The 144,179-nt window shown below is 37.8% G+C and overlaps 7 protein-coding genes and 1 long non-coding RNA gene across 13 annotated transcripts in view; 3 read left to right on the top strand and 5 right to left on the bottom strand.

The window, feature by feature from the left end:
• Window positions 1–33,291: 33,291 nt before the first annotated feature.
• On the top strand, window positions 33,292–45,784 carry LOC132129363 (fidgetin-like protein 2). 2 transcript variants are annotated; one of them, XM_059540928.1, is made up of 3 exons: window positions 33,292–33,443; window positions 35,130–35,271; window positions 43,451–45,784. In XM_059540928.1, the coding sequence occupies exons 2-3, from the start codon at window positions 35,247–35,249 to the stop codon at window positions 45,505–45,507; spliced, it is 2,082 nt and encodes a 693-aa protein (XP_059396911.1). In that variant the 5' UTR covers window positions 33,292–33,443; window positions 35,130–35,246; the 3' UTR covers window positions 45,508–45,784. The 2 variants fall into 2 exon arrangements, with proteins under 2 accessions (XP_059396911.1, XP_059396910.1); XM_059540927.1 differs by having other exon boundaries at window positions 33,292–33,447.
• A 4,052-nt stretch (window positions 45,785–49,836) lies between these two features.
• On the bottom strand, window positions 49,837–53,098 carry LOC132129763 (uncharacterized). Its single transcript, XR_009428573.1, has 3 exons — window positions 53,042–53,098; window positions 51,275–51,348; window positions 49,837–50,077 (listed from the first exon to the last, which is right to left on the bottom strand). It is a non-coding gene; the product is annotated as an uncharacterized LOC132129763 (long non-coding RNA).
• An 843-nt stretch (window positions 53,099–53,941) lies between these two features.
• On the top strand, window positions 53,942–77,263 carry LOC132129341 (signal transducer and activator of transcription 5B-like). Of its 2 annotated transcripts, none has more exons than XM_059540893.1 (21): window positions 53,942–54,101; window positions 59,281–59,423; window positions 60,351–60,495; window positions 60,990–61,070; window positions 61,203–61,410; window positions 64,200–64,291; window positions 64,402–64,550; window positions 67,517–67,651; window positions 67,806–67,970; window positions 69,778–69,865; window positions 70,009–70,131; window positions 71,173–71,265; window positions 71,374–71,577; window positions 71,856–71,950; window positions 72,576–72,709; window positions 73,629–73,778; window positions 73,899–73,959; window positions 74,226–74,318; window positions 74,433–74,453; window positions 75,335–75,406; window positions 75,523–77,263. In XM_059540893.1, the coding sequence occupies exons 2-21, from the start codon at window positions 59,293–59,295 to the stop codon at window positions 75,614–75,616; spliced, it is 2,334 nt and encodes a 777-aa protein (XP_059396876.1). In that variant the 5' UTR covers window positions 53,942–54,101; window positions 59,281–59,292; the 3' UTR covers window positions 75,617–77,263. The 2 variants fall into 2 exon arrangements, with proteins under 2 accessions (XP_059396876.1, XP_059396875.1); XM_059540892.1 differs by having other exon boundaries at window positions 60,990–61,073.
• Window positions 77,264–77,516: 253 nt separating this feature from the next.
• Window positions 77,517–81,063, bottom strand: LOC132129342 (lens fiber major intrinsic protein-like). Its single transcript, XM_059540894.1, has 4 exons — window positions 80,308–81,063; window positions 79,926–80,090; window positions 79,218–79,298; window positions 77,517–79,126 (listed from the first exon to the last, which is right to left on the bottom strand). Exons 1-4 carry the CDS (start codon window positions 80,665–80,667, stop codon window positions 78,941–78,943), a joined length of 792 nt encoding a protein of 263 aa, XP_059396877.1. The 5' UTR covers window positions 80,668–81,063; the 3' UTR covers window positions 77,517–78,940.
• Window positions 81,064–84,518: 3,455 nt separating this feature from the next.
• On the bottom strand, window positions 84,519–90,956 carry LOC132129116 (prostaglandin E synthase 3-like). The gene is made up of 8 exons (XM_059540577.1): window positions 90,753–90,956; window positions 86,887–87,000; window positions 86,552–86,621; window positions 86,345–86,443; window positions 86,161–86,250; window positions 85,980–86,036; window positions 85,785–85,812; window positions 84,519–85,575 (listed from the first exon to the last, which is right to left on the bottom strand). Coding segments are annotated over exons 1-8 (480 nt in total). The 5' UTR covers window positions 90,755–90,956; the 3' UTR covers window positions 84,519–85,555.
• A 786-nt stretch (window positions 90,957–91,742) lies between these two features.
• On the top strand, window positions 91,743–97,304 carry LOC132128897 (probable E3 ubiquitin-protein ligase DTX3). Of its 4 annotated transcripts, none has more exons than XM_059540288.1 (5): window positions 91,743–92,160; window positions 92,397–92,444; window positions 93,247–94,049; window positions 94,190–94,407; window positions 95,093–97,304. In XM_059540288.1, the coding sequence occupies exons 2-5, from the start codon at window positions 92,432–92,434 to the stop codon at window positions 95,166–95,168; spliced, it is 1,110 nt and encodes a 369-aa protein (XP_059396271.1). In that variant the 5' UTR covers window positions 91,743–92,160; window positions 92,397–92,431; the 3' UTR covers window positions 95,169–97,304. The 4 variants fall into 4 exon arrangements, with proteins under 4 accessions (XP_059396271.1, XP_059396270.1, XP_059396269.1 ...); XM_059540287.1 differs by having other exon boundaries at window positions 91,743–92,207; XM_059540286.1 differs by lacking the exon at window positions 92,397–92,444.
• A 22,194-nt stretch (window positions 97,305–119,498) lies between these two features.
• Window positions 119,499–129,649, bottom strand: LOC132129040 (rho-related GTP-binding protein Rho6). Its single transcript, XM_059540454.1, has 5 exons — window positions 129,401–129,649; window positions 128,998–129,085; window positions 121,632–121,741; window positions 121,164–121,298; window positions 119,499–120,642 (listed from the first exon to the last, which is right to left on the bottom strand). Exons 1-5 carry the CDS (start codon window positions 129,518–129,520, stop codon window positions 120,397–120,399), a joined length of 699 nt encoding a protein of 232 aa, XP_059396437.1. The 5' UTR covers window positions 129,521–129,649; the 3' UTR covers window positions 119,499–120,396.
• Window positions 129,650–141,242: 11,593 nt separating this feature from the next.
• LOC132128943 (voltage-dependent L-type calcium channel subunit beta-4-like) overlaps window positions 141,243–144,179 on the bottom strand; it is a 17,144-nt gene continuing 14,207 nt past the window's right edge. Inside the window, exon 14 of the mRNA XM_059540354.1 lies at window positions 141,243–141,541. The gene's annotated coding sequence lies outside the window, so the exon portion shown is untranslated. The remainder of the gene's footprint in view (window positions 141,542–144,179) is intronic.

The following is a 144,179-nucleotide window of genomic DNA, read 5'->3' as shown; positions in this document are numbered from 1 at the left end:
CGGCTCTATACTTGGAACAGGCCACTTTTGTACATCGCATGCATGCCAGTATTAAAAACCATCTTTTGAAATATATATGAAATTAATTATGTGACTTCCTTTGTACAGATTCAGGCTGCGAGAGAAGACACTGCACACCCTTCTGAGCTGAAATCCTGTTAACCCATGACCCAACACTTGACCCAGTGTTGGAGTGGACTAAAATCAAGAGTGAAACAATGAAACACTAAGAGTCACAGTCTTGTGCTTAAGTGGGCGAGAGAAAAGTAAATCTCTTTTGTTGCTGTTTTACATCGGACAGTTTAAATTGTGTTGGAAATGTATGTTAGAGGTAAAGACTGAGTATCTCAGCCATTTTCTCTATAGTATTAGAATCACAATGAATCTGATGTCTTGTTAGGTGATGTTCGTAGGGGTAGGTCGGTGAGATCAAGGAAGGATGCTGAAGCACATCACTGTCAACTTACCTGTCAGTTTTGATGGCTTTTCAAAAGGGATTTCTAAGTATCATGGAAATGTTTATAATGATAATACATTATATATCAGTGGTTTGACTACACAAAAACCTACTGTAGCTTGTAGATGTAATTGTGCAATGTGAATGTATGTATACTGCAATGTACTAGAACCTGGATTTTAGCATTTAATGGCATTTGATGTATTTCAGAGTTTTTTCTGTGCAGTAAATGATTATTTGAGAGGAGGTAAAAATATTCTATAGCTTCAACTGCAAGAAACTCGCATACAGTTCATAAAGCAACTAATTAAAACAGCCCATATTAGCTCTACAATTTGTGGTGGACAGTTCAGAAAAACCTGTTTTGGTTAATACTATATAAGTGAGAGGAAAGGTGTGGCAATTGTGAACCACAGATAAAGCTTACTTATGGAACAGAATAACAGGCCTTCATACAGTATACTATAACCCTCCTACTAGCACATTAGCACTGTAGTTCTGAAGTGCACATTCAATTATAACCCATCTTGCTGGAAATATGTTTGTTGACATTCTACTTAAGTGATACCAGTTACCATCATCATCAAAGTGGACGTCTGCCACACATGTAGTGATTAAATTTTCCAGGCTGTAGATGGCAGATCAGATTTATTTCCCCTGTGTAGTTAATCCACTCATCTCAGCATCTCGTGAATTGAAGAACACTCATAATTGCAGCATGGCGATAAAGGGGCAGAAGTACCCAGCTTACAGGCCCGTAAAGAAAAGGCAGATCTGCTGGAACAATGACAATCGGGCTGGAGAATTAAACGCATCACTGAACCGAGCTTTTCCCCTGTGCTCCTCGTCCCATTGTGCTGGGCTGATTGATTTTGACTGGGGTCACCTAAGCCCGTGCTGGGAGGCATAGTGTGCTGCGCACGGGGCTAAACGTTTACATGCAATCATTTAAACACACATGCATGAGCACATACGCACAGAGCACATGGTGACAGCAGCAGGCTGTGAAGGTTTTACTGTACCAAATGTGTATGTGTTGGTTTGGATTTGTGGGTAATTTGTGAGTATGCATGCATACACTATCATTCAAATGTTTGGAGTCAGATTGTTATTTTAAAGAAATTATTAGTTATTATAATAAATTATATAAATTATAATTAATTTTTAAGAAATAATACTTTTATTCTGCAAGGATGCATTAAATTGTGCAAATTATACAAAAGTGATAATACTGGAATTTTTTCAATTTCAATTTCAAATAAACACTGTTATTTTAAACTTTCTAAGAAGCACAACTATTTTCAACATTGAGGATGATATTAAATGTTTCTTGAGCATCAGCATATTAGAAAGATTTCTGAATGATCATGTGACTGGAGTAATGGCCGCAAAACAAAATAAGCTTTGACACCATAGAAATAAGTACATATTTACAATAAGTATATATTTAAATAGAAATGGTTATCTGAAATTGTAATAATATTTCATAAAAAATATTTTTTTCAGAGTTTTGCTGATATTAAGAGGCATTAAAATACATGGCAAATTTTGAAAAGTTGTGTAGATGAACGTCATATTTTAATATTACAGAATTTTGATTTTAAAAACACACTTGTTATTTAGTATATTCTTCTCACTAAAAACAAGCCCTACAGTATGTTTATAAGAACATTACAAGAGCTAGCAAATCACCAGGGTCCTTAACAAATATTAGAGATCCATGTGGGCTGGCAGTGGCCCCCCACTCATTGATCTATTGATCTGAAATCTATAAGGGTGAAGTTTTCCAATAATTCAACATGAATTGTACACTCTCGTCACTTGAAGTCAAGTGAAAAAGAGGCTATAAGTGTAATCTTTTTTTATTATATCCTGATATCCTTGGTATTAATGTCCCTCCATTATAAGTCTTGTAGTAGATATTTTCTGAGAAAGTCAGTGGCTTGTCTTAGAGGGTGTGCATGTGTGACCTGTCTTTGTTCAGTCTATTAATCTTTGTCTCTTTCAAGGTCCGCAGTGGTGTGGAGAACAGCTCCAATGCTGGAACAGAACACATGATACTCTGTATCACACTCCAAAGCAGCAGGAGCTTGAATGATGCAGGTGGCAGTCAGAATATTGAATGATTCCATAAAGCTCAAGTAATTTGCATCACAAATCTAAACTGTTTAGTTTTCAGGAAATCATTCCATGAAAGTTTTGCGTACAGTCTCTGCATATTAATACTTGATAAAGAAATTACACACTTAGCTTTAAATTACATGCTTGTATCTTATGCGCACCAAGACTGCATTTATTTAATAAAAATACAGTAAAATCAGTATTAGTGTGAAATATTATTGCAATTTTAAAAAAAATCTCTATTTGAATGTATTTTAAGACTGAATTTATTCTTGAAATGGCATAGCTGAATTTTCATTACTCCAGTCTTCAGTTTCACATGGTCCTTCAGAAATCATTCTAATACGCTGATTTGGCACTTGAGAAACATTCATTATTAATATCAGTGTTAAAAGCAGTTGTGATACCTAACATTATTGTGAATTCTTTCTGAATAAAACGTTTAAAAGCATTTATGTGAAGTAGAAATCTTGTAACTTTAAATGTCTTTACTGTCACTTTTGATCAATTTAATGCATCCTTGATGAATAAAAAGTATTAGTTTCTTTTTTAAATCTTTCTGACCCCAAACTTTTGAATGGTAGTGTATTAAAAAGTCAAAATCTGTAGGGAAAACAAACAAACAAACAAACAAAACCTTTTGTGCTGTATGATGCAGTGTATAGTATTAACCTTAGAACACATGCAATTTATTTAGTTAAATATGGTCAGTTGAAATGGAGGGAAAGTGCCAGTTGTAGTGTTCTTTAAGATGAAAGAATATCTGTTCTTTTTCCCTTCACTCATTAACTCTGCATCTCTATTGTGGCATGCTGACTGACAGCTGACGGGATGCTTTCGGAGAGTTACCACATGGTGGGTGTCTTAACAGACAATGTATTGCATCGCCGCACTTCACAGAGCTTCCGTCATATATCACTTTACACTGCTAACGCTTGCTGTTTAAATATTACTGCTTATTCAGGTGACAGTTGTTGTAGTGAAGTGTGTAATAGCCTTTGGCAGTATGAAGAGATCTTCATCTGAGCCTTTGATGAAGCCTTTTGATTTGCGTGTGTGTGTTAAGTTTGTGAAAGTGCCCCTCTGCACGTTCTCGTGTGTGCTTGTGTATTTGAGTGACAGGACCGTGGGAGCTGTATTGAGTAGTTTAGCTAACTTTGGCACTTCAGATTTTGGAGCCACTAAATCCCCCCGAAACACCTCCTTGCGCTCACACACGGCTCCACACAGATTCAAGGCTCCATGCTTTGACTCACACGCTCATGCATAGGCGCACACTCTCACGCACGCAGAATGTGTCTCTTGAAATTCCTGTAGGGCCAGAAGGCAGAGGAGGCTGATGGGGGACAATGGGCAGGACATCTGTCATGCGTGGCTGCACTCCGTCCACTCACAATGGAGAGAGGGGACTGGCAAGTGGTGCCTTTCTTTCCTCTCTCTCCTTTCCAGGGAGACTTCTGCATCCCACAATGGACCTTTTGTTCCCTCGCTGATTTTTACCCCAGTGTTTAACCCTTTAAATCTGTTCCTTTTCTGTCAGCCTTTCTTTCTGTCCTGAAAAAGAAAGCAGAATCAGAGAAGCTCCCTTCGGCTCCACTGCTCAGTACATGCAGAGATATACATTAAAAGTCTATGAACTTACATGTTTGAGAGTGTGTGAGAGAGAGAAGATGTCATGTCAACATCATAGAATTACATACATTAGAAAACTTCCAAAATCAAAGATTTCAAAATAATTTTTTTATGTGATGATATGTTAACACTTAGAATGTTCAAAATGCCATTTTTGGAAAACATATTATACTTAAATGTAGTTAAATTACTATAATAAATGTATTTAATATACTTCAACATTTGAAACATTCAGATGTAGTAAATATACTTAAATATTTTAAATAACCAAGAAAATTGAATCTGCATTTCAAATTTTAATATAGAATTTTTAGTATTTCCTGAACATTGATTCTAAATTTTGCATTTTTACACACTGCTTTTCTTACATTGTTTGAACTTTTTTGAATTAGTTTTTGTACTATTTTTTTGCATCCTTTATCCTTTTACATCCATAATATCCTCTCTTTTTGTCTCTTTCACTCACTCACTGTCTTTTTGTCTTCTGACCTATTTCTCTCCATGGGGTGTCTCATTATAGACAAGCTTTCACACACTCAACTGTAGTCATTTCTCCTTGGCTGATACCTTTCAGCTTATTGACCACCGCGTGTATTTGAGCGACAGTCTTGCAGATAGCCAGAACTGTCCTGAGCGCCATTGATTGGCCTATCCAGCAGCGTTTGTAGTGAGAGACCTCTAATTACTGCCAGCCCCTTCTAAGCTATAGCTTTTAGCCTGTTTTCAACACACTGCCGCTCATGTAAATCGCAAATTGATTCTCAGCCTGCCCCCCTTTCTTAAGGACTTAAAGGGTTCAAGACAGTCCACCATTGATTGAAGTTAGACTGCAATGCTTTATTTCTGTCAGCCATAAGGCTTTTCAAGGACTTTGGAAAAGTCCCAGAAACTTTGTTTCTTACATACAGCGTGATTTAAATGTTGTCTAAAGCTAAACATATTGCAAGGCAAGCCACAAAGGTGGGTTAGCTGATGAATGCAAAAGTTTGGAGTAAACTGTGGTGGACTGATTAACTGCTTCAGCATGGAGGTTAAGGCTCCTATTCTTAGTCAGGCACTATAATACACTGACTGGCAACCCTTACTGCTGTGTACTGGCAGTTAATTGTTCCCAGCTGTTGTGGCTCTGGGAACAAAGACACTTTTGAAAAGGTGATCTGTTGATTGGGGCACCAGCCTGACTATCTTTAATTGGATGTGGATCACAGGAAAGGTGGCATCTGTGTACAGCGTTGCTGGTTAATGTGGCCCAGGGCTAACACACAAACTGTAACAACAGTGACCCATCTGTGTGTTTGTTTAAATCAGAGTGCATGTTGCTCATGTTTCAGAGAGAAAACACCAAGCAAGTGAAGAAAAGAAATGAAGTGATTCTGACAAACACTTGTACTTCTGTTGTGAAGGAGGGTGTGTTGGTGGTGTTTTATAGTGTTCAGACATGGAAGAGCTTTGTGAGTCATGTGATTAGGGTTGGAGCTCAGTGTTGCGACATGAAAATCTATCTATTTACATGTATATACATACTGTGTGTGTGTGTGTGTGTATACACACTAGATAGATAGATAGATAGATAGATAGATAGATAGATAGATAGATAGATAGATAGATAGATAGATAGATAGATAGATAGATAGATAGAAATCCTACACCACATTTTTCTCAATGTAGGTAGATAGAAACATTTGTTATTGGTGTTTCCTCATAAATCTTTCTCTTTTATAAGTAAATTCAAGCATGAGGATAGAATTGTGATGAAACAGAAGATAAATAAACATAGGACAGAGGACCTGAGTGAACACATGCAGACCCACAAAAGCACATGTAGAAGACTCTGCTCACTTCTCTTCTCACACCAGGATAAATATTTAACAGAGCCTGTCAGCAAGACTTCACTCTGTCTTATCTCTCTCTGGGATGGAGGAAAGGAGTGGAGAAATGTTGGCTTTGTAACAGAGAAGCGATTGTTAGAGAGGATGAAAGTGGCGGAGAGAGAAAAACAAAGACAATGAAATATAGAGAAAGAGAGAGTGACAAAAAGATTTTACATTCTATCTAGACTTGTGTGACTGGTTCATGCTACCCTTTAGGCCAGTCTTCACTTTCAGACAGCCTGTCTCCTGCATGTCCTAACACAGCTGTGGCCTCCATTAGCTGTGAAAGTGAAGCAAAGAACAGACTGAAATGTTGGCCAAAATGTTTTTACCAGACGTTCATGTTCTTGTAACTGGAGAAGAGCATAAATTTTTTTTCCACAGATGATCAAAAACAGAACATTAACCATGTTTGTATATAACTTATTAGTACCATCATTACTATTACTTGGGGTTAGATGACTTTAAAAAAAAAAGAATAATTATACATGGCAAATATATATTTATATACATTTAAAAATATACAAAAGTATATTGCAAATAAAAATTTAAATATATATTTGCATAAACATTTTCTAAATATATTTATGTTGTCCAAAATAATATATTTAAAAATACTTAAAAAATTAGTAGAAGAGGTGTTTTTTTTCAAAATGATTGCACTTGCTATTTATACCTACTGGATGACTGGATAAAACTTAAAAAAATTGCTTTACAGAGGGTCCTTATCCATTTCATCCACATCACATAATTGTCCCTGGGAAATGACTCTTTGATTTGGGCAAGCAAGTAACCTGCCTAGTAATCACCCAGAACACTTTAGTAATCACTCAGTCAGAATGGCAGTAAGTTTTGCATGCAGTTTAGTTTTACATAATGGTGCACATCAGTATCATTATCTTTGCAGAGCTTAATTATGTATCAATTATAGTTTGTCCCCACACATCAATTTTACATTCAGTGTTACAGCTGATGGATGTCAGATAAGACACAACCACATTGACTAACTACAGAACCCCACTAACATATCATTGTACCGCTCTACACTTAAACACAAGCACATGACCTCATTCGAGGCACAGTGGCCCAGTGCATTGTGTTGCTCCAGTTTAGACAGAGGAGGGCTTTGAATGAAGCTAACTGTAGCTGAAACTGAAACTGAAACCAGAGAAAGTAAGACAACACGAGCAGTCGGTCCAGGCTTGGGTGTCCATATCCAGTACAGCGTATGGGTTTAAATGGGAACTGGAGCACTGGAATGGGCGCAAATGAAATAGAAGATCAGCAGGTGACTTTCCTTAGTATTTAAACACAGCCTATGAATTTAGTATGTCCCTATTTCTGTTTCTCTTCACGATATCGTAGCACTGCTTGACAAAGTAAGCTGTTAATGTATAGAGCACTGTGTGTAAACAAATGCTGAGGAGGGAGCTATATAGTTGATCCAATGGGAGGAATAGCAGTAAATGGATAACCTTGATAGTAGAGGCATTGAGATGTGGTTAACAGCTGAAGCTGCCCCAGCTGTGGTAGCAAAAGAAATTACACTTTACAACATCTGCACAGCCACAGTTTCTTAATAAAATACAAACATCACCTGTGATTACCCTCTAGCCCCTCCCCCTCCAGCTCGTTCCACAGGCCCAATTGTGTGGACACTGTTCAGGGTCAGTCTATCCATGCTCTGTATCCAGAGTTATGTTAGCAAATCTCATAAATGCTGCAGTCCATTCAGCTCTATCAGTCTAGTTGCCCGTGAAGATAATATCATTTTTATTTTATTGTTCCAAAACAATGTGTTTTTGCATTCATATTTATGATTCTCTCTCCATGATGGATATCTTTTAAAACAAATGAAAATGAGCATTAATAAGTAAATGTAAACCTTAGTAAGCTTAGTTAAACATGCAGGCTACTTTGTCAACTAGTAAAATAATAAGTCGTTAGTTGCTGCCATAATAATGGACCTTTTCAGAAGTTTGCGTAATTTTGGTTCTCTTTTTCTTCTTAACTGTAATAGTAGTAATACTGTCAAATGCATTTTTAAATATTATTCTTGTAAATGGTTTCCAGCTTTTCAGGAATTAAAGTCTATAACTTCTAGCAAACTGAGATGTGGATTCAGACAAATTACCATATGACCTTGGTTTTTGTTAGGTTTGTCATTTGGTGGTAGTAGAAAACTAATATTTGGATTTGAACAGCTACCTCTGTTAATGTTGATGATGACTGTTTGTCCCCATTGATAAACAACTACCATCTGAATAGAGATTAGCAAAAAAAAGTAGCATTCTTTTTATAGCATTTGCTTATCTGATTAGAATGTTAATTATTTGTTTGACATAATTGTTAAATGCATTTGACCTTGTGAAATTGATGTTGGACTTTAAGCTGGCAGTTTATTTGCTTAACAGCTTTATCCAGAGATTCAGAGATGAACATGCTTCAATTTATGTTTTTAGTCCCCCTTTTTCCTCTAAAAAGGTATAAAAGAACTAGAAAATACAAGGTTTGCAAAACAAACGAAAAACAATTCAAACGAAAATCAAACAATAAACAATATAAAACAAAAATAAAACTAAAAACATACATTAACAAAAACAAAACACAACATAGTGTTAAAGAACAAAAGTGACCAAATTTTCCATTCTGGTGCTTGGCTGGCTGAGGTTTTCCTGTGTTCATTGTTAGCCCTGTTTGTGCATGTTTGAAATGAATGGTTTGCAATGAAGCCCAGCTCTGTATAGTAATAAATCACTTTTTTTTTCTTTCCATCTTTTCACAAACCCCATTCTCATGTGGCTTTGTGTGAAAAGCATCACTTCATAGGCATTCACTGTGACAATTACAGTCTCAGGCCTTTCTTCCTACAAGCCTCCAAATTCTCTGTTGTATTAGCAATTTCATCTGACAGTTCTCCAAACAGACCAGATCCATTTTAAATGGGAACAATAATATGGAAAATGACTTCTATGTTGACTCACTGCCTTGTCATTCTCTCCCTGCCTGTTTTCTTCAATGCAGGGCCATTAAGTTATCATGGACGAGGCTTGGGGGAAATGAAACACTGTCCAGAGCCGAAGGATTCCTGCGTGCCGAAGGGAGGACAGGCAGAGGGAGGGGTGTGTGATAGGATGACGAGGGGCAGACTTGGGGAAAGCGTGCTATCAAAGCTGAAGGAATGCAGAGGTAGACCGATGCAGTCTGGAGTTCAGTCTGTGCTATAAACACCTTATTACAAACCCACAGACCAGAGACAGAGAGACACTGTCCATACGATGTCCTCCACAGTTTGTACATCATTGCTGCAAACTGTCCAATCAGAAAGGAAAATCAGAAATGAGAGATCTTTAATATTGCAGTTGTTTTTTCTAGATAGCAAAGAGATAACATGGAGAACAATTTGAGAAGTTAGGTTAAAGGGAATGATCTGTCATTAATTCAACCTCATGCCCTTCCAAATCTGTATGTCTTACTTTATTTTGATGAAGATAACCAAACATTTGTGTAAAGTTTTTTTAAGTGGTTGTGCTGCACCAAATAAAAAGGCATAAGATACTAAGGCCAGTGTAACCTTGTAATAAACTCATCTAAGCTGTTTTCCATATGAGGACAACATGTCCTTGAGAGAAAATGGTAAATTGCAAGGATTTTGCTCTTTTCAGGTGTGGAGTGGGACGTGACTGAACAATTACTTTGAAGAGGTTAATTGAGATCTTAAGTATAGACCACTTCATGATTATTTTATTGTACTTGTTGTCATTTTTGAAGTTTCAAAGCTATTCACTTTAATTTCTTGGTTTTCCATAGACAAAAGAAACTTACACTGCTTGGAAACAACATGAGGATGAGTAAAAAAAGGAAAATTTTCCTTTTCAGGTAAACTATTCCTTTGATGAGCTTTCCCTATCAATGCAGACCTCCATTCTTTTTTACATTACAAATGCTAGTACATTTTTTAAATGGCTTCTTTACTGTGAAAGGAATGTAAGGAATGTTTTATTCTTGTTTTTCTCATATCTACAGTACTTGATTTTCTTATTATATTTATTTACTTATGAGTAAGCACTCCTTTCCCCTTCATATCATCAGCCAAGTAATGCCCTATTTGTACATTGTTTTTTACATCTTCATGGTACCTGATGCCTTTTACTTTGACGCCCACAGATGCACTCATGCATACTCTATATGTGTCTACAGTAGTGTGATTGGAATGTGTCATTTGTTACAATCATTATTCTGATTCCGAAATTTTGGGTTAGTTTCACTGCCTCCATAGTGTGAGTGAGAGCAACATTCAATAGTTATTGATCTGTAGACATACAACTTTTACTGGAGCACCCATTTAATCACAAAAGCTGATTTATTGTTGCCTCTCGGACAATCCCATTAAAATGCTGTCTAGCTAATCAAGTCCATTCACTCTCCTGGAGGACTAATCTTTTACAGGGCTGCCAGAACAAATCCCTGTGGTAACAGGATTGCCAGGGAGTGGAGAGGACTATTCATCTGCTTTGCCCCGTAAATGGAAAAATAAAGTTTACAAGAGTTTTTTGATTTCACACCTGATCCTGGTGAAATGCACATCATTGTTCTGTCATAATTATTGTTTTTTCAGTTATTGTCATTATCTGTCGGTTCTCTACTGTTCCTACATGGAGAATTAAAGAATTACACACTACATTTACAGACTGCATAGCTAGCTTCTTTATTACCTAATGCCTAATTTCAAAAAGCCTAAACATCTTTTGACTTATTTTATACCCTGGGTGCAATTGAATGAACTTTCCTTAAATTGCATTTTTTTAAAGTGAAGCCCTTCGTAATTTTTTGAAAATATTTTTCTATTAAGTCATATTATTGAATTCTCTGTGTTCAGACCATTATTTACACCCATACTTGTGTGGCTCACAAACATGATACATTGTTGACAGTAAGCCGTCTTTGAGGCTGTTCTTTGACCTTGAAGTGTTTGTTGCAAAGCCTATGTGAGGGAATTGGTTTGAGGGCTTTCACGTTTGGACGCTGTGCAGTGCTCCTTGTGATGGGTTAGGTGTGGCAAACTTCCCTGCACATGTTTCTGGACAATATACATTCCAGAGTCATGCAGTTATCTGAACTATTTGGTTGGAGGCAGTGCAGGCTCAAATGTGCCGATGGTTGTGCTTGGGTGGTTTTGGCCACTATACAGGTTTATAATTGTGCATGTGCGTGTTGGTGTTTTTTAAGAGGCTTCGGTTTGAGGTACAAACAAATTGATGCTCCTTTTTGAGGTAAAAACTAATTGATTCTAGTGGAAGCACATAAGGTCCTAAAGCTTGCTATAATGAAATTGTACTTTTAAAGCCTTGAGGTTTCTCCTGTGTGGATATATTTGTGGAGCCGCTGTGTTTTATGAGTTTTTCATTGTGTGTGGGGCTTCATCTTCTAAATGAATTGAAAACCCAGTGACAATGAAATGTTGAAGATGCTTCGGCGAGCTTTAGAGCTTTATGGCAGAATTTCACTTGTATTTGAGTCTTATTCTATATAAAGATCAAACCAAGAGGATCTTCGGACATTTAATCTGTCAATCTGTCAACTTTGCAAATCTATGAAAATGAAACGGTTTTGCATCTTAAAATCCTGTCTAGAAAAATCTTACCTTGTGAATGGATGAACCAAATCAGGTGAGGATTTGAAATCACTGCAGGGAGATATAGGTTTATAAATCCAACTGGATTATGAAGAGTGAATATTTCACACTGCCCTTTTCTTATGAAAAAATATTTTATTCAGAGACCATATCATTTTGTGCAGTGTTGGTAATTGCACTTTTGTGTTTCATCCTTTCTGACCCACAATGCAATCTGATATGTCCATTTTTCTGATATGCAGGCTCTATTGAGAGAGTTATTAAAGTAATGTGTAATATCGGCATTTTCCTACTGCCTCTAGCTGTGTTTATATTGCATTATTTTATCTGAGAAAACCTTTTTCAGCCAATTGTACGTGATAAAGGGACTTCATATGTGCTTAGTGATCAATGCTTATTATAGGAAGAGGTATTGACTCTCTTCTCATTGTCACCTGATAGAAAGGTGATTGTTCCCCTTACATATGCATATTCTTCTTCTGATATTAGAGTTAAATTATGAAAGATGAACATTAAAGGCAAGCATTTGTTCTCACACTCAGACATGGCAAGGTATCGATCATCGGACAGGCATGTCGTCTTTCTTGTCTTTCAGAGATGCATGCAAATGCTGTCTCACGGGCCACTGCGCTGACGTACTGCAACAAGCTCTTCATTAGAACGATATGCAGAAAAGCTGCCTGTCTATTGATTTCACTGGTATTATAGTTCCTTACATTGCTGCTTGGATCTCATCTCCGTGAAGCGTATCGTCAGCTGGCTGGTATTGTTACAGACAGACAGTGGAACATGAGCCTACTGTCTGGACAGGAAACTGTCAGCGAGAAGTGTCCTCATTTTACCATTATATATTTATTTCATTTGTTTCTTACAGATCATTGGATTGTTGATGATCTTAAATCAAAACATTTTTCTCAGTCATTGCTTGCATAGACGCTCAAGTCTTATACAATTGAAGTAAATATACCTCTTGAATTTACAACATCATCTGCAGGCGCTTGATCCATTTACTTTCACTGCTTTGCTTTAAAAGATTGTCAATCTGGGAATGGCAGCTTCCGGTGGAGTGCCAGTAAAGTCTTGTCAATTTCATTAAAAATGGGGACAGATGTTTGTCATTACCCTTATTGATAAGCGCATGGTCAATAGTGTGATTTATTCAGGAGGCACAGGCTAAGCTTTAGTCACAAGTTTTACAGTGGCTTGATCAATAGCACACAATGAACAAGTACAAGAGCAGCACACATGAGCACAAGACTGTAAGCAAAGGGTTTTGGTACATTTACGATCAGTCAGGGCCGATAACTGAGCTGCTTGAAGCACATTAGTAGTAGTGTTAAAGTTGCATAAGTTATAGTTCAAGAATATAGCTCACTATTTGCATATAATGAATTTGAAATGCTTACAGCATTAATGGATTAGTTTTAGTTCTTTGTATGTTATTTCAGGCTGTAAGAATAGCTAAGATGTCATCAGTTTGACTGGACAAGCATGGAAGACATAAGAATTTTGCTTGGCATGGCTGCCACAGTCTAGTTTGTCAAATCCCTTAGTCCAAAAGTACATCAGGACTATGTGGTGAAAATCTCCCACAGATATCACTGTGTTAAAGAAGATGGAGCTACAGTGAAAATTGCAAGCACCCCTCACCACAGGCCCAAAACTTGTCAGAACCTGTGCTGCCAGATCCAAAAATAGAGCCTCAAGGCACTTCAAATTGTAGGTCAGGCACAATGGATTTAGTACATTATGAGTATGATATTCTCTAGATATTATGCAAAACAAAAAAAGTGTTCAAGTCACTGAGAGTTCAAGGCCATCCTTCAAATCTGAGGATGCCTCTACTGTTTGAGAATGTTAAGTAACATTATTAAAGTATTTATAAAGTATATGCTTACACCACCATTAAAAACCTTGGGGTCAGAAAGAATTTGAAGAAAGAGAAAATTTAATTCCTTTATTCAGCAAGGATGCAATAAATTGTTCAAAATTGACACTGTAAAGACACTGTTACAAAAAAAAAATGCTGTTCTTTTGAACTTTATATTCCTTAAAAAATTATGATGAATGTATTATCTGTTTACATAATAATTTATAATAATAATAAAAAAAATATTGAGCAGCAAAACAGCATATTAAAATCATTTCTGAAGGACTGAAAGGAAATAATGGCTGTTAAAAAAAAGCTTTTCTATCACAGGGAGAAATTGCATTTTAAAATATATTAAATAAGAAAATAGTTATTTTAAATTCTAATATTTCACAATATTATGCTTTTGCTGTATTTTTTGGATAAAGAAAACAGCCATTGTGAGCATATACATACAAAAACTATACATACAAATGTGATATGTACATATGGGCCTATAGATGTTTTTGAAATAGACTATTGACATCTTTGTCCCCATGAACAATGACTGTTTGCTCTAAAGCAAATGTCTAGTGCTCATTGTGCCGTGGGGGTGGCCACACAGCCATCTGTTTGTCTGATCAGCTCGTCTCTGGTTCCCCCGGACCAGTCTGACCAGAGAGAGGCACATTCCTCTGACTGATACAGAGCCTGAAGATGCTGCGACTCTGGGTTCCAGCACAAATGCAATTACAGCAGCCTTACAATGTCAGGGCAGACACGACCCTGACAGCAGCTAAAGAATGAGCAGTTTAGAGATTGAATTATCCTGCTGCAGCACCGCTGCCTGTCTGGGGCGTGAGGGATGATATAGAGCTGAGCTACATCTCATTCTCTCTCTCTCTCTCTCTCTCTCTCTCACACTCTTGCTTTTTATGTATATCTGTGTTGTGTTTGGATATATCTGACATATTTCAAATATAATAAAGGGACAGTTTGGTCTAAAATTAAAATGCTGTCATAATGTATTAACCATCATGTTGTTCCTGTATCATACTTCTTCTTTTTTTCTGGAGAAGACAAAAGGAGACATTTTGGAGCAATTTTTATGTAGTTCATAATATATTTGTCTGTCAAAAACATAAAAAGGCTTTGTGTTTTAATTTTAGGTCCTCAATGCTATAGTAGAGCTTCATTCCAATAATCAGAGTTTTAGTTTTAGAAGACCAGTTTTAAGGTGATTTTTTTCAGCACTATTCAAATGTTTGGGAATTGCAAGATGCTGAAATGTTTTTGAAAGGCTGCATTTATTTAATTAAAATATAAATAAAGGTTATTGCAATTTTAAAATGTATTTTATTTGTATGATGGGGAAATTGAATTTTCAGCAGTCATTATTCCAGTCTTCAGTGTCACATGATCCTTCATAAATCTTTATAATATGTTGTTTTGTGCTCAAAACATTTTTTTATTATTATCAATGTTGAAAACAGTTGTGCTCATTATTATTTTTGTGGAAACTGAAACTTTTTGGGGATAATAATTAAAAAAAAAGTTACTGTATTTTTTTGTGTGTCCCAGAGGAAAAAATAACCATTGACAATTATTTGGAATATCATGAGGCAAGTAAATAAGGCAGAATTTTCATTTTGGTCAAACTTAGATCCAGTAACCTTTTTAATGCATGAGATGTTATATTATTTTTTCATTCAAAAGGGGTGAAGAAGGGTTAACGGAATCAGTAAATGTCAGAAAAACACAGTCTGTTTGAGCTTAAATATATACATACTATTTGTCTTTGTATCTCTTGAGTTCAGTAAACTTTAGTTCAGTTTAAAAGCAATTACTGTGATATTATTTGAGACAAGGCCAATGGCAGGAACTACCTTGTTGTGCAGAATCCAGTGCTAATGAATTTGCACCTTAACACTGATGCAGAAATCAATGGACATTTTCTCTTTACAGTCATATTGAGTATTGCTGAAGGTATGCTCACAGAAAGAACCTTCTCCAATCTTCTGACTGTTCTGTAGTCTGTCCTTTACCTCATTTCGTTCTCTTTACATCACCTAAAGTCACTTTTACAGCTTAATTAATGTTACTTTAATGGCTCTTATAATGTTTGCAGTGCACCACATATGAACCACTGAGTCAATCATGTAATGGAGGCTTAAATTAACTATTAATTCATGTGGCTGAAGGATAAAGGGAAGAAGCAAATGGCTTTAGATCATAACAAGCCCCTTATGCTGAACAGTGCCACAGGTGGACCGCTGCAGGATCTAATATGTTCCTCATGCAAATGCACTGTAAATACATATTGCACATATGAGTCCATTTATCAATCTGTGTTGTAGTGTATGCATGCATTGGTAAGCTCAGAATATTAACGGATGGTATAAAGATTGGGGAGGAGTGTTTGCTGTGCATAATTGAAAATCATTCAGACAGTTGTGCAGTTTAACTTTAAAACAGCATTGTCATGTGCAAGAAAACAGCATTAACTGTTACCTAGGTCACTGAAAAAAAGAGTGTGGGAGATGTATTTCAGTGTGTGGTGACTGATCTTTTTATATGAGCTAATGTGCTATTTTGAGTAATGCATTTGTTTGAGAAACTGGAATATTGACTCTAGATAATTTGACAATGTATCAGCCTGTCTCATACGTAACCAGAAAGTGATGCTTTTCTTTTATCATGCTGTAATCAAGAGCATTTTTCGCTGTGACATTTCAGCCTGGTTTGGCAATCTCAGTGTACATCTGAAAGCTCAGACTACACTGCTAACACAGAGAGCCATGAAAATTATGGGAGTTAAGCATGCAGCATTCCACACTTCATTTTTTTTTGATGAAACAGTTATCAGACAGGGTCAAAAAATTATTTCAGACCCCACTCATGTCCTCCACTACTTTTCCTACCTACCTACTTTTTCCTTTGGGAAGACGCTTTAGAGTTCCTCAGTGTAGGCTTAACCATTTTAATAACTTCTTCATCCCTTTGTCCGTTAAAGTATTAAATGATGTTAGCAAGAGGTTAATAATTATAAGTTAATTTTATTTATTTCTTTTCATCCCTTCTGGTTTATGCATGTTGTAACTATATGGGTTTATGATGATTACAGGTGTGTTGCATGATGGGTAGTGTGCAATTTAGTTGTTTTTGTTTTGGTTTATATACTAGGGTAGTGATGGGTTGCTGTATGTATTATATGTTTGTCACTTGTATTTAAAAAGCAGATATCATATTGCATGTGTCCAATAAAAATTTCCTTCGGGATAATAAAGTTTATCTAAATCTAAAATAATACTTGATTCACAAGGCCTCACATAAGATTCATTATCTGATCACCAAAACTTTGTACTGATGTCCTAGATTTAATGTATAGAATCAATAGAAATATAGAATGGGTTGAAAACTGAGACCACTATATTTCATTTTATTAACATTTTTAAATATTGTAGCATTTGATTTGCTCTCATTTAATTTTGTTTATTTATTTTATTTAAATTGAATTCTGAAATTTTTACCATATGATTTTACAACCAAATTATGCTTTTACTCTTTATTTTATTTTATTGAAGATTAATTTTTACATTTTGTACTTTTTGATTTTACTCTTAAAGGGCACCTATTATGTAAAATCCCCTTTTACATGGTGTTTGGATATAAATGTGTGTTAGCAGTGTGTGAACACAACCCTATACAATCATAAAAATGTTCAGGCCCCGACCACGATTGTTGACGGACAAGCCGTATTAGCATAGATCCTGCCCTGAGTGAGCCACACACAATCCGCCATGTTTATCTTCTCACTATAGCATTTAAAAGCAGCATTCAAGTTAGAATCATCTTCTTATTAAAGCTATAGAAGTTATTCAGTGAAGAGCAGTGAGTGATTTTCTGTTTCTATTTATTGTTTGGCTCATATTAACAATGCAGACAGCAGTAGACTGCTGTCCCTTAATACACAAATATACTATAAACATGCGATTTCTTTCCCAACTGTTTACCTTCACAGACATGATCGACTGTGTTTATGTAACATGTTTTAAACATAACCTTGTGTGATTTTGAAAGTTTAAAGTGCGTTAAAGTGTTACTCCACCCCAAAATCACTTACCCCCATGTCTTTCCAAACCCATAAAAGCTACGTTCGTCTTCGGAACACAATTAAGATATTTTGGATGAACCTGGAGGCTTGAGACTGTCCCATAGACTGCCAAGTAAATAACAGTGACATGGTCCATAATGACATGATCCAGGTTCTCTTACGAGAGTTCTCTCGTACTGCATCTTAGCTAAGACGCTACGGGAAAAAGTCTCTTTTCACGATACACTGAAGCAAAAAATTATCCTTAATTTTGAATTATTGTAAAGCGCATTTGCAGCAGCACACAGCCATAGGCGAGACGGCTGTGGCCTAGCCCTATAAAGGGAGCTCGAAAAGGCTGACTCACCTGATTTTCATCTCTTCAGCGAAGCTCACGCATCGTTGGATCACGAGAGGAAGCAAGCGTCGTCAGATAGCATCTCAGCGGGACGAGCCATTCCTGAAGCCGCTGGCCTACGCCGCCTTCCACTGCCGTTCCTGCTGCGCGTTCCGGCGCCTATATCCTTTTTCGTATCCTCGTGTGTGTTCGCCCTGCGACACACACTCGTAAAAGAGCTGCGTCTTTTTAAAGATGCCCTCGTGCGGCTCGTGCAGAGCCCCGCTCAGCGAAGGAGACCGTCACGTCATCTATGTCTCCTGCCTGGGTGAGGATCATGCAGCGCTCGCGCTCGCTGACGGCGGCTGCCCTCACTGTGAGCTACTGCCAATGGTGACTCTGAGGACTTGCTTGGCATTCTTCTCCGAGCCTGCATTCCCCGCTGCGCCGCAGCGCCGTAAAAACCGCCGCTCTCAGCGGATTCCGGAACCGTCTCCAGCTCAACCGAGCTCGCCAGTTCACCCTGCTTTACCGGCCTCCCCTGCATCGCTTCCCGATGGTCAGCACCCACTTTCTACTGCCGCGTCTTCCGAGGAAGTGGATCTCAGGGCCGCGTCGGGGGAAGAGGACACGTGCTCTCTGCTAGCTTCGGGCAGTGAAGGTTGGGCGAGCTCCTGGGATCTCGCGCCTTCTGCTCAGAAGCCCAGCAGACGGGCTGATATCGAGAATTCGCTGATGCGAGTGCTCACGCTGGCCGCGACGATCCTCGGCCTCGAGTGGTCTGCACCAGCGCCCCCCTCTCGTTCCCGGCTGGATGGTAGCTTTCTTCCGGATGAGTTACTTCTCCTAACTCAAAGCCCGCCCCGTTTCTTCCTGAGCTTCATGAAGAGGTGGCGAAAGCTTGGAATGCTCCATACTCAGCGCGAACTCGTTCGTCTGTTTCACCAGCATTCTCCGCACTGGATGATGCTAAAAACAGAGGCTACCAGTCACTTCCGCCGGTGGAACAGGCGATAGCAACGCACCATTTGCCCGCCCTCTGCTGGACGGAGGACAAAAGCGGTGTTGCCATCTAAAGCCTGCCGCATGACGTCATCTCTGCTCGTGCGGATCTTCTCTGCTGCTGGGCAGGCTGCGTCTGCGTTACACACCATGGCCACGCTGCAGATTTTCCAGGGTGATCTCCTCCGTAAGCTGGATGAGATGGGACCTGAAGCTATCTGTCTCGCGGATTTGAGGAGTGCTTCGGATCTCTCTCTTCGCGCTACTAAGTCCGCTGCACAGGCCATAGGACGAGTTATGGCTTCCGCTACTGTGGCTGAGAGGCATCTATGGCTGACGCTATCAGACATGGCGGAGTCTGAGCGCACTGCGTTCCTCGACGCACCGCAGGCCTCTTCGGATCGTCTGTCAACGAGTTCGTTGAGAGATTCGTCGAGGACCAGAAAGCGTCGCAAGCTTTCAAGCACTTCCTCCCGAAGCGCTCCGGTTCTGCAGCGAGTCGTGCTAGACCGGCCCCGCGAAGCTCTCAGCCACACCCCCCACCTCCTGCTGCTTCATCGCAACAGCGTCAGCAACGCAGCTCGAGACCCCGTTCTCGCTCTACCAGCCGTCACCCCGCGCCGCGGAGACCACGGCAGAGGATTACGGTGAGGCCGGAAGCCCCGAAGTCATCCTAGCACTTCTAGGAAAGCGCCGGTGTACGAGTTCCGCTGTGGCCGAGCTCCGCTGTGGCCGAGCTCTCACCCAAGCGCGCCGCTGTTTCAGTTCCAGGAATTGTGACTGTCTCAGCGTTTTCTGCAACGCGCAGGCCTGCACAGTTGCCCGCTTGCCTGCACACAAAAGCCGTTATCACGGCTACCCAGATATTTCCCGAAAAGAGTGTAATTTCTGGTGTCCCGGCCACGGCCGATGGTGCTATAAATGTAGTGACGATGCCCACTGCTCAGTGCCCATCTCCACATATGAGCACAGCCCTTCACACAGGGCTCGCGCCCATAAAAGCGACGCAGGTCGATCGCGCTCACTACATAGTAAACGTGCCCACTCCTCAGTGCCCACAAACACTATGTCACACACGGCATGTGGTTTCTGTAAAAACGAAACCCGTGCACGTGCGTTCTGCCCAGACAGACAGCGAGTAGAAAGCAGTAAATGTGCACGCCTACAGCCCACAATTACTCACAGACAGCACGAGTCCCACGGGACCCGCTCAGCCCTCCCTCACTCGGTTAAGCACCGTGGCGGGGTCGAGGAGGAGCGATCTGCCCGCTGTGATCAGCCCGCTCCCCGCCTCAAACGTCACAGGCATAACGCCCATGTTAATAAGCCATTACAGCACATCGAAGCGCTGCCATTGCCCAGCCAACAGAGCGTGTGCTTCGCATCCAACACTTAGCCATTCATGCAGATGCATGGTCAGCGCTTCCAGGGGTTTCGGATTGGGTGCTAGACATTATAAAGAGAGGCTACTCGCTACAGTTTTTTCGACGCCCTCCTCGCTTTTTAGCTCGTGTCGAAACTACGGTCAAAACAGAAGTAGCACACCTACTTCGGGCCGAAATATCAAAATAGCAAAGGGGCTGTGGAGCCTGTATCTCAAGCTCAAAGCGAAGGGGGGCTGTACAGCAGATACTTTCTAGTGCCCAAGAAAGACGGGGGTTTCAGGCCCATACTGGATCTAAGACAGCTGAACAAGGCATTGGTGAAACACAGTTTCAAAATGCTTACGACCAGGAAACTCCTCGTGCATATTCGCAGAGGAGACTGGTTCATGTCGATAGACCTGAAGGACGCGTATTTTCAAATACAGATAGCGTCACGTCACAGGCGATACTTGAGATTCGCCTTCGAGGGCCAGACATACCAGTATACAGTCCTGCCGTTCGGCTTGTCCACGGCTCCTCGTACGTTTACGAGGTGCATGGACGCAGCGCTTGCTCCTCTCAGACTCAGGAATGCGAGTGCTGAACTATTTGGACGACTGGCTGGTTCTGGCGCAATCACGATCAGAGCTCGTGGAGCACAGGGCCATTTTACTCGATCACCTCGAGAAACTCGGTCTCAGTGTCAACTGGACGAAGAGTTCGCTGAACCCCAGTCAGACGATACTGTTCTTGGGTATAGCTCTGGACTCACGCTCCATGACGGCGCGGCTGTCGCCACAGTGCGCGTTGAGCATTCAGCGCGCAGCGAGCTCTTTCCGCTGCGGAGCGACCTTTTCACTCAGAGAATTTCAGAAGATGCTAGGTCTCATGGCCTCAGCATCACCAGTTCTTCAGTTGGGCCTGCTCCGCATGCGCCCCTTGCAGTTCTGGCTGAAAGCGCGGGTACCGCGCAGAGCGTGGATATTCGGTCAGTTGCGTCTCAAGGTCAATCAGAGCTGTGTCACAGCCTTGAAACCCTGGACAGCGAACGACTGGTACCAATCAGGTGTAAGCGTGGGGACTTCCTCGAAAGTGAGAGTGGTGTCGACGGACGCCTCCACTTCGGGATGGGGAGCGCTGCTCGAGGGCAGACCGTTCTTTGGCCTGTGGACAGAACGGGAAAAGCTCCAACATATCAACTGTCTGGAAATGCTGGCAGTGGAAAATGCGCTGACGCGTTTTTGTCCCCGAATCAAGGGCCACCACTTCTTAGTCCGTTCGGACAACATGTCTGTGGTGTCCTACATAAATCGCCAGGGCGGTCTCAGGTCCCGAAACCTGTGCAGGTTGGCGGAACGCCTGCTGGTTTGGGCTCAGCGCAACTTGTGCTCGCTGAGAGCAGTTCATGTGCCTGGGCTACAGAATCTGGGTCCGGACAGACTGTCCAGGAGCAACATTCCCACGGGCGAATGGTCTCTACACCCACAAACAGTCCAGCTGCTGTGGGAGAGATTCGGCAGGGCGGAAGTGGACCTCTTCACGTCCCACGAAAACGCTCACTGCCCCGCGTTCTTTTCCAAGAACGAGAGCGCGCTGTCACAAAGGTGGCCGTGCCGCCCGCTCTATGCCTTTCCCCCCGTCTCCCTCCTTCCGCAGGTGATAGAACGGGTGAGGGAAACGAAATGCTCAGTACTGCTGGTAGCACCACTTTGGAAGAACCAACCATGGTTTCCAGATTTGATGCAGTTAGCAGACACTGCCCCGTGGCAGGTGCCGTTGAGGAGGGACCTCCTCTCGCAGGCCAGGGGCTCGATTTGGCACCCTCAACCGGAGTTGTGGTCCCTCCATGTGTGGGCGCTCCACGCTCAAAGTTTACGTGGCATCTATCGCAGAGTTTTCTGAGACAACGCTCGGTCAGTCAATAGGAAGGAACGACTTGGTCATCCGCTTCCTTAGAGGAGCTAGGAGGCTGAATCCTCCCAGACCTCCGTCAGTCCCTGTATAGGACCTCTCGACGGTTTTGGAGGCCATGAAGGGTTCTCCTTTCGAGCCTATCCAAACGATTAGCCTCAAATGTCTGTCGTTCAAGACACTGTTCTTGTTGGCTCTCGCTTCAGTGAAGCGTGTGGGTGACCTGCACGCGCTCTCGGTGAGCCCGACGTGCTTGGAGTTTGGGCCTAATGACTCAAGGGTCATACTCAAACCTAGGCACGGTTATGTGCCGAAATCCCTCAACACACCGTTTCGGGCTCAGGTTATTTCCCTGTCTGCCCTGTCGGTGTCAGAAGAGGATGGAGACTCGAGTTTTCTTTGCCCCGTTAGGGTTTTAAGAACTTATGTGTCTCGCTTATGTGTCTAGCAGCTGTTTGTCTCGTTCAGTGGACGTTCCAAGGGAATGGCTATTTCGAAACAGAGCTTATCCAGATGGATTGTTGACACTATAGCGTTAGCTTACGCTTCCAGGGGCCTTCAGTGCCCACTGGGCGTCAGAGCACACTCCACAAGAGGCGTCGCCTCGTCGTGGGCGTGGTCTAGTGGGATTTCCTTACAGGATATATGTATGGCGGCAGGATGGGCCTCGCCGTCTACATTTATCAGGTTCTATAACCTAGAGGTTCCCGCCCTGCAAGCAAAGCTGTTGTCGGTATAGTTGAATCAGGGTCCTGATTGGAACTCTGAGATCGCAAGCGCTGTGCGCTGCCGACTGTTATATGGGCAGTATTGCGTAAGACCCGCATTACCACATTAGTCAGGCCCTGCCTTGATTATGTGATGTCATATTGCCGCGTCTACGGACGTTGCTAGATATGGGACGGAGGGTTCCCCCCTCCTGTTCTAGGACTCTCTGTGAGTCCCTCTGGTGATTGTGCACTGTAAATCCTGGGCGTCGCTTCCGGGTTTATTGGTGTTTGATCTCTGCACGCACGGTGCTTTACATTGGGTTCCCGTAGCATCTTAGCTAAGACGCAGTACGAGAGAACTCTCGTAAGAGAACGTACTCGGTTACTAACGTAACCTCGGTTCTCTCTAGAAGAGTACTGCGTTCTCTGCCGTGTGTACAATTCACTCTGGTTCGCTTCGGCGATGAAATAAATCAGGTGAGTCAGCCTTTTCGAGCTCCCTTTATAGGGCTAGGCCACACCCGTTTCGATGGTAAGTGGCATGGAGGGCGCGAGCGCCCTCATTGGTCTGATGTTGCATCAGCCTGCGCTCGATAGGCTTGTGCAGTTGCCGCAGAGCAGCCAATGAGCGAGCGAGCTGTCTCGCCTATGGCTGTGTGCTGCTGCAAATGCGCTTTACAATAATTCAAAATTAAGGATAATTTTTTGCTTCACTGTATCGTGAAAAGAGACTTTTTCCCGTAGCGTCTTAGCTAAGACGCAGTACTCGTTCCCTCTTCTAGAGAGAACCGAGGTTACGTTAGTAACCGAGTACGTTTTCATCCAAAATATCTTAAATTGTGTTCCCGCTTTTACGGGTTTGGAACGACATGGAGGTAAATGATTAATGACAAAATTTTCATTTTGGGGTGGAGTAACCCTTTAAGACATGAAAGAGAAGTTAGTGTAGTACTCATGCCTTATGACAGCTGCTTTCTGTGCACTCAGAAAACACCATATCAGCAGTTTAAACTATGACTTTAAAAAACATGATTTCAGTGTGATAGACATAATAATCAAACCAAACAGATGTTTTGATTTGGCAGAGTATCCGAGAAGCTGTAAAAAACACAGCCCTAATCCAGAAAAGGGGCGGAGAGCAGCAGCTCATTTGCATTTAAAGATACATGTTCAGCATAACTTCTCTTTGGATTGCACTCAAAATTGTCATTTTCAATATGGAATAATAAATTACCTGTGGGGTATTTTGAGCTGTATCTTCACAGACACATTCTGGGGACACCTGAGACTTGCAGTGTATTACATTTTGTAAAAAGGTGCATAATAGGTGCCCTTTAAATGTAGCTCTTACTCTTATTTTATGTATTTATGTTATTTTATAAAAATTCTGAATGTTTACTTTTAAAGTTAGTTCTTACTCTTCTTTTATATTTTTATTTTACATTATATTAATTTCTGTTTATTGTCAGGTTTTTTCAACTCCGATTATCAATGTGGTTTCAGACTTTTGGATCCTATTTAAAACCCTAGACAATCATTATCAAACAAACTTATTAATACTTCTAGACATTTAGTAAAATAAAACTGCTTTCTTCCAGCGAATATGGCGAATATTTTTTTAAATGGAGACTGTGGTAGTTAATGTCTAAGATATTTTTCCCAGTTGTCTGAGCTTAGGACAGTAGCTTTGAAGAACTGGACTGTAACCCAGTGATGGCACATAAGGGAGCACTAATAGATTCTGCGCTTTGCAAAAATGGATCCTGTCTCCTCCCAGGCTGCTGTGTTGTCACTGTATTTGTGGATCAAATAAATTATTGATGGACAGCTGATTGGGAATTCAATTACAGGGAGATTACTGAGGAAGGTGGACACCAGAATACTGACGGCTTTATTAAATTAGCACCGTGGCACACAGAGAATGTGTCCTTCAGACTCTGCCCTTCTCGTTCTCTGTATACGTTTATGGATAAGTTTACATGCATTTATGTTCACAGACCTCGACACATCTGTTGAATATGTCTGTTGCAGTTGCTTCCATCTGAGCTTCAGTATAGGAGCAACTAGACATGGGCTGAAAATATATGTGCATAAATATTAACATTTTAGTAATCTCATTAATATAACATGATACGCTGAATTGGAATCTTGCATCCCAAGAAAAGAAGCTATTACAAAGTCAATGTGAGCTCCGGATAGAGAGCTAGAGGCTGAATTGGGTGCATTTATCTTTTTCCGCTGGTAAGCAATTGAAAGGAGAAAAAAGAGAAAGAAAAAAGCTTGCTGATATGAAGAAACACCTTTATTGAACAGATCCATTTGCTTCAGTCGTCAGACACTTTTCTTCTAAGGCTTTCTATATCCCTTTTTCTGCACCCATGTTCAGATATCCATTTGTATTTGAATAGTTCATGTATAACTTAAACCATGCATTTTTAATGTAGACTTTAGGTTAAAATTGATACAGTAAGAATTCAACTTTACAATGAACAAAAAGTAACATGAAATAGCAAATCACAATGCTTTATAGCATTTATTATTCTTGGTTAAAGTTAATTTCTACATATACTAAAGCATTTTAAAATCTTCAGATTGAGCAAAAGTACATATGTTTTTTAAATGAACCTAGATTAGTAAATAGAATAAAAGTTAATGTGAATCTCATTGCATGTCACCAGAAAAACCTTGTAACCTTTTTAGTCATTGTTAACCATAATTTATTATTTTTTTATTATTATTTATTATTGAATCATCATATTTGCTTTTAATGGTTTGTGTTTTTTTCATTTAAAGACATTAAATATAAAATAACTATAATTTATTATTACCAGAATGCTGTTTACAGTTAGAGTTTCTCGTACTGCATGCAGTGTCAGCTTCCCTAAAGTACTGAACACCTACGATACATTTCTCATTTAAATTGTACGATACTTATTATATACCTTTGTCGATTTGCCATTGTTTAAATTGCAAACTAAATCCTGAATGAAGACACCTGTTTGCGGCTTTCTTTGTCATTGGAGATGTGTCTGCGTTCTGGAATAATCTGAGACTTTCCTGAGTTTTTCTGTGCTTGGTCTTGGGCTAGATGGTGTACTCGAATGCAGTCTATGGCATACTCCTCTGATAAATATACACATTTATTGATAGACTATAAAGAACTCGCTGATATCAGCTTTACTAACAGCCTTGGGAAAACAGGCACCAGCAATATGGCTCATTTTTCCATGCAGTGTGGGTGGGTTGTATCACACTGGCTCCGTCTCTCTCGCCAGACGCCATTCTGGCTCCCTTCCCCCGAAGGTTTCAGGCTGTTCAATTTATTGCAGCTTCAGGCTCTCTGTTAGAGCACCAAACCTTCACCCAGCTTGAAATATTGTTCTTACGTCAATCAAAAATTTCATATAGCCAAATGTTTTCAGCCACACATGCTCCAATTATTGATCACTGCTGCTTAACGCTGTGCATCTGATAAACCACCTGACAGATTTATTTATTTATTTATTGCAAACAGAATCATCTCTGATCAATACATTGGCTGAGTCGCTGCTCTGAAATGATCAATCACCCAGAAGCAGAAAGGAAATCAACAGTGCTAGATAATGCTGCCTTTATGCCTTTTAAAGTCAATGTAAACAAAGTAAGCCCCTCGAATGGTAAACAGTTACTTTGTGATTTGCCAAGTGCAATGACATTGATCGGATGAGTGGCAACTGTGAACTTCATGAATCATGCAAGTGAGAATCGGCTGGTGTGTATGTGAGCTGGAATGTGTCCATCTCTGTCCGTGACTCATCTGTGCCAACTCAGAGCTGCAGCTATATTTAGAGATCCTGACATCAGGCTCTGTTGAGGGAAGTGCTGGTGGAAACCTTATCCCAACACAACGGGCCAGTCGAGGTTTGAATAGACAGAGGAGCTCAAGTGACACACAGAGAGTTGCAGACCGAAAGTTATTGTTCACATGTTGCCTAGAAAAAAAAAAACATAAATAATGTTTTACCTCATTAAGTGTTGAGATTTGACGTTTATGACTTTGCAATAATACGCACATACACACTTTCATTTTTCATTTTCATTTCACACTTTTTAATTTGAAAGTTTTAGTAATTTAGTTTAGTTTGTTTGTTTGTTTTAAAAATACATCTTCATAATTTTTATACATTTTTCTTTCAGTTTTAAGTTGAATTACCAAATCAAAATAAGAAATTCTAAAATATGTTTGTTTTTTATGTTTTATTTGAATTTAGTTTATTTAATTTTTTTTATTTAGTTTAGTTTATTTATTTAACGTTTATTTCTGTGACATTTAAATCGGTAGGTTAATTAAAGGTGAGTTTAAAAAGCTCTGACATGTAATTATGTGAAGAAACACAAAATGAGTTATATTTACACACAATTGCGGTCTTGTTCAGTGACACAAGAATGGCAACAGTGTGAGTGGTTAGCCACAGTAACCATAGTTCGCCCCTGCAGCTAGTGGATTAGCCACCTCTGTCTTTAATTAGAGCTCTAAAGCACTCACATCTGACTCCTCTTTCAGCAGTAGAAGAGCATTGCCACTCCAATCAAAGAAATTTAAGTCTTTGCAGGTATAGTTTGCAATATTTCTCTTTGCTGGTTTCAACACAGCTCTAAAAACAATGTGACTATTGTGTCATGCAAATCACTTATATAATTTTTTTTTTTTCCGTATTTCTCTCAGTAGCTTACAGGGAACCTTCTAGGCCTCACCCGTCTAAACTAGACTGAGCATGCATATATTGTGTTTGGAATGGCATTAAAATCTAAATTCATTATAGGTGACCTTTTGTATGCACAACAGGCTGCTTGTGCTGCCCTCAACGCCTTGCCTGCGCATGTTCACATGTTCCCAGCCAGATTAGCAGCCTTGCATGGATGTGACTGGATGTCTATGGGAAAGGAAAACATAAAAATGGAGCCCAGTTGCTTCTGTTGCTTCAGACCCAAATTAGTTCCACCCCTGCTATTGCAAGAACTTTAGTGATGTGGAACTTGATGTTATTGGCATTGTTCTTTTATTGCTCATTGATTGGCCCTTCATATTTTAGGTATAGTACAGTCCTCTTACAGGCTTGTTTTAATGTTGATGATACAGCTCAGATAATCGATTGATGATTCTGTTTGAGTTCATCCTGAAATCTTTCAATTTTAGTTGCAGACTTTGGTGTCTTGTCCAATCTGAGCGGTTTGTGACATTTGTTGAGCTCACTTCTTAAACTTTTTGAGATTTGAAGGTTCCTTTTCTCAGGAGAAACATGCAAATCAGGCCTCTATTTAATGTCTGTGAGATACTGCATAGAAATTGTGATATCAAAGAGTTATCAATTGTGTTTTTTTATTGATAGATGAGCAGCAATGAAAGGCAGGAGTAAACAAAAAATCCAATTCAGCAAGTGTCTTTTCTGTCCATTTTGCTTTCTATCTTCCTCCATTGACTCAGACCCCAACTGTGTGGAAGCAGAGCATAAATAGCTGAGAAATGTCTTTTCTGTGGAGCTAAAGTGCTGGATTTAACCCCTTCGCACTGATCCCCCAGGCTGCTGCTTAATTCTCCAATTTTCAGCTGTTAGAGTTAGAATAGGAATAATAAACATCTGAAACACCCAGTAATAATCCATCTGACCCCTCTCCCCTCCTATGTATGGACTCCGAGGCCAGGCTAGAGTTTCAGTCCGTCCTAATCTCTGCCAAAGACACTGCACTCCCCGGCCGGCTAATGACACCATATCACCAAACTTTAGCAGCCTGGTTCTGATTATCACCACATTCATGTGCAGACCCCCAAAAATCTCTCTTTCACACATTTTGAACTGTGAAATTACGTATGTAGAATGGTAAAGCGTTTTTGTATGCAACAATATGTTCTTCAGCCTCATTCAATTCAAACTTGTCACATCTTTTTATTTTTGGATTTATTTCTCAAAAACTATATGGTATCATCGCATATCAAAGTAACACAGTGTGTCATATCCAGTGAGTTTCCCAAAAAGTCTGGACACACTTTGATGATCTTTTCATGCTACTGATTAAACATATCAAGCCAAATATATTGTGTATGTTCCTGACATGTTTCCATTCTTACCTTATGCAAGGCTTTAAATTAATTTATTTTTTTTAGATGATTGAAATTTTATATTTGTTCAGCTATGGTAGAGAATGAACATATGTCTTCAGGAGTGCCATTCTCTCTGGCTCTGGAATGGCACTCTCTAAATATAGGCTCATTTTATTTTAGGTGGTTGCTGGAAAAAAAGCTTGACAATATTTCCTCTCAGCCATGTGTATCACTCAGTAGTGTACAGCTGTCACCTAAAATGAGACCTGAAAATTAGCTCATTAAACAGAACAGTGCAGTAGTGGCAGACACACACACACACACACACACACACACACACACACACACACACACACACACACACACACATATATATATAACTTGATCAAAAACTATATTAAAACAGTAATATTGTGTTATAACTGTTTCCTATCTTAATATATTTTAGCAAGTAATTTATTTCTGTGAGCTGAATTTTTAGCATTCATTACTCCAGTCTTCAGTGTCACATTCAGAAATCATTCTTATTTGCTGATTTGAACAGCAAGATATGTCCTTATTGTCGTTATATCCAATGCTGAAAACAATGAAACAACATTTAAAATGTTGGTATAAACCATGATATGTTTTTTTTTTCAGGATTATTTGATGAATAGAAAGTTCAAAAGAACAGCATTTATTTGAAATATATATATTTTATGTAAAAAAAAAAATTTGTCAGCTAGAAATTGTTCTTTTTGAGTGTTACATTTTTACAAAATATTATTTTACATAATACAAATGACTGAGAAAGTCGTGGAAATGTATTGGTCATAAGGTGTGGGAACCCTGTAACATACATGATTGCAGCCTATTTTAGTGTACAACTGAAAATCACTTGCATGTCATCTTCATTAAGGGCTGTGCTGGGGTAGTCCTGCTCTTTTGCTCACTTAATGAGTACCAGCGGGGGACAACTGCAAGGCTTGCAGCTTCTCAGTCAACCAAATGACTTATTACCCTGATTCATCACCGGGCCGTCATTTGTGCACCTGATCCCCCTGCACTGTACAGACTGAAGACGGCAAAGCTGCTAAAAACTGGCATGACCTCTAACAATGAGGTCAGACCGAGATCTTCAGTGTTTTAGGTCATTAGAGCTGATTTTCATCCTTTGTGGTTGTCTTGGGGTCCAGCATTAAGTAAGCTCAGCTGCTTGGTTCTTTAATGCTTATAATTTAATATGCTCAAGATATCTTGGGGTCAGCGGACATGTGGTGTTTGAGGCTGTACTGGGTGGTGAATTGTACACACTTGAGGTTGATTTTATGAATGACACCTGTCAAACTGACTCTTCCGCTGTCTGTCCCTCCCTTTCTAGCTCTGAAGAAAGACTTCTTTGTGGTCATTAGTGCTGTACTCAGCAGGCTTGCAGTAGCCAGACTGCTTGCCTCAGCATTAATGGTTAATTTTTTTTCTCTTCTTGTGGGAGACAGAGTGATGGGCTCGCATCCTCACAAGGCCCTGCCAATCTGTTCCCATTCAGCCACTAGCATCTCCCAATTATGGTCAACCTGGGAAGAAAAAGTGCACTGTTAATAGAGACTGATGCACAGTTAAATGGTGTTTCTGCAGCACACTTGGCATTGTGAATGCTTGTCTTTAGCATTCCAACTTTTTAAATGGTTGCTTGTGCACTTTTAAGCTACAAGAGTTTAAATTAAAGTATGAAAATGGTTGGCTACCGTTTCACCCCACACTTTGTGCTGAGCTACAGTGATTTCCACTGGAGCACCACTAAGAATAGTACCGGTTAAGCTTTTCGTGAGGAAGTCTCTTTTGAACGGGGGTGGTGCTGAATAGCAGCATAGGGGATGAAAGACATTTGTTGGACAAAGGATAGTTTTATAGATGCTGATGGAGCAAGTTGCTGTGTAGAGTTGACTTGGTTACTGGTTGCATGTTGGGCTCTTTTCCTTATGGGGGTGTCGAACCCTTGCTTTTTCCCCTTTTCCTTGAAAACATTCACACTGTTTTTTAGACACTGAAGTCTGCATGCTTTCTTGTTTTTAGGTGTATTTCAAATGAGACTCAACAGTATGATTGAGTTTTACACCACCAGTGCCATGTGACGTGGTAGATTTGGATGCGACGGATTTGGGTGTACTTCTGAACACAGCACTCTAAAAACAGATCGTCAGCTGTGCAAAAAATGCTCCATACACAACCTCACACACTCTTTACACTCCTCACAAAATGCTGATGAGCTCCAAAAATAAAGGCATAGGATTCTCCAGTCCACCTGTGAAAATCTGTGAGTCTGTATAGAATGTAGGTTCCATTTACTTCCTATGCTAGCATGCTAAATGGTCAGTGTGGCAGCTGCAGACATTTCGTGTGTTCACACATAAACCTTTGAACTGACACACTGAACTTTATGCTAAAACCATTGCTAATGTTAAAATGAAAATCATTATGGTTTTGCGTGAATCATTCAGTCATTCAGCATTTTCTTTAATAGGTACAGAAGCAGAACTGAATCGCTTGAGCATGTCAGACTGGACTTTGGTGTCAATAAAGTGTTCCTATAGCAGTCATAACCTTTGCTGATGCAAGTTCAGTTAACAGCTACAGAAATGAGAGTTAGTGATTGCATAGAAATTCATACCAAACTATGGCATAAATTATACATTTTGATAATATTAGGTTTGCAATATAAAAGATAGAATCTATTAAGAGCTACAGAAATGACAGTATATGATCAATATCTAAACTTATTTTAAGTTACAATTAATGTTTCAGTACTGATTTGAGGCATAAATTATGCATGTTCATTATAAAGTGAAAGTGAAGTGACATTCAGCCAAGTATGGTGACCCATACTCAGAATTTGTGCTCTGCATTTAACCCATCCGAAATGCACACACACACAGAGCAGTGAACACACACACACACTGTGAGCACACACCCGGAGCAGTGGGCAGCCATTTATGCTGCGGCGCCCGGGGAGCAGTTGGGGGTTTGATGCCTTGCTCAAGGGCACCTAAGTCGTGGTATTGAAGGTGGAGAGAGAACTGTACATGCACTCCCCCCACCCACAATTCCTGCCGGCCCGGGACTCGAACTCACAACCTTTCGATTGGGAGTCCGACTCTCTAACCATTAGGCCACGACTTAAAATGTTTTTATCCACTTAACAACTAAAAAAATGTAAAAAAAAATGTCTAGAAACTTCCTATAATCTGAGGTGTAAGTTATACAGTACATGTTGATGATATAATAATGTTCATCGATTCAGAATGTCAAGTCTCTCATGCTTACCCAGTCTGCATTTATTTGATCAAAACTTCATTGTGAGATATTGCTATAATTCAAAATAACTTTTGAAAATATAATTTATTCCTGTGATGTCAAAACTGAATTTAATCCAGTCTTCAGTATAATATAATACTTCAGAAATAATTCTAATGTGTTGATGTGCTGCTCAAGAAACATTTCACATTATTATGAATGCTGGAAACACCCAAGCTGCTTAATCATTTTGTGGATTTTAAGGATTCTTTGACGAATACGTAAAAGAATACGTTCAAAAGAACAAGAGTTTATTTGAAATAGTAATTTTTTGTACCTTTTCAAATATCTTTAGTCACTTTTCAGCAATTTTGAGCATCCTTGCTGAATAAAATATTTATATAAAAAGAGACTTTAGATATTTTGAACAGCAGTTTATGTCTAAGATTAAAATGAAAAAACTTGTGTAACAACTATATGAATGAGAGTCTGTGATCAAGGATTGTCTAGAAATGTTGTGTCGGATTCACTTTATTCACTCTGATTCACTTTCAAGTTAGAATTAAAGTTCCAGTTCTATCAAGCTTTGGCCAGTATTTTAGAGTCAGCAGTAATTTTACCATTTAAATTTACCAAAATAAACATCTTTACGCTAATTCCCTCAGGGACTAGCCTAGCTCAGGCTCTGTCTTTCCCTCTGCCATAACTAACCTTCTCTCTCTATTGCTCTCTCAGAAAAAGAATACAAGCCTGCACTCCAAGCATGATTGGTCAGCTGCCCCCACCCCATAGCCCTCCTCTCATTCTCTCTTTCTCTCTCTCTGCTTAAATAGTTTTAACAAAAAATAGAGAGAGAGGGGGGGGATGGGTAACGCTGGGGGAGGGTGATTGTGTGTGTGTGTGTGTGTGTGTGTGTGTGTGTGTTTGTGGGTGGGTGTGTAGGTGCTCTGTTGTTACTGGTTGGGAGGGAAGAGAGAGAAAGAGACACACACAGAGAGAGTTGAGTCTTGTCCCATATGTGGAAAAAAAAGCATAGTACTGCACACACAAGCCTGTCTGCTCCAGGGATTATCTAACTGCTTTTGAATCTGATGTGGAAAATGCAGGCATGAGTAGGTGAGTTTACTTTAATATTAAACTGTACACTTTGCGGCTGCTGCTGCTGGTTGTTCTTGTCTGGAGCTGTAAATGATTGAAAGTCTTAAACTCTGCATTGCACTGTCCTCTACTTCTCCTGATAGCCTATACTCTCCTTCTTCTTCACTCTGTTTCATTGCATTCTCCCTCCTTTTATGTGAAACAGCCTCTTCTGCATTCCCCGCAATGCATGCAGGTGTCAGATTTTAAGCATACGGCTCTTCATGACTGCATGTGTGTGCATGTGTTGAGTATATAGATGTGTCAGCCTTCATTCCCAGCAAGTTTAGAGGTTGTTGGTTTAGGATAGTCTTTCACTCATTGAGCAGAAGTAAAAGGACCCATCATTTAGTTTAAACTATTTCAAAAGCACCATTCTGGAAAGAAGTTTCTCATTCTGATTCTGACAGTATTAGTTTCACAGGTCCCCATTTTTCATCATAAAGACATTGGTTATATAAACTATAAGAGAACATCTACATAAAGTATACTAATGTATATTAAGTAAAGTGCCATTCAATTTCTAATTTTTGTCATAAAGCCATTACATGAACATCTACATAAAAAAATATACATTAAAGTTTCATTTTCTAATTGTTGTGAGAAAACATATACATAAAAAATACAGTATTTCTAATATTGTTTTATCAATCATTTACAGGTTTAAATATGTTAACCTGACCAGTGTAAGTTAAGTATTAAACTGACCATTAATACATTATAAAAATATTTAAACCTTCACAAAAATGTATTTTGTACATTTAACATGGTTTATATCATTATTTAACATCAAACTTTATAATGAATGGTGTGTCTGTTGCCATTTCATTTCCTGAAAGCAGAGCTGGAAGCCACACTGTTTGACTAGCATTATGATGTAATATTTTTCATTCATGTGTGAGCTTTCCTATATGCTAACTTGAGAAGAAATTATACTCTTCTTTGGAACATGCCAAACAAACTGTTCATGTTGCAGTTTCGTTTTTCAATGTACTTGTGTTTTTATTATTTATCAATTATTAAGTCTTTGCGTTTTAATTTCTAAGAGCAGAAAGGTAATTTTTTTAGTTTTTATAATGTGTGTAATGTGTATAATGTGTATGTATATCCAAATAAATAACAAATATATATCCAGAAGGGTATATAAATATATTTATGTATATTTGCAAGTAACAAATATACAATATATATATTGTATAACAATATATATATATAAAGAGAGATGATTGAACCAGGAGAGTGTGTGGCTAGGGATTACATGAGTTTAATTTTGTGAAAGCATGCTCTCTGCTGCTGTTATGATGAGGCGAGGAGAACGGCTATGGTATGTATGGTGCTTTTTGTCAGGGAGATTTAGAAAGCCCTCTTTAGAAGCTGGACACAGCCATAGAATCAGCTTAATGCCTGTGTGCAGGCTCTTAATGAATACCCTGTGTGTTTTCAGCCCACAGTGAGAGTGCCTGTGTCCGTGACTGTTTCACTCTTGTCTAAAATTGAGATGATGCCTTTGAGGGTCTTGATTGTTGGTTGCACGTTCCTTACTCATGTTCATTCATCATAATGAACTTGTTTGTTTTTCATTTAAAAATGATGCAGTGCGGTGTATGTGTATGATGACCATTCACCCCTCCTGATCGCTGCTACTGCTCTTTTTTTTTCAGGAACACATTTTTTTGTGTCCCAATGTGAGTGCAGGCCAGCGATGGACTACAGCCGTACAGACGCTAACCTGGGTTTGACCGCAGAACTGTTACCGTAATCGAGACCAGATCCACAGAATGCTGAGTCCCATTGTTCCCTATAGTAAGTTTAACATTTTTGACATCAAACCACAGCAAATTAAATTAATATCTTATTGTGAACTATTCTAGTGAAAAATTCCCTTATGGCTCCTTTAGTATTAAGTTTGTTGGTAAACCCGTTTAAAAATGGGGCATTTTATAAAAAAAGGAAATTAAATTGTTTTGTTCACAATGTTTTAAGCTACATTATTGGATCTGAAAATACCCAAACTATATGTCATGGTTAGTAAGACAGGTGTGGGGGGTGAACTGATGGCTGTACTAGGAGAAACCCTGTGGTTCTGCCACTGTCATCTCCCCATGATTAACCACCAGTGTCCAGCTTACTCGCACAGTTACTTCCTCTATCTCTTTCCTTTTCTGAATCTCTTTCTCTCTCTTCTTCTCTGCCTCTCTTTCTCCAATTCTCTTCCTCTTTCTCACTGTTCTGGACTGACCTAATAACTGACATGTCCAGTTTTAGCCCCCATTCCTAAACCCCTGCCAGGCTTCATTTGAGCTCCGCTTTGGCCCTTTCCAAAACAGCATTGTTTGTAGGTCAGCATGGGGTTTCTTTCCCCAGTTCTGCCTGAAGAGATGCTTTTTGTCCACTCTTTAGCTCTTCTTCTCTGTGATTTATAGGCATGACAGTTACATGAAAAGAGGAAGGGAAATCAAACTAAAGAATCAAGGTACCTCAGTTTGAGATATAATCGCTGGCTTATACCTTTCAGCTGGCTTGCTAGGTTGTTGCATCAACCGATTAGCACTAATGTCTATGCTGTTATAATTCCATTTAGTGAGGTATTCAGAAGACCTTTGTCAGATGTGCCAATGGAATTACTTTTTGTTTGTTTTGATAAGTTCCTTTTCTCATGCAAACTGAATTCTCTGCATATGTTTTATAAAAAAAAATAGTTTTGATGAGGGGAAGAGGTTTTAAAACCCAGACAAATTCCTTTTCCTCCTGGTCAGTGCTGATATGTCTTGTCTGTTCACTCTTCCTCAGAAGTCCCCTGTGCTGGAGTCAGGTGAATGTAGGGAAGGTTATGTGGTATAGATGTGAATAGTGTCACATCCATGCTGGAATTTTCTTTGTGGAGCATCTGAGCATTTCTGACATCGGTGTTTATGTTTGACTTGAGAGGACATTCATTTTTGTACTACGTGTGTGCATTTGAAGATTTTGTTTGATGTCTGTCCCATGCAGTTACATGCACTCTTACTACATCCACAAACAATTATAAATGTTGCTCTGATGAGCACGTAGGAACCACAAGCTGAAGAGCGTTCAAAGTTGAAAGAAATCTGAGAGAGATTCCTGGGGCCATGGATACTCCTGGAGGGATTTGCTGCAAAGAATCTATAATCTGCACTTCAAACACACCCTTAAATCAGTCCCAGGCCAGCAGCCCATGAGTGCTCTAACTCTTGTTGCTCAGGGGCACTGCTGTCCAGCATATTCCTTGTTTAAAGAGAAACAATCATAGCCTCAGCTCTCTCGCTATATTATGACCTCATTTTTTCCCTTCTCCATACTAAAGGTCTAGGCTGAAGAAGCACTCTAATCGCATCTGTTAAGTCATTAAGGCTCTGAGTTCGGTCTATGGGAAGGGGCGCGCTGGATGCCTCAGAAGAAGCAATTAACAACAAGCATCCAACACATCTGTTCTAATGAGAGGGATGGGGTGAATGTGGCTCTGGAGGGGCATTGGGACCCTTGAGTAAACAGGCAAGGTGCTGAAGTGTTTGTGTGAATGAGTGTGGGGTCATTAGTGGCGGGTGTGAATGGACTTTAATTAGCCTGCAGTGTAGTCAGTGAGATGGAAGAGAAATGGCGGCTGTAGGACAAGGGGCTTAGAGAAACACATTCTGCCTGGGACCCCCCACCTCTGCTCATCATCTCACCATCGTTGAAGACAGCTCATTAGGCCTATTGCTGCCACAATTACACTTCCAATTAAGTCCCGGACTTGTGAGGGTTATTGGGCGTCAAGTTTCTCTGCTCCAAGATATTCCAATATATCCCTCAAAGGGCTTGTCTGTGGTTCTCTAATTAAAGATATAGTTCACTCAAAAGTGAACTCATCTACTTAGTCTTACTGTATGTTGTTTCAAACCTGTATGTTTGTTTGTAAAGGTTTTTTTTTTTTTTGCACATACAATATGGACTATGGTTATACACAGATATATAAAGCATAATTTCTCGCAGAAGGTATATAAAGCATTCCTGTAGTAAGAACTGATAAAATGCAATGTAGGTTGCTTTGGATGAAAGCATTTGGCAAATGCATAAAAGTAAATATAAGGTCATACAGGTTGAGTAAATGACAGAATTTTATTTATATGTGAACCGTTTAAGCTGCAGAGTGTTTTTACAAGTCCAGCGATCTGTAGTCTGAAAAGTTAAAACCCACATATTATATATCCTGCATCCAGTCCAGTGTTAACTATCATTGATACACTATGATTTGTAATTTATGCTAGTTTTTGTTTTTTAAAATATCTCTGTAGTATGTCTATATAGTTTTTAGTTTATTCTATATAGTTTTAGTTTCAGTTTGTTATTTTAGTACTTTAGCTTAAAGTAAACAAAAATGAGAAATATTACCTTAGCAACTAGCTAAAATAAAGTAAGTTAAATTATATATATATCATTTTGATTAATATTTATTTCAAGTAATAATGTCTTTTGTGTGTGTTTTAGTTGTATTTAATAATAATACCTAATCCAGTCTAAGTTATATTTGTGAGGGCGCACGTAGGGTCAATGAATAAAGTGGCCAGGGAATTTGAGATAGAGCACCTCAACGCAATCTGGGAACTCCATGAGGGGGCAGGGTGGAAAGGAAGGAGGGAGAGGGGTGAACGAGAGAGACTGGAAGTAGGGGATGGAGGAGAACAGGGGGAAATGGAGGAGAGATTGGATAAGAGAGACAGATGGAAGGGGGTGATTGGTCATCACAGAGCCTTAGGACAGCTGTCCTTTGATATATTAGTGGACACAATGACCTAAACCTGGCCTGCGGACACAGAAAATAGGAACCCTGTTTTTCATAAAAAGGATGGTGCCAGGCATTTGTGGACAATAATTAGCTGGTCAGGGGGATGGGGGTGTTGTTTCTGAAATTATGAACATCTACTCATTCATTTAAACCACCAAGGCTTTGAGTTTCTCTCATTTTAGTCTAAAATGAGCTGAAATGTGCACAATTATCCACAAATGATACATATAGATCACAGAGATTGCGCTTCACAACATGAACTTTAATTTTGTAGTAATGTGCCTGTTTAATAGTATTTATTTCAAATTAAAGCAAAGGATGCATACAATTTAAAATGTGTAAATATTCAATTTTGTACTAAATAATTTTCTCATGACTAACAGCCTGTATTACGTAATGCATTTGTCACATTGATGAGTTTTCTGAGTGCTGAATTTTCATTATTCTCGCATTGTTGAGAAATTTGGTGTGAGACTCAATATTTACTGTAGCATCATCAACTTACAGTGTCCCAAAAGGCCAAGCAATAACACCTTCAAAGCTGAGAGATGATGGACTGCAGCTCAAATGGAGGACTTTTGTATGTGTGTGTGTGTGTGTGTTTGTATGAGAGAGAGAGAGAGAGAGAGAGAGAGAGAGAGAGAGAGAGAGAGAAGAAAAAAATCAGATCCTTCACTGCCACTCCAGCAGATAGGCTCCTTCCTCTAGGGACCCCACTGGGCCAGGCTGAAAAGAGCCATGGCGTCTGGCAGTGCACTGAGGAGCAGGTGTGAACACTCATAAGGCTCACTGCCTCTTCTGCTATTACATCTTTTAGGCCCCTGAAAAGCGAGCAGATGACCAGAAAGAAAGAGCAAGAAAAAAGAGACAGAGAGATAATGTTAACCACGCTGCTGTAACTAATGGATCAATTAAAAAAAAAAACCTGTCATAGTTATGGCCTATTATGCATGCCTTGTAAATTATGAGGAGCTGTTGTCAGGATTTTTGAGGAAGGACCTCACACTTCTTTCTTTTTTTTTCTTATTTTCTAAAGTCAAGATCTGATCACCCTTCATCCAGGACCAGATTTTCAGAAGATATAATTTTTTAATTATAATTTTTTTACATGGTTTTTACGTTTATTTGTTGTGCATCACTATGAATTCCTCTACCTTTTTCAGTAATAATTTTTCCAGTATTTTAAAATATTGAAATTCTATATATTTGTTTATTTAACATTTTCATTTTAATAAAAAAAATATATATATAACCTGAATTTGGTTTCGAATAACTGCATGACTTTAAAGTGTCCGATAGTCTACATCATCGACATTTTGCAGTCCCTCTGCCTAAGGCATTGATTTTAGAGACATCTGTATACGGAATACAAATCAGCTGATTATTAAAACACAGTGTGCCATCTTATCTGCACCAAGGTGATTAATTCATGTAAACCCAATCCTCCCTCTGCACTCTTCAACCAGATCTACTCAGATCTCTCATCTTTCTTCCTGTCTCTCTCTCTCCTTCATCTTTATGCTCTCCTGAAAGAGCCCTTTTTTTTGGCATCAGCGTTCTTCAAAGGGAGTTCCACACATACCAGAACTGTGGGCTGAAGTTTCAGGACATGATTCCCGACAGGATGCTCACTGTTCAACCGTACAACTACTGCTTTTAAGTTGTTTTGATGTTTAATTAACAGAGATGGATAGTAATTAATCAAATTTTCAGGACTGAGAATTTGTGTGTGTGTGTGTGTGTGTGCTGTTATTTCCCCTTGCTTCCCTTTAAAGTTGTCCCGTTTCAACAGTGTAAGGGTAGCTGAATGCAAGTATACTCTTGTCTGTGTGCTCTTTAGTTGAAGATGCAAACGGTGTTTGTAGATTTGATATCTGAATATGCAATGAAGGGGGTCCTTTTAGTAGAGTAAATATATGTGTGGGGTTTAGGGAGTGGGTGCCCACAATAATGCATGATTGGATTCATTCAGGCTGCTCCTGTTTACAACTGGCCCCTGTGCAATCTGCCTGGTTTAATGGCCCTGTCTCCCAGAAGGCTTGTTGCATCCATGTAGGTTTTATTCCTCAGGGCAGGAAAACAAAAGTGACACAGCCTGAAAGTGCACACGGACCCCTGGGGAGCTGTGAAAAGCTGAGCATCCTCTGGCAGCCGGGCCTGTTCAGCTCTCACGTTGCTGAACCTTCTGCTCCAGCAACCTGCTTGTAGTAATATAGTGGTCGAGTCAAATTCATAACTAATATTTTGGTTATCTTAACTTTAAAAAAATAATAATAATCTAGTAGCGCTTTATTAAATCAAGATGGTGCACACAAACAAACAAATGCACACATCTACAAAAGAACCCTCAATAAATACCAGGACGTCACAAAGGCTGTCAGCACACAGCTGCTGAATAGATTAATAAGATTTCCATAATTAGGCAGGCCTCTCAATAGGATCCCTCAGCATTTGTCTCAGGACCAACAGGATTGTCAGGCCAGGAGGACGTCTGCTAGATGGGCTGTGCAACAATGGACACACAGACAGTAAGTCGAGCAATGGAAACATCTGTCTCCCTGCCAGCCTCGGACCTGCATGGAGCCACCACGGCAAACCACTCGTTGCGGTTCACACAAAGCAATGGCCAGGAGCTCCCATGCGGACAATACATTTTTGTTTAAAGGGCCCTTTGTTTCTTAAGCCACGCATCCATTCCTCTGTTTACTCCTAGTGTTGATGTGAGATTAGAAATGGTCTTGTGGCTATAATTTAGGTATATGTGTGTGAGAGGGATAATGAAACCTGGTTGTGTCCATGTTTGTACCCAGCATAACACATCCTCATAACATATATCTTGATTACCTGTTCAGTTCAATCAATTTTTTTTTTAAAATAGGATATTGCTTGTTTCTTTACAACTCATCATCTCAGTCTTTATTGGCATATTTTATTAATTGTTCCTTGGCTTGATTCTGTCATTTATTCACAGAAATAAATAGCCTTCAGAGGTCATTTGCACTTCTACCAATTTTGTAGTAATTGGACCATCTATTCTCAAATGCCCAGAATGAGTTAATCTCTGCAGCTGTGGTGATTTAAATAGAAACAGATTAAATCACATCTAGATTATTAGAGTCCCTGCTGAGGCGTAGCTCTAATTGCAAACCAGCTCATCTGTGTCTTATTTCATGCTCATGGATAGCATTTTTAGCTGGGCAGTAGGACACTAAGGTGAACTCATCTTCTTGAAGCAGCCTGCCCCAAATGGCACTTCCATGTGCACTTTCCCATGTGTCTTGGTGCACGAACACACATGTATATTGATGGAGTGGACAGCAGTTTGACCGCCTGAATGACTTCCCTAATGTCAAGTCCCATCCTCTCAGATAGACTCATGCGTGTGCTTGCACACGCACACACAGTGGCCGGAGCGCCTGCTGTCCATTCCCCTCCTCCTGCTCTCCCCATTGCAGGTTTTATGAGCTCCCCTGGGCTGCCATCTATCTCTGTCACACACTGGCCTCATTATTGTGCTCCATACAGCACGTCACAAACCAGCCAGCAGATGGTATTGTCCTGCTGGACATATACTGTTTCTGACTGAACAATGATCAAATGCTTTACCTGTGTTAACCTTGTTTAAAAATTCTGAGGGATTTTATGTTAAATTAGAAATCAGCAATAGCGTTAAGGTGCTGGTTTGGACTTGGGGAACTTAAGGCTCTAGATATGAATATGAAGGACATGGTAATCCAAAGGCCATCTGGTCTGTTGGTGTGATCTTTTGGAATAAATAGCAGGCGTAATCTGAAGACACACATGGGAAGGTTTGGCAACGGGAGGGGTGAGAGTTCGAGAAACAGAAAGAACACACAAAGGGGGAGGGCTGAGTTTTTGGGAGAAAAAGAGTAAGGGGAAACATAGCACACAGGACTGAAACTTGATTTAAATGGCAATAAAGCAGCAGCTTGCACACTTTTAGAAGTTTGAATAACGAATCATCACTTTCCCCTCAGACTGCAGCCTGTGATGAAGATTTGCAATTTATTCCTTTTACCTTCTAATTTTCCCCTGTAGCCCTCACCCCAGGCTGATTCTTGACAGTTCAATAATGCCAAGCTATGTGTGGAATTTAGCTAATGCCTCTGGAAGGAGCAGTTGCAACCCTCATGAAATGGCTGGTTTTAAAACTTTTATTTGCTCCATGAATTATCAAGACCAAGAAAAAAATGATAAAGATCTTTTTACTATTATAACAGTCATTAATCATGCATACCGCTAAATAATTATATATTTTTTTCTTATGGTGCATTTTGATTCATTGTGATTATTAATTATAGTTAATTTTCTTATAAAGTACCTTTGAACTGTAATGCTTTTAAAAGTTCTGAAAGAAGGGAATTTGTTTTATGAGGGGGAAGGGACAGGGTGGAGACTGGATGTGGAAAAACAACACTTTATCTATCTATCTATCTATCTATCTATATATATATATATATATATTATTATTATTATTTTTTTTTTTTAATTCAGATTTATTTTTCCTCATGTGCATTAAGATCACGTTCATATTAGGCCAGCATAATTAATCACAGGAAAGTGGTGCTGGAGATAGCCAGAGGAAAGGGCATTCCACACTCCCAGTGCTTCATGGGAAGTGGCCAATGAATAGCACAACTATTTCGTCCACCAGACCCCCCCCCCCTTTTCCCCCAAATTACCCCCCCCCTCCCCCTGTTCCTTCTTCCCTCTTTTTCCCTCCCTCCTTTGAGCTGGCCATAGAAGCCTTTTGGAGAATTGCATTGTGGATGGAGTGTGGTAGTGGGAGGGAATGTATTGAGAGAAACATGCACAGGGTGATAACAGTTTCTTCTCTGGGAGAACTGCAGATGGCAACACAAGGCTGCTACATGGCTGAGGGCTTGAAAGGAACAAATTCACAGCCCTTCTCTTTTATATATACTGCAGGAAAAGAAAGACTCCCTCTGTGTGCATGCACAATACCAAAAAGTCCTCTCACCAGGCAAAATGACAAAAAAAAAAGCTCTGCAATCAGCCACAATGTGCCTTTAGTCATTTTGACTAGTCTTAGAATTCTTTGATACAAATTGTAAAAAATCACTGGATCCAAGGTTGATTTGTGAATGGTATGAACATATGCTATTGATATTTATCAAGTTCTTGAATAATCTGACAAATTGCTGTCTTCGGCAGGCCTATTGAAGATGCACTGGAACCCGGAGCATGCACAGCCCCTGAGCCAGTGGCCTGAGCAGCATTTGGACGTGTCCTCCACCACCTCATCCCCGGCCCACAAGTCTGAGCTCTACCCCAGCCGCAGCCGTAGCTCCTACAGCTATGCCTGGGCAAATGATGACATCTCAGCCCTTACTGCTTCCAACCTGTTGAAGCGCTACGCTGAGAAATACTCTGGCATGCTAGACTCACCGTACGAACGCCCTGCTGTGGGCACATACACTGAGCCTGGAGCCTTTGGGGCTCTTAACGGAAGCCAGAAAAGTGAACTGGAGCCTTGGCCTCTCACGCACAGCACTGACGGGGGGTATCCCTTGGTGCCTCCTTCCTCTCATGATGGTCTATCGGGACAAAAGGTGGTTCCCACATCAGCAGGCCCACCAGGCTCGGGCAATGTGTCAGCAGTTAACATCAACCTTTCGGACTCAGGATACAGTGGGAGCAGCTCCTGCAGTGGGCCCCATTCCAGTGAGTACCCGCCCAGTTACAATGGCACCTACCTCTCATCAGGGTACTGTCCCCAACCCAGTTCAGCACTTCCACCAGCCTCATTACATGCCCTTCAGCCTAGCCCTACACTACTACCCAGTTACACACCTTCCACCCCTGTGTACAACTACCCCCCTAGCACCTACTCTCACCAGACTAGCCTTGCTCCTAGCTACATCCATCCAACAGCCCCTTACATGCCCACGGGCATAGCCGCCCCCTCTCCACTTCCATCAAGACCCACAGTGGTTGGTGGCAATTATGGATATCAGAACAGTAGTCTAGGGGGATCAGAGACTGGGGGCTCTCTGAAGAGAAAAGCATTTGAGATGACCCTGGATGAGGAAGATGGAGACAGTTCACGCTATAGGAAATATAGCTATGACCCCATAAAAACTGGGGGAGATTCTCCATATGGGGTCAGTGAAAAAGCTGAGTGCCGTGGAAATGGCTTCGGAATGGGCAACACAGATCCTCAAGCATTTAAGCCTAGTAAACCTTCATCTCAGTCAAGCCTGGAAGGAGAGGAAGTAGGGAAGTACAGTGGGCTAAAGCCCTTGGTTTCACCAGCGTATGGAGCCGCAGGGGATTACAGTCCACCAGCAGCCATGACTGGAGAGAATGGAGGTGCGGAGCAAGACTTTTCCCAGCATCATTCTCAGAAGCGCTCCGATCCTGTGAAAAGCATGGAGCCCCGAATGCTGGAGCAAGTAAGCCAAGAACTTCAAGATTGCAGTCCAGCTTTGCTTTGGAGTGAACTGGCTGGGAACTGTCACATCAAAGCAGCACTGGAGGAGGACGTGCTGTGGCCTGTCCTGCGACCCAACCCTGCCATCCGCCCACCCAGAACTGTCCTGCTGTTTGGCCCTCAAGGTGGGGGCAAAGCAACACTGGTAAGATCCATGGCATCTCAACTGGGTGCTAGCTTCTATAGGCTGAGTTGTGCAACTTTGGCCTCTAAACTGAAAGGAGAAGCAGAGCAACTTCTTGTCACTCTGTTCTCGGTAGCATCAGCCCGACAACCAGCAGTGGTGTTGCTAAGCGAGGTGGAGGCCGTTGAGGAGGAAGGTCTCAGACAGCAACTGCAGACCCAGCTAGAGAAGATTCAACATGGTCAGAGCAGCTTGGTTCTGGTTGTGTGCACCACAAGACGGCCTGATTTGATCAAAGATCCCCTCCTGCGCTGCTTCTCCAAGCGTTACCACATAGGCCTGCCAGATGGAAGCACACGCAGACATGTGCTTCTGCAGGCGCTGGCGCCCCAAGGCTTCACTCTGGGTGAAAGGGAGATGTCAGCAGTACTGCAGCGTTCAGAAGGCTTCTCCGTCTGGGAGCTGCTGCAGCTCTGCCAGCAGGCCCTGGCGTCAGCTTCTGCCTCTGCACCCGTGCCCTTGCATGGTCTCTCTTCATCCCTTTCTTCCCCTACCCTCCAAGACTTTGAAAATGCTTTCTGTAAGGTACGCCCTCACAGCACCCCCAAAGAACTGGACACTTGTATGGAGTGGAGCAAGGTTTATAGCCACTGAGAACATAGTCAACCACTGGTTGGAGACTGCTAAATGCTTTTCTTTCTTTCTTTCTTTCTTTCTTTTTTAACTACTTGTTGCAGCCAAAAGAGTGGGACTTGAAATTACAGTTTATGGTGGCATTTTGGAATTAATGTGTTTAATCTAGGGAATACGCCCAGGGTGTGTTGCTTTTCTATAAATATACATATACTTTATTTTTTTCCCAAATAAATTAAATACTAGGCCTTTCTTGAGGGGGCATTTAGTAGTTGCTTGGCATATCTGATAGAAAGACTGAATTATATTTTGGAATTCCACTGGGATTCCAATTAGCCTTGATCCTGGACTAAATCTGGAGGCTTTTCCTGAAAAATTCCCCCATTAAAAACATCTCTCAGGATCCTATTTATTGCCAGTCCACTCCAGTGGTGTTGTTTTATTTGCGTTGATTTGTTTTAAGATCATTTGGTGTTAAAGGGCTTAGGATATATCAAAACGACTTTGTTTGTACCAAAAATGCTCACCAACATTATAATGTCCAAGTCGCAGCATTCACCAAAATGTATTTACTGTTATGCAACTCTTAGGGAAGAAAGCAACAGTATTTTACAAAATTGATTGTTAGGCCACGTTCATATCTTGTGCACTTTGTCAAAATGGTCATTTTACCAAAACGTATGCATTGCTACCCAAAAAGTATTAAAATGCTAATCCATAGAAAGTCAGATAATAGAAAGGCTTCTTTCAGAACACTTTGTTAAAGGTAATAAAAATTTTACCAAATACAACAATATGTAAACAGCCCATCACATTCCTCAGAATCTCATGAAAGCCTTTGCTCAGGACCCTCAAACACAAAAACAAGGGTCCATGAATGACTATTTTCTCTCTTCTGCTTTACTAAGTTTATTTTATTAGAATATGTAGTCATGTTTGAAATACTCAGGAAGAATCTCTTTACCTCAGAAATTATAAATAAAGAATGTATGTAATCTTAGGGTCTTAGTAGTAGCATTGAGGTTGGAGGTGAGCAACAGACCTGAATACACACTGCATCTGTGCTGTTACCTCCTAGGTGAAACTTGAAATGCTACAAAGACAAACAATGAATGTAATTCAGGTATTTCAGAGAATATCTGATGCCATAAATCCATGTTTTTAACTCTTTATGAAAAATGTCCCCTTATCCTTACCCTTTATTTTTGATGTAGATTTTTGATGGAGTGATGATTGTCTTCATGAAGTGTTATTGTAGATGGCAAACATGACGTTTGATTTTGTTGGACAAACTGTTTTCAGAAACCAAGGTATAAAGCAAATGACAGTGTCCTTTTAAAACAACCAATGTAAGTACTTGAGGAGAAAAAAAGAAACAACCCAAAGATCAGAATGAGAATGTTTATATATATATATATATATATATATATATATATATATATATATAATTGGCAGCTAATCATGTCATATTATAAATGTGTTATACCATCATGTGTAATATATGAAAAGGAACACGCTCAACATGTAGACAATCCAGATGGAGCAGCCTGTACCAATGTTTACAATTTTCAGATTTTTTGTTTATAAGGTACATAAAAATTGGAGTGATCAGTTGTCTTCAAATCATCACTGCTGAAGAAACTGAGATTGAGCTTATTTATATTTTCTGTAGACTGGCTTTTGTGGATTTTTACATTTTGATCAACTGTGATGTAACAGCCGCTGATCACTCCTTAGCCCCATCACACCCCATGCTCTTAGCACAATGGTTTGTCCCCTTGGTTGCTGGCCCTGTACAGCCGATTTTCCATCCCCCGTTCCTCTATCTTACACACGGTCTTTTGGAGAAGCATATTCTGACTGATGTCTAGTAACCCTATAGCACTGTTCGGTTCTTCAAGTACAGCTGGTGGCTTTACTCATGCCACACAGGTCAATCAGAATGACCACAGGAGCACATATTGATCATTGCCGAAGAGATAAAACCTGCAGAACCTGGCAGACTCAGGGACATCCAATGTATACAAATAAATCATCTTGTGTAGAAAAATACAGCACCAGTTTCCATACATTCAAACCATTTTTAATCAGCTATCATAGGCAAATACAGAGACTTGGCTGATTTCAAAACAGGAACACAAAAATACAGTTTGTCCAACAAAATTGTCATTAATTAGCTGTTTTGATCTATTAGTACAGTAAATTTGTTCTTGGATCTTGTTCTCGTACATTTTCTGTAACCATTTCTACCTCATTTTTGCAGCATATTGTACATGAAAATATTCATTTCATGTCTTTTTTTGATGTCTGTTATAAAAATGATAATGTTCTTGAACTGTAATGGTCTACCTCAGAAAATACTGTATTTAAAAAAAAGTATTACACAATATTAAAGAGAATATGTCAAAAATCTTTAATGGCTCATTTCCCCGTACATGTGAAGTGGTAGATTATAAAGGTGAACTGCCTTATATAAAAAAATGTATATATGGGTGAGATTATGAAATTATGTAACAAAGCTAAGATTTGTGGGATATTGAGGTCATGTGGCTATTCTACACTCTCAGGAAAAACAGGTACAAAAACTGTCACTGGGATTGTACCTTTTCAAAGTTACACCTTTGTACCTTTCAGGTACAAAGGTGTATCTTTTGAAAAGGTACCGCCCCAGTGACAATTTTTATACCTTTTTTTTCAGAGAGTGTATGAATAAACCAAATAGCAAATAAAATGATTTTAATGTAAGTGAATATTTGCTTAGCTTCTGCATAAGAGATAGTTAGAGCTGGCTAGTTCAACAGATGGATGTTTTTTAATAGTTGAGTACTATGCTGCTTACATAGACTTTTGGGGAAGTTGTGGCCTAATGGTAGAGAGTTTGACTCCTAACCCTAAGGTTATGGATTTGAGTCTCGGGCCGGCAATATCACGACAAATTGCTGCCCACTGCTCCATGTGTGTGTCCACTGCTGTGCACTTTGGACAGGTTAAATGCAGAGCACGAATTCTGAGAATGGGTCACCATACTTGGCTCGATGTCACTTAATTTCAATCAGTATTTAACTTTTCAACACTGCCTGATGATGGTTAGTGCCTTCAGGATGGGTGTCAAATAAAGGTTCTCTGTTTTCAAGGGTTTAGTATAGTCCAAAATGAAAAGCTAGATAATTCAACTTATGGCTGCATGAAATATAGTCCATGTACAGATGTGATGGGAATTGACTTAATTACTTATGTGTGATTGCAACCGTTGTCTTAAACTATAGGATATACATCCAAACATTGACCCCCAACATAACCCTCTTTAGGTCCAATGTATTTTTATAGTATGGACTCGGAGATTAATCTCATATTTAATGTAAAGTGCTGATGGATGCTGATGATTAAGTTTCTGATTAAGATGAATAACGGTTATATACAGTCCTTGCCCTCCAGTCTTAGTAGACAGACCATCATAATCAAATTACTGAGCAACCACTGAATGGAATAATACAAAATAGGCATCATTCTAAATGAACGAATGTAATTATTTTGATAATCTTTTGCTACGATCTGATCATTGAGTGCTACGGAGTGTACTGTGGGCAGGAGGGCCTTTGTGAAAAAATTACTAATTTTATTTCGAACTACCGCCCTGATCAACAACAACAACAAAAAAATGGATATTGTAAGTAAAACTCCTAATAAAATCAAATTATTATTATTTTTTTTCACAATTAAAAAACCATCATACAGCTCAGATAGACATGTGTAATAAGTCATTTGAAAGCTCTCACAGGATAAAATAAAACAAGCATAATTGTTTGGGGCTTTGACTAAAACTGTCAAGGGTTAAGAAAAAGGCTACCTTGGTTCCAAATGCTGTAACTTTTGATAACTTCATATCACCAAAATATTTAATTCACATACAGCTCACGTGTTGGGTAACATCACTAAAACAATCATTCTTATTTCTTTCCTGAGACATTGAATATCAAATTTGAAAGATATGAACAATTTCCCTTGACCACATACATTTTTCTTACACTTTTATCAACTATTTCTCAACAGGAGGATTTTCAAATGTAAAGATAAATGTTTATATAAAGATTTCTATAAAAAAAAATACCTACCTTTTAAACCTCCTGGCTACAGTTTTGGAGTTATGTGTCATTTTTGTGTATGTCAACACCTTCAGGGATGCAAAAATGACATGGCTTACAGGGTTAATATCAGTTTCATGAGCTATAATTACATAGAAATTTGTTTACACAATGCTAATTAGCAACACAACTTAATTCCCTTCTTTCTTTCTTTTTTTCTAGCTGTACCAGTGTAACAGTTGCTTGTATTTAACATATTGATGGACAATTCAAGAAGTTCCTATTTATATTTTTGCTTAATTCTAATTGAGTATATGAAAGTGTAAATGCAAAAATAAAAAACACAAGTGTATGTTTTTGTTACTTGAGCAAGCAAAAATTCTCCATCGATCCCCATATCTCTTCGACCATAACCCTCACCATAGCAACCATCCATGCCGGCGCACTCTGAGTGATGTGACCTGGTCAGCTTGAACTCGACCTCTCTGACTCTAGAGCTAGAGCAGAATCTAAATTACAGAATGATAAAGTGTATGGATTCAGCATTAAGGAAAAGCTCAAAATTACTACTGTTAAGTTTAGCTTTCAAAAAAAAAACTGTTAAGATAGCAAATAAACACATTCGTGCTAAAAGGTTATAAAACCCGCAGGTGCGTGTGTATTATAAAAACTATACAAATACTAAATATGAATACCTCAGTGTATAATGTAAAATCCCTCAGTCGAACATACATAAGCCATTCTGTCAATTTCTCAAATTATATTCATGAATATTGCTAAATAATCCTGTATTTAGTGTGACAGATGTGGATGTGAGCATCAAGAATAAAAGTTGTAAAAAGCGTTAACAATATTTCTATAGTATGCTGCATCCCCTATAGTATATTATAATCCAAGTTATAATGTTCTATTATTATATTTATAATTATTATAATATACAGCATATATATTAAACAATACTAATGTACATAATACACACACACACACACACACATACACACACACACACACACACACACACACACACACACATATATATATATATATATATATATATATATAGTAATATTATATACATTAGTATTATGTTACATATAGAATGTGTATAAACATATTACATCTAAGAGTGGTCTTGGCATATGAAAAAGAATGAGTAATTTTAAAGGTCAAATAAGTTTGCCTGTTGTCCTGAAACATGACAGGATTCTTTCTGAAAAATGTGAATGCAGAAGCATTTAGCATTTTTCATGTCTTCTGCAGTCAGTCTCTGTGATTTGAGCTTTGATATAGTCAGTTATAGCCTTTCAAGAGCATATTATATTTGAAGGATTCTCATAAAAAGCATGTGCGTTATCTGTACTATTTTGTTCTACCTTTAAATGGAAATTGTCCTCAGTATTTTCAAACAAAGGTAGAAATGTTCATGATGCAAACCAGAAAGTTCACATGCAGTGCAGCAAGATTTCCCATAGCTCAGACCCTGCCTACACCTCTGTTCATAACTGCTCATATCTTGCTCTCCTTTGTCCTGTCTAGCCTTGATACTGACAAGGTTGACATCAGAGGAGATCCCTGACACAGGGTGAGTTAAGGCTGCCAGCTGGTAGCAATCAAATCTATTTAGGAGTCAGGGACACATGGACCCCCAGGGCCAAAACCGTAACTAGCCCAACCTTAGCCCTAACTCCCCCCCAAACCCTAGTTACCCAGTTCGGCTGTATTGATTCCAGATGTGCTGCCATCTCTGTTACTCAATACTGGGTCTTTACCTAACAGGACCCTGAAATAATGAAAAGCTTTGAACAATCTGGTGACTTTTGCCTTGATTTTAAAATATTAAACCATTTATTTATAATTTATCTTATAATAATATTATAATAATATATAATATTTATTTGTAGTTTTTTTCACTATGTAGTTTGGGGTCCAATTTTTACAATTTACTAACTAATAACTATGACTTTTGGCTTAATAAACTCCTAACTTGCTGCTTATTAATAGTAGATAATGTAGTTGTTAAATTAAGGTATGGTGCAGGATTAAGGGCTTAATCCTTATTAAATCCTTAATAAAGCCCTTAATCCTGCACAATACCAAAAATGGCATTATTATGTGCTTTGTTCTGATAAACAGACAATATGCCAGTTATGTGCATGCTAATAAGCAACTATTTCAAAATTCATGCATTCACATTTTTTAACAATTTCTGATAGCGTCTTACAACGTTTTTTTCCTTTCCATATGTTTATTTTCATAGTTGTTACTTTTCAAAACAGCTGCGAAAGGTCAGTTGTGATAGAAATCAAACAGTTTGCACAACTCTTATGGAATTTTTATTAATAACATTTGTTCCTTCAGAATTCAGTTTCGGGCCTGTCAAATTCTATCAGCGGGAGATTGACCAAGTCAGCTCTGACTTTGTTTAAGTTAAGGCTGAACATGAAAACAACCCCAGAAGCTCATACAGCATTCTGCTGACCTGTCTCAACAGCCCTCAGACAGGCCAAATGTATCATGAGCGGTCAGGAAATGGTCTTTGATATGAGGAATGCCTGAAGCTTGACACTGCCTTGGCTTCACTAAACATGGACCATATGGGGAGTTTGATTTAATCCAATCTTTAAAATTGGTAAATTTAGAATTATTTTACACATATTGTCCTTCATTTTTGAATTTATAGTTTTATTGCATAACCTAAACTTAACGTGACCAACACAGATCAGTTTATTTTTCACGGTGTCCTACTGCCCTCTGGTGGTAGCACAAAATTATGTTTTTTGGGGAGTACAAATTTTATGTTTTATTTATGTACTCCTTCACTATTCTATAGTCATATCGGCGAGCAAAAGAAAATGTTATTCTAAAATAATTAAATAAAGGCTAGTCCTAGGCTACTAATGACGATGCAGTTTGCTGACTTCAACATTTCCTGATGTAAAAGATGATATGTTGCCAGATCCATTACAAATCCAGCAAACTAGACTGATAAAAAGCCCAAAATAAGCGACTTTTTTTAACAAAACAATAATCCTGAATACGCGGGTTTATTTATTTCTATGCTTCTTGGGAAGGGAGCACAAAAACCAAACAAGCAACTTGTACACACAAAGTAAGTTAACTTGTAAACCGCGGACAAGGCAACAATTCACCTCAATGGATCCAAATGTTCATGATTTAGAATGAGGTATATTATTACACATTCATGGTTGGGTTTTCATGTTTTAAAGTCGTAGACATTAAATTGTTTTATTTTATATTTTATTTATTTATTTTGTCAATGAAAAAATTTACATTTTTCGTTGAATAGGCTCCTTAATTGTTTGTAATGAAACATTGCTGGATTGTGGGCTTTTTATTTTAGTGCATTAAAGATACAATGTAGCTTATCCTCCGTCGGATTTTAGCGAGGAACCAGAAATAATGAAAATACAACAGAAATTGAGAAAACGGAAACCTCTTTCGAAACTCCTTACTGGAAATCATGCGTCTCGAGCAGAAATGGCGTTGTTTCCCCGCCTACAAGTGACGTTGAACAAGGCAAGCATGATGCACACGATGTTGCCTTGCTAGCTCTCTATGTTTTCATACACAACCAGTGAGATATATTTATCTGCGTTGAGCTCATTGATGGTGTTACCAAATTAGAATCTGTCCATCGCTGATCACTGTTTTTCAGCACAATTTCAGTAGCGCTGCCTTGTTTATTAAATATAAGATATACAACAGTTTGATTTAATCGAATTTATTTTAGTATTTTTTTATTATTATTTTTAGGTGAGTTAGAATTTATAGTGTCAATGTGTAATATATTTATAATTTTTAATATACCGGTATTTACGACATATTCTTCGATAGTAACGTTAAATGATTTATTCTTAGGTAGATTTTCTCTCTCATTTTCTTTTTGAAGTTCTTTATTAGCATTACTGTTTTGCAAATTTTATGGTCATTCATTTCTTTCTAAAAGTTAATTGTGTGTGTGTGTGTTAACTTTTAGAAAGAAATTAATGACCATTAAGATCGTTGTGCAGAGTCAGACAATGAATAGGCTAAGCAGCAGGCTAGGCTGTATGAACTTAATAAAATATGAAGCTCACAGAAGATGTAGTAGGAAAATGCTAAAGTATGAAGATAATAAAGTACCAAGGTAGTAAAAATCGAAAATACTCACAAAAGTGTCAAGATAGGCCTTTTAACTTTAAGTACGAAGACAAAATGTTTTACAAAATAAATAGGCACTTTCTGGCACACATAAAACTAGATTTAAAAACGATGAGATATCTAATGTCCTGTGTAGCCTATATACAACGGAATATATATATATACATTTCTAATAATATCCAGCGGGATAAAGTTTCTCGTTCACCGGGTAGAAGAGCTGCATCAGGATGACCAATAGGCAGCAGCAGCTTCAGTGTCAGTGTAAAGTGAAAGTAGGTGGATAGAAAGAAAAAAAACAACAAACGCACACGGAAGGCGCAGACTTAACTCTATATCTCTTTACGTGTGTTAAAGAGCTGGCGTCGAAATCATGTAAGTTGTTTTCTAACAACATTGTATTTTTGCTATGTAAACTACGGACGGTGAGTTTATCGCGACCTGAATTTGTTTATCGCTTTTGTAAGGAGGAAGCATGAGTTTTGTAATAGCCCACTTTCCGCTACTGTACACGAAAATTCGCTGTCGAGCGTAGCGAGCGACCAGAAAAACCATTTTAATCTCAGTATGATTGTGAAGTCGGTTTAGCTAGGCCATTATATATGTATGTTAGCATATTTAAACGACACCAAAATGACATGACCATATTTGTGCCTCGATACTCCATGACAAAATACGCGAGGACATCATGAGAATTCACATATTCAACAAGTTTCCTGTATTTGACTCTACTGGAAACAGCAAGGGAGGAAGGTCTACTTATGTGACTAGAACGTAGCGGACTTTCATATTATTGTGCTAAATGTCAAGTAATTTATGTATGTTTTAGTTTGATAGTGGAAAATACTTAAGTGTTAAGCACAAGCGCCTACACTTGATATTGGAAAATACTTAAGTGTTAAGCACGAGCGCCAACACGAATTCACGCCCTACTTTCTGTTCCCCATAGGCTGTTTATGGCATTGGTGTGTTAGGCCTTTTTTGTGCACTAGAGAGTCGTCTGTTCTTTGTAAACCTTCCTCACTGTTGTTGGAACATTGCTTTTCAACTTCATACTTTGGGATGTAACACCCCCATGCTGTTATTTTTCATAAATATTATATGAATTTGCTGTAGCCTTTTAAAATGCACTAAAAAGGCTTAGTGCAGTGTTTATTTCTGTGCAAAGTGGATAAGATGAAATAAATCAATGTTCTGTCTGTCATTGTTAGATGTTTTGAGTTTCATGCTATTTACTGATGGGTAGTTTTTGTCAGGAATATGGACATGATCTAGAATGCAATGCAATGATTAATTGCAATGATGCCGTTAAAAATAAATTAAGTTAATTTAAAGTTTATTTAGGAAACAGAGATTGTATGCACATTTCTCTTCCAAATGAAAAATAGTGTTTCCCTAATGTAGCCTGAAGAAATAATGAATACTTTCTCAGTTTTTAAGTTGTTTGCTCAGGTCTTTTGTGTTATTAGTCACAGTATTTCAAGTAGTATCAACAATAATTAGATGAGTGAAAAAGGTTATGAGTTTGTTCATTTCTGTTCAGTTGTTCATTTCTGCCATACGATATGACTATTATCAATCCAGTCAAATAAAGAGATCAAATAAAATGAATGAGTGCTCCAAGTGTCTGGTGCCAACTGCTGTCTAGGTTTCAGTGTAAGGCTGGCTTGTTGTGATAATTGCATTGTTTTCTGAGTGAAATGCTGAGAGATTGCTTGGTTGTCCATTACACAATTGACTTTATAAGAAAAAAAAATCACTTATCAAACTTAAGAGATTTCAATGTGAACGCAAACCCTTCTCATCAGATTTCTCCAAAACCGAATTATCAGAGCTTTCACTTCCATATTTATTTTAGATGCTTACCGTCCCAATATATTTTAGGACATCCATTACCAGGATGATGTCTTAACAAAACATGACTATGTAAGAGCAGTCTTTGTGGTAAAAAAAGGCCAATTCACACTGCACCGACAGACATCGACCAGTGCAGACAATCCCCAAACCTTATGTCACAGTTTAGACATTCCACGACCCGACAAACACTAATTCAGCATTGCTCAATTGGTGAAAACAAGCTCCAACAGGGGTTACACACTGATCAGACTGAACCCAACAAAGTGTCTGTTGCTGCCTGTCTGCGTTTGTTGTCGCTGTGTGAATTGACCTTTAGACATAAAATGCTTCAAATTACATTTCTTCTCTGCAAATACTTAAAATGAAAATCTATAATGTCCTCCTGCAGTCACAAATTTTATCCCTTAAAACTCATCTTCGATAATCAAAATGACATATTTAAAAGTGTTTCCCTTGAAATAATTTCTTTAAAATGGCTTGAATATGTCTCGCCGCCCAAACTGCATTTTTGAGAGTGTAGAGATATTCTCCAGTTTTAAGGAAAAAATGTTCAGCAGTGGTGTTGGCTGATTTTGCACATGTTTTTTTTTAAGCATATTAAGAACACCAGACAGACATTTAAACAACATTGCAACTTTTTAACACGTTCTACTCATTTTAAACTCATTTTTACGACACAGGGGGTCTTTAAATAAGATTCAGATAATATGGCCTTGCTTTGCAGCCCTTATCACATAAAGATCAGCACAGTGCTGAAAAAGAAAATATTTCTATCTAAGTCTTTTTATGTTAGAGAGAGAGAACCAGTTACAAGTTATGGAAGATTTAAGCATCTGACCCTTTGCCTATGACCTGCTAAGTTGCAGCGGTAAAAGCAAAGCAACAAGACTCATTTATATTGCTACACAACTATTTAAAAGCCATAAAACCCTGCTTCTATGAATATGCCATCTTATTTCATCTTATAAGATCCTCTTATATTAATTTATTTCGGTACTTCTAGACTGTAGAAAGTGGGAACCTGATTTATACCTGATTTAACCCATAAAAAAAAACTTTTGTTTGTGTAAATCAATGCATTTTGCTTGATTTAGTGATGTTAAATAATATTTTACACTTGAATTTAGCCAGTTAATTTAGATGTTACTGTTTTTTTTAACAGTATGTGTTCTACAGAATTAAGCACCGTTTATTTTTATCAGACCTGTTTTTCCTGCACAGCTTCTGGTGTTCGCACAATAGCAATCTAACACTCCCGATCAACACAGTGGTCAAGTTTAACAGGCTGTTGTCATCTAATACATTTCCATGGTTCATCTGTTTGTCCTGTAACATGACATATTTCCCTTGAATGATTTATGTTCAGATGTTAGGTTTGCTGCTATGCACATAGGTGTGGCCTTTTTTCACCTACGCTGCACCAATACCTTTGTCAAACATTAGTGCAGGTATACCTTTAGTCTATTAGTTGGCATGAAGCCAACTAAAAAAAAAAAAGAGGATCTAAGGGAAATTTTATTTAGAACAGAGGGATTCCCAATTACAGGATGAGTTATGAGCTTAAGTGAATGAAAAACATACACCTTGTGTTACATTTATTTGTGTTCACACTTCTATCTAGTAAAAGAGCTTTATTGGGCAGTGTCTTATCTTTGATTATATATTATATAAAAAAAATTGATACATAAAATTACGCCCTATGATTTTACAGCGAATGTGAAACTAGTGAGTAATTTATTGATTAATATGTTGCAATTTACTACAGAAACACTGCCTACGTATTTCTTGTACAGTGCACTGGCTAAACTACATATTTTAACGAACCTTATGACAGGTCTTCGAGAGTCCTACAATGACATGGGATTACACTACAGTTTGCCTGGTTCAGTGCAGCTCCTATTGTGAAATATCCTGTTTTACTGCTAAATTGATATTTGATTAGATTTTTTTTTTAAAAACAAGCTTTAACAAAGTACAAACTATCTATTTAGATGGTTACTGCTAAGCATATCTACTTAGTTTTATGTGTTTTCCTTATTTGTGTTTTCCTTGTAGATTAAAGGGAAGATTTACAAAAGATACTTTAAAAATGTGTTTTTGTACATATAATGGGAGCCCAAAGTTGTCTGGATCCCAGTGTTCTTTGAAATATCTATATTTCATTTGATAATTTTCATTCATGTGACATTTTAATGGACGATGTAAATTCCTGCTAAAAAAAAAAAATAGGAGTGAGAAGTGGCTCAGTAGTAGTTATGGAAGACATGATCCAGCATGCTTTCGTGCTGGATCAGTTCAGTTTCACTGCTTAAATCTTACACACCATGTGTGCTTGTAGGCAACTCTACTAGACCGAACTAGAATTAGTGAATCTTAACAGTGTGATCTCATTTCTGTTAATGGTATTTGTATGTAAAGTGCATTTGATTTCATTATATTAAATATATTGTGTTTTTATTGCATTTATAACACATGAAATTAAGTATGTTTAACCGCATTACATTTATTTAACACATTTAACACATTTACCTAACTTTACTTTATGTCTGGGTTTAAGTTTCTTAAGTTTTTTCAATTCTGAAAATTAACTATTTATGTTTCACTGGTCTTATCCAGACATACAGAAATACATACAAATAAAAATAATAAAGTTCCATTACGATCCTGTAAAAAAAATTAATTAATCAGCAGCATTTTCGTATTAAATATGTTCTTACTTTCTCACAATGCAGAATAAAGATAAATTATGTGCTTAAACAACAATCTATGTAAGTAAACTTTTATATTAGTGATGGTTGGGTTGCCGGGCTGTTGTTTAGTCAAGCATGTTGTGGCACAGTGTTTTCTGTCCCCTTATGTTGGTGAGAGATAAGGCAGGCATACTGTCTTTTCTCCCTTGTCCAAACAAAAGTCACAGAGAGCATTAAACAAACCCTGCTCTGGTAGTCTGAAATACAGCATGGTATAAAAGGTTGGACTTTTCTTCACTTATTTTATCCAGCCATCAGATGCTATTTTTAATGACCTTTTTCAAAATGACATTGATTTTGTATAGAAGAATTTAGAGTTTCAATTGAATTTGTTCAGAATAGGGAACTTGTTAGACACTCAGTAATTAGTTTTTATTTTTATAAAAATATGGTATTGTGTTTTGTCCTTATACATGCATGGATAGTTTTCTAGCTTGTATGATGATAGGTAAACCTAAAAAAACAGCAATAGTCAACGTCCTTCTTTTAAGACGTTGAACAATGAGTAAAGCATTAGTGTGGATTTTTTTTTTATGCATGCACCCTCATAAGAGATGAAACATTAATCACCTTCAAAATTATTGAGAGTTTATAGAGACTATGTCTGTCAAGCACCATTTTTTAAATGACCTCATTTATTCCAAGCCTTCTGAAGCCAAGTGAAAATATTTGTTTACAAAGTGAGCTAAACTGATTGATTGTTCACAAGATTTTTGTTAACTTTTTAATGTCTTTTTTTATTTTTTTGATGCTTGACTGATTTGATCACTGTTTAAAGATGTTGAATGGACTGCAGCTTTATGTTTAAGACATCACATGGTTGAATAATCTTTTTCATTGTACAATCACTGAAAAATTCCAATTCCAAAGAACCGAAAATGCAGTTTTTCCAGTGCAGTGGTAAAGTTGTGAAATGTTTTTATTGATTTATTTTTTATTTCTTGTAGTGCCTGCACACTATGGCGCTGTGGGCGCAAATGACCCCGCAGTTACAGTTCCTGTCAACTCAGATACTGAATGAACTCTACCCAGACACATTCCCTCTGGACGTCAGGCACTATTTGGCCAGCTGGATAGAGGAACAGAAATGGTATGACATCACTGTCACAAATTAAATCCATGCTTTGTATTTTAATGTGAATACAACATCACAGATGGCAGTGTAGAAAAGCTTTATTCACAGCTAGCAATGATTACTTTATTCCATAAAGAAAGTGTCTGAAAATTAGAGAAGTGAGTAGTATTAGGCATATTCATAAATATTTTCATACATGCTGAAGGTAATGACTGAAAAGTAGTTTGCCCAATAGCATGCAGGCATTGTACATAATCGACCAGTCGTGCCATGTGAGAAGGTGGGATCTACAGAGAACGGTCAATGCTAATACAGGTTAATACATATAATGTATGAGGACTGTACAGAGCACAGCAAATAGAGGCGACAAAGCCAAAATCAGGACATTTTAGGCACTTTATAAGTCCTATCCAGGAATTGTCATGGAAAAAGAGGACGTAGTAATTCCAATATGGCGCCCTCCATGAGGTGACCCTGTCTTTGTTACATAAAGAACTTTATTTACACTACTGATATGACTGGAGTCTTCATCTCATGTGAGGGTACATGATTTTAAACATGTCAAAAGTTAATTTCTTTAGGCTTGAAGGTTTTTCTTTAAGCTCAAATGATTATTATGACATATTATTATAAATTAATATGTACTGGTGACTAAATAAAACAAATTGCAATATGAGTGACTATACTCTGATGCATACTATTTAGTGTAGTTACACTGCTTAGAAATTGTGACAGGGAGCTAAATCATTTATTCATTTATTATTATTATTATTATCAATTCTCATCATAATTAGAATTGGGATGACGGTTGAAGAACAGCGCAGGACAAGCTAAACTTGAAAGACATTGTTCCATGTCAGTTTGTGACAGTTGCCAAGGATAACTCTATGCACTATGCAGCAGTGCTATAAAAATCTTATGTCTGTGTAATGTTTGATTTAGGGAGAACTTTGATGTAGACAACATGGAGCAGGAGCCTCAGGCCCGAAGGCTGTTGGATCAGATGGTGCATTTGCTGCAGGAGGTGGCCCAACACAATCCTAACGTGGTGGAGAGAGTCAAACTACAACATATCAGCCGGAACTTGGTCTGCACAATGAATATTCCTAATCCTCATGATTTTTGCTGGTTTAAAGCTACTGTAACATATAAAACCAATTGAAATAAAGACTTTCAACGCAGGGTTTTTAAAGTGGGATGCAAGAGGTTTTATGGGGTCCATTATTGTGTGAATTTAAATTGAATTGATAAAGTTTCTCTTCAGGTTTAAGTATCTAACATTTCTAACATTAAAAATGAGTGGAAAAAAAATAAACTAGACAAAATCTATATTTTCTATATTTAATCATTTGCTTTGGGTTCAGTACAGTAACAATATAAAAGCTCATTATTGAATTTACAAGCAACACGAATTTTACTGTCTATATGATCTGTGTCTGTATGATGTCTATATGATCTTCATGTGGGATGTTTCTGTATTTATTACTCTTGGCAGCCTGCCATGTTGACACATGTTGTGACAAAGGACATTGTTTGTATTTCTGACTATTTACTATGTAACCTCATGTAACTGCTTCTCAGAGTGTGTTCCAGCAACAACCCATGCAACTTGTGAGGACAGTTCGAGATATTCTAAGAAAAGAAAGACATTTATTAACACAGGTGGTAGGCATAAAACCCTTTTTCTGCAGTATTTTGAATTGGTTAGAATAATGCCACAGCAATCTTAACTTTGTAAGTTCATGTAAATTACCACTATGTCATTGCTTTGGGTGTTTGTGTGCTTGTTTGTAGGGTATGCAATCCAACTTCCCACCCTTCCAGCAAATTCCTCAGGGTCCTCCAGCTACCAATGGCACCCCACAACCTGCAAGAGAGGATGGTAAGACTGATGTGGACAATCTGGTGCTCAAAGTTCTGGAAATTCAGAACTGCCGCCAAACACTTCATCAGCTTCAAGAGGATTTGAACTGGGAAAAACAGGAAATGGAGTCGATTCAAGGTAGGAGATAGTTATTTTTTATTTTTTACATAACAGTAAGACACTCTGGACTGAATTAACTGGTGTTCATCTTCTTATGAAGATGAAAATAGTCTAAATCACTTGAAAATAATCAATCCATCTGAAGTTTCACAGGGCCAAGCTTGCCTTGCTGAAAGCACTCGGTATAAAAGACATTTTCAAACCCCCACTGTTTAAAAGGTGTTTGTTTAACTGAAAACAAAGGAGGAAGTGCTGCTTGGTGGTCATTAATTCCATATGTATTAAACACTTTTTAGGTTATAACATGTTAATGAATGTTTTGCTGTATCATTAATTCCTTCTCTTATTTATTAAGTTCAAGGTATTTGTGAACTGCTTATCATCATATAATACTTTTACAGTACTCATTGTTTTGTATTGAGCTTTTGACAATACATGTTATTCCAAATCACATTTAAAAAGAAAAGTGTCTTAATGATTTACTCAGCAAGTTTCTTATAGATGACACTCTAGGGCTGGGCAATATGGGCAAAAATTCTTGTCTCAGTTTTTTGTGCGACTTGCTATATATGATAGGAATGCATGATAAATCGCATGCGATATGTAATGCATATCTTGTCAGTAAAACCGGTTCTGTAATCAGTAGTAAATCTTCATCACCTGCACGGTTTCACATGGAGAAGCATTTACTACAGACAGCCGTTGTTTTCTCACAAGCTGTGGATATATACATATATATATATATATATATTACTTAATGGAGTGCGTAAGACGTCAGTGTTGCGTGATTTATGATAATCGTGGAGACTAAAATAAAATAAAATACACCATTCACGAATTAGAAGCACAAAACTAGGATTTCGATATAAGCCAAGAGTCTGGAGACTGGTTTTCCTTATATAAAACAAATGCAGTTTTGCAGGCCAGGCATAAGGCCCTGTGTGGTTGCACACTTGGCACAGTCCATGCAACGTTTCTGTTTACATAGCTGCTTGACACGGTTAACATAAAGCTATGAAACAATGCCAGATTGAAAAACGCAATAAGACAAGCCCTAGAGCAGCAGATGTGTAAATAGTTGTTTCCGACATGAGGGCTCCAACAAGTCTAGCCTTGATTTGAAGTTTCGACAAGTATTTGATGTCACAGCACATCAATGCAAAATATATTAAAATGCATAGACTCAAAAGTTAATTTATATGAACGATCAGTTTAAATGTTCTCTATTTGTGTAGTAGTCTTTGTATGAAATGCATTGAAGACAGATTAAATGTGCATATATGTGAAAGTCTCTGTACTGGAAAAACTGCAGTTCTTTGGAATTTGAAGTGTGCGATTGTGTCACAACCCTTTGGACGTTTTGTTGTGTTTTTCATCCCTCACGTGTTCATTGGCCCTGTTTCTGTCTCTCATTCATTAGTTAGTTCTGTGTGGCCATATTTGTTTATGTTCCTGTTCCTGTTCTTGTTATGTCATTATTAGTTCATCCTCACCTGTTTGTCCCTTGTTAGTCTCTCTACTTAAGTTTCCCTCTCTGTACCAGTCCTTGTTGGCTATTAGATTGTATGTATTGATATTCATCTTCTTGGATTGTGATTAAACTTTATATTGAACTATCATCATCTTTATGAGTCTCTCATCTACAAGTGCATGACAGATAGCCTTCAGTATTTGCTAATATTTACAGTCCATCATATAGCTCTTGTTACTCTCAAAAATGTCATAATTTGCTTCTCTAGAAGATTTTTTAGATTAAACTGAATTATTGCTTTATTATCTTACATTTAATTAATGATTTTTATATTTATTTGTAATAATTTATAATTAGCCTGTTTGTATATGCTTATTAAATTATCAAGATTGTCACATGCCAAAACTGAAAGTCTGTAATATAACAATACTATTATATATAATATTTAATACATTTTTAAATGTATTGTATATAAATTGTTAATTTTGTATGTGTGCTTTTTCTCATAATGAGCTTATAGATAATAAAAACATAAAATTTATCACAGGAGTAACACTGTGCTTATTATGATACAATGGAGATATTTGAGATATAAATCTGTACTGAGATATCACAACCCTAGTTCCTGCGGACAGCAAAATAAGAAGTTATTTTTTGATTGGACAGTCAGAAGGCTTTTTATACACTTTCTGTACGTCAGTCATCCTAAAAGGAAAAGGAAGTGAAAGGGAAGGAAAGCGAAAAGCAAATCGGACCATAAATGACATGAGCATCTGTAAAGGATTCATCACTGGAGTGGCTCTTGCTAACATTGCTTAGAGATGTTCAGAATCATACTTAAAGTTAACCTAGTAGTGAATAATACTTCATTGAGAGATTATTTTCGACATAATTAGGGGATAATTCACTCTCTTTCAAACACTGTATACCTATTCAGATGTGTTTACAATTAGATTATGACAGATTTATGAACATTACGAGTCAAACCCCATCCTGATGACCTATACTGACAGACCCAAATGCAAATCTGCTGACTCCTTTACATATATCTTGTGAAAAAGACACTTGCAGCAATTTTACAATATAGTAAGCAAACACCACTTGTACTTCTCTGTAGTAGGTGATACCCAGAGATTATTAATTTACATAAATTTGTGAACATAAAATGAACATCATGAAGAACCACACAAGTGAACTGTTCTTAACCACTGGAGTGAGTTATCATAATCAGGACATTATGTAAAGGATACAGTTTCACATAATGATTTAATAGACATGCACACAGGCAAACATGCATATCAGCATATCTAATGAAATTTTTCTTGTCTCCCTACAGGTCAAAATGAGTTGGATCCACAGCATTCAGATCTAGTCACTAGGCAGAATCGCATACAGCAGCTTGAGTTCAACTATTCAGTCTGTGCAAAGGTAAATGCTTAAATGCATCATAAAGAGGTTGTCACATGGAAGAGAAGTGAAGAAAACTTAGTTGCAGTGGAGCTGTTTTTCATTGTTTGTTTATGTCTGTGTGTTTATAGAAGCGCATGCAGCTCCTTCAAGAGGCTGTGTGCGCTCTGGAGCTTTGCCAGGCCAGTCTTATTCTCCGAATTAAGTCCTGGAGATGGGAACAGCACCGAGCAAGCATTGGCTTGCACTTTGATGACAACCTTGGCCCTCTTCAGACATGGTGACATTTCTGTTTCAGTTGTATTACTCCATGAATGGTATCAACTAAATAGTAACTTGATTTCCTTTCATTGTTTTATTTACTTTGGCCTCTTTTGCCTTTTTTACAGTGGGCTCTGTGCCACAAATAGTTCCTTCATGGTCACAGTATTTAGATCACCACTTCCTGAATGTTTTCTAGTTGAACTGTTTTATTTATTATTAAACAGTTTTTGAATGATTTAGTCAAGTTTTTTTTTAAATGTATAATACGGAGAGAATTGTATCTAATAGAAAACTATTTTTGCTTAAGGATTCAAATTGGATGTCAGGTGGTGAACCAGCACAGTACCAAAACTGTTTATCATACAAAAGTAAACACAAATGTTCTTAAAAAAAATTATGTAATTACATTTCTCAGTATCACCATGAGCTGCATAGGCCGAACATTATGAAATAGTTTTAAAATTACATAAGCTGATTAGGAAAAATATTATACAGTAAATATATCATTTATGTTTTGTGTTTGGGCCAGTTTGACCCACACTAGATTTTCATATTTATTGTTACTTGTCAAACTCTAAAAAGTAAAATACAAGAGACCTTAAATAGGACTTAAAACTTTTTTGAAATTGAGACTTGTTTTCTCAGTCAGCCAGGGAAAATTTTCATCTATTTCAGTTTAACAGTCAAAAAATCTGTCAAAGGTTGTTTTTGGTTGTGTAGTTTTTTTTAAATCTCAATTTCTAGACTGTTACATAACTGAAAAGAAGTCTGAGAAACCAATTTTCCCCTAACAAGCATTTGAGAAAGAGAAAGGGGAAGTATAAATAATGTTAGATAACATTTATATACTTATATGTTTTTTTTCCACATCAGTGTGCAAATAGTCACTGCAAGTAGTCATGACAAATATATATACAGGTGCATCTCAATAAATTAGAATGTTGTAGAAAAGTTCATTTATGTCAGTAATTTAACTCAAATTGTGAAACTTGTGTATTAAATAAATTTAAACCTTTTAATTGTGATGATTTTGGCTAACATTAAACAAAAACCCACCAATTCACTATCTCAACAAATAAGAATATAGTGACATGCCAATCAACTAACCAATTCAAAACACCTGCAAAGGTTTCCTGAGCCTTCAAAATGGTCTCTCAGTTTGGTTCACTTGGCTAGACAATCATGGGGAAGACTGCTGATCTGACAGTTTTCCAGAAGAAAATCATTGAAACCCTTCACAAGGAGGGTAAGCCACAAACATTCTTTGCCAAAGAAGCTGGCTGTTCACAGAGTGCTGTATCCAAGCATGTTAACAGAAAGTTGAGTGGAAGGAAAAAGTGTGGAAGAAAAAAATGCACAACCAACCGAGAGAACCGCAGCCTTAAGAGGATTGTCAAGTAAAATTGATTCAAGAATTTGAGTGAACTTCAAAAGGAATGGACTGAGGCTGGGGTCAAGACATCAAGAGCCACCACACACAGACGTGTCAAGGAATTTGCTGAACCACAGACAATGTCAGAGGCATCTTACCTGGGCTAAGGAGAAGAAGAACTGGACTGTTGCCCAATGGTCCAAAGTCCTCTTTTCAGATAAGAGCATGTTTTGTATTTCATCTTGAAACCAAAGGTCCTAGAGTCTGGAGGAATGGTGGAGAAGCTCATAGCACAAGTTGCTTGAAGTCCAGTGTTAAGTTTCCACAGTCTGATAAGATTTGGGGTGCAATGTCATCTGCTGGTGTTGGTCCATTGTGTTTTTTTGAAAACCAAAGTCACTGCACCTGTTTACCAAGAAATGTTGGAGCACTTCATGCTTCCTTCTGCTTACCAACTTTTTGAAGATGCTGATTTCATTTTCCAGCAGGATTTGGCACCTGCCCACACTGCCAAAAGCACCAAAAGTTGGTTAAATGACCATGGTGTTGGTGTGCTTGACTGGACAGCAAACTCACCAGACCTGAACCCCATAGAGAATCTCTGGGATATTGTCAAGAGGAAAATGAAAAACAAGAGACCAAAAAATCCAGATGAGCTGAAGGCCACTGTCAAAGAAACCTGGGCTTCCATACCACCTCAGCAGTGCCACAAACTGATCACCACCATGTCACGCCGAATTGAGGCAGTCATTAAAGCAAAAGGAGCTTATACCAAGTACTGAGTCCGTGTACATGTAAAATGAACATACATGTAAATGAACATACTTTCCAGAAGGCCAGAAATTCTTATAAAGTATTCTAATTTGTTGAGATGAAGGTTGAGGTGACTTGGTGGGTTTTTGTTAATACACAAGTTTCACAATTTGAGTTGAATTACTGAAATATATTTTCCCACAACATTCAAATTTATTGAGAGGTACCCCTGTATGTGTGTGTGTGTGTGTGTGTGTATATATATATATATATATATATATATATATATATATATATATATATAAAATAGATAGGAATTATTATTAGATAGGAATTATTACATTTTTATATTTTTATACTTTATATTCGTAAACCCCTGACAAACTACAATAGAGATTTCTACTAAAGATTGAATTTTTACATGAATCTGTAGTTTTTCTTTTTAATTTTTGGCAAATTGCATGGAAACCAATGTGAGCAATCTGACCCTGTTACAAAAGTTGGCTTTGAACACAAGAGGAGTTAAAATATGTTGTTATCAGATACTGTTGCTTTCTTTAAAAAAACTCAACAGGCTTGTCTTCATGGTTTGAGTGTTTGGTTTGTGCCTCCTGAATTTCAGCAGATTGACAGACTGTAATTCACCAGACAATACGCATTGTGTATATTGCAGCTCTAACTTTGTTTATCCTTTCTGCAAGTGCACTCATATTTCATGTACTGTGGATCATGTTTTGATCAGTTCCTCTGATTTGACTGCTTTTATTCAAATTTTTATTTCACGCATGGAATCTGTGCTATTTGGCCTAAATGTCTTCCACGTTCTCTCTTTTTTTCTTTCCTTTTTTCTGTGGCAGGTGTGAGCAGTTGCTTGGAGTAAATAGTAACCTGAGGCAGGAGCTCATGTTGGTGAAGAGAGACCACGGAGTGGTTGAGCAGTTTCACACATTGCAGGAAAGCCTGGCACATGTGCTCCAGACTCTCATACAGAAGTATGTAGGGCTCTTTTAGATCTGAGAAAGATAAGATTGCAACGTTCCTAGTCATCTTGCAATCACAACAGATGATTATGCAATCATGTAAAAAAAGTCAGTGCTTTTTTCTTCTGTTTATTGATATTGTAATTTTTTTGTCTTGGCAACTCAGTTCATTGGTAGTAGATAAGCAGCCTCCCCAGGTCATCAAAACCCAATCCAAGTTTTCCACCACTGTACGCTATCTGCTGGGAGAGAAGATGGCCCCTGGGAAACCTGTCCTGTTGAAGGCTCAGATTATTACTGAGGCTCAAGCGAGACAAGGTGTCGTACCCAAGTAAGCATGCTGTCTTTTTTTAAATACGCACATACAAATCTCCATAGGACCATATTTACAGAAAAAATATTAATTATTTATTTAGTATAAATGTTATTTTTTTATGTGTTTTGTTTTATTTAGTTTAAAATAAATAAATTGTTTTATTACTGTCTTTTTATTGTTCATATTTTATTATTTTGTTTATTTTATAATTAATTAGAAAATATTTTTATAAGAATTTTTTAATTAACAACACTTTACAATAAGGATCAAAAAGGTGTTTTGCAATATGCATTAGTTATCTTGAATTAATGAGCAGTACTTTTACAGTATTTATTAATACAAATAAATTATAATACATGTTCATTTTTACATAAACTGCCACATTCAGCAAGGATGCATTAAATTGATCAGAAGTGAAAGTAAAGACATTTGTAATATTACAAAAGATCTAATTCAAATGAATGCTGTTCTTTCGAACTTTCTATTCATTATAATGTGACCACAAAACCAGTCTAAAGTGTCAATTTTTCAAATACAGCTTTCCATTGATGTATGGTTTGTTTGGATAGGGCAATATTTGGCCGAGATACAACTATTTGAAAATCTGAAATCTGAGGGTGCAAAAAATCTAAATATTGAGAAAATCGCCTTTAAAGTTTTATATTATTAATCAAAACTGTTTCGATATATGTTAGGTATGAAATTTACAAAATATCTTAATGGAACATGATCTTAAGTTAATATCCTAATGATTTTTTGCATAAAAGAAAAATCTTATAATTTTTGGCTTTTGCTACATATACACCCATGCAACTTAAGACTGGTTTTGTGGTCAATGATCACAAATAATCCTGAAATATATCACAATTTTACTAAAATATTTAGTAGTTTAATTGTTTTCAACATTGAAAATAATAATAATAATAAGAAGAAGAAATATTTCTCAAGCATCAAATTACCATATTAGTATGATTTCTCTAGTGTCATGTGACTTTGAAGGATGAAGTAATGGCTGCTGAAAATTCAGCTTTGTCATCACAGGAATTATATTTCTGTCACTTTAATCTATTTTTAAACTATTGAACCCTAGTATATAATAATACATTTTTAACATTTCAAGATATAAATAATTAAAGATAAATGAATTAACTTATGAACAAGCTTAAATTTACAATGAAAAATAGTGTATTTGTAAATAATATTAGCGTAAATTAATAAATGCTTTAAAAGTATTGTTCATCATTAGTTCATGATGCCTTTTGCATTAACTGATGTTAAAGAATTGCAACTTATTGTAAAGTGCTACCATATTATTTCATAACAAGATAGTATAAATGGACAGTTTTATAGACTGTCATTCACAGATGCAAAAAAAACTGCAAAGTGTTTTTCACTTATCATGCACTTTTAAAGGTGATGAAAATTTGAACTAATTATCTTGATGTCATTTTACAATTACGTGCCAAAGAAACTGAAGGTGAACAGAAAATATGTTGCTGAACCTTGTTTCATGTGTGCAATATCACCTTCGATCTACAACTTAAGTGGCATTATGTTGTAATGTGACTTTTGTGCCTTTGCTGTATGTGAAAATTTGCCTGTACAAGCTGTTATACATGTCATACATTTGACAGCCTTTGTTGCTGTTCTCAGACATAAAGAGGAAGTGGAGGCTCAACAAGATAAGCAAACAGAATCAGGGTTTCAGTTGAGCTGTTAACCATACAGTGGCAATACAATTTTCAATTTTAGAGGTGTAGCATACACTTATAAAATATGCAAATGTTTTATAATCATTCTGTCTCTGTCTTGGTCCACTTAGTGAAAATGTAGGAGAACTTATCAACAGCACGGCAATCTTAGAGCACAACACTGCAAGCAAGAGCACTTGTGCTACCTTTAGAAACATGGTGGGTCTTTGTCACAAACAAGTGTTCTTTGAGAGTGGTGATTTTTGATTCCCTGTAATATCTGTTGATTCACTGATTTCACTGTAACATTGATATTTTTAAAAAATACCTTCACTTTAAGAAGCTGTTTTCTTCCTCTTCAGTCCATAAGGAAGATCAAACGAGCTGACAGGAAGGGTTCTGAGTCGGTGACGGAGGAAAAGTTCGCTTTGTTGTTTACCACAGAATTAACCATCACTGGCTGTGAGAGCCCTTATAGCATTCAGGTGGTTGCCCATCTTCTTTTACTAATTTATGTTAATGCTATGAATTGTTTAAGTTTATTATTTAGTCATCGTATTTTAGTCATCAAATATTAGATACATATATCAGTCCTACCGTGATTTTTTTTAACGTTTTTTGCCACCCAAAGTGACTGAAATTGTTGCTGTCAAAATTTGTGCCGATATGTACACCATTTTTTGTTGTTTTGCAGTAAAATCCCACCTATAATCATGATGTACTTATGTATTTAGTGACAGTGAGAGTACAAATACCTGTAAATATTTGAGCAAATTCTGAAATTGTGATCTTGTTCCCCTCTGGTGACATCAGCATAGAAATACTTATAAATCTGCTTTACTAAAAATAAAAATAAAAATAGTGAAATCAAGCATTAAGAGGACTAATATACATTATATTCATTATTGTAAATACTATTTTAAGAGTAGCCCAGCATTAAACTTCTAGAAAGTTTCATTTTGTCCCACACAATCGAAACATAAATATAAACAAGGAAGTGAACAAGTTGGAAAGACAATGACCAAGTCAATCCCTCACAGGAAAATATGTAATATCACCTTCTCCGCTGCTCATTTTGGATCCTTTATTTCCTATTAAAAATTTCTATATAAACCAAGTGATGCCATGAATCAATGATTAAATTTTTAAAAAAAAAAAAATTTAAATATTACCATCTCTGTTTTTCATATTGGAATTTTATTAACACTTGTGTATAAACCTGACAATTTGTAAGTCCTTTATGGCCAAAATGTTCATGGCCATTCCATCCCTGCTCATTTTACAAAGGCATTTACTGCAGTACAGCAACATGACAGTTGAACGTATTGATTTATTTGTTTAGGCACTGAATTATGGATTTTGATGAGCCAACTCCCTCTAAGATAACTCCCTTTTCAAATAATGCTGTTTGTGCTTAATTCTGCAATTGCAAAATCCTGGAGGGACTAATGCATAAAAACGTCTATGTTGGTGTGTATGAGTGAGGTAACTAACTACAGTAACTTACTGTTTTATTCATCTTCCAGACAATCTCTCTCCCTGTGGTTGTAATTGTACATGGTAGTCAGGAAATCAATGCTATGGCGACCATCATATGGGACTGTGCCTTCTCTGAGCCTGTGAGTAATCTGAAACAACCCCGTCAAACGTCTTTTTCCTCTTGTCTGCCATTTTCAAGGTTTTGTGAACAAATCAACAATGTGTTCTCTGTGCTGTGATGATTTCAGGACAGGGTTCCGTTCGTCGTTCCAGAGCGTGTGCCCTGGAAGAAGATGTGTGAAGCTCTTAGCAGTAAATTCATGTCTGAAGTGCAGACACAGCGGTGCTTGGACAGATACAACCTTCACTTTCTTGCCCAGAAGATCTTCGACCAGCCAGACATAAATGAAGATTTCAGCAATATGCCAGTGTCCTGGGCTCAGTTCAACAAGGTGCCACTAACATGCATTTGTTTATATGCATTATTATACAATATTATGAGCATGTGTTGTCTGACAGATGAATAGTAGGTTTGTTTTTTCATATTATTTATACTTTTATTAGAATACCGACAGTGTTTAAATGCTGTTGTGTCTTTAATTTCATTGCATTTGTGCCCAATTTAACGAATTTATCTATGTCTCTAGAGACCCTAGCAAAATTTATGTAACATTCACAGATGTTTTGGTTGGCGAAATGGTGTGACTGATTTCTTTCTGTTTTAACACAGGAAGTCCTGCCTGGTCGAAACTTCACCTTCTGGCAGTGGTTTGAAGGGGTGATGGATCTTACAAAGAAATGCCTGAGAGACTATTGGAGTGATGGGTACAGTTACATTTCCTCAGTTTGTTTTTCACTTTAAAGGGAACTAGATAAGTCCAAGTGTGCCGCACAAACGCTGAAAAGTGAAGACAAGACGTTTCGATCACCCTCAGGTAGCTGGACGCAGTATATGTTGGTAATAAACCCTGCCCTCTCAATGTAATGTGACGTGAGACAAACTAAATAATCAAATTACACTTCAAATACTTTTTTTTTGCATTTAATTTGTTATTTGATTTGTATATAAAAAGGGTTTAGCATCATGAGTGTGATTTTTCGATTGGGTCTGTGGGAGTTTAGGTAGAACGTTGATATCTCGGCCCCAGAGATGGTCCTCACTGCAGAACAAAAGATCCAAGGGGCGTGGTTGGATCCAGATCCAACTCCTCCCACCTCTAGACCCCTAAACCTACCAACCACGCCCCCTGGATTTTGTGTTCTGCAGTGAGGGGCTACTTCAGCTCCACCTCACTACTGCTCAGACTCGGGCTAAGATGACAGCGGCCATACTGAGAATGTTTTGGCTTCACTTTTCTAAAGTGAAAGGAATTGGAGACGTGTCGTCCATCTTATTTTTACAATCTATGGATAAGACTAATTCGATTTCTGCCCCTCATTGCCCCTGCAGATTGATCTTTGGCTTCATTGGAAAACAGCATCTCCATGTCATCCTGCAAAACAAACCCAACGGCACCTTTCTTTTGCGCTTTAGTGATTCAGAGATTGGTGGCATCACCATCGCCTATGTGGGTCCCAGTGATAGTAAGTCTCAAATATTCATACTATATGATGCACTACTGTTTTAAAGTTTGGGATTGGTAAGTTTGATGTTTTTGCATGAAGCCTGTTATGCTCACCTAGGCTACATTTAAAAATAGAGTAGAATAGCAATAGTGTGAAATATTATTACAGTTTAAAATTGGCATTAAATTATGATTCATTTATTTTCTCCAGTTGCTTAGTCTGTTCAAATCCCGCCACTGGACGCTTGTGTTCATCTTCCTCCATTTTTTTTTGAGTGCAACACCCACATCTCAAATTCCAATCAAAAACCAATGCATAGAACCAAGTTCCCATCCTACCTTTATTCTTTTTCGATAGACTGTTACACTGGGATGTATGTCACAATACAGAAGAGAGAAAAAAGGTCAATATTTCAATTTCATTGCATCTTTAAAATAACGGTTTTCTTTTTTAATATATTTAAAAAATATATTTATTTCTGTTACAGCAAAGCTACATTGTCAGCAGGCATTACTCCAGTCTTTAGTGTCACACAATCCTTCAGAAATTATTCTAATATGCTGATTTGGTGCTCAAGGAACATTTCAGATTATCAGTATTGAAAAGTTGTGCTGCTTAATATTGTTTTGGATTCTGTGATGAATAGAAAGCTCAAATCAACATTTATTCGAAATATAACTTTTTAACAATGTAAAAATACTGTCACTTTTGAATGGTATATACAATTTTGTTTTTGTCTAACTTAAGTATTGAGGAACAAAATTAGTCTGAAAGAGCCTTTTGCGTAAATAAAGGATCTATTTTATTTTAAGTTACAGATAAAAGTTTATTTTACCCGACAGATGGATATAATATGTCCATGTAGTATCAGCAAGACTAATTCAAATGTATTGATCTAGTGATAATTTGCAGTTAAATGTTTTGTTTTTCTGCTTAGATGGAGGCAGGAAAATCCAGAATATCCAACCCTTCACTAAGAAGGATCTGGATTCAGCTGGCCTTGGCGACCGCATACGGGACATTAACTGCATCACTCATGTGTATCCAGACTTACCAAAGAACGAAGTATTTAAGAAATTCTTTACAGGTGTGCAACCAGATCTTTAAGACAATGTCTGTATACTGAGGTTTTATATATATATATATATATATTGTGTTAAATATAAGCGAAACGTTTAAAAAATGATGCGTCTGTGTCCTGAAACAGTGCCTTCTCCCCCTAATCCTGATGGTTACCTACCATTCAAACTAACAACAGTAGTCAACCCGTAAGTAAAGATATTTTGCTGTAAATTTATATCACTTTTCAAGACGTCAACAAATTCACCCTCAGGTATTAATAAAGAAACCTTGAATATATTATAAACTGAAGTATAATTTTATGAACATTTTCATGTTAAAACAACTCTGGGTAATTAAAGAGAACTGTTTCTACATATAGTATGACAGGATAATTAATTCAGTTAATTTAACTGGTACTGTAATAGGCATTGACAATGTCTGTCACATAATTGTATTTTTTTTTCATGTTCAGAGGAGACCAACGTTCCTCCACCGCCAACATACCACCTGACACCCCTATGGATATGTTTGGGCAGTCTATGACCAATGTCTATGGGCCAAACATGTGCGTATTGGATTAATCAAATCATTGTTAAAGCCACAGATATACACACTGTTGCCATTTTTTTTAACAAGTCTTTATTGGGTGGTGTATAAAATACCCCTTTTACCCCCACAGGAATCCGGCCATTTTCTCCCCGTAAGTATAATTAAACTTTCGCTTTGATAAAGTTAATTCACATTCACATCTGTCTGCTCAAATGGAACAAGTAGGACAAGACACTATGCTGATTATATTTCTAAATAAGAAGGCTTTATTGTAAAACAAGCCATCGATGGCTTTTGAGACAGCATCCTAACCAAAATACAGTCTCTTGAAACACTGTTAATTGTTATATCAAGTGCACAAGACAATCTTCTACAATAGACACTCATGGTTGATTCCAGCAGAGTCTGAAATTAGCACGTTGGTAAGCTAACATCGCAATATTCCCCAAAAATGAATAGCAAAATGTTGAATTTTTTTATGCTTTTGAAAAAATTTCTCTTATGCTCACTAAGACTACATTTATTTGATCAAAAAACAACCAATCAGTTAAATCAGTAATATTGTAAAATGTTATTACAATTTTAAATAGCAGTTTAATAATTGCAATGTTAAAATGTGTGAAAATGTAATTTATTCCTGTGTTGACTGAATTTTCAGCATCATTGCTACAGTCTTCAGTGTCAGTATTATTGTAAAATTATCAGTGTCATTACTGTCACTTTTGATCAATTTAATCCATCCTTGCTGAATAAAAGTATAAAGAAATAAAATAAAACTTACTGACCTAAAACATTGTAATGTCTTTTTATAATGAACATTTTTCTTGGCTCTGTCTGCCATCTTGAATGCTAATTTTCACTGAGCTTGTGGAGAGTGGCTTTACCACTGAGGGCACATGTGATAACATAGTTTGAGTTAGCCAACTTGGTAGGCAGCTCAGAATTTAGTATAGAACAATAGCACCCAAGTAAAAGTTTGGCTGCAATGGCTGTTTAATCACTGACTATTGTGATTCTGTTGCCCTATCCCAGACTTCCTCAGTCTACACCTCCATATATGCCAGAGCAAATGCCTGGTCAAGGACCACTCTACCAATCACCAATGTGAGTCACGGCCACAGTAAGGTTTACTGATGTATCAGCATCACTTTCTGGTAACACATTCGCACATCTGTTCTTTATCTTTATTAACATTGTCAACTTTGTTTATTCTATAACAGGCAACAAGCTCCCTCAAGTGAAGAAATAGACATGGAAGCACTGGAGGGAATTTTGTCATCTTTTTGTCAAAATACTAACAAAGATCTTAATTAGAGGTAAAGCATCTGTTCTTGCTGGAAAAGGTTATCAGATGGCTTGGTGCTTTAAGGACATCTAGTACAACTCCCAAAAGGACACATTACCAATTTGTTCCCAAAACAAGTGTATCAGAAGAAATGCACTTTTCTTACATTCATATCCATGAATCATTGGGCAGCGGGTGTCTTTATCACATGGATTGTATACAACTCTGTGTCACACTCGCTTTCTCCTGCATAAACACACTAACCGTGCAATTTAAAGGAACAGTGTGTTCAACTCCGTAATCATAGTGAATGATTGCTAGCAACTTTTAAATGAAATTTTATGAAATTTCTGCGAGAATCAGATGAACCTTTGGTCTCATTAGCGTGTAGTACCTAAACTTGCAAGTCGTTCCCTGTTTCAGTTTTATGACTACTTTTGAAAGTATCATTATAACTGACAAGTGAAACAGGAAATTATTTGCTATCACATGGTTTTATGAAGAGAGACCAAATAGATTTAGCATGTTACACATTTTTGTCTGCCAGAAGATTTTGTTCCTTTAAATTTGATGCAGAAAAACATATTCCAGTATGGATATTTGACCAGAGTAGATTAGCGATATTTTACTCTCAGTGTCCTGAATGAAATGGATTGTCTGCAGATGCAGACACAGATGTGAGCTGAAATGTATAGCAATGTAAAAGAACGGCATTCTTTTAGACCTTTTAGAAATGATAGGTTTTATTCAACTCTATGCAAATATTAGTTTTCTGCCATATTCCATATATAGATAGCAGTTTATTTGGTCGTTTCATTTGCATGACTTGTGTGTGATTGCATATTCAACATTCAGTATTCGTATGAGTCTACAGTCAGATTTGGCCAGTAAACCTAAAAAAATTTTGATATTTTTTTTTTAAACGTTTTTAAAAAAGTTTTTTAAATTACATATCACTAGCGAGTTTTGCTTTACTATGCCATGTATCATTTGTTCATCCAGTTGCACAAAATGATATAGCTCAGCCTCTTTTTACATAATCAATGGCTAAAAGTCATGTAAAATACATATCATGTGCACAAAATAACAGTAAGGTTTTGTGTCAAATGTAGACATAATTCTGTGTCCACGTACTCTACAGTGTTCTGTGTCACCATTTCTGTATTTAGTCTTTAGTGCTAAAACTCATCAACGTCCTTAAAATTGAAATGTATTATACAGTTTCTCTACCTTAAACTGTGATTTTTGCCATCCAACAATACTGCTCTATATCTTGTAAAATATAAGCTTTCATCTTAGTGCTTTGAATATGAAAATATATCAAATGGAATGTTTTTCAAATGTGCCATCAGTAACTGTCTGTATGTATTTAGTCCAGTAGGGGAGAACCACACATTCTTCTTTCTGTTGTCTATTCAGATGTTCTGTCTGTAGCACTAACTGAAAAAAGTGCTAGATATGCACCCGCCTGATCGATACCTGAAAGTCTCACCATATTCCCGTTACTGGCCACAGAGAAGTATAAAGCACTTACGCATTTGTCTATGAAAAATGTTAACGTTGCCATTTTTCTTTTTTAATACATGTGACCAAATCTGTAAAGCAGGTATATAAGATTTTCTTTTAAAAGAAATGTTCATATTCCCATGTTTTAAATAAAGTCAAAATTCATTCAAGACTCTTGCCTGAGTATTAAATAGTTAAGGATTTGTTCAGAATAAATGATTCTGTCATATTTCATAAGAAATTTGACTGAATGAATGTTAGTGTTGATCTAGAGATGATAAAAATTGACAATTCTTAATTAAATTTAAGCACAATCTCACCTCTTAAAGAAGAGACATTCACTAACTTGAACTTAGCTAGCTTTAAAATTAAATAACCAAGTCTTTACAATTTACACAAGACTTTGAACACAAAATGTCTACATTTCATGTAAACATTGACCTTTATATGTAGAAATTCCATTTAATTCAATGTCTTCCAAATGAGTGTGCTTACAGATGCCAATGGTGAGGTTTGAAGATCTTTCAGACAACTATGGTCTCCCTTTAGTCAGATCTTGGATAAGAAGACACTATTGGAAAGAGTGCAGAAAGGCAAAGGGTGGATGTAGCGATTGCCTTTTCATTCCATAAGTTCCAAATGTTACAAGAACATAAATGTGTATTTAAATCCAGACATCCCAGTCGCTCAGCAATCATCTAAATTAAGGGAAAGCATTGACTGAATTACCGTGAAAGACAGTAATGGTCATTGTATCATAATGCATCCATGAAGTTAGGAACCAGTTACGCTCACATTAGCGAGGTTTAAAATTTATTTTACACAAATACTCTCTTGCCTGAGACAAAATATCATTGCTTATGTCTAGTTCAGCTATCTACACACAAAATAATGCCAAACCCCCTAATATAAACAGGACATCTATGCATGTAGATTTATGGCAGAAAAAGTTCAATGAAAATGCCTGAAACAGTGGATGTACTTCATAATGCTATTGGAAATACAAAACATAAGTTTTGAAAACATGACGGGAAGAAAAGGAAGTTCTTCAATCTGGTTAAAGTTAAACGTTATTGTATAACAACTGACTAGTTGTGTTTTGTGCGTTTATTATTTCATATAAATGATGGTGTGACTGCTTTTTTCTTCAAGAAACGCATGCTGGGCAATTATGCTACAATTAAACAATACAACAGTTTGAAGCATGCTCAACAAGGGATCCAAGTTCCCAAAGGATTTATAAAGCTTTTAGTCGTGAGTGTACATCCACTTAAACCAAGATTCAAAGGAACATTTCCTTCATTTTGGGAGATAGAAAAAAGAACATTGCATTAATACAAACAAATGGCGAATCATGGAAATGTGAAAGAGCCAAACTGGAAACTCTTGGAAAACACACACACACGCACAACTGAATAATGTTGACTGTAAAGAAATCGGTTGCAAAATGCTAATAATATAGTACATGAGTCACATCTCTGAAAAATCAAAGAAAAAAGAAACTGAAATGAATGTGTGAGATTTAAACCCTGTGAAACCTGAAAGCATGCAGAAGTCCACTTCTAGTGTAGCTCACTCTTAGTAGACTAGAAACAACAGAGGTGCCCCTGAGCGGCGTTAGCCACCAGATCTCACTCCCTATACCTGGTGGTACAGAGCGCAGTCCTCAACAGGAAGTCCTCTTCTTACCCTCATTCATAGTCCTTGGGAAGGGGTCATTGTGTCTCGATTGCCTTTGGAAGTGTGTGTGATTCTCCCTACAGCAAACTTGGTTGGTATGTTAGAAGTGTGTGTGAAAAGATCATACGTATGTGTCGCGTCAGGGATCCAAAGTTTCCTGGCAGTGTTTATAAGGCTTGTGTTTTGAGCTCAAACGGCTCCCCTCGGGTGTCCTGCTGGGCTTCAGCCTCAGGAGGTCGGTTGCCCTTGAGCACATCCAGTCGCTCGGACAGGCCACGCATCCGGGGAAAGAGCATGAAGTCATAGAGCAGAGCGCCCATAGCACCGCCGATCATAGGACCCACCCAGTACACCTACCAGAAAGTGAGAGAGATCAAATTGTTACATTTATGAATTAGTTAGCAAAATATTCCTTCATCTGAATACAATGGAAATATGGCTCACCCAATGATTAATAAAGTTCCTAAAAAGCACAGCAGGGGCAAAAGACCTTGCAGGGTTCATTCCAGCTCCAGTGTAATACATCTGCAATCAAATTGATGTCAAGTCACGTAAAGTCAAATGTTGATAAGATCTTAATATCTTCATTCCTTAAAAGCATATTTAGCAGATTAGAGCTGGGCGATAATATAGTTTAATGTTTGAAATGATACAAACAATTAAGAAGTTTTAGAGATTTGCTATATAATATATTTCACAATACTGTATGCATTCAGATAAAGTTGGACATACTTATATATCCACATTTATATAAAGAGCAGGGGAATAATATAGTTACATTTTGCAACAAATAAATAACAATCAAGATAAATGCTTTTTAAGTACATAACAAGTATTGTCAGTGATCTTCAACTGGTGGGTTTTGATCCAATAATCATACTTATAAAATCAGGTTCAGTAATACAAATGTAAATTTAAATAGGCTAATTACTAAAAGAATATTTGGCCTAGTGTTTGTTCCATGTATTAAAAAGTAAATTTTTCCACTCAGTCTATTTCATATGAAGAAGTTTTGCAGCAATGTTTACGTGCCGGAGTTTTCGTTGACATTTAAGTGCCGTTTTGCATTGTAAAATGTGGGCCAATAGGTAAAACCAATAGAGAACCACTGATTTTAAGACTGAATCTCAGTCCTTGTGAATGGTATCTTACCCCCAGCAGGTGGCCCACAAGCACTGAGAAGCCAATGGACAGGGCAGCAGACCCCAGTCGTCCATTTCGCCTCTCATCTGTCACAGCGAAGACCACAACCACGAGTTGCAGAGTCAGAAATATCTCTATGGTGGTGGCCATTCCCAGACTGATGCCTGGCTGAAGCTGAAAGCATATAAACATACACTTAACAAAGAACTACCAACACTGACATTATAAAAATAGTAATCCAATTTCATTTTTTGTAAACTGTTTTGTTTATGTGAAATGGTGATATTTTGACATCTCTATGGTTTCAAAGATTGATCAGTCATTTTGTAGCACTTGTAAACAAGGCATCATTTCAACTAATGAACTCAATGAATCAAATACACCCTCTTACCGTGTTCAGGCCAAGATTGCCTCTCATATTGGTTGGCGTGACCGCATACAGCACACCGGCTCCAGCTAGCGCTCCAAAGCACTGAGCACAGATGTAGAAGAAAGCACGAAACAGTGACATCTGGGAGCTAATCAGGTAAGCGAATGTGACAGCTGGGTTGATGTGGCCACCACTGATGTGGCCGATGGACTGGATAAGTGTGGCAGCTGCCAGACCGAAGCAAAAGGCCACTTGGAGCACGTTATGTGGTCCAGTGGTCCAACGCAGAGCTGATCCCAGGCCAAAAAACACAAAGAACATGGTGCCATAGAACTCTGCAAACACAGCCCGCCAAAAAGACATGGACCGGAACTCCCACATGGCTGCGATAACTCAGAGGCGAGGCCAAAAATGGAGGGATATGAGTGTGAGATGGAAAAGAACCTCCAAAATAACCAAAAATAGCTTCTGGATGTGTTACCTTTGAATTTTGTGGATGGACACAAAAAACTAAAGTGCAGAAACTATGGAAAACCAAGCATAAATGCTTCTATAACCTACAGAGTTTGTGTGAAGAGCAGCCCTTCTTCACAAGTCCGAAATCATCTGTCCCGTTGATTTCCAACCAGTAATTTTTGTCATAAAACCTTAGGTGTGAAACTGACAGATGAGCTCTGCATCTATGTGAAAGTTCTAGATGATTTTTAAAAAAAGAACATGGATAGACAAATGAGGAGCATGTCCTGCAGACATTCAGCCTCTCTGATGGGAAAGCGAGAGGCCACATGGGTATTTATAACGACTGTGACTCTCGGTGACACTATAATCCTTTGGCAGAATTGTGGGAGGGGGCTGCAGACAATACGACAAATCAAATAAAAAAAAATTCTTAACCCTTTTCTGTCCTGCTTTTCCTTTCAGCGTATGGTCATCCCACTAAAGCTTAAAATAATGGCCGCAAATCTGCAATTGAGTGATGTTAAAGTGTTGATCATATCTTGGTGGGAAATCTAATTTACAGTTATATAAACAAAAATATATTGTCTCAAACTGGAGGAGAAAGGGCATAAAAGAGGTGAAAGGGATAATGTGTATTAATCAGACGTGGGAACATGATAACATTTCCAAGAACAGCCCCAGAGGACAACTGTCCCGTCCCAACTCACGATGAGGGAACAGTGTTTAGGAACTGCCTCTTCTCTAGCCCCGGCTATGACACCAGGGCCCCTAAAAGGGTCACGGTGTGGATTAAGGGTTGACATAAAGAAACAATACCTCTCATACAACAGAAGGAGGCCTCACACACATGTCATACCTGACACTCTACATGCACAGGACAAAAAAGTCTATGTTTTTTTTTTGTTGTAAAAACATAAAAAAAAAAGATTTACATTAAATATTATAAATGTGTGTGCATGCACAATGCATAAATATAATATGATATATATTTTATCCAATGCATCTGACTAAATTGAAAGCATTGCAATGTAAAGTGCATATGAAAATTATTATTTAAATGTTTTATATTTATATTTTATTATTACTAAATTTATACACAATATTTAATTTATTATTATATATTATTAATATATATAGATACAGATATAGATATATATACAAACAGACACATGCACAATGCATAAATGTTTGGCATATGCTTTTATCCAATGCATTGCATTTAATTTACAGAATGCAATGTAAATTGCATTGGATAAAAACATCTGCCAAATGCACCAAAACTGGTATTATATAATATTTACAATGTTGTCAATAAGTTGTTTGGGCTTTGGGGTGTTAGATAGGTTAGTTGCATTATTGTGTACACATTGTGCAGCCATATCACTTTGCTTGTGGTCTGTAATATTTGTCTTATCATCAACACATCTAGTATCCCACACAAATCACATGCTAATAAAACCATTTTCACTGTAACTGCATGAAAGAGTGACTTTTCCACAGCAAACAATGAGGGCTCTGCTGTAGCACCCTCTACAATGGTCAGGACAGAGCCAGTTGGTTCTGTGCAGAACTGATTAGTCAGAGTTTTACATTGTGTGTGCTGGCAGGACTGTTGGCCCGAGGCCCAATAAAGCTCTAGAAAATCCACGCTTGGAGGCAGGAGGTGATAGTGGGGTGGGGGCAACAATGAGCCTCTTCTCTGGGCAATCACGGTGAGCTATTGACTAGTGAAAGAATACTGCTTCGCTTGTGTTTTTTGCTCTTTCATTTGGGATGAACCAAAATGCTGGCAGCAACAGTTTCTGTTGCCTTCTTTGATTAAAATTTTTATGGTGCAGTTGGGCCGTGGTCTCAAATGATAGGAGCTTTTATATGCAAATAATCCTACAGCATAAGAGGTCCTTTGCAAAACAGCAGCATGATAACTAGTCTGAAAGGTAAACCATGGGAAACTAACTTTTACTTTTTAGGCAAAAAGTGTGACTTTTTAAGTGTGAATTATCGAGCAAGTATTACTGTATCTATACTAATTCTGGGCATAAAAACACTCTCAGATAATAAAAATGTCAGTTTCAGTTATAATCTTTTCAGTAATCATACTTCACTTTAAATGACCTCATTTAAGGTGAAGCACCTCCTAAATAAACAAAGTATCAAATATCTGTCATCATCATTCTCCAGTTTCATTAACCGACCAGATGCATTTGCATTGGAAGCAGGTGTTTCTGGTTGAGTTACAAGTCACGGTATCTCTGCAAGGCCGGCTCAGAGTAACCAACTTTGTGTACATCCATTGTGGGCAAGATTACACCATCCCATGGTCTGCTCATGCGTCCATAAGCCACCTTTTGTCGCACAGGAGAGACAGCTTAAAAACGCTTGCGTTTGGATTTTTCTATTACTAGCACAGACTGCTGACACAAGCATAACCCTCCCCGAGCCCCCATACCACCACTGTCTTAAACAAAACGCCAGCTCAGGGAACTCAACCCCATAAATTATTCCAGGCCTTACAGATCAAGTGTTGATCAAAACATACGGTGCTTCCAGATACTATACATCCATCATTATGACTACACCTGCTATAATAAGGAGCACCTGGTTTATAAAAATATATAAACAAAACAAACAAAAGACTTCCAGACACACACACACACACACAAAATAAAAAATAAAAATAAATCCCTACACGGTTAAAATCACCCTTTGGTGCTTCCCAGATACCATACCCTCTGTTAAGAAGAAAAAAACAAAACAAAAAAACAAACCCGAACAAACAGTTTTTTTTTTAACAGGCCAGTTCTCTGAGAAACTTTCTGGATTCCAGAACCTCAGGGCTGAAAACTGTGCTCAAGTGGAACCCTTACCTTTCTGCATTAGAACTGTCCAATCAGAACCCAGACCTCATTTGTTGAAGAAAATGTAATTTCTTTCATTCTTGGATGAATATTGAATATTTGGTGAATGTTTAATGGTGTATGCTTTCAGGGTGTGAGCAAAACCTTAAATGATTCTAAGAAGTGAAATATGACTTAGTGTTTTTTGTACAATACTTTTCATAGGCTTATTTATTTTTTTCTGATACTGTTTTTTCTCCAGATAACCATCGTTCCAAACTTTTGTTCAGTTAGCATATAATGTATTGTGCTAAAGTTGGTACTCCACTCTAAAATTATACTGTAGCTACTTTCCAAAGAGGCATTTAATTGATTTTTTGCTTTTAAACATATGTTGTCCCGTCGAATGTGGTATCACTTCTCAAAAACCTTTAAAGTACAAATTCATTCTTGCCAGGCATGTTTAGCGGAAAAGGAACCATAGCGTCCTCTTGTGGCGGAAATACTGCTTTTCTCTTTACATGAGCAAGGACAAAAATTCCGGAACCTGTTTAATTTATTTACATTTAAATTTTTTCCCCGGCACCTATTTATTTATTTTTATGGATGCAACGACAAATGTTGTTGTGCCATCGATTTGCTAAATCTGTATTTGATACTGTAATATCAGTTTAAACAGTGCTCACGATAAATCTCGTAATCTAGGATTAGGTTAATTACACATGCTTTGTGAAATCAGGCGTCAAAACGACGTTAAATTGAAAAATTGGGTAACAATTTCTAATTAAATTTCAATTTGAATTTCATTTTACCCTAGAGTAGAAAAAATAATAATAATAAAAATCTGCTTCCATTAATTTAAGAAACATAAATATTGTCTGAAATACCACACACTACTGCAAATGATCCTTGATTTACAAAAACAGGAAAAATAAGTGTTGTTTAGTGACAGTTTATTAGAAATATTTAGACAAAAACCTCACTGCATTTAACAAACTGAAATTTATAAACTGAATTGACGGGTCACAACATTGTTTTCATCTTTTAGTCACACCTGCATTGATTTTAAGAGTGCAAACACAAAATTTGTCATCTATTGATAAGTTACCGTTTGTTCTGTACAGCGGTGATTCATATGCTTCTTTTTATCACTTCTCTTTACATATATGGAAGAAACCAGTGTACATTGCCTGCTACAAATCCAAATGTGATACAAAACAACAGATATTAACTGCCAACCTGAAATAATTGTATAAAGCAGCGTGTACAGAGAGGACTATGTACTTTGAACATGTTGGGATTGACACATAAATCTATCCGAGGGGCAAAACTGCAGCTAAAACACATAAAATGGGGGGTTTATCGATGAATCAGTGCAAGAGCTTTGAATATGCCTATCTAATTTCAAATGCAGCACTAGTGAAAGCCTAGTGTCTTGGCTGGCATTTGCAATGAAGTAGCATGTGCCCAAAGACAATGATTCCTTCACTCACACACAAGGAAATCAGCCTCATCACAAAAAAAAAAAAAAAAAAAATTAAATAAAATCTTCGGTTTGAATGAGAGGGCGAAGGCAGAATATGTTCATAAAATCATTCATGTCCTTTTTCCATTACTACAAATTACAATGTATACGTCACATGATGCAATAACCCCACTGACATTGAAGAAAAAGCCCAAGACTGTAAAAGCCATTGAGTAAACTGACTATAAATGGTGTCCACAATACATCATTGAGAGCTTGTAATTGTCCATGCAGAACAGAAAAGTAAAGAGTGCATTGTCGAGGGACTGATGTAGCCATCAACACAACAGTACAAATTTATCCCTTGTGACTTTCTGCAGAAAGACCTTGAAAAACAGTTTCAAAAACGATGCAGTTTTTAAATGGCTACCAACTCAAACTTAGTCTCTCTCTTCATTTAAGTGTTGATTGAAAATTCTTGCTTTCTTCTGCATTGTTTGCTCCTCCTTTACTCCAGGTCTGGCATTTCTGAAAATAATAATAATAATAATTAAATAAATAAAATCCATATTGTTTAACCAATAAACAGGTCAAGGGTGTTTTTTTCTTTTTTCTTTTTAAATACCGTTCATTATTAGTATATAAAGCTAACATAATTATTGCTCATATGTATTGATTTTGAAAATAATACAATGAACAAACAAGGCACAGAGGACATATAATTTAAGAAAACTTACTTTCATCATCACTATCCGCAGACTCTTCCTGGAATTGGAGATAAAACCCATCAAAAATCATAGCATAATATATTAACTTTTTAATTAACTTCTTAATAACTAATAAAAAAAAATCTGGTAAATGACAGTAACAGCAAAAATAACTATATTCTTATGGCCAATTTAAAAACATTATGGCTTCAATAATTCTCTCACATCATCTGCACCATCCACATCTGGTAGGTCATCTTCCCCACCCATGTTGTTCATCATCTTTAAGGGGAAAAACAAAACAAAAAATGTGTATGATTTAATTTCCATTTATACAATTCAAAGAATGATATATATATATATATATATATATATATATATATATGAGAGAGAGACAGACACAAACCTCTGAAAAACGGTCAAAACTGTTCAATTCTTCATCTGAGTCATCCTCCCAATCCTTCCAGTTATTGAAGTCAACACTGAGCCAATTAAGCTGCATAAAGGGCATCGAGAAACATTAATTAACATGTTATATCATTACTAAATGAAGTTACATTTTAATAGTTTAAACAAGACCAAACTCTGACCTTTGCTTTTTCTTTTGTTAACCTTGGCCAAGACTTGCCAGGTTCTGCTTTTTTTAGACAGCAAAACACAGACCTGTCTGTTCGTTTGTGTTTAGACTCCTGCAAAAGAATTACAGAGTTCTATGTAACATCCAATAATACATGAGCCACACTGATTGAGCTCTTACAACCTGAATTAAAACCGAAACCTTCAGGTGGTGTACTTACATTTGGGTCAATGGACTCAAATAATTCTACTTCATTATGGTGTTTGATGTTATCTGTTCCTCCAACACAACTAAAGCAAAAATAAATACAACTAAATTGAGAATTTACTACTATAGAACTATATTGCATTTTAAGAGGCAATCATTAACATTTGCAAAGAACATGAAACATTTTGACTGAGTATCATTATAGCATCAAACACTTCAATAATAAACATAAATATTAGTTCATGGCAGTACACTAAATAGTTATATTTCGTAACGACAATGTAATAATGACTGAATTATGCAGCAGAGTATAAACACACTTAAAGATAACTGGAATAAAAGGTATACCTGAAATCTAGCTTTGTTTTGTCAAATTTCACTTGGACATCTTTGCTGTCTTCTATACAGAATTCAATGAAGACAGCCTCCCTTCTGTCATACCACTTGGCGGTTGCTGGCTGCCTGTAAAATGAATGGAATTAATGCTAGAAAACATCTGGAATTAAAATACATTTGAAAACGCATGCAGGACTTTATAAAGGTCATACTACACTTCAACATGACATTTAATTCTAATGGGGTACATGACAAACTAAGAAAACAGTGCATTCGTTAAAAGGCATACTCCAGAAGTCCATACTAAAAGCGCATCTCTAAATTAGGATGTGCGAGCAGGAGGCCCTGGCGGGGGTGGAGCAACAGTGATATTACCGTGGAAACCAGTTTGTATTGATTGGCAGGGTCACGCATGGCCACTTGGCAATCTACTTTGGGCTTCAGCAGAGCCGTTGAAAAACAGAGTTGCGACATGCTTTGATCACACCGCCACCCAGTTCTTGGAGCTCTAAACAGTTCCAAACAACTCCACGCTATCATTTCGTTTGAATGGGTTTAGGCAGGATATACCACAGTTTCACTATATCCTCAAATTACAGGCATTTGGTGACCAGAAAAAAATATTCATATGTAATGCCATGGTTTAACATTAGATGACTGTATGGATGTTTAAAGGGATAGTTTACCCAAAAATGAAAATTACCCCATCTTTTACTAACCCTCAATCCATCCTAGTTGTATATGACATTCTTCTTTCAGACAAAAACAATCAGAGTAATTTTAAATAATGTCCAGGCTAATCCATGCTTTATAATGGTAGTGGATGGTAGCCCAAAATTTGAAGTTCAAAAACTTGCACCCATCTATTATAAAAGAAGTCTTATCAGCTCTGGTCTATTTGCTGAAAAGAGTACTGGTGGTCAGTTTATATATATATATATATATATATATATATAGACATTATCAAACACTCGATTTTGTTAAGTTTAGATTTATTAAATGTTACATTTTGAAGGTTAATTACATACTATTGTCATTTTATGATATTCGAATACACAAGAATCTGGTTATGGTCATTATTAAAGTGTTGCTCACGTTGTCTAACTGTCTATTGTCTAATGTTAAACATTAACTATAACACGCTTCATAAAATACCACCAGTTAGATTCCTGAGAGGTTAAAAACGTGTTAAAATGTAAAAAGAAATGCAGTTATTTACTCAATTTACTAGCAAGTGTCCTTGAGAAGCATTGAAATAAATGGGCATTAATGCATGAACTATTGGTTGTTTGGAACTATTGGCAGCTCTATGACACACATTACTCCTAAGAAAGTCCATCGGAGTGTTCCAACTCTGGTTTTCTATGACTCAGAGTTTCACCAGTATAATAAACAAAATGGCAGAACCAAGCCCAATCATTAAGGAACTGGCTGAATAATAATTAATCCTATTCAATCTTATACTGTATTATACTTATACTGGAAACAAGTTGTGCAGGTTTTGACAAACACAAAGTTCAAATTACTTAAAAATAAAATCTTTTGTAATATTATCTCTTTACAGTGACTTTTAATCAATGTGATCCTTGCTGAATAAAGGGATTAATTGAAAAATAATCCTTCTGACCACAAACTTTTGAATGGTAGTGGATACTTCATGCAAATCTGTGTAAATTACCAAACTGAGAGTGAAATTGTGGTTAATTTAATCATACAAATTAACATGTCAAGCTGTTGGAAAGCACATGTTTACAGGTACATCTCAAAGAATTTGAATATCATGGAAAAGATCTTTATTTTTTTGTAATTTAATTAATTTCTTATATTCTAGATTTATTGTACACAAACAAATATTAGTTTTTTGTTTTAATTTTGATGGTTATGACTTACAGCTTAGGAAAATGTAAAATTCAGTATCTAAAAAAAATTGAATATTGAATTTTTGAGCTTGATTAGATTAATTTTGAGTATAAATACTGGGTACCTCTTGGGCTAGTTTAGAACATGCAACTACAATTATGGGAAAGACCACTGACTTGATCAGTAAGTCACAGAAGGTCATTGCTGAAAGGGCTGGCTGTTCACAGAGTGCTGTAACAAAATATATTCATAAAAAGTTAACTGGAAGAAAAATGGTAGGAAAAGGTGCACAAGCAACAGGGATGACCACAGCCTTGGGAAGATTGCCAGGAAAAGCAGATTCAAGAACTTGGGAGAACTTCACAAGGAGTGGACTGAAGCCAGAGTCAGTACATCAAGAGTCACCACGCTCAGACGTCTTCGGGTAAAGGGCTACAGCTGTCCCATTCCTAGAACCAAGCCACTCCTGAACCAGAAAAAAAACCATCAGAAGCATTTCACCTGGGCTAAGGAGAAAAATAACTGGACTGTTGCTCAGTGGTTCACAGTAGGGCTGGGCGATATATCTAACGATGTGATCATGCGCATCTAATCAGTAAATCTGGTTTCGTGATTATCGCTAAATCCCCATCACCTGCTTTTAAATGGTGTGCCATTTAATAGACAGAGCTGTAGATCACTGACAAGATACGCAATATCACGTTCATTATCGAAGGCGATTCATCTGGGATAATGAATGAGCCCTAGTCCACAGTCCTCTTTTCAGATGAAAGTAAATTTAGCCTTTCATTTGGAAATTAAGGTCTGGAGTCTGGAGGAAGACTGGAGAGGCACAGAATCTAAAGTCCAGTGTGAAGTTTCTGAAGTCAGTGATGATTTGGGGAGCCGTGACATCTGCTGTTGTTGGTCCATTGTGTTTTATCAAGTCCAAAGTCAATGCAACCATCTACTAGGTTATTTTGGAGCACTTTATGCCTTCCATGATGACAAGCTTTACAGAGAATATGATTTCATTTTGCAGCAGGACTTTAGCACCTGCCCACACTGTCAAAACCACTTCAGAGTCATTTGCTGACAATGATATTACAGTGCTTGATTGGCCAGCCAACATGACAGACCTGAACCTCACAGAGATTAATTAAAACAAAAAAACTCTTGAAATATTTCATTTTGTGTTCAATGAATCTAGAATATAAGAAAGTTAGCTTTTTAAAAGTACAAAAAAATAAATAACTTTTCCATGATATAATTTTTTTTTAGATGCAACTGTAGTTTAGATAACCTCTATTACTAGCCATGTTCAAATTCTAATAATCTAATAACCTAAATTAGATCAGCATATTTCAGTTGGATTAAGATGGTCTCTCTGCTTAGCCAAGCTGATGTGCAGGTGTTTAATATTGAAGGCTGGGTAGTCACTCAGTATGAAATCATCCAACATATCAGCCTGATTAGGCCTGGACACTACACGAAGAGTCTTCACCTGGCCACCCAACTGAGCACCAGCCAGGAAGACTACCGTAGCCATGTTAAGATCATCTTAAACCAGCAAACCAATTTAGGCTGGATTAACCAGGTTTTTTTTCCAGCAGGGAACACCTTGCAAGCCTTGATCTGTGTAAGGCTTAATCGACGTCATACATATTGCTAATACATTCTACAGTAATACAGATGAAAGCTTAAATGAAATAAATGATAATAATAACGTAGGAATAAACTGGGCAGCAGCTCTGATGTTAGCTGTGCAGTAACTACAGGCCCGAACTATCTAGCTGCTAACCAGCTAGCTAAGTTCTGCTGTGGGAACAATGTGCGCTTTTTTTCATCGCCGATTACGAATGGAGTTTTTTTATGTGATTTAAACCCCGGGAATGACCATTATTCTCTTAAATGACCATATCAAATAACAGCCGTATGTGAGAAAATCTGATGCTTCCCTGATAGAGGTTATGAACACACTTGCTAACTAACGTTAGCTAATAAGTTATTGCATCCTTATTACTGCCGGTCAAACTCACATGTCGATATCTTCTTTCAGTTTTCACCAAAAATCTGCGTTGCCACTTGCGTACTCTCGCCTTTGGTATTGTTTTGAATTGAAGCTGTCAGTTCAAAGCGAATGCATAAAGACTGAAGCTAGCTGTTTATGCGCCGCTCTGTCAACCTGCACAGGATCCGCGCAGTGACGCATCATCTCAACGTTTCTAGCGACTTCTGCTGCGCGCTCCGGGCAATGCGCGCACCCTGAGCAAATGCGTCTCTATAGTAACGCCAACGACCGTACAAGACGTCCGCTGATGCAGAAGTTCTCTATTATAGATCAGTGTGCAGGACCATAGAAATCACACGTGTATAAGTAATGTGATATGTAGTGACCTTTTTTTTCTTGTATTATCTAGAGTCAGGATTAAATTTATTGTCGAGGTTCTCAAAAATTACAATACAGCCAAAGTGTAGTACTGAAAATAAATGAGGCGAATTAAATAAATAATTGAAGACAAAAGGAAGAAATAATAATAATAAATGGTACTAATTTTAGTGACACTTTTGTGTGCATTAAAGCGCATTAAGTGACACTTGCATTTAATTTCATCTATCTATCTATCTATCTATCTATCTATCTATCTATCTATCTATCTATCTATCTATCTATCTATCTATCTATCTATCTATCTATCTATCTATCTATCTATCTATCTATCTAACAAACCAACAAACAAATCTAAGTATTTTATTGTCATGATGATTTACATACAATATCGACAAAGCAGCAATAGACAAGAAAATTTCAACAAACTAAATAATTTATAAACAAAATAAACAAATAATTTATTAATAATAATAATGATAATAAATGACATTAATGTTAAAAATGGCAATAATTGCAACCTAAAATATCTATTAGTCCAGTTAATATATACACAAGGGGTTAATAAGAAAAACCACGAAGGTCAGACAATAACATTTCAAGACGACTGATGATGTGGTCTTAAAGAGCGCCACACAGTGGTCACATCCCGCAGTCTTTAATCCGGCTCAGCCAAAATACTAGAATGACGAACTTCCTGCCTACATTATCTTGTTTTCAGGGGGGTTTCACTTTAACTACTAAAAGCTAACTACGTGATAACGAAATATGACATAGAGACGCAGAGTTAGTGTCGTGAAGGAGCTAAAGGCTAAACAGTTCGTCGTGACAGTCAGCGATGTTCTTTGTATGCATGTTGTCTTCCTGTGGCCAAGGACGGGGAACTGGAGAACCACAAAGAGACTGAGCCTGTGTGTTGATCGAGTGAAGTGTCATCCGGGCTCAAAGAGTATATCCCAAGCATTAATTCGCCGGTATTGTCACAGTTTTTAAGGCACGTTCAATGCAGCGGTTGTCTCTTGACTTCGTCGAGTGGAAGCAGGCATTCTCCAGTTGCAGTAGGTTCCCTTTAATTTCATCTCTTCCGGCAAAGTCACTACAGAAGGTGAATTCATTTATTACATGAACACAATAGGCTTCATCCCAATGTGTATTTACATTATTGTTTTTAATTTTAGAAAAATGCTTAGGTTATGGCAACTGCCATCCTTTTCTTCATCTGTCAGGTTGCTGGAGAATCCTTAAAATAAACAATGTCTTGATCTAACTTGTATATTTATTTTCTCTAAAACAGGGAAATAGGCCTGTTACTGCAATTAACGAGAATTTATGGGATCACAAGGTAATTTAGTTTCAGTAATGTAATCACTACAAGTGTCAAGTGACATTCATGAGCCGGAGCAGGTAGAGCAACACAGAAAGATCCTTTGTTTATACAGTGAGTGAACACATTTCAGAGATGTGATGTGATTCTGCACCGCTGCCTGCAATACTTAGCACAGCCTATTCAGTCAAAAGTGTCAAGGCTGACCATTACTACAACTGATTAGTTAATATTACATCAATCTGTCTGTCAGAGCAGTGTCCCATAGTATGACATGGTACATTTAATCTAAAACTATATCTATATATATATATATATATATATATATATATATATATAATTCTTATAATGTTCTTTGTATAATTATTATGCTGTTCTTAAGACTGTTTAAAAATAAAACAATTTTTATTTTTAAAAAAGCTAAATGGTTATTTAAAATGGTAAAACGGAATAGTCATTCACCATATTTTTTATTAAAATATAATATATTATCTATATCTGTCTATTCTTTTTTTATAGAAAAGTGTATATTTTAGGTTACCTAAAATATACAATTTTCTTTAAAATAAAGAATAGATTTAGATTATATATAATACATTTGTTTATAAAAAATATTTTATTTACTTTTTAAACTGTGTGTTTTATCTGAAAATACTGAAAAAAATTTTTTAATGTCAAGTTATTAATAAAATATGAGTTAGGTTTGGTGTAGTGTCAATTGTAGCGTATTTACAAAAAGAAAATAAGCATAATTGCACTATTTTTTGTGTTCATGGTAGCCTCATGTTGACTCTTGCAAACTGATCTCTTATCCTCACAGTTTCATCTGATGAGATGAGCGTGCGAGCGGGGCAGGGCAGTGACGAGGTGCTGGTGTCACAGGCGGTGTGGGATTACCTTGCCGCCGCTGGACGACCCTGGTTGGTTGACTTCGAGGACAAGCAGGGACTGAGCGCAGACATCATCCGACGCGGGGAGCGTGGTGGCTGCTGTGCTGTGCGGCTCTCCCCGGTGGAGGGCAGCAGCAGGACCAGAACTGGGATGATGGAGGGGCCGGTTTCTCCTGTTACACGGAAAGCTTTCATAGACTTATGCCGCTGTGCCCGGAAGGAGATGACCAAACAAGAGGCGGCTCCAAAAAGGAAACGTTCACTTTTACCATGCATGACGGCAAAGGAACCCGATGGGGAAGGGACGTTGTTGCCTCCGCCTCTCCCTCATCCACGACGCTCGCAGAGGCAACAGCAGAAATACAGAAAAAATGCAGACATGGACACCTGTGTGGTTTTACCCATGCAACATGAGCCCGCAGCAAGGACCGGTGCCGAATTAGCCATCGGTCATGAAGAAGAGAGCACAATTTGCTCTATCTGCATGGGCGAAATGGTGGAAAAGACAACTCTGGACAAGTGTGGCCACTCGTTCTGTCGGTGCTGTTTAGAACAGGCATTTCAAGTCAAAAAAGCATGTCCTGTATGCAGGCTGGTGTATGGCCAGCTTATTGGTAACCAACCGGCCAGTGGAACCATGATGGTAGAAAGAGACCTGGATCTGGAGTTGCCCGGCCATGAAGGTTATGGCTGCATATGCATAATTTACAGTTTCCCTCCCGGTTTGCAAGTGGTAAATACTGCTTACAGGCAGATTACAACAGCAGTGTGTTTTGCATTCAGATCACCACAGACCAGATTTCATTAATTGGTGCATAAAAATTCCACACGGAATCTATAATCACACACTATTATGTTTTTAAATTCTTTCAGCAAGAGCATCCAAACCCTGGGGTGAGGTATCCAGGCACAGACCGGGTGGCATACCTGCCAGACAGCCCTGAGGGAAACCGTGTCCTCCGCATGCTGCGGCGGGCCTTTGAGCAGCGCCTCATCTTCACCATAGGCACCTCCATGACTACCGGCATGCATAATGTTATTACCTGGAATGATATCCACCACAAGACCTCCATATGGGGCGGACCACGATGGTATGCAATTTAAATAGCTGCTTGCTAATTTGTATGTGGGGAATCAGTGATGCCATATGAATAACTTCCCTGGAATTGCTTTTTGGCTTGAACATCAAACTTTAACATTTAAAGCTGTTGGTTCGGGGGAGAGGCACACCAAAAGATATATTAAAATAATTTGGAGTTTAAGTTTGTAGTAATCCCATTCCATATTTTAAATTACATTTATTCATTTAATAGATCAAATATACAGTAAAAAGAAGCAATATTGTGGAATCTAAATTAAAATTGGAGATAACTGTTTTCTATTGTAATATATTTAAAAATGTCATGAATTCCTGTGATGCAAAGCTGAATTTTCAGCAGTCAGTCTGCAGTGGCACGTGATGCTTCAGAAATTATTCTGATATGCTGATTTGCTGCTCAAGAAACATTTCTTATTATCAGTGTTGAATAGAAAATTAAATAATCTTTATTTACATTATAAATGTCTTTCCAGTCACTTGATCAATTTAATACAGAATAAAACAATTATTTCTTCATTTTACTGATCCTAAACTTTTGAATCGTAGCATATACTCATAAACAACAATATTTAGTTAATACGTTTTAATATAAAAAAAGTCAAAGAAACATTTTGCTGAACTTTTTAACTTGCGCTTTAATTTAATTAAGCTTAATATTGTTTTTTAATTTTTTTTAGCTTTGGTTATCCAGATCCTACCTACCTTGTGCGGGTGACAGAGGAACTGCGGGAGAAAGGAATAACAGCTGATTGATTTTATGTCGAGCACTTGAAAACAAACGTGTGCTTATCTTCACAAACGCACTGTGTCGAATCAAGCCACAGTCATCTGCTGCAGCATTGATTTGTTCAGGACACTGTTTCACAAAGTTTCCTTTAAGACTTTATGTTTAGCTTTGTTCTTTAGTTTAACTGAGTGAAGGCAGCGTGTTTCGCATTTTCTTTGGTATGAACCTGGGGTGCACTTAACTGAGACCGATTGTTCAATATACTCAGCTGAGTTTAAGATACCCACTGGACTGCTAAAATGTGTATGTTATGAAGGTGTACATGATTCCTCATCTACAGTACAAACCTCCTCTTCCCTGTTTCAGGTTACTATCACATGGCTGCTGGCCTTTCTCTTCTAACTCAGTTTCTTCCATCCAAACTATCCTTAATAACAGCTGATGGTAACATCTGGATGGAGACAAATGACGTAGCACAGTTAAATGGGTACAGCTGGGACAATCCCATACAAGCTTTTTTTTTTCTCTATTAATCAGCACTAAGAGGCACTTTGCAATGGAGGTAATCTTTTTATTATGAGAATCTAAAGTGGGTTCTGCCTGATCTTCCTGAGTGCAGGATATAGAGAGGTTATTTGTGGGCCTTTCTAATTATAAGGTCCTGTTAAAAGAAATAAGTCGATTTCAGTTTGTCCTAGCTTTCATCACTTATAACGTCCGTTTTTTGTCTTTCACTTTAATATGATGTGCATATTTTTGCTTTATGTTTGTTTGGTTCAGTTTTCCCTAGTTTGTATTTTTAGTCTGTTTACTAATTTTTGAAGACATCCGTTTTGGATGTCAAAACTTCTATTAAGTATATAAAAAATGATGTCAAATTGAAAGGGCGCATAAACCACTTAAACCAAACCAAAACGTAATAGCTCAAAACCTTTTGTAACCATTGTGTTTATGTCTCAGATTTGGAGCAAAGCCTAGCACTGAGTTTATTTTAAAGAATCGGCAGATTTGTCCATAGAAAATTTGCTGATGTAGAAAAAAAACTCAGTAACACAGTGAATGAGTCTCACAAAAATACGTCCAGGGCTCTTTTAATAACTAAAATCAAAAGAAATAAATGAGGAATTACAATTTGCATTTAGCTAATTTTAGCACTATTAAGATTTTTTTTTCCAATGAAACATTCTTTTCTGATCATATTTTAATGATTCCAATAGGATAAATGTTCCTCCATATTTCAATAACTTTTTCTTGTCATATCTATTATTCTCAATTATAACTTTTCATTACTATTACACATATTACTATATTACAGTTATTCACTTTTTTATTGATAACACAAATTAAAGACTATAGAAGAATAATAAAATTTCATTTTAAATAGATAAAATATTTTTTTTTGAATTACATTTATAATGAATGGCACCATGCAAAAAACACACCCAGAATAACTTTCTGTCAGCCAAATGTATTTAGTTTTTTTTCTTTTGATTTCGGTTTGAGATATGACCCAGGTTTTGTGAGATTCATCCAGATATTTTAAATATATGCCAGGCTGCTTTCGTTCATGCAGATTTATCAAATTTGTTTTGTATTTCTCTCATTGAAATGTTATTGTGCCTTCTGCTAAAGGTCACAGCCCGTTATATCTAACGGTACTCATTACTTGTTGGTATTGATTCAACTGTGTTCTGATCAATTATGAAGCATTAACCTTATAGCAGTCTTTAGGCTTTAAGCAAAATGCCTCAACTTTAGAAAGCGGTGATCAGGTCTCGAATTGTTTTGCACAAACCAAAACATTTACTTTGTGTTAAGAAGTTTTTTGTGTTGTTAGAGGTCGCTTATGTTTTACAGTATCACTAAACAGAAAACAGTATCAGATTTGAGTTTGGTTTTGATACCATATTCTCTTACTCCAACCTTTATGTTACGAAGGACCAACTGAATCAGGATTTGTAGGACTTAAGTGTTACTGTCATGCAAAATTCTATGCACTTCAAAGTCAGATTTATAAAATAGACCTCTATAGATGACTGATTGTTCAAATTAAATAATTTGCCTTTATTTGTGTTGGTTTGTATTACATAATTGAATTGTATGCTACAAATTAAAATGTGCTTTACATTTTCATACTTGAATAAAAGGATTCTGTTCTGTTACACTATGTCGGTTTTTATCAACTTTAACTTCTCAAGGGAGTCTGCTTATCTCTGTAAATGGCAACATGACGGTGTTCTGTAAATATGAACTAGCTACGACCAGAATTGAAGCTGTCATGTTTGTCTGAAGTGCAGTTTTCGCAAAATGAACTACACTGTAAAGTTACAATTTGAGCATGTTATACAACAAAATACAATTTCAGTATTACTACAAAATGTCATGTTTAATTCAATGTCTTAAATGTAATTTTTGTACTTTATGCATGAAATGAACTAACAAATTCTTATTGAAAACTGATTCAAAGGAAATCTTACAGGTTTTTTTTCAGAGTATTAAAATTAGTAGCATATCTTATTTATTCAGTAATATATGTAATTTAGATAAAGATAATTTATTCAGTACAATTTCTTTTGTAAGGTTTTAAATCTTTGTATTTTTGCTTCTTCGTTAAAATATTCTGTAAAGCCCTAATGATAGGTTCCTATTGTGACAACATTCCCCACAATGTGTTGCATATTATTACGAAGTCAAAGTATGCAATGAACTGTATTTATTTACTTATTTATTTTCCTGGGTAATAATGGTGGAATCGGTTCGATTTATTTAGTATGTTTAGTATGAACAGATTTCTGGATGAGAAACTGCACCGCACCTAAAAACAGTTCGTGTCGCTGCTCTGAGATGCTCCATAGAGGGCGCTACTTCACCTTTATAAACTCGCGATTAATTGTTTTTGATGGACTGAAGTATAAACTCATTGTGTATTGTATTTTATCATTAATTCTCATGATGACAGTTAATAACTTAGCATCATTATGAAAATATATCAACCTCAGTCCTGGAAAAGGCATTCAATTATTCGACAGAAACAGCAATTCTACCTTCCTACCAGCAAGAGTAGCCAGATTTCAAACAAAGGCCCATTCCATCATAGGCATCAGGAACCACAGGCATCTCTGCTTCTGTCATCTGGAATGACACTCCGAAACAGTAAATAGTATATAGTAAACATATCATATTTCTGTAACCAATAATTCATTGCACTGAACACTCGGAGGGACAAAACTTTGATGAACACGTATTTAACGCTGTCTGGGTCATATTATCTTTCACCTTGCATTATTTTGTTCGTGGTTTCTGAGAAAGAAGGGTTGCCATGCAACCTGTCCATGTTGGAATCTCTCTAATTTGGCCTGCTTTTATGAAAAGACTGCCAGTATACAGTAGAGATTAATTGGACGCAGCCTATGATGTCAAAAGACAACAAAAAAGACATGGTAAGTTTTTTTCCATTACATAATAAGAATTTTTTTTTTTTTTTCGTATCAGTCTTATATCATCTGGCACCCAATATTTTTAATACTTGAGGGGGATTTTGGCAGAAATGCAGTGACGGGTGGTGCAATGATAAAAGCACTGTGTTGTACATTGATAAACCTGTGTTGAAATGTGACTCATTTCCTGTGATTAAGGCTGTGAGCACTTGCAATGCTCTCTGTTTTAGAATCTACAATAGTACAATAGTGCCCTGAACCCTCTCTGCATCTGTGTGTTAGATAGGTGTATGGAAATGACACTTGGCATAACCAAGTAGTCTTGTTTCTGAGAAGGGAACGTATCTACTATATACTTTTTAAAGATTAATTGAAATGTCAGCATAATATTATAGTGGTAGATGATTTAAATTATATGTTTGGTTATTTATACGTCCCCAGCATAAATTTTTCAATGAAAGTATATAATTTGTATTTTTTTAAATGATATACATGAAATAATTCATTCATTCATTCGAAAAATGTATTAATGAATTTAATTAATTTTGTGGTCCACAGAGATTGAAATATACACTGTGAAATAAACAAGAAAATACTATTTCACTTATATACACTATAGTTTAATCATTTACTTTAACCATATGTGACATATGGACAGATAAGCCATTTGATTCTAAAGGATAATTCCTGAGTGTTATAGGTCCCTCTTGCCTTAACCATCTTTCGCTTTTAAATGTCAGCAACAGCTTTAAAGAAATGGTGTCATACATTTCCGGACCTTTAATAATCTTGGGTTAGTTCATAAGCTCTTACAGTAATACTCAAACTGAACAACAGCTTTGCATTCCCATTAATGCCATTAGTGGGAGAGATCTGGAGTGGCTCAGGTGTGTGCAGGCTGGGCCATGAGGCTTTACAGTGGTATGATCACCATGCTGAATCTTTCTTGGACATCTGCTGCTCTTCCATATCGTGGCCTGGCCCATCTGGCTCAACCAGGCCTTCCTCTCCACAAAAATTGTTGCTCCTCTCTGTCTGCTTTATTCTCTCTACTCTCCCCTCCTTCAATATCAGCTCTCTATGATTGACAGCACTGTATGTCTGTACGGCTTGTTTGTCTGACTAGCATGCGTATGGATAATGATGATTATATGTTCATCATGTTTAAAGGTTTCTCGTCAGTGTCAAGATACCAAGATAAGCTGCATTCATATCTAGCGCAAATTGTCTTTTTGAGTGAGCTGATATTCTGAGATTTATTGCATGCATATTCACAGCCTGTTTTCCTAATATATATATATATATAAACAAAGAAATAAACAGAAAACGTACTGCTAATTTTCTGCCAGAACATCATACATTAATTTTACAGAAATTTCTGTTAACTCTAAAGCACAATGTAATGCAAAATTCAAAATACAGGTTAAGTGCCTATATATCTATATGGAAAACTGTTTATTAATACAGTACAGTGTGCCCTATTTTTACAGATCTTGTGTATAATTTAAACAATTAGATTTATTCTTGATATTTTGATATAGTGTGTGTAATGGCGAAATGCCACATCAAGCTGGATTGTATGTGGCTTGTCACATTTATTTCCCAGGGCAATCTCACTCATGTCATTATCCATCTGCCTGCCTGAGAGGTCGGGGGTTGCAAAGGACAGGGAAACATTGAAATAAAGCCAGGATGCAAATATGGTAAAAAATGCAAGTAGCCTTTAAGCATCTCTGTATTTGGAATAAAAAGTCTTACCAATCTGGTAGACAAATTCTGTGATTTTATGAGATTCTGGCATTGATATTTGAGCACATTTTACTCGGGTTGTCCTCTCCATAAAGCTACATTGTGCCCCTCCCCACTGTGCTCTTTAATTAGACAGTCGGATAGCCCTGGCATGCTGCTTCTCCCTCTCCAATTGTCTCTTTTTCTGTCACTCTCTTTTTTAATTCTAGTACACCTCTCTGTAGCACATGCATTATACACTATCTTTTATCTAGCAATGGGCCTAGGGCTGGGAACCAAGAACAGGTTCACTTTTAAATTATAACACGAGATTTAGATTCCTTCAGTACTCACGTGTGCTTTCTTTCACCGATGCAGAGGAACACCGTGCAAAAATACTCTGTGTTTGTGTTTCTTGCTATTACTACTATTGAACGGCAGCCAGAATACCGCTACTGAATCTACAGCGAGAAACAGACCGCACAACAAGCAAATACTTACTGAGAAGCTGCTGCAATCCAACCCAAACTAATGGCTTTTATGAGTCGGTTTCAAAACCATACAGTGCTATCAGCGTGATTCTCGTGTGAGCCGATTCTTTTGAGTGATTCAAAAACATACTGCATAGCCAGAACGTTTATCCAGGGGTGAAATAATGACTGAAGATATTCATTTATAGCTATTAATTTAATACTCTGTTCTCTGATTTAAATTATGACTTTTTAAGACCCACAGAAACGCTATAGAGCAGTTGGGTCCTATCGTGTGTGTGTGTGTGTGACATGACGTGTAGCTAAGTATGGTGTCTCATACTCATATGGTGGAGTAAGTGCAGTACACACATACAGTAGTGAGTAATGAACACACACACAGCTGGCAGTGGGCAGCCATTTTTACTGCGGTGCCTGGGGAGGAGTTGGGAGTGTGGGGGTCTCATCTTGGTCAAGATATTGAAGGTGGAAGAGAGTGCTGTACATTCACTCCCCCACTGACACTGACTCTCCGACTTTCTAACCATAAGGCCACGACTGCCCACATCAATAATATGTACGTCACTATTCATTCTGTTGAAAATCTTAATTTGTTTCCCTCTGCCAACAGCCCACAGGCAAGAGCCCTCATTTTACCTCCAGCATTCTACTGAGAGGGTTTTTGTGCATTTGTTTTCTGTGTATCTGCCTTCTAGCGTGGACTCCGATGGCTTTCGTTTGCGTTGATTCAGTTATTTCTAGCTCCATTTTTGTGTTTACCTCATGACCCCACTGTTTAGGTGTCAAAGAATCTTTCTGAACTTTCTGATTCAGAGCAGGTCTGTAACGACTGGGTGAAAGGAGTGGCAGGAAGCAAGTGCGAGTAATGAATATTTAATTAAATGAATGACACAGTACATATAGATGAAACACGGATGATACTTGATGGGAATACACAGTCCAGGAAGATGCAGGTGAGTGAAGGATCGAATGGCGGAGGTGAGTTGGCAGCAGGGGAGGGTGACACAGGAACTGTGGGGAAGCGAGCCGAAGGTAAGTGATGATGCTGATGCTGATGTGCGAAGAGTGGACGGGGTTTCGGGGAGACACGGACATCCAACGCAGAAACACACAAGAAAGCAAACATCAGACGAAGTACATGAAACAGGAAACAATGCTCTGACAAACACAAGACGCTAGACAGGCCAATATATAGGGATGAGTAATGAGTGACAGCTGTAGCTGATGACAATTAGCAGAGACGCCCACAAGAACAATCAGTGCTGACGCTTAACACACAGACTTCACCCACATAGTGAAAAACCCTGAGATCACGGTTTACCAACCGTGACAAGTTCTGCCCGATTTAGCAGAGGAGGCCCTTCGATTCCTGAGAGATTCTTAGACGGACTTCACCATTAGGCCACGAGAGCAGCTCTGGCAAAGACTTTGCTTTGGCTGGATTTCCAGAAGACAGATTGGAAGCCTATTGTGTAAAATGTTAATAATTAGCAAAAGCCTGTTACCACATATGAGAGTTAAAAAGAGATCATCATTCCTCTGTGAGCATGAGAAATTAAAATGGTGATCTGAAATTACCCCTCAAACCTATTCTTATATTAGAAGGCTATATACTGTCCACAAAGCGGATATCAGGGAAAATCGGACAAGGAAGCATTGTAAGATGATGGAGTGATGTTACTTAGAAAAGAAATATTACAGCATTTATGGATTTTTACCACTAAATAAATTGTTGATTGCTTTCAGTAAAGCCAGTAAGATACAGTTTTATGGGGATATGGAATAGGGAAGACATTTTTTGAGACTGTCTTGAATGTTAATATATTTATGTGGTACAAATGCTGTGATCTATTAACATCGGAAGTTGGATGTCGGAATGATGCAACACCCAAGTGTTCTGTGTTTCAGTCAGAAAACTAAGATGGACACATCCATTGTTGGCTATACCAGTCAATTAAAAACATATAAAAAGCAGTATTTTACACAGATAATGCCATAGTATCATGTCCACAAATAGAGGTTGGATAGTACTATGTGCGCTGAGTTTATTGAGACACAGTGCTAAGAAACTGTATATTACAAAAAAAAATTCTGTTGGTGCAATGAGCAGCCATATTGGATTTTGAAGTTGGAGTTGTCAGATTTCTGACTTGAGAGGGCATTCCAGTGAAACGTTCCAACTGGGAACTCATAATTTCCAACTTCTGAGGAAAAATGGATCACACCAAAATGAAGGTATACTATAGAAATCACACATTTATCCCTAAACTGTTCCCCACCCTAATTAATAAAAAAGCTTGTGTGGACATTATATATCAAATTAAACAAAAGTATGTGCTGATTAAGATGCTGTTATTTAACATCAAATAAATAACCTGCCATAAAGTTACATTAAAATAAGTCCTATAATTCCTTTTTTGTACATAGTCTTACAACTTGCAGTATCACCATCAGAATGGTCGTGCTGATGTTGGTTAAACACCAGAGTGTTTCACATCAGTTTGTCCAAGCATATCATTTTCAGTGCAGTCATCAGGACAGCAAACATTGTTGTCCATAATTTAGTTACTGCAGAGGCGTATGCATCACATCACTGCAAATATCATATGTGTAAATCCCTGCAAATGCCATAAGAAGCAACCCACTCAAACACATGTTTCCATTCATATATTTTGTGTCAGAGCCACCGTGATATAGAGTTATAACATCTTCAAGCATGGTATGATTGCTGGTGGCAGATTTGATGGTTCCAGTGTCTTTGAGATTTGAATATATTGCATTTGTCCAAAAAGTTAAAAAAAACAGAGTATTTAGTGTTTAAATTATAGAAACGATTATATACTGACAGCGATGCTATATACACTCTAATTACTGAAGCTGTCTATCACTTCAGCACAATCAGTCTTCTGTGTTCTCGCATAGGTGTGGTCACATTTACTGTTGTTCTGCAAATTTTCATGGGTGAATTTGGTGCGTTGACCAACAGAAAGCTCTTTTGTTTTAAAATGGCTTTGTGAGCTGTATTTCATACATTTGCTACACTATTTACAATAGACAATGGACCCTTGTTTTGTTTGTGACATGTAGCGAAATTAGTGAAATGTTCACATTTTCACAGGTAAAAACATTGATTTTATGTTGTCAGTAGATTTGTATGAAGCACAGTTCACAGCGAAGTCACTTTCAAACCATGAAGTTGTAGGTCAATGCAGCAAATCTGAATGCATGACGAACTGAACCCTATGGAAAATCTACACCAGGAAATCTTAAGCATTTGTGCTAAATTCCTAATCACATGGATTCCTATTAAAAAGAGACTATAACAGCTATGATCATTTTAAATAACACTTCTGACTGACCATGTTGCAACAATGCATTTTACTGGTTACCGTTCAATGCTGCAAAAACACTGTAAATAGAAACCTTTGACTCAATGGTACTAGATCTAAATAAAATGCTGTAATCAACACATTAACTAATCAACTAGTAACACCTACATCAGCTGTAATCACAATTTTATTTTATTTTTATTACTTGAGAATGGTGCAGTAGTTCATATTTTGGATTCATATGAGCAAAACAGGAAAGAAAAATACAAAATTTCTCCTCACTTCATGCTGTCTGTTTTTGGCATTGGTTAATAGGGTCTCTTTTATCTCCTGCAGGCATTCTTTTTTTTGGTTTGTCTGGTGATTGTCTGGATGGGGCCGCCTTATTTATGACTCCAATTACATGGCCACCATTAGCAGGGCCTTTAGCCTAATGAGTCATGCAGACGATTGGAGAGATGGCCCATGGAGCTGCATTGATGGAACTGTAAACAAGTTCAGTATATCACTAGAAGCAGTAACCATGATGTACTATTAGTTTTAGGCAACACCAGTCACCTGAAAAAGCACATTATCTCACATTTGCTCATCACATAGGAAATACTCTTTGCTGTGTGTGTGTGTGTGTGTGTGTGTGTGTGTTCTGTCTGTTTTATCTATACAAGTGTGTTGCATTCTATAGTTTAAGAAGAAATAGGTCAGGCTGAAAGACTTACAGCTACAGACAATGCAAATGCCACGACCTATGCAGCCTGGACATATACTGTAAATGTCATCGAGCCCTGTTTAGGTAAACTAGATGTTTTGGGTTGAACATATTGTTTAGCCACATGATCAGATTGAATCAAGTGTTTGTATAGTGGATACAATGGAATAATCAATTCCAGCAGGTGGCATTTCTCCTCTGATTTTCCTTGTCTGATCTCTTTGTTAGCCGTTCAGCATATGAAAAATGTATGAGAAGAGCTCTTTACATCAGTGTTAATATTCACATCATGCATGGATGCACAGTCTGAGTGAGTGACTGTCTGTATCTTGTTGGATAAAGACATTGGAACAAGGGGGAACGTTCTCCCTGTGTACGTCTTCATGTTCCCATGACAACAGGGTTACCGCTGGGAAAATGCATGAAGACAAGGAATATAACTGTTTGCAGAGAAAAACAAATCTACAAAGTGAGACAGCTCTTGGTTATTTGGTCTGTATCAATGCATCGTTGAGAAAGATGGAGTGTTCACAACAATACAGTGGATATTCGCACAAAAACAGAGTCAAAACAGACCTTGCTGCAGGTTAGATAATGAATGTACCTACATGGAGAGCACACTTACTGTGGTGGTACTTGATATATAGTGGAGTCCACAAGTCTGGGAGAAACTGCTTCTATTTTATGCCAACATTTTCATTACAAATGATATTATCAGAATAACCATTTGAGTGAAATTTTCAATGTTAAATTATAATAATTATCATGAATTTCAGAATATCTGCTTTCATTAGTCACCTTGAAATAGTGAAATATTTTTTATTATATATTTTTATTTTGCATAATTTTTTTATTTTGTTTCAAAATACTTTGTCCGGTTTATAATGTCATAAAGTATAACAATGATTAAAATTGTATTAAAAATATTATTACTATTGTATAAAAACAAACAGTTAAAACACAGTAGTACTTAACAAGTCCGAAGTGAAAAGCAGCAGTGAAGCATCATGAAAGCTATCAACTCCCAAAAACCAAGAACATGACTTGTTTTTGTATCCAGTCATCTGCACGGAACATAAAGTCACTCTGTGTTTCTTACATAACCTCCTTCAAGCTCACTTTGTGCTTCACTGCCTATATAGTATTTGTGAGTACATGGAGAAACATCCTCCAAGTGCTTGTTCAGGGAGTGTGATTCCTAATCGCAGCCCTGTCACTGGATTTTAATATCAATTCTCACTCAGTCCAATTCCTTGATCCTCATCCTTTCCATAAGAGCTTTGCCTCTGAGAGCCAACCACAGTCCGACAACAACAGGAGCTATTTTTGTGCTTCAAACTGGATGGGTCAGGCGGCAGTGAAGGTCTGACACAACATAATACTTTCCCACGGTGTGTAATTTCCTCAGAGTTGGACTCCTTTTTACTTAAAGGCACAGAGGTAATTTAAGGACCTTGAGGTGATAAAATCTCTCTAGAATCCAGTTCTGAGCTGTAGTCACAAAAAACAATTAATATGGAGTTCTGGGGAATCGTGATATTCAGTGGTCAGTTATTTCCTCAATTTCACTGTTTTCGCTTATCTGGAAACTAGAACTGGAGCTATTTTCAAGACTATTTTGTTCTCTCAGTTCATGCAAATGCAATTTAAACCACCTTGCACCTCAGAGGACTTTGGTATTAATATTACTATAATATTGTTGCAGCGTTCATCTTGTTGCTAGAACAATTGTATTGTACATTGTAAGGGGCCGTTCACACATGTTGTGGGAAGTCGTGGCCTAATGGTTAGAGAGTCAGACTGGCAATTGAAAGGTTGTGAGTTCGAGTCTTGGGTTGGCAGGAATTGTAGGTGGGGGGAGTGCATGTACAGTTCTCTCTCCACCTTCAATACCACGACTTAGGTGCCCTTGAGCAAGGCACTGAACCCCCAACTGCTCCCCGGGTGCTGCAGCATAAATGGCTGCCCACTGCTCTGGGTGTGTGTTCACAGTGTGTGTGTGCACTTCGGATAGGTTAAATGCAGAGCACAAATTCTGAGTATGGGTCACCATACTTGGCTGAATGTCACTTCACTTTCACACACTTTCACACAACACATTTACATGTTTAAAAATCGCTTGTGGTGGACTAAAAAACGGTAAAAAGATGCCTTTTTAAAAGTTTAACTTATTTTAACTTGAGCTACATGCTTTTAGAGCACCATGTAATGCATGAGACTGCAAAAGATGCAAGACACAATCACAATGGTCAAAAACATCCATCTACTACATTTAAGTATCAAGTAATGATGGATGAAAAGGACGGTGAAATGCAAAAATGTATTCTGTTAGGGGCTGTTCGCACAGAATGTGTTTTTGTACTCCACTGCAATGCTTCTTCAATGGTTTTTTGAAATGTTAAAAACAATTGTTTATTGTGTTTCGATGATATATGGATGTGTTTAGGGTGGTTCACAGAACGCATTTCAGCTTTTAAATTAAAATGTGAGATGCAGGGCAGTGGAATGGAAAAGATGCAAGGTCTTGAGGTATCTTAGTGGAAGACCTAAATTCATTTAAACTCAATCAAATATTTCATATAAACATATTTATTTGGCAGGTAGCCATCTTAGGCGACGTTCATACAGAATTTTGTATTCTGTTTTTTCATTGTTTTTATCTATGTAAACATATGTTAGATAGACATGGGGCAGGTCACACAGAGAACGGTTCTACGTTTAAAAGCCAGATGCAGGGCAGAGGGATGGTGAAAAACTCCATGTCTCAATGTTTTTTCAAATTTAAAAAAGATGCGAGTGCAACGAACAAAGACATCCGTCTTGTGCAATTGCATAGAAAAACAACGGAAAAGGAACACATAGTGGAATGCATTCCGTGTGAACGGCCCCTTTGACCAATGCACTTGTGTCTTTTGCAGTGTCTCGTGCATGACATGGTGTTTTAAAAACACAGCATTCAAGTTAAGTTTAACTTTAACTTTTAAAAAGCATTACGTTGATCTTCCTGCAAACCTTTGGATCTCTATGCCTTTTTTTTCATTCCAGTGCCATGCATCTCACATTTTTAAATGCAAAAAACGCATTTTGTGTGAACGAGCCCTTATGCAGGATAATGTCTTCATTGCAAAATAAACCCAGACCCCATCTCAGAGCATATATAACTTACATTTAATCCCGTCATGGCACTTGAACTGAAAAATCATATTTGTGGATTTGGGTGAGTTGTCTGGATTTGACAGGGATGAATCATCCTGGCCTTGTTCAGTAGGCTACACATTGGTTTCCTCACTCCTTAGCAGATTAGCTTGCAGAACATGGTTGGTCATCGCTCGAGTGCTCGGCTTGCCTATATTTCATTCTTTTTCTTTGACTTGGAGGTAATGAGAACATGTCAGTGTCCTGACTTGTGGCTTGAATACACAGCTTTTGTCTGGTTGCCCCACTCAGTGCATTCACCACTGTTACACTCTGCACATCAGGCTGCGCTGCCACTGCTGCAGCCTTTGTGTGCACTGTTGCCTAGTGATGGCACGAGGAGAGTGTGCATATCTTTGCATGTTTGTGTGTCTTTTCTTTGGGTTACTCAATATCCTGCTTCGGTTTATGCAGAGCAGGCATGCAGATATTGTTATAATCGGAACCAATATTTAATTACACAGTTAAATGAGCAGCGGTATGAATCACCAAAATAAATAAACACAGATGAAAAGAATCATGGCTGAATTTGAGAGTACTCATCCAAACAGAAACACTTGACTTGCTTCACTGAATCATGTGACAGGACATACCCATTAATGTGTTTGGATGTGTCCTAGACACACAAGAAAGATTTTAGTGCTTCTGTTGCAAAACAACGGAAGAAAGCTAGACTGGCAGAGGTACAGCAACACTGAACAATTGATCATGTCTGCATTTGCCTTATAGAGAGCGAGTGGGTGGACAGGTTGCTCATGGGAGACTACGGGATCAGACTGCTGTCAGCTGGTTGCAGGATGATTAAAGGAGCACACGCATGGAAAAGACATTTTGCTTGGGTAAACAAAATTGTTTATAATGTTTGTTTACATTCCATGAGTTAATTTTATTTACACAACACTAATTTGTTAATATTCTATTACTGATATTAACCATAGTAGTGGTAGTTCATGTTAAATTTGAATTATAGTGGGGTCTAAATATCTGGAATTCAACATTTAATTCAAACCTGGAATTTAACAGAAAGTCTTAGGATTTTAAAAACAGAATGTGTTTTACATGAACTTGAGATATTTTTAAGCTAATCTTTTCACTTAAATTGTTATGCTGACATCACATTCTTTCATAATGAAAAATGATGCATTAAGTTAGAAAAATCATTGTTAAAATAATATAATTATATAAAAATAATAAAATAATAATGTCAACATCCCAATAGAAATATAGATTTTCGGCTATCTCACCTCAGAGGTCTAGACCTTCTCTCAACATGTCATATTTTTGATATAATCTGTTGGATTAAAAACTATTTTCAATTATGAATTAATTTGATTAACCAATAAATCATGTTGCTGAATGATTTTCCCTATTACGAAAACATTCCTCAAATTTGTGTCATTCATTTTTGAACCATTTTACAGCAAGACAAGAGGACAGATCATTCATAATATCAATTTTATATTACATTTCATTTTCTCAGTTTTACCCGTTACTTTAAGAAACAAATCTTTTTGACTTTTTATAATATCTTTTATTTTTCAGTATTCTAAAAATCTATTGAATTTTGATGTTTATATGATTCTGCAGTATTAGAGGGTATTAGTTGCTCTTTGTGGGTTTGAATCATTTTTTTGTTACAAGGGTAAATGCAGGGCACATGTTATCCTTGCAGCTCCGTCTGCTTCATTAGTCTGCCCAGAGCACACAGGCGCTTATGGACCTTCACAAATGGAGTGCCAGATCAAATATGTCACATTATTATTGCATGAAAAAAAAATATATTTACCTACAGTGCTGAAATGTTTTGTCCCAATATGAAAACATCAATCCCCCTCAACACTGAATATAGTGTCTAACTGGCTTGCTGATCCTGATGCGCCGTAGTAAGACAGAGGCACTAGTGATGGCTGCTGGTGATCTGGCTGGGCCCTGCACTGCGGCAGAGACTGTGTGTGAGACAGAGAGAGGGTGGAAGTGTCTGCGGGTCTGCTGCAGAGCCAGACGGCTCATCAGTAATCAGAGAGCAACGCTTGCTTTCCCTCCTCAGGAGGTGTGTGTTCACACACATTCAGACAAGGATAAGATACCCTGAACGAAACTGGTTGTAAGGATCTGGTTTTTAGGATTGCAGCTCACGGTTCTTTCAGTGACACTTCAAAGATGCACTGTAGAATGCTGAGATGCTTTTACAAAAGACCCAACCTTTCAGAACAAGATCCTGTCAATAGGTTCTATCAATTAAAAATGTTGCTTTTGGCCTTATACCCTAGAGATCTAGACCTTGTTGAATGAATAAATTGACTGTATCCAGCAATTAAAATCATACACTAACGTCATATTTTTTTACATAATCTGTTGAACTGATATTAAATTCAGCGTATTTACAAATATAATTATCAGTTTATTTTAATGACCAAAAATCATGATACTGCGTTATTTTCTATATAATTGTACAGAGTAAAATGACAAAATAAATTATGTGAATGAAACTGCATTTTTGGCAAGATTTTTTTATTTTTCTCCTTGCCTGTTTTTTATGATAACTTGAGGTGCACCAAAAGAAAAAATGTATAATATTTATATAAAATAAATCTTAAAATATATTTTTCATTTAGAACTATTTTTAAACTATTAATTCATTTTAATGGCCAGAAAATACAGTTGCCACCTGATTTTACGCAAAAACTACAAAATTGAAATACTTACATTTTTGTCATCCATGATCTGAACCATTTCTACAAGTCAGGAAAACAATAAAATTAAAATAATAAATCATTAATAGTCAATAATCAATAATTAAATGTTGTCAATTTTACCCAAACTATTGTAGAAAAAAAAAAATCTTATTTTAAAATTAGATTTATTATTTTGCTAGAACATTATGTTTGCTCCTCACTTTCATATCTTATAGACTCAGATGTCTGCATACTAATAATGGTTAACTATTATTAATAATAATAATCACTACACAACTGTAAATGTAGCTTATAAGGTAAATGTCAATGCAACATGCAAACAATTTAAAATAAGCTAAAATTGAAACAAATCAGTTCTACCCAGTAACCTTGTCTGGTTCTTAGACTGTGCCACGATGCCTGTGGCCCTGTGATGCCTATATATATATAGCTGAGTGAGCAATTTCTTTCCCTGTGCCTGTCCAGATTTTGGCCTAATTTGCTATGAATATTAACATATGCAGTTACAGTTCCCTCTCCATGAATATGCTTCTGTTTTGTGCTTGTGGACACTAGAAGGGCTAAGGTGAGAATGGACCCTTAGGCCTTTGTACTTGCACTGCATGCACAATTAACAATAACCTAGATCCTTCTAGCATGCTTTACTGGTAAATTACTGTTTAGTGTGAACATGACCTTTTCAAAAATTCTGCTAAATCAGTTCTGGCAATTTTCTGGTATGAGCAGATGTAGCTTTACCAAGTATATGACAGATACCAGGTCCAGTATGATGTTATATGTGAACAAACAATAAGATTGTTCTGCTTTATGAAGTCTGTTTTGGGTCAGTCATAAAGCTCTGTCTGAGAAGTTTACAGTAAGCTCCACTGCTTTTACATTTATTTTCTATGTAAACATGAGTTAGATTTACATGGCTGTTGCATCTTGTCTCCCATTAGAGACCCTGCCAAAGTCAACTTAAGGCAAGTCGTTTCATTCGGTGGCCATCTTTGAAAAGCCTTGCAGGCAGCTATTCCAGTCATGCAAGCTTCTATCTCTTTGAATGAGGAAACATCTAATTCTTCAAATCTGTTCACCGGGCTTACAATGACATTTCATATTTGAAATCACCAATGAAATCTTACAACACCTGTCTTATACAATTTTGTTTCTTATGCTCAGATAGCATTGAAACCTTTTATTTATTTTTATTTTAGTCTAGATCAGCCAATAAGCATGTGCACTCCTAAGCACACATCTCAGGACCCTGAAGATGTGTCTGAAATCACAATAGTTTAGTGTGCTGGACTTTAAAATTTGAAGTCATGTTAGTCCTTAGTTGCTCACTATATTAAAACATTGTAGTGCACAAAAAGTAATTTCACAGATGGTCAAGGGACTTAACGTCTGCAAATAGCTCCTCTATAAACAAACATCACGCTCCTACTAGCACTTCTTTAATCTAATGTTCTACTTTGTTGGATAAGCCTTGAGAGACATTGCTTTCATAATGGAACATTTTATATGTGCCCAGTAAGTAACTTCATTATGGTTGTCTTTGTAGAGTCGTTTCCCGGTGAGATTGGAAGCTGGAATGTGTGGAGGTCTCCACCTCAGCCACATGGCCTCCTGGCAGCATTCCTCTTTTGGACACTGGCAGCAGCTTGTGCCCCACACCCCTCCCAGATGTTGTGTCTTGAGACAGATGTACACCCCAGCTCAACATCCAAGGAATCTAGGCAAGTATGTGGTTAAAGCGAGAGATGTTATATACTGGCTGATAAAAGGGAGGAACGTGCCAACACGACAGCCCACCTGGCATTAAAACAGTCAATAAGAAACGATGACAGAAGGAGAGCTTGTATATATTGGAGGATTTGTATCAACTGTAGAAATTCCACAATATTTTTCAGAATGTGAAATGAGTAATTAAATTAATGGATTGATTTAGAGTAAGAAATTGTTTCTTGAGCACCAAATATTAGAATGACTTCTGAAAGATCATGTCAAACTGAAGACAGGTGTAATGGCAAAGCTGAAAATTCAGCAGCCATCACTAGAATAAAACTATATTTTATATCTAATCCAAGTCACTAACTCAAAAATACTCAATATGCAAAGTCATGTGTGCCACACAAAGGCAAGCTTTATTACTGGAAAGAAAAAGGTAGAAGTTATTTCAAAAATAACATTTTGAAATAAAACCCATGTAAAACACAAAAAGAAAACAGTTACCTCAAATGATGAATCCAAATAAATAAGACCAAGCAGTTTTACATCAAGCACATCTTTGTCAATCTACAACATGAACAAATACTTCATCTCATGACATTCTTTTAGATGTCTTACAAAGATTACAAAATGAGATATGTACAACTGAAGAACTCGAGGGCATGCTTGAAGTGTATTTGTACCCAACATTGTGCAATGACAGCATAATGATTGAATGTCAATCTCCATCTCCATCACCCAGAACTACAATGCCTGACCAGCCATGTGTCATGAATACACCCAGTTCAACCCAAAATTCATCTTTAGTATCTTTATTTACGCAGTCACTAGACAATGCAAAAAGCATATACGCATGTCCACAAAGCAGTAGCATTTGGAGTGTGATCACAGTGGCAGAACTTGTAAACAGCCACAGCGGCTGCTCGCATCTTCCCTTCCACCACTGACGATAGAAAAAATGAGAAAAATATTGACTTCAAGTATACACAAATAAAGCAAAAACAATTATCTGAACAACAGTTCAAAAATGGAAAAATATCTTTCATTAAACAGGACCAGCCTGTTCAGTTTTATTCCAAACGTCAGATTCCATTTCCAGTTTGACCTCGCAGATTCACAAACATCAAAGCCCTTCTCCGGTCAGCTGATCCATAGATTTAAAAGATCCTGTCTGAATTTCCATCCAGTCCTTCTGGTTCTCGTGCATTAACCTCCCTTTATGCTCATGAACAGAAAACTAACATTCCTATTCGATTAAAAAAAGGAGAAGAAAAAACGTGTTGCACTCCAATGGTCATATTTTTGTCTAATTTCTTTAACAAAGGTTGAAAGGTCACAATATATTGGCTTGTTTTTACAGCTGTGCTGATGAATATCCACATAAATATACGCATGTCCACAAAGCAGTAGCATTCATTTTTATAATAGCCTTTTAATTATTTTGTTTTAATTATTGCCACTGTACACACTTTGCATTATAAGCACTTTAACCATAATTATTGCTTTGTGATGGAAAGCAGACTTCACTTTGCACAAGAAAACATGTTTTTTTCCCATTGATAATCAAGTTTAGAAACGCATTGGACCACATTATCCACAAATATTTCCGCTGCTAGTGCTGCAATTGAGCATGGAGGCAAAGAAACGGGAGATTCTGATGCTCGATGACAGAATGCTACATAAGATCAACCCTCTACGGACACCATTGGCAATTGAATCGCCATTGGCTAGTAAATAGTTTAGTTAACTAGCCAGATATATGTGTGTAAAATGGCACAGTTTTTTAAAATACACTTTTTAACATCAGTCAGTCAAGCTTCATAATAATCAATTATTATTTAATATAACTAGTAATTAGAAGTAAACTTGATTACCATGTTTGAATGCATATTAGTCATTTTAACTGAACATTTAACTTGAGAGGTGGTTGTTTTTTCTGTCATTGAATGTTTCTGACAAAAGAAATTGGTAAAAAACTAACAAAAATACTGATAGGATAATAATGATACGAATTCTAATAATAAGAACTATAAAACACACTTAGGATTACTAAGGATTAATTAGGTGCTGGATTCATGAATATTAATCAGGTTCCCCATCGAGGGAGAGACGATGCGTCGATAACGCTTTGGGAACGCATTCTGCGTGAGTGCGTCTGAAGCATCCATGTCAACTAGTCCAATGGCGAGAGTGAGCGTCAGGAGTGACGTCACGACCAGGAATTGATAAAAACCCCAACCGGAGCAACCGGTGTTAGCTTTCTGTGCCTCAGCAAGCGATCTGTGTCAAACCTGTCTGTCATATTTACTGTTGTCTTGTTCAAAGTTTATATATCATGGCGAAGCAACTATTCAAACCGTGTGCTTCTCCCTGCCCGCGTTATTTAACGGGTGGGGATACACACGAGCTTTGTGTAATTTGTTTGGGAGTAGAGCATGCGTTATCAGCCTTCGAGGAGACTGATTGCCCGCATTGTGAGAAGCTTTTGCTTCGCATGCTCCGCTCCCACTTGTCACTCTTTGATGAGAAGAGCGGCGAGCCTCGCGCTCCTCAGGGTGCAGGACCCATGCATTCCTGGGGTTCGCAAATGGATCTCTCAGTGGGGTTGGAGACGGGTCCGAGAGCTCTTTCTCCTCCCTTACCTGGGAGATCCATAGCTCAAACTCCGGTGTCGGAAGCCCGCCCCGCGGCTTCTTCCGCCCGGGGGGAGAGCGCATTGCTTCGTTGCTCTAGCTCCGAGGAGTTAGAGGTAACGGGCAGTGAAGGTGACACAATCAGGGGGGGAAGAGGATTCGCCATCTCTTTCCCCAGCATATGAGGAGTTGGTTGATGTATTAACACGAGCTATAGATAAGTTACATATATCTTGGCCATCTGATAAACAGAGCGCTCGTCCTAAAAGCAAATTAGACGAGCGTTTTCTGTCTTCTAAAACATCTTCTACATCACGGGGTCTCCCTTTTCCCCTGATCTTCACAGTGAGCTGTCTAGATCGTGGAATAAGCCATATTCATCACGTCTTTTTAGCCCTCAAGTGCGCATTTATTCTGATATAAGAGGGCTGAAAGAAAATGGTTATGAAGCGATGCCCCGGGCGGAACAGACGCTCGCGAGCTATCTTTCCCCTGGTTCAGCGTCATCTATTAAGAACCCGACTTTGCCCACGAAGCCTTTAAAGATCACATCTAATTTAGTGGGTAAAGCTTACACAGCAGCAGGTCAGGCTGGAGCTTGCCTTCACTCGATGGCTTTGCTTCAGGCTTATCAGGCTGAGCTGCTGGGGGAGTTAGATAACCGTGAGGGAGTCAGCCGTGACTAAATTCGCGAACTTCGTCGGGCTACGGATTTATCTCTCAGGGCGACTAAAGAAACAGCACGTGCTATTGGTAGATCTATGGCTGCTTTGGTTTCTACAGAAAGACACCTTTGGCTTAATCTTTCAGATATTAAAGATAAAGATCTTTTCTTTTAGACGCTCCCATTTCTCATGAAGGTCTGTTTGGTGATGCTGTGAATGAAGTGGTTGAAAGATTTCAAGAAAATAAAAAGCAATCTGAAGCTTTTAAAAGTTTTCTCCCTCGCCGATCTAATCCTGATGCTGCTGGGCGTGCAAGGGAGCCCCAGCCTTCAAGCTCCTCATATCGTGTTTTTCAAAAAGAGAGTGTTGCGTCTCGCGCTCCTCCTCAAAAATCACGGGGACCGAGCCAGCACTCACAGCCAAAGCAATCGAAGCAGAAGCCGGATCTGAGGACCGTTCTTCTCGCTAAGAAAGCTTCGGCTCAGAAGAAAAGGTCCTGACGCCAAATGGGTCAGACCTGTGAGGGCAGCCCCAACCGAGACTGTGCGGTGTACACCTCAGTATACGGTGCCCGTCCGGTCTCGGTGCTCTCACGGGGCCGTCCTGCCAACCCCGCCACCCTTGGTGCCTCGGGGCGCAGCGGTCTCCAGCGGGTCTCTGGCGCTGTGTCTCTCAGACGCTGCGTCGGGCTCGCTCCCTCTGAGGGGGGTTCAAGAGCAGTTAGCTCTGGTGGTTCCTGCGTTTCGGCTTCAGGTCCCCGCACTAGCTGTTCAAAATTATAGCAGAGGCCAGCCTCGAGAGGCTGGTTCCCTTAGTAGAATGTCTGACAGAATGGAAAAGTCTGCCGAATATATCTCAATGGGTCCTGCAGATAGTAGAGAAGGGTTACAGAATCCAGTTCGGTTCTCGTCCTCCACGCTACAACGGGGTGTTGCTCACAGTAGTGCATCCCGAGCAGGCTCTGGTCATGGAGCAAGAAGTGAAATCTCTTTTAGCGAAAAATGCTATAGAGCAGGTGTATCCTCCCGACAGGGCATCGGGTTTTTACAGCCGTTATTTCATTGTTCCAAAAAAGGATGGAGGGCTGCGTCACATTTTAGATCTTCGTCTGTTGAATCGTACAGTTCAGAAATTAAAATTCAAGATGCTGACACTCAAACAGATCGTGACTCAAATCAGATCCGAGGACTGGTTCGTCACGATAGACCTAAAAGATGCGTACTTCCATATCTCCATCCTCCCTCAGCACAGGAAGTTCCTAAGGTTTTCTTTCGGGGGCAAAGAATACCAGTATCGGGTACTTCCCTTCGGTCTAGCTCTCTCACACCGCACATTCACGAAATGCGTAGATGCAGCTCTGGCCCCGCTCAGGCTGCAGGGCATACGTATTCTGAATTACTTGGACGACTGGTTGATTTTAGCGGAATCAGAACAGTTGGCGGTTCGGCATCGAGATGTCGTCCTCGCTCATATGCAGAAGTTGGGTTTGAGGCTCAATACCAAGAAGAGTGTGCTATCTCCATTACAGAGGACCACTTTTCTTGGGGTGGTATGGGATTCGGTCACGATGCGAGCCGCTCTTTCGCCCGCTCGTGTAGCCAACATCCTCACAGCCACATCAGAGCTAAAGCTAGGCCAGTCACGCACTGTAAAACAGTTCGAGAGATTGTTGGGTCTCATGGCAGCAGCGTCCAATGTGATCCCCTTTGGCCTGCTGGGCATGAGACCTTTTCAGTGGTGGCTCAGGACCAGAGGGTTCCCCCCCGAGGGGAAACCCACTTCGTATGATCAAGATCACGCGGTGGTGTCACCGCGCCTTGGTCATATGGAGAGAACACTGGTTCCTGTCCCAGGGTCCGGTATTGGGAGCTCTTTGTCATCGGGTTGCCATCTCGACAGATGCTTCCCTTACCGGCTGGGGAGCGGTAATGGAAGGCCGCTCAGCTCAACGAATCTGGTTTGCGGACCGGATTCATCTCCTCGACGGTCCTCCCTTGGAGATCCTGATCAGGAAAGACCTTCTATCTCAGGCCGGGGGCACTATATTTCACCCCCGGCCAAAGATTTGAAAGCTTTGGGTGTGGCCTCTGAGGGGGCGCAACTCATAGAGATTGGTCTCTCAACTGAGGTTGTGGAGACCATTCTTAGCTCCAGAGCTCCAGCTACGAGGAAACTTTATAGACTCAAATGGAATGTTTTTTCTTCTTGGTGTTACCAACATCAGTGTGACCCCGTCCACTGCTCTGTTGGCTCAGTTCTTCAGTTTTTACAGGGCCGCTTCACTTCTGGTCTATGTCCATCCACCTTAAAAGTTTACGTGGCGGCCATTTCGGCTTTCCACGTCCCAGTGGGTGGTACATCTCTGGGTCGTGACCCTCTTATCTCTCGTTTCCTTCGTGGCACCTTGAGGCTGAGACCTGCAACTCGTACTAGAGTGCCGGCCTGGGACCTGGCTATAGTTTTAGAATGCCTTTCTAGGGCTCCTTTTGAACCCCTAGATTCTGTCTCTGAGAAGTTTCTTTCGTTTAAGACTACCTTTCTCCTTGCTATTTCGTCCCTAAAAAGAGTCGGAGACCTTCAGGCTCTCTCGGTTTCTCCCACCTGTCTTGAATTTGCACCTGGGATGGTCAAAGCATTTCTCTACCCTAAGCAGGGATACGTCCCTAAGGTACCGACCGTTGTTCCGAGACCTATTGTTCTGCAGGCTTTCTGTCCTCCCCCGTTTGCATCATCGGACCAGGAAAAGTCTACCTCTTGTGCCCGGTGCGAGCATTGGACACTTATGTTCATCGGACTTCTTTTCGGAAATCCGATCAGCTGTTTGTTTGTTTCGGGTCACCTAAGATAGGTCTTCCTGCCACTAAACAGACACTTAGTAAGTGGATAGTTGGGGCTATCCTTCTTGCCTATGAGTCTTCTGACCTACCGTGCCCTTTGGGGGTCAGAGCTCATTCTACTAGGAGTATGGCGGCCTCTAGAGCCTTATTATCTGGGGCCTCTCTTCAGGATGTTTGCGATGCCGCAGGCTGGTCCTCGCCACTCACATTCGTCAGGTTTTATAGCCTAGACCTGGACGCTACTCCCGGGTCTCAGGTTTTTAATTCTTGAGCCGTTGGTTTTTTCTGGCTGACACTCAGGCACTTGTAATATGCCGGTTTGGGTATTCTCGTTCCCAAAGCGTTATCGACGCATCGTCTCTCCCTCGATGGGGAACGTCTCGGTTACGTCTGTAACCTCGGTTCCCCGAGAAGGGAACGAGACGATTCGTCTCCCTGCCATACTTCCTTCGTTCCTGTGATCGACTTGCTTCGGCACTGTCGAAGCTAACACCGGTTGCTCCGGTTGGGGTTTTTATCAATTCCTGGTTGTGACGTCACTCCTGACGCTCACTCTCGCCATTGGACTAGTTGACATGGATGCTTCAGACGCACTCACGCAAAAGCGTTATTGACGCATCGTCTCGTTCCCTTCTCGAGGAACCGAGGTTACAGACGTACCAGAGACGTTTTGTGCGTTCGCTTGAACTGATTTGCTGAAATCAAAACAGGGACGATAACAGGTGAGCACCAGCCAATGAGATTGCTGATTGCGCATTAACTCCACCCCCTACTGGAAAATCCGGCTGTTCTTAAAAGCTGAAGACTTCCATAGGAAAGCTGTTATTTTGACAGGAAAATACAACAAAGAATATTGTTTAAATGTAGCGCGTCAATTCACTCTCTCTCTCTATCTGTGTGTGTGAGAAAGCACGGCGATTTGTGTGCCTTGAAAACCTTCTTACATACATTTGTAATCTGTTGGTTTCAGAATACCTCTCCAGAGGTCATTTTCAGGAATGGAAACTTATTCATCGTGCCAAATTTGATCCGATTGAGAACTCGCATATCTAGTGTACGGATCCCTTTGCAAATTCATGGTTGCCTGCACTAGAAAGCAGCAGGAGACATTAGGATACAGATAATAACTGTAATATGTTCCCCAGTCACACCCATTTCTCTCAGATAGCTATTGCCTCTAAAAATAGAAGCGTGTATATATAAGATGGTGTTGCAGTAGAGGAAAGAAGGGAAAACTGACTTTGGTAGCATCATATATTGTCTTTATACAAATATTTTTGGCCCATTTCCTTCTATTCCTCCATCGGAGGGTTCAGATATGGCCGGCTCTTCCTTAATCACATTTCACTTCCTACACTGCCACCAATTCAACTAGTTTGACAAATGGGCCGCCTTCTGCTCTGTACACAGCTTCACAATTTTAGTGCATTCTGTAGGTATTTCTTTTGAATCGTACACCACAGATCTTGTATTTATAGATCGAATAGCTTACACTGAACTTGAGAATCTTTTTGAAACATCAGTTTCGATTTACTTCGTTGAATCATTCCGAGGTTCAACTGACACAATGACAGGAGTGAATACATGACGGCTGATGATCGAATCTCGTTTAAAAGCAAGATACAGTACTGAAAATACATATGCACTGTTGAAGAGCTCAGGACAAGGAGGACAGCGAGGTGTCCACTTGTTCTGAAAGGTGTTTCTTTGGGGGGTGAGGAAGGATTCCACACGTCATTGATGAGGCAATCGGAACCCACCCCCCCTTCCCCAGACCAAAGCGCAGGGAATGGTGTAGCTTTTGTTATGGGGGGTGAAGTTCTCCACTCACATTACAGAGCAACTCTTGGCCTTCTCCTTCTTGAAGGTGGAGGAGAGTAGCTCGGACTTGCTGGGCAGATGGAGCAGGCGTTTGGACAGCCGGCGGGTTGGGCTGGGTTTGGGGAGCGGCTGTAGCTTGTTGATGCAAGCTAGCGCAGCTGTGCGGAACACGCTGTGGATGCTCTTCTCAGAGGTGAAGGCCGAACACTCCAGATAAGCCTCAGCACCCAACTGTTTAGCCATGGCAGAGCCCTGTGATAGGAGATGCACAAACTCAGTTTGCTGTAGTTTCTCAGTAGCAACAGTGTTTCAAAAGACACTAAGTCTTTAAATATTAAAATCAGCATCCTATGTAAAATAATTGCCTTATCTCTTCCTGAAGGTCCTCTAAAAGTACAAAAATTTAATTTATTCCTGTGATGGCAAAGTTACATTTGCGGCATCCATTACTCCAGTCTTCAGTGTCACACGATCCTTCAGAAATCGTTCTTATATGCTAAATTGGTGCTGAAGAAACATTTATTATCAATATTGAAAACAGCCATGCTGCTTAATATTTTTGTGGAAACTTTATACATTTTTTCAGGATTGAATATGAAAGGACATTTCAAAGCAACAGCATTTATTTAAAATGGAAATCTTTTGTAACATTATAATAAATACCTTTACGGTCACTTTCGATAAATTTAATGCATCCTTGCTGAATAAAAGTATTAATTAAGCAAGTAAGCAGGATCAATGCGACAGTGATAAACAACATTCATGAGCTGTACCTGCTCATGAGTGATGGGTGTTTGTTTCTGATTGGACAGCTCCATCAGCGTGCATACGTCCGTCCGAAGGTCGGTCTTGCAACCAACAAGGAGAATACGAGTACTGGGGCAAAAGTCGATGATCTCAGCCCTCCACTGCAAACAAGACAGAAATATGCAATTGTTAGATGGACCAATTCTTGCAAAACAGAGAAAACACATATTGTTCCGTCTAACTAGGGTTTTGCATTACAGCGATTATCATAATCTTGGTTTCTGAGTGCCAAGCACTTCTGGCAAGTATAGAGAGCCCAAAAATTAAGTACGATAAGAAAATAAAAACAAACAAATCATTCTTAAGTCTAAATTAAACACTTAATTTACAGGTACTTTGTTTGAATTAATGTTACAACAAAATAGGTTACCTGACATCTTACAATGAAGAAAGAACAATATGGGGATTGAATATTAATAGGAATATCTAGTTACCTTCTTAAGTCCACTGTCAAAGATATCTGGACGACTGATGTCAAAACAAAGGAGCACTGCATCAGAGTCACTGTAGCAGAGGGGTCTCACGTTATCATAGTATGGAGATCCTGAAACAAGAAAGATCTTACTGAATAGGAAAGTACAAGTCAGTGATGAGAAGTACGCTTTCTTCCTTTGAAACATGCAATAGATACAATTCTTTTTAATAATGATAAAATGTTCTTTCCGTTTGGCCCTCAAGTGCAGTTTGAGTGTCCTTAATATATTGTTAAAATAATAAAATGCCCAAGACAGATGAGAGAAACACATTTAACTTTCATATGAAGCATTTCAGAGTGAAGCTGTGGATTGAGTGGTATTGTCTCTGCCTGTGTTTCCTTGTTTAAGCAGGAAAAAAAAAAAAAAAAAAAAAAAAAGTAATTTCTGGGGTGAAAATTGTTTATTTTTTTAATGTTACACCGATGCAAAATTTTGCATTGCTAAAATTTTTGAGTAAAACCCAAACATTAACAAAAAAGTCCATTTTAGTTTCACATCTTTTAGCATTTTCTGCACATTAGTACTCCGATAAATCAACTTTAAGACTAAGGTTTAAGAAGACCATGTTGAAATGCTTTTAAAAATATCATGTTTAGTGACCCTGCAATCTGAATCACAAAATAAAGAAATAAAACAAATTAAATGACTAATAAAACAATTTTACACCATTGAAACTCTAGTGACACCATGTTACATTCTATCCATCCATCAATCTATCATTTTAACAAGAATTTGAATAGTGTAAAATATTTAGTTCACTTACATTTTATTTATAAAAAGTCCAAATTTATATTAATATATTCATATTTTTAAGAGCAGTCATTACTTTAACTGCCGAGTACTTGTGTACGAGTCTTTAAGTTAGAGTTCAAGAAAAGCAGATAGATCTGATGACTGTGACTGTGCTGTATATGTGCAGACAGAATCAGAATCAGACAAAGGCCGGAGGTACGGTTCCCCTGGTCATCACTTCATTTCCAGTCAGCTCAGCATACATCCTGTTAAAGCCCTCTTCCTCTTACTGCTTGCCATATTGGCATTTTAAGGAGAAGAAAATGACAACTGAGCTCCAAGTCCTCAATGATCAATGTGTCTCACTCTCTTCCTCGATTTCTTTTTTTTCCAGTAGATTATGCAAGTGGAGCGATGGGGCTAGGGTAGGCACTTTCTCTCGCTCTAGCTCAGAATCCTTAAGTAAGCCACACCCCCCCGTGCCCCCCAAACACATGCAATACCTCCAGTCCCCCTGTTTCCACAGCAACAACCTTGTAGTCAACCATCTGCAGAGCACCGCCTTCCTAAAGGCGTCCATTAACTGCCTATCAATAATTTGATACGGAGCACTGGCTGGTACTGAGGATGATGGGGTGGTGTAAACAGCCTTATATACACCTAACTATTGCAGAGTCTCCTTTCCTGGATTAATTTAGCCTCAGTCTCCTCCTGAACCTCATATGTCACAGTCATCAAGTCTTTGCATGAGTCAGTGATACATCTGTTAACCCATGCACTGTAGAAGCCTCATAGTATACAGTATAGTGTACTGTTTTTAGTGTAATCCAAGTGATTCGCAAACAAATCAATCTTATGTATTGAATTTTTTAAGTAAATCTATCAAGCATGAGCACTTGAAGACCAGTTGATTCCAAAACAATAGACTTGATTGTTTTTAGACCAAACACATACAACATAAACACTAACCGGTTCCTCATGTACGGATTCATTTTTTAGTGAATCAAATCTATACATCATGACCGGTGTTAGTTTCACTGATTCCCAAACAAAGTGATTCTTAAGAGCAGATTCTTTTTAGTGAATCTAACATATATAGTGCAACCAGCAAAGTCTAAATAAATTCCCCAAAAAACGACTCTTAAGAGCTGGATCTTTTTAGAGAATCAAACGCAGTTAAACACTTTTGGTGTTATGTAGTATCTTTGAAACAATTCTTGCAAAATGGGCATTTAGACTTTTTCAGATGCTATCTTATGTATCCATTAATTCAAATCTCAATTTGGCAATGACATTACATTTCACAAGGATTAAACCTTTAATGGAAATAGAATTACGTTCCTTACAATTCCCACACCTAAATATTAAGTAAAGTCCTGAGACAATAAGTAAATATTAAAATTTTACATCATGTTGATTTTAAGTTAAGTTTAAAACTTTGTCAACAGGACGCCTGAACAATTCTTTCAATTAATCACTCATTAAGACTCAAAGAATCATGAGATGTCATTTTTAATCAGTCTGGTGAATCCTTCACTGAATCTACTTATTTCATGTTGACTGCTATTAAAACTCATTCAGTGGACTCATCAGACTCACTCAGAATGACAACTCATGACTTTGTGAGTCTCTTTGAGTGATTTGTTGAAGAATTGCTCATAAGAGTCATGTTTACAAAGTTTTAATTAACCTCAACATGAAACTAAATGTATGAAGCCAATTTACCCTCAGTTTTTTTATGGAGATCACTAGTTAAAGGACCACTGCAGACTAACTTCACTCTAAAGCACAGATCACTGCCTATTTTCTCTCTCCTACCAGGACATCACGGACACACAAACCGGAGCGTGAGGCAGCATTCATCTGCTGCTGATCTCAATGCAGCGATCGATGTTGATGTACACCAAGGGACTGAGGAGCAATTTCAATTAGACTTGACAAAATGATACATCCCAGCAGTCACAGACAAAGACCCCCACACAGTGAGCTTACCAAAACTCACTCAAACCACTGTTTGAAATCTGAAAAGGACACATTAACGCTGAATTCTGTACCACCCACAGTCTTGGATCACAAAACTGCTCTATTGAACAACCCTGCACACTGTGAACAAACCTCTGCTGCTCAGCTCTCAACCCTGGGCCACATGTTCCCCCGGTTGAACAAGAGGAGAATGATATGCTGTCTGCGTATTAACCGACGCTGGATTTGTGAAGCGTGCAAAAAGGGTGAAAAAAAAAAAAAAGAGCAGAGTAGAGTTGCTATGATCGGAATAAATGCTTTTTGTTGTGATGCAATGCCTGGAGCAAAACTAGCTTAGCTGAAAAGTAGGCCAACGTGTGCATGTGATTGATATGAGACGGCCTTTTCCTTGGGCGCAGGAAGAGTCTTGTGAAGAGAACAGATGGAGGTGGAGTGGGCTGCTTTTGTGTGCCACACAGAAGAGAGCCACACCGCATTCCATCTGCTGAACCCTTTCAGTCTCTGAAAAATAATTTAGTTGTTTTAACCAATGACTCTGAACTATGAATGTAACTGGCAAGTTGCATCAGACATATTCAGACATTAGAAATGTTGGTGTGCACCTGAGTGTGACTGACGTCATGGTTTGGTTTCTGGACACGTTCCTTGGTCTTTTTATATGGGTAAGATTTATTTCAGCACTTATTAAAGGAGTTATGTACACAATTCTAGTGTCTCGGGACTAAGCCATCTTTGACATTCTCAATGAGACAGCAATAACAGATCCAGGCAATTATTATTGCTTAATGCCATATCTGCCATTTACTTGGGAAAGAAAATATCATTCAAGTGTGAATAAGATGGTATCATAATGAAAATAGTATGCCATTGTTTCCTGCTCTCAATCTACTGTGGCACAGCAAAATAAATCATTTTACTCAAGTGAGTGAGCTTGCTGTCTGTATTAAATGTGATGAGACAAAGACTGTGTGGCACAAAATAATTCCAGATAATATATATTTTTATTGTGTTTGTTGTTAGCTAAAAGAGCAAATCTAGTGTAGTAGTATAATTCAAGAACAAATAAATTATTATTTTAATTAATCACTCAAAAAGACTAAAAAGTTATAATTTTGATGAATTCACTTGAATGAACTATTCCACAAATCATCATCATTCGACTCAAACAAGTTCAACACATTTACTTTAAAATAGGTATTTTAATGAAAAGATTAGCTGAAAAAAAGCTAAATATACTATTAAAAAAAAAGACAAAAATCACAAAATGACTAAAACATACTCAAATGTAACAGAAATATAAAAGTTTATTCTAAAAATATAAATAAATATTATTAGCAGTACGTAAGTATTTCATATTAAATTGACATTTCAAATATGGCACAGAATGAAAAAGCTGGCTAAGAGTACACTTCAGCGCAGTGGAATCTGTGGGAATTAATCAGCGATCTCAGAATCATGTAAATGCGAGCAGAAGGCTGAAAGAGGTCAACATTCACAAAGGAGCTAGAAGCAAATGAAAGGCCCTCTGCTTCTTCCCAGTAGAGATGATGAGAACAAAACCTAGAGCGTTCTCCATACCCCCCACTTTCCTGAAGATCCCAGAGATTCCGTCACAGAACATGATGGGGGCTCAACAAAGAATCCCCCCTCTCTCTCACTGCGAAGGGCTGGCCATGACCGCTCAGGGAATACCATCTCAGAGCTGTAGTGGTGTTTCCTCATTGGTGACTGTCATCAACTGCCAATGGCCACTGGAGAGCCCATTAATCTACTTGCTTTTTAATGTGCTAATGGAGCATTATTTTCACACACACGATCTTGTGAAGTCATCCCATACTGAAGCAGCAGAATTCATATTTCGCATCCATCAGCTTAATGGCAAAGGCCACCTAATCCATTGCTAATACCTCAATGCAAATTAAATATAGCCTCCATATTACAAATACAGACAGCCATCTTCTAAGATAAACCAATGATGAGGTCAGTTCTATCAATGAGAAAAGACTAAGATGAAGTACAAAGAGATGACATAAATAGCACACAGGGAAATTCTAGAATATAACCAACCAGGTACAGAGTGCTATCTTACAGCTCATAAACATGCATCTCAAAACTGCCACGCTGTAAATTAATTTCATCATTATGTCATAACATATTTGTTTCCATTCATTTAACTTTTGTGTCTACTTAAGTTCAAACTAAATTTACTTCAGTAGTAATTGAATTCAAAGTGACTGAAAGTGCAATGCACGAATTACTGTAGGTTATGACTTTAGCAGCACTTTGATTTTATGCACAAAACTAAAACAGCAATTACACTTTTTACTGTGCACTGATTGTAATGGGGCATCATTTAGCAGTTCTGTATGAATATACACATACACCATTGAAAAAGTTTTTTTTAACAAAATTACTTTTATTCAGCAAGGTTGTGTCAAATTGATCATAAGCGACAGTAAAGACACTTACAACATTACAGAAGATTTCTATATCAAATAAATGCTGTTCTTTTGAACTTTCCATTCAAAGAAACATTAAAAGATTCCACATAAGCAAGTACAAATGTTTTCAACATTGATAATAAAGTGTTTCAGCTCAAAACCAGCATATTAGAATGCTTTCTGAAGGATCATGTGACACTGAAGACTGGAGTAATGACTGCTGAAAATTCAGCTTTGCCGATACAGAAATAAATTACATTTTAAACTATTAAACCAGGAAACAGTTGTTTTAAATTGTCATAACAGGGCTCAACAATAAGGACTGCCTGATGGCCCAGGGTCAGTGTGAAAGATGTTTAGACAGTTGATCAATTTGTCACTGGACCGATCGGGCCACTGCTGCGTCATCACAAAAATCTATGATTTGCATAAGTTTAAGCCATGTTAATTAAACTCAAGCGATTTTAAAGATTCAAGCAAGATGCGAAAGACATCTCCATTCAGTATTCACGCACTATGTTTTGTACAGCGTGCACACATTTAGAGACACGTGTCTGACAACGAGCAAGACTCAAATTAAGTTGCCATGCCTTCATTCATTTGAATGGACAAATACATACAAAAGTATGTATTTCCTTTTAAATTGATATAGTACATTTTGACTTTTTTTTTTTGCCAAATTATTAATTTATCATATCGCTGAACTCATTTGTCACACTGTGGATACAGCAAATTCAGTTTAAATTTGAGAGTACTTTGATTTGTAATATATGTTTGTCTCCAAGCAGACTAAATCAGATAAAGCAAAAGCAAATGACTGAGGCATATTAACGGCACATATTTCATTCAACAATCTGCCCATGAAATCACAATCCTTGCTTTCTCTCTCCCTCACTCACTGTCTGCCAGTCTCTATCTCACACATACAACATACAAACACATCACAGTAATCTAGTCCTATCAGCCACACTTCACAGTAAGCGGACCACTAGACGTTTCTGGGTGCTAATCATGATGTTTCTGTTGGCGTGTGTTTAGCACACATCCAGAGAGCCATGAGATTATCATGTCTGTCATTTACTAGGGATTCAGAAATGAGCAGTGTGGAGCAGACAAACAGCACATAGTAATCAGGCCAATATGCTACAATGGGAAGCCATGGGGAGATGTGAACTGCCTCAGTGACCACATACTCCCTCGTTAGTCTGCAGACTATGAAAGGCTGCTTATAAAAAGACCGACGTCTAGACTCGTGCCTGATGCATATTGCACACAAAACTAGAAAGCAATTTCTCAGTTTGGCAAGCTCCAGTCTGATTGTCTGAAAACCATGCTAACAAAGTATTGGGTTAATGTTACAGTAATACAAGCACTTTTGAGGATGAAAATTACAGGATTTTCAAAAGTTTCACAAGATTCAAGTTAACTAGACAGCAGAGCTGTATATTCACTTTTTGTCTGTACTCAAAAAGATAAAATAAATGAAATCATCTGTACTTATTACATTTTGCCCAGTGGACACGGTTTTCAAACAGTGACATTGATATTAAAAATCAAATGCATAAAAAGTTTTTATGAAGTGAATTTGTTTTTATGGGTTGTTCCATTGCAAACATCTGTTGCAATTATTCACCATTTACATTTTGCTGCACTGGTTCAGCGTTAGCATAAATAATGATATTGCATTCAAATTCAATATTCTAATCAGGTAGTTTATCAGTTTAGTAACTGGCCCAACATGGTTCAAAAATAGCCAGACTGTTGTCTTGAACAGAATATAAAATAACTAAAATTTCTAACACAAAAAAAGTAGCTGTGATGACAAATTGTCATTTTTAAAGTCAAACAACACAGAGGTTTCCAATTTCTAGTGTTTTATCCAGACAATTCCAGTCAGACTATGAATACACTCAAACGCAAAAATGTATGAAAAATGTAATATATATATATATATATATATATATATATTCACAATATATCAAAAATATAATTTAATGTAATGTTTTATATAGCATAATAATATAACTGATATGCTAAGTCTTCTAATTTCACATTTAATTTCGTTGATACTGCTCCATTTTACAATGCATGGACCATCCAAGTTGCGTAACATAACAAATAAATATTTATTTTAGTATTGAGTAACTGAATTCTCCGTTTAGTCTTACCTGATGTGTCCCATAAACTGAGTTCAACGCGCTGGTCATCGAGCTCCAGACAGGCTGTGTAGTTCTCGAATACTGTGGGCACGTACGTCTGTAGAGATGCAACATATCAACACCGATCAACGCATGTGATGCTGCAAGTATGTGATGCTTGGGAATAAAAAAACACTTTAAATGCCAACGTATCGTTGTTTATCTCTACGATTAACGATTTAATGTATGCATTATTGTTATGCCAGTGTAATAAATAATATGGGCTAACTTACTTGGTAAACAAAGCATGTTACATTGAAACAATCATTTAAATTCTCAACATGTATGAGCAAAAATGGTTATTCGGCAAAACCATTAGGATATAATTTTTTAAGTAATTTAATGAATGGGATTCTTTCGGAAATGTACTGACCTCTGGATAACAATCCTTAGCCAAAACCTGTAACATCGCAGTTTTCCCGCATTGAACATCCCCAACCAGCACCAGCTTACATCTGACCACCAACGGCTGTGCGTTTCTTCTCTCTTTCATGGTTTTGCGTTAAAATAATACCTAACAAAATGATCTAAATATAAATATATTAAAAAAAAAACACCTAAAACAGACTAAGACGAGGATGCGCGAGTGCATAGACGTTCCTGTATATTCAACACCACGAGTTGCCTGCAGTCAGTCCAAGTGATTGAACGGTGAACTGTGAGTTTATATATGCCGCACAACAGCCAATCAGCTTGCACGATGCTCATGACGTCTCACATTCCTTTTCTTTTCTTCGTCCGGAAACGTACTTCCCCAACGACTCAGCCTTTTGGGAAACTTTTATCTCATCCTTACCGTATAAAAAATTCGACAAATTTTCTAATTTTATACATGAGGTTTATAGGGGAGAGGGTCGAAAGTAACAAAGTGATTTTCTCCGAGCCTCTTTCTGCATTTGCATTCCCAGCTATGACAGCATATTCAGCATGCAACCCTTGATGTAGCTGAGAAATATCACGTGATTTCCTCACCGTTTTCTGAAGTTAGCTCCGTAAAACTGTTTTCGAGTACAAAAAGTAAATTATTGAAGCGGTAATCTTTTCAAATTATTATTATTTTTTTATTATTATTATTTCCAACATTGTACATGTAATAATACAATATAAACAAATATTTCACACTCACATATAATACTCATTATGTATTACTTAAAAGAAAGGAAAAAAAATAAAACAAAATAGAAACAGAAAGAGGTATAGCCTACTTGAATTATCAAAATACAGAGGAGGAGTTTAAATCTTTGTAGATGTCCATAGTTCTGGTTGCTTTTCGGTTGGAAAGTCCTTGCAATGTTTCAAAGTAAATCGTCATGTCAGCCTTAAAATGGAAGATGTTGGGTATCCTTTCAGACCATTTACATTTGTGTATATAGAACTTACCAAGTAATATAATAAGATTTAACATAAAAATGTAACTCTTTTTTATATCCTTTTTGTCATAATACAAAATAACATCTCTTTTCTCTATGTGAATTTTAAATCCACTTAACCTATTAAATAAAAATTCCACATCAATCCAAAAGAATTTAACATAGATACATTCAAAGAAAAGATGCAAAATAGTTTCAGTATCCTTTTTGCAAAATGCACAAGATTCAGGAAGGTCATTTTTATATCTTTTTAGGAACTGGTTTGTTGGATATATTTTATGTATAATTTTAAAGTATATTTCATAAACTTTATTATTGATACAATATTTGTTATTATAAGTCCAAATCAATCTCCAATTAATATTTTCAAAATGGTCATTCCAAAAGTATTTATTTCGAGGTGTTGCAGGGCAATGAATTAGGCATCTGAAAAATGTATTATTACATTTCCTATCTTTAATATCAACACCATTTAGCAAAACCTGTTTTTTAAACATTGATTGCCTAAAAGGTTCACTACTTCCTAAAAGTCAAAAGTCTTAAAAAACCTGCTGGTATTGCATCAAAAACAATGCTATATTCTCGTGGAGATATTGGAATCCAAAATGTCTTTAAAAATTCAGTATATGTAAATAAGTAGCCCTCTTTATTTATCAGTTGTGAGACCGTTAGAATATCCTTTTTAACCCAATTGTCATAGAAGATTGATTTATTCTTATATTTAACTGTTTTATTATTCCAAATTAACTGTTTGTGGGGGGAAAAGTTGTAATTGTATATAAGAAGCCAACATAAAAGAGCCTGTCTATGAAAATTGGATAGCTGTATTGGGAGCTTGTTAACCTCAAAGTCACATTTGAAAAGGAACTCTATACCACCAACTTTTTCAAAAATAAGATTAGGAATTATGTACCATAGTTTGTCTGTATTCTTAATATAATTTTTTATCCAATTCAACTTGAAAATTGTATTAGAAGTACCAAAATCAAGCACATTCAAACCTCCTTGATTATAAGAATTACATAAAATATTTTTATTTAAATAGTGTGACTTGTTTTTCCATATGAAGTTAAATAAAGTGGAATCAATTTTTTTTTAAAGATTTTGGTACATCTAATACTTTTGCAGAATAGGCTAAACGAGACAACCCCTCAGTTTTGGACAAAAGAACTCTACCTTTGAGTGACAAATCCCTCATGAGCCACATATCATATTTCTTTTTAATTTTTCCCATAAGGGGTTGGAAATTGGATTGCACTCTGTCCGATTGATTTTTACATATATTGATACCAAGATATGTAACTTGCTCCCTAATTGGAATACCTTCAAATTCGGTTAAATGAGTATCATTCTCTTTAAGTGGAAAAAGAGTACATTTTTTTACATTTAAAGATAAACCTGAAGCTTTGGAAAAGATATTGAGACAATATATAACCTTTTTTACCTGTGATATATCTTTTTAAAAAAATAGCTGTATCATCAGCAAGCTGACAGCATTTAATTTCTTTTTCCATAATTTTGATGCCTTGAAAAGAATCATTATGTATATATAGAGCCATTGTTTGCATGACCAGAAGAAATAGGAACGGAGCCGCTGGATCTCCTTGTTTTATGCCCCGGGAGATGCTAAATCTACGAGTAGTTCCCCAAGGAAGTTTAACTGAGCTATTGCAGTCACTATATAAAGTTTGTATTGCCCTTTTAAAATATTGACCAAAACCAAAAAAATCTAGTACATCAAATAAAAAATCATGTTTCACAGTATCAAAGGCTTTGTATATATCTATAAATAGAATGTAACTATTATCAGTTATGTAATCCTTATAATCAATTAAATCTAAGATTAATCGAATATTATTGCTAATATGCCGTCCTTGCATAAAGCCAGACTGGCTATCATCTATAATTGTATCTAAACACAACTTTATTCTTTGCGCAAAAATATGAGCCAATAATTTTGCATCATTATTAATTAGGGTTATGGGCCTCCAATTGTCAAGAAGCAAACAATCCTTATTGGGTTTAGGTAACAATGTAATTAAACCTTGACACATTGTTGGGGGAAGCCTACAGGTTTCCAAAGCCTCCTTAAAAACTAATAATAAGAATTCAGAAATATAACCTTGAAATACCTTGTAAAATTCACCTGTAAGGCCATCATTCCCCGGGGATTTATTATCTTTTAACTTACTAAAGTTCTTTTTAAGTTCTTCAAGGGATATGTCTTGATCGCAAATATCCTTTTGAGTTTCATCAATACATTGAGCCACACTTTTTATACAAGAGAGGAAATATGAGCTCTGACTATACTGTTGTGTTCAGAGTATAGTTTTTTATAAAATGTTTCCACAAAATTAGAAATGTTTGGGGCATCTTCAGAAATCTGATCATTAATTTTAAGTTTGTATATACTATTAACACTAACATTTCTTTTTTCTAAATTATGAAAATATTTCGTATTCCTTTCCCCATGTTCAATCCATTTTCGCCTAGACCGAATAAAAGCTCCCTGTGCCAAATTTTCATAGATATTGTCCAATTCAGCTTGTAATTCAAATAAATTATTGATGTCAGCTTGTGATTGCTCATTTTTTTTCATATATAGAAATTATTTCCTTGAGTATTCTATCTTGTCTCTGTCTTTTTTCCTTAGATAATTATTTTTCCCTTTTGATGGCCATATTACGAATCTGAAATTTTGTATAATCCCAATGTTTACCATATATTTTGTCTTTTTTTGCTTTTATCAAATTTTCATTTATGATTTTTTTGGCTTTTTCTTTGAAGATTTTATCACTCAAAAGTGAATTATTTAATTTCCAATAATTTGGTTTATATTTTATTGAATGATCCCTTATACATAGTACTAATGTAATCATATTATGATCAGAAAAAACTGAGGGTTCTATTTTGGTTTCTTCCACAATGTCTAGTAACTCATTTGAAATAAGCCAAAAGTCAATCCTGGATCTCTTAGATAAATCTTTATTGTTCCAAGTGAACTGGATTTGCTGTGGATTTTTAAGTCTCCATATGTCACAACAGTTTAGATGCATGCATAGATTATTAAACTCTCCATAAGTGCCTCTTAAGGATCTTTGAGGTTGACAGTCTTTTATGGGGTCACTTATGCAGTTCCAATCGCCCCCCAAAATTAGTTTAGCGTTGATGAAAGAATTCAATAACTCGTTTATTAGTTCATCAAATTCCGCAAAAAGGTGTGTGTTTCTATTACTATTATTGTGACCATATATATTGCCCATAATGAAAATATTCTCCATATATTCAATAACTAAAATGACCCATCTTCCTGAATCATGAACAACATTTTTAAGGATTTTCCCCTGAAAGGAGCCCTTTAATATGGCAACGCCAGTAGATTTGCTGTTTCTATAAGCCATCCAGATATTGTCACCCCACTGATTTTTCCAGAAATTAAAATCTGAAGCTAAGGCATGCGTTTCTTGTAGAAAGTAAAAATCTGCCTTGAAAGATTTACAAAATAAAAATACAGCTTTCCTCTTAATCTGTTCTCGTATACCTCTCACGTTAAGTGAATAAAATGACAAAGACAACTTGAAAAGTAGAACAAGTAATCTTTTCAAATTAGTCGTGTTGTTTTTCTTGTTTCATGTGTCACAGTAATGATCAATCTACAGGTTATTTAGTGCTTTAACACATCTTTAAAGTTTGCATTTTCATATTTTTTCAGTATAAAATTAAATCGAGTTTAAATGTCAGGAGTTCCTGTCGGGATGAAAGTAACAGTTGTTACTTTTGTCCTGCTACAGTGACAAGAAGTATTTATTTTGTTCCAGTGCATGCTATATTGTAAATTTCTGTGTCTTGCATTATTTATTCAAATGTTTATGTCATATTATACCAAAAGAATATGCCTGAGTGAGGTTCAGAAAGACAGAAAGAGGTATGGTTTTATCCAGATGTTTATGAGAGGGCGTTTCTGGACATAGAGGAACATCACTCTCTGGGCAGCTGCTACATCGCATTTATATTTAGGTTTTAGCCGCCATATCTTAGCCTTTACACCTCCACCTATGAATTTGCAGTGTTTCCAGATGTTTTAATGCAAACTTTCAATTTATGAATAAAAACAACTGGATGAAAACATAAATAGGCCTACTGTTACATTATGTTTAGAGGTTTTTTTATTATGCTAATGTAATTAAATTTTTATATTGTACATTCTGTTGAAAAAAATGTTTTATAAAAATACATTGAAATTGACAATAAAAAAAATACAGTCAGGTTTTGAGACATCTGATGAAACTTAAATTTAAAATGAAAATATGAAAATGTAATTTAATAATTTTTCTGCAAAGATAAAGGACTAAATATGTTTGCAGTTACATATTAAAAAGGTCACAATCAGGTATACTTAAGAAAAATGAAGAGTAACAGAAAAAAACTAGCTTATAATGTTGTGTTACTTTCGTCCCAACCGATGGGGTCGAACGTAACAATGTGCAACGTATGTTCAAAGTGAAATTATACTTAAGTCTTTCTACATTTCTACAAAATACCACCTGGTATTGATAGACCACACTTCTGAGTTACTGGCCACAGCAGAAATATATTTCTGTCTACAACATTATCTTTTAAAATGCTGTTTTTCTGAAAAATGGTACTTTCGCCCCTGCTCTACATGAGTGTCCAAAATGTCCACACTTGGGTTGTCCTGTGATTACATATATATATATATATATATATATATATATATATATATAGCATTTGAGGTATAGTATATAAATATAGATATAGTACACACACACACACATATATATGTATATGGATTACCTATACTATAGGCTAAATCACATAGCCTGTGAGAATAGCATTTGAGGTAGTAGTAGGCCTACACTGAATGTCTGTCACATACAAACTAAATCATTCCACTTGTCAGCTTTTCCCGCATATTCTGGCATCTTCATTGTCTCCAGAGTAATTAATTAGATTAGTTTTCTCTCCAATAGCCACAGGCATGAGGTCAATAGGACTGTTCACACATTCTTATCCCTCTGCCTACTGACTTTCACCTTTAATGATCTGTGAATTGCCTGCTTTCTTTAGGGGAAGACAAGTGTTTTGCTTTCATTTCCAGATGTCTTTTTAATTCATATATGTTAACAAATACCCCCCGGATAATACATCCCACAAAATTTCAATAGCTAATTCTCAAACTATTACATTTGTATGCCCTAATCCTGAAAAAAATGGTCATAGTCCTGATTAAACGTATTTGTTTTGACATGCATGTTTGGTTTATTTTCGGTTTTAAAGTCATTTTACAGTAAAGTTTCACTTGACTCATAAAAATCCCCTCGACTAAAATCACGAAAAAGTTTGTTTACAATACTAACAGACTGAATTATTGGACAAATTACTCTTTTATCTCTGTCTCTGATTGTTTTGGACACACTGTAGTTTGATTAATGGTGGATGGGAGGCCAGAAGTCTATTGGCCTGATGGGACAGTTTAAAATCTCAGCCCTCAGGGAGTCTCAGAAGGCTAAAGTGGTCTGATGGACACCAGGCACACAGAGGCACTGACACTTTCAAGGTTATATTTGTATGTTAAACACCTCAGAGACAGCAGGCTGAGTGGAATAGACCTTACGTAAACACTTCCCTCTCCTCCCCTACCGGAAAATTCATTTATTCTCCAAATTGAAATTAGATGAGCTAATTCCACACTATTGAATAGCTTCAGAGCAGTACATCCAATGAGCAGTACATTAAGATTTAGCAAGCATTTTGTGTTCCAAAGACGCTTTTGTCCCTATCCTTGTCCCATATCACACTTCAAATACCATTTAGGTTTTAAACTGTGTGCAGGAATTGCAATATTTTGTCTTTGATTTGACTGGAAACCCTTGTTATGTTGTCTTATGTGTAATTTAACCTACTGAACCAGGTATCACAGATGAGGCTCATAGTATCCTCAGCAGGGCTGGAAATCGCATGAAGTATGTATGAGAGAGGAATTCCCCTGCTGTAACAGCAGGGCACAAAGCACAGGAAAGCAGGTGGAGCTGAATAATCAACAGCCCTGTGTGTCACAACACAATCTGCTGTAGAGATGTCAGAAGGTGGAAGTCCAGTTTCTACTGCTGTTTAACCTTAGAGGTTCGTGGTCACTTGTCTTCTTTTGCAGATAATTATGTAAGACAAAATAGCGTTGAATGTCAAAGTACTGTAATAATTGGTTCTTCTGATAAAGTCTCAGTTAAAAACCTTTACTGTGCATATAGATCAATAAAATACCAAATTGAATTTAAATTATTAAATTAGATGATTTCATTATTATTTAAAATAATAATTTGAAACCAATTATTAAATTTTTTGTCATAATGCATATGTCACATATATACTGAAAAAAATGGTGTTGAAACATTTTAACTGAAAATGTTTAGTAAATTTCACAATCAATTACAAAGTAACATCAAGTAAAACATTGAACTAAAAGTGAAATTTTGAAATAGGAAAAACTGAAATAGTATTTTGTAAAAAAAAATCTTAATTTTCGAAAAAACATATATATATAAAAAATATATTTTTTTTTTTACATTTTACATATTTTAAGATTTAAATATGTACTAAATATGTGTCATACTTGGTATATGTTGTCCAGAAACATATTTCCACTGACAGCCCAGTCTTTGGGGAAACTTTTATCTCATCCTACATAAGCTAATAAAAGAAATGTTATGACAATCCCATAAAATGTTGTAGAAGTGTGTTAACCAAAATATCCACATTTATGATTAAACAAGGCACTTTATATAGATTCATGCAACAGAAAATATAATTGCTGTATCAGAATACCTTGTGCTTTATTATGCTCAAGTTCCCATTACTTCTCATTTATATGTGTAGACATGCGTTCTTAGGTCTATCACATGCAAACTAAATTAGACCCTTTTCCAGTCTTTCCAGATTTCCTGCATATTCTGAAATGTTCTATTGTGTCGAAAGTAATCAATTAAACTGTTTTCTTTTATCATCAATAGCCACTGACATGAGGACAACTGGAGTTCACACATTCTTGTCCTTCCACCCAACGACTCTAACCTTTAATGATCTGTGAATCCACTAATTTCCTTCTGAGAAGACCTCAGATATTTTGATTGCCTTCATTTTGGTTTATTGGGTCTATAACTATATAAACAACCATCCTGTATTGTCTTATCCACAGTCTTGAGTCTTGCGGTGTAAAATCTGTACTGCATATCTGCCTGTTAAAGCAACAAAGACATTTGTTTCAGCTGTGTCATGAAAACAGTGCTGGGATGTTATACATCACAGGGAAGTTTAAACATGTGCAATGTCGTGTATATGTGCCGTTTCATGCATGTAACTTATGTAAATGGACTTTTAGCATTTGTTGACAGCAAGATAAACCCTCATGTGTGACAGATGGCTGTGTCATTTGCAGATAAAAATGTAAGCATTTTCGGTGTCAGCCTCTCAGGAGAGAAATGGAGCATACAGAAATGAAGAGAAGCAGCATATGGAAATGGCAAATCATATTTGTTCTGGAGCATGTGTGGATCTGATAAATAGTGCAACAAGAGGAATTGCTCTCTTTCGAATTTGACGTCCTGGTCAGCTGATCTGTACCACCTCCAAAAAAAAAAAAAAAGCACACTTTTTTTCTCCAGCATTCTCATTAGCCAAATCTCTCTTTGAGCTTTGGTACCTGCCCCGCTATGCTCTGATGACAGGGAATGTGATACTGAGAGCATATCAGACCACACTAGTAATCAGCTCTTGCTACTATAACACCAGCTAAGAGAGAAAGAGAAAGACTCCAACCAACACCCTCTGACCCACAACCGCCCACTTGCAGCAGCCAAAGGCCCAGCAGGCAGCTAATTAGCATGTGTTAATGAGTTCCTGTGCCAGGGTGACCCACTCAGTAGTGTTGGAAAAGTGTGGAGGTATGGTGTGTCTGCTTCATGGTGCTTGTAAACACAATTACAAACAAGCGTGACATACTTGAAAACTGCAAATCTAGCACATTCATACAGTAGACAAGGGTCGTTTGCTAGTTTGCTGCACCTTTATGAAACTAAAAATCTAATGGTAATCTAAAATGTGCTTAATCTTGTAACATTAACTTTTATTAAAGTAAAAAATATCATTTAATATCACTGAATCAAACTGACTAAATTATATAAGTAATAAGTAACAATTATATATATATATATATATTAACAATTTAACAATTTATAAAGATTTAGAAAAGATCAGAAGCAGAGTTTGAATAATTTTGCTTTTGCAGTGCTTCTGCTCTGACCTCTAGTGGAAATTTTGGAATTTATTTTTGTATTTCCTCAATTCTAATGTGGGTGGTTAAAGTTGACATGTCATCATCACTATTTTGATTCTTTTATAATTATAGGGCATGCAGCTTTTATAATTTCATATCAATTTACAGGCTATATTTTGAAAATGAATTCATTATTATTATTATTATTATTATTATTTTTTTTTTTAAATCTATAAATTGATTTAAAAGGTTATGGATTAATAACACATGCAAAATTCACATAAACCATGCAGAGACAATTCTTTTTCTTTTCTTTTAAATTATTTTTCCTTCCCCAGAGCACAAAACTCAGCATCAGGTAGCACACTTTTCCTAATTGTTTTTTCTTTTTTACTGGAAGAGGGTTTACACACTTACAAAAGAAAACCTCAAACACAAAACCAAAATAGTGCAATCATATTGATTTCCCTTTATTTAGTGATAGACCTTTATCAGTCCAAGCCATTTTCTTCCTCCTTCCCCCAGTGTTGCATATAGTACAGTATAATGTGATATAGAACAACAATATAAATATCTAATAAAATAAACAATTAGCCTTGAAAATATACTTTGGAGACCCAAAGACATAGTACTTGACTATGTACAAATCACCTGGAAAGATATTAAGCATATTTTCAATTGGAAAGAGCTCATTGTGCTTTAAAGCCCGTGCCTTTTGCTTGTTGCTTTTAATGTGCAGTGATTTAAAAATTGACAGAAGATTCAACATGGTCCCAAATAACATTTTTTGTTCAATATATGCAAATAATATTATATATGTACACCTTAAACAAACAGAAAGTCATTTGTTTGTCATAGATGAGGGCAATGAATTTTAATGTGCAATCTGTATATGCTCAAGCAGATCTTTGTGGTTTGTTTCTACGTCCAATGCATTTCCCTATTCATTTAACAGTGCTGTGTATTTCTATAAATGCCTGATTGTTTGTCATGCATAGTCATGATTAGCTTGAATGTACAACGAGACTGCATGTGCATGTATGCAAAGAGTAAAATTAGTGATCATTTAGTTAAGAGATTGTCTTGCAAATAAGACAGAAGTCATTCTGTTATGTGATAATATTTGTAAATGATTTTGTTATTGCATGGAAGAACAGCAGCAAGCAAAACTAAACAAACAAAGCAGCAGATATGTCAGCAAGATCATCACTTATCATGCATACAAGTTTTGATGGTAAAAATAAAAAACTATCAGGAATTTGTATTAGTCTTTTGAGATGAAGAGAAACCAAGAAAAAACAAACAAAAGATGTTAGAAAACAATAAAGCAATATATCCTCATACCGTTTCACATCTTATTGTTGTTGTTGAATTAATGGTATGATTATGTAGATTTATATTGTGTGAAAAAGATGTTTGCAAGGGTCTCACTTTTGTACTTCCAAACAAATCCACTAGATGTCTCTGTAGTTCAAACCATAGAGGTTCTCAACGTTTTACTTTGACTGATCCAACACAGCAACAAAATAATTTATGGCATTAAAGAATTTTAAAATATTCTTTAAATCAAACATTAAAATATAATGAAATAATAAAATAATCTAAATTAATAGTTCAGAAAAAACATTGGGGCACAAACCATGTTTCACTTCAGTACAAATAATAATTACAAAATATGTTTTGGAGAATATTTGTTTATGATTTTGAGGATGAGAACATGTCATCCAATGTATCCATGTTAGTATTTACCTAATTTACCTAGTTATAGGTAAAATGCCATATAGTTTGATTATAGGTTTAATTTTCTTTTTAAAACTTAACAAGTCTTGTCATCCTAACTATGCATGATAATAATATTAGTTGCATTTTTTTCCGTCCATTTAGCATAATTTTATCACCTGCTGTCTGTATCTAATTGGAACAGACCTGCGAGGTCTCAGTTGAGAACCACTGTTGGATAAAATAAATAATGTTAGGCTGTTTAGTGCAATGCTGAGATCTAGGCAAAAGATGTACAAACATTCATGTGGTCTGCTTTTCACTGATCTGAAAGAGTTATGTTAGTGCAATGTGGTTGGAAATACTGACAAGTTACTAGTTGATTTGAACGTCTGAACGTTTCCAGTGGATACAATGCAAAGTGGAACAGGATATAACGGAAAATAAAAATGTTTGCAGTTACAAAAAGTCCCAAGTGTGATTTCAGTATATGAATTAGTCATTTGTGGGTTGTGCAACATAAAGCTTTTAGGGTTATTAGTTATGAGTAAATGATATTTGACGATTCATTGAAATGAAGTGTACTGTGCAAAAGGTCATAATAAACCTTGAAAACAAACCAAAAGCGATGCAGGAGGTGGAGACTGAGTGAGCGGACTGGTAGTCATATGAGAGGATGTTAGTGGGATGTGGTGCCCTTCTATGTGAGGATATGGTATGGATGCTCTGATGCCAGTGCCAGCCTGGTCCCGTCTGGCGAACAGACGGGACCACCAAGCGGTGAGTGGGGAAACCCCTGTTGATCTCAGCATGGGTCTCAGCAGGGACGTTCAGACCAGTTGAATGTGTGTATAGCAGTGTGTGTGTGTGTGTGTGTTGGCTGAAGGCCTGCAGCTGAGTGCTCCTGAGACGTAAAGGACACATGTGTTAGTGCAGGGGAGGGTGTGTGTCATCACTCTCAGTGAGGCTGGGATTGGTCCACTTCTCCACTGACCCTCATCTCATTCTCCATCCCTCCGTTCCTCCTCTTTCTCATCAGTGGGCAGCTGCTCCGAGCCCCATCTCATTCTGGGGCAGTGAGTGGCTGGCCTTTGAGGAATATTCTAAGGGTCTTTCTGGAATGTTCTGTGTCACTCTATAACAACCAGAGAGCAGTGGAGGAAGTGATCATTATGGTTAAACATCCTGGCAACAAGCTTTCTGTCAGTCAATATTTAATAATTAAAGGTGCACTCAATATTTTGTTGATGTTGTTGTTGTGCGATATGGCTGATGTTATATTGAAATCTGGTGGACTGGATGTAGTGTCATGCAAAGGTAGCATTCATTTACAGCGTTGTCATTAAATAAGACTAAAGCTATTATTTGTTACGTTCATGGACTGTCTGTTTCCTTATTTGGTCTTTTTCCTGTTCTTGTTTAGTTAATTGATTATTCCCCACCTGTCTCCAGTTCCCTGATTGCCTCCTGTGTGCTCAAATACCCTGTCTGTTCAGTTCTTCCTCGTCCGTGATTATTGTGATGTAATGATGTTAAAGTGTAGTATATTGTCTGTTATTTCCTTCGATGTTGAGTAAACCCCTCATTTGATCAAGACCCTCCTCGAGCGCTTTATTCCTACGTTAGCATACACCCTTACTGTAACAGAATCACAGACCCAAACAGTTTAGTTAGCGGTGTTTTTCTTTCTTTTCGGTTTTTGTTTTCCTCCCTCTCCCGGAATGGCGATTCCAGCAGTCCTACTCCTATGTCTGGAGCAACTGGACCGTTCGCTGGAGGACCATACCAGGGACTTTCTCGATCTGGCGTGTCTTACCCACTTCCCCGACTGCTCGCTTTCAAATTTCTACTACACTGGCCTGAGCGAGCGGTGTAAGGCACGCCTACCAGCAAACGGTCCCCGAGAGGATTTCGCCGCTTTCGTGGAGTGGGTGCTGGAGAAAAATGGATCTTCATGGACCATCTGCACCGCCGAAGAGGATATCTCCAGCCCCACTCCCGACCCAGAGACCAGCCAGCCGCCATCACGCCGCACGGAGCCAGAGCCCACCGCAGCCGCAGAGCCCGAGCCTTCTACCGACAGGGAGCAGGACCTCGAGAGCGCGACTGACCAGGTGTGTGAGCCGGCAACACTGTGCGTTGTGGGAGTTTTAGTGGAGATCGAGGGCGTGGAGGAAAGCCCTGCCTACACTTCTGCGACTGAGGGTGAGCTGTTTTCGGTTTCTGGAAATGATATGGAGCAATTTATGGACCTTATGGACTGGTCTATGGAGGTAATTCCTGAATCCCCTGTTTCTCCGCTGGTTCCGTCCAGCCCTGATCCTCCGTATACCTTCTCAGTCTCCCACTCCCACTCCCACTTCCTCCAGTCAGTTCCTCCGCTCCATTTCCGCTGGTTCCGCCCAGCCCTGAATTTTCTGTTTCTCCGCTGGTTCCGTCCAGCCCTGAGTTTTCTGTTTCTCCGCTGGTTCCGTCCGGCCCTGAGTTCCTCTTCAGGAACCCAAGCTGCGTTGAGAACGTTTGGGGAACGCGTCCAGCATGACGTCTCTGAATAATGTGTATAATCAGTCCAAAGGAAGGGCGAGACATCATAGGCGGGTGACGTCAGAGACCAGGAAGCATAAAATCATGAGCGGCGAAGCCAGAAATCAGCCTTGTGTCTTCAGCAAGCGCTCTGTGTGTGTGTGTGTCAGTCGCTATCTGTTTGTGAGTCTTATTTAGTGTCGTTTGTCCACTGATAAACTCCATTGTCAAAGTTTCAATCAAGAGAAGTTTTGGGCGAGAGCAGGCAGCGTTCAGGCTGTGTGTTTTCCCTGCCAAAAAAAAAAAAGGTAGGGACACACGCAGCTCGTTTGTTGTCTGCTTGAGAGTAAAGCGCGCAGTGTCAGCTCTCGCTTTTGTCGAGGAAAAAACGGAGCGGTGGTTGTGCTCGCGGGATTTGCTTTCGGATCTGCTGGAAGGAATGTAAGATGGGCAGCAAGTCCCTATCTTCTTTCTTAGCCACCAGATCCGGCGCCCGCTCTCGGGGGGTTCGGAAGCCCGCGTTTGCAGTACTTTCTCCCTGATGAGAGGGCGCGACGCACTGCCTGTCTTTCTCAGAGGAGATTGATATGGAAAGGCGTCGATGAGCTCGCCAGTTGTTCAAGCACCAGTCACACAAGCACCAGTTACACACGCATATTATGCCTAATTTTATAATAAGCAGCATTAATGAAGAGCTCGCGCAGTCGGCTCTCGGGGGGCTGATTGTGCTTTTCTCGCTGTTAAGCGCTCCGCTCCCGCCGGGCACGCTCCGAGGAGTGTGTCCGTGCATGCGATCTTGCGGTCGCGCTGGGGCTGAGGCACGGCGGCGACCGCGATAGCGGGAATCGCACATGATCTGGTGAACGGGTTGGAGACGGCTCGTCCTATCTCCACCCGTGTTCACTAGATCTAGAGCTCGGTCTCGAGGCTTGGAAACCAGCGCTGCGGTTTCTTCGCCCTCTGAGACAGCTCGCTGCTGCTGCATGCTCTCTTGCCGGGCACGCTCTGAGGAGTGTATCCGTGCATGCGATCTTGCGGATTGCGGTCGCGCTGGGGCACGGCGGCGACCGCGTTCGCAGGAATTGCACATGATCTGGCGAACGGGTTGGAGACGGCTCATCCTATCTCCACCCGTGTTCACTAGATCTAGAGCTCGGTCTCGAGGCTTGAAAACCCGTGCTGTGGTTTCTTCGTCCTCGGAGGCAGAGCTCGCTGCAGCATTCATCTTTCACTGAGGAGATTGATGTTGT

This window comes from Carassius carassius, chromosome 46 (assembly GCF_963082965.1).
Source record: "Carassius carassius chromosome 46, fCarCar2.1, whole genome shotgun sequence".
NCBI lineage: Eukaryota > Metazoa > Chordata > Actinopteri > Cypriniformes > Cyprinidae > Carassius > Carassius carassius.
This window is presented reverse-complemented; position numbering and strand designations above follow the sequence as displayed.

Excerpts from the sequence above, each read along its gene's own strand:
- LOC132129363 (XM_059540928.1), top strand. The coding sequence starts at position 35,247 with ATGCTGAGTCCCATTGTTCCCTATA. Across the intron at positions 35,272-43,450 it reads GAGTCCCATTGTTCCCTATA|GCCTATTGAAGATGCACTGG; the intron begins GTAAGTTTAACA and ends TGTCTTCGGCAG.
- LOC132129341 (XM_059540892.1), top strand. The coding sequence starts at position 59,293 with ATGGCGCTGTGGGCGCAAATGACCCCGCAGTTACAGTTCCTGTCAACT. Across the intron at positions 61,411-64,199 it reads GGAAATGGAGTCGATTCAAG|GTCAAAATGAGTTGGATCCA; the intron begins GTAGGAGATAGT and ends GTCTCCCTACAG. Across the intron at positions 71,951-72,575 it reads AGAGACTATTGGAGTGATGG|ATTGATCTTTGGCTTCATTG; the intron begins GTACAGTTACAT and ends TTGCCCCTGCAG.
- LOC132129342 (XM_059540894.1), bottom strand. The coding sequence starts at position 80,667 with ATGTGGGAGTTCCGGTCCATGTCTTTTTGGCGGGCTGTGTTTGCAGAG. Across the intron at positions 80,091-80,307 it reads GCAATCTTGGCCTGAACACG|CTTCAGCCAGGCATCAGTCT; the intron begins GTAAGAGGGTGT and ends ATATGCTTTCAG. Across the intron at positions 79,299-79,925 it reads TTGTGGGCCACCTGCTGGGG|ATGTATTACACTGGAGCTGG; the intron begins GTAAGATACCAT and ends ATTTGATTGCAG.
- LOC132129116 (XM_059540577.1), bottom strand. Across the intron at positions 85,813-85,979 it reads ATGTGGATGGTGCAGATGAT|GAAGAGTCTGCGGATAGTGA; the intron begins GTGAGAGAATTA and ends CTCCAATTCCAG. Across the intron at positions 85,576-85,784 it reads TGCGGATAGTGATGATGAAA|AAATGCCAGACCTGGAGTAA; the intron begins GTAAGTTTTCTT and ends TATTATTTTCAG.
- LOC132128897 (XM_059540286.1), top strand. The coding sequence starts at position 92,106 with ATGCAGCGGTTGTCTCTTGACTTCGTCGAGTGGAAGCAGGCATTCTCC. Across the intron at positions 92,161-93,246 it reads GCAGGCATTCTCCAGTTGCA|TTTCATCTGATGAGATGAGC; the intron begins GTAGGTTCCCTT and ends TTATCCTCACAG. Across the intron at positions 94,408-95,092 it reads ATATGGGGCGGACCACGATG|CTTTGGTTATCCAGATCCTA; the intron begins GTATGCAATTTA and ends AATTTTTTTTAG.
- LOC132129040 (XM_059540454.1), bottom strand. The coding sequence starts at position 129,520 with ATGAAAGAGAGAAGAAACGCACAGCCGTTGGTGGTCAGATGTAAGCTG. Across the intron at positions 129,086-129,400 it reads CTAAGGATTGTTATCCAGAG|ACGTACGTGCCCACAGTATT; the intron begins GTCAGTACATTT and ends GCATCTCTACAG. Across the intron at positions 121,742-128,997 it reads CAGTTTATGGGACACATCAG|GATCTCCATACTATGATAAC; the intron begins GTAAGACTAAAC and ends TTCTTGTTTCAG.